The sequence below is a fragment of the Neopelma chrysocephalum genome, unplaced genomic scaffold (assembly GCF_003984885.1).
Source record: "Neopelma chrysocephalum unplaced genomic scaffold, ASM398488v2 Primary Assembly neopelma1_22, whole genome shotgun sequence".
NCBI classification, from domain to species: domain Eukaryota; kingdom Metazoa; phylum Chordata; class Aves; order Passeriformes; family Pipridae; genus Neopelma; species Neopelma chrysocephalum.
In genome coordinates this window covers 9,201,220-9,345,398 of record NW_020897689.1, presented here as the reverse complement: position 1 = coordinate 9,345,398, position 144,179 = coordinate 9,201,220, and the positions used below count along the sequence as shown (strand labels likewise).

General features: G+C 39.4%; 1 protein-coding gene and 3 long non-coding RNA genes across 6 annotated transcripts; 2 read left to right on the top strand and 2 right to left on the bottom strand.

The window, feature by feature from the left end:
* Positions 1 to 54,677: 54,677 nt before the first annotated feature.
* Positions 54,678 to 74,379, top strand: LOC113969048. The gene is made up of 3 exons (XR_003534785.1): positions 54,678 to 54,799; positions 55,231 to 55,298; positions 74,240 to 74,379. It is a non-coding gene; the product is annotated as an uncharacterized LOC113969048 (long non-coding RNA).
* LOC113969377 lies at positions 66,879 to 95,348 on the bottom strand. The gene is made up of 4 exons (XR_003534891.1): positions 95,264 to 95,348; positions 95,088 to 95,181; positions 75,659 to 75,720; positions 66,879 to 66,948 (listed from the first exon to the last, which is right to left on the bottom strand). It is a non-coding gene; the product is annotated as an uncharacterized LOC113969377 (long non-coding RNA).
* A 173-nt stretch (positions 95,349 to 95,521) lies between these two features.
* Positions 95,522 to 99,871, top strand: LOC113968634. Its single transcript, XR_003534656.1, has 3 exons — positions 95,522 to 95,784; positions 99,160 to 99,385; positions 99,473 to 99,871. It is a non-coding gene; the product is annotated as an uncharacterized LOC113968634 (long non-coding RNA).
* On the bottom strand, positions 98,575 to 106,482 carry MSC (musculin). Of its 3 annotated transcripts, none has more exons than XR_003534497.1 (3): positions 105,944 to 106,482; positions 104,961 to 105,176; positions 98,575 to 98,588 (listed from the first exon to the last, which is right to left on the bottom strand). XR_003534497.1 is itself a non-coding variant. In XM_027683727.1 (2 exons), exons 1-2 carry the CDS (start codon positions 106,463 to 106,465, stop codon positions 105,090 to 105,092), a joined length of 609 nt encoding a protein of 202 aa, XP_027539528.1. In that variant the 5' UTR covers positions 106,466 to 106,482; the 3' UTR covers positions 104,123 to 105,089. The 3 variants fall into 3 exon arrangements, 1 of the variants encoding a protein (XP_027539528.1); XR_003534424.1 differs by having other exon boundaries at positions 98,578 to 98,588; positions 104,706 to 105,176; XM_027683727.1 differs by lacking the exon at positions 98,575 to 98,588 and having other exon boundaries at positions 104,123 to 105,176.
* Between the last annotated feature and the right edge of the window lie 37,697 nt (positions 106,483 to 144,179).

Genomic DNA, 144,179 nt, shown 5'->3' with positions numbered 1-144,179 from the left:
AGGGCTTCCTATTGCGAGTGTGGATAATCTTCCAGAAAACCCTGTGTTTTGGCAAACCACACCAGATTAATCTATTAGGCATCTCCTTTCATCATCAAATTTCCGCTGCCTATCACAGTGGCTGCCTTATCAAGCACCCTTTACTCAATAGCGGGCCCATTCCTAGGATTTCAGGTGCTGGCCTTCCGTGCTCAGAAAACAGGTGTCCCCACTGTTTTCAGGCAGGAAAGGTCCCTGCACAGAAGCCTGGGAAAGGGCAGGGGTATCAGCCACTGTTCTACCTGAAGGAACAGGTAACAGGAAACTGTTGATTCAATGGGCTGAACTTAATTGGCAACCATTAGTCAGCACTGAGTGTTTTTTGTGAATTAAAAATCCTCATTAGAATTCTTCCCAACAAAAGTTTTGTAAGGGGGGAAGATACATGCCCAGAGATGCCCTCCCAGGAGCAGTCAGTTCTTGTAACTATTTTCAGTGCTGCATTCTCTCGGTGTATTCCAGAAAATATGAGCTAGGAGCAGAGGGCACAGTGTCAAGCTTTACGTGGTTATGTGTAGTGCCTGAGCTGTTAGGCAAATTGCCTATATTCAGGGGGAAATGGATTTCAAATCTCAACTAAAGGCTAATATTCCAAACCAATTAGTATGATGGATCAGGTTTTCAAGCTCTCTCTCAGTGCCTTCCCTGGCCAGGCTTTTTTTTTTTTTTTCTTTGAATTAATGAAACTGGGCATATGGTTTCTGACCAGACTATTCATCTGTGAAACAGGGCCATCCACTTGATCACCCAGCAACGCCACAATATGGAGCACATTTAGAGTCTGGGATATGAAGACTGACATTTTAAGATTGACAGAGAAATGTGTTTTACAGGAGCCAGTAAATCCTTGCTCCTCTCATTTAATTTTCAGTGCTTATCTCTTCTCATCGAGACAGCACCAAGCAGCTCTTGTCCTGGCGGGTGTTTCAGTACCTGCCTGCCTTCTCAGGTAGAAAGACCTTCATTCTCTGCTCCAAACTCTGCTCCTGAAAAATTGGCTTGCACAGACTTTGCTGTAATAAAATCAAGGCAGGCAGGAAGGCCAGCATAGTGACAGCAGGAAGAGCCCATCTGCTCTCAGCTCCTTGCTTTGACAGCAGGGCTGCTCAGAGCATCAGGATGAGCTCCCAGCTCTGCTTGGTGGGTAGGAAACATTTGATAAGCGCATGCCTGGCCTTCCGGGACTCCACAGCACAGGCTTTGTTTCATCTACAGATGATTAAATGGTCTACGGGGCAATTACGAACCAAAGGAAGGAATAGCCAGCTCTCTCCAGGTTTCCTCAATCAGCACGACTGAATTTCTCAAAGGAAGGCAGCAGTAGCAACTGCTGGCTCGACTTTTCCTGAAAAATGTTCTCCAGTTTAGGATTGAGCTTTCATTTAACTACTTGCTGTTTCATTTTATTAAGTGCAAATTGTGGCTTAATAGATTTACAGTTGCCATAAAGTTCGGCATCATGAAAGCTGTCAGAGTAGCCAGTTGCACAGCGTATTACTCAAATTATGCTAGAGAGAGTGAAAAGGACAAGCCAGGCACCAAGAAAGTCTGCAGAGCATTTTAACGGGTCTATGCACAGTGTTCTGAGAGGTAGAGAGAGACAAAACACAAGCAGTCACTTTCCTTTTGTTCTCCTCTTTTCTAGGAATTAGAGCAGAGGTGGAAGATTTCAGAAGTTTATCTGCAAGTGAAAAATAGCTTATTTTGCCTTTTCAGACACAAATTTTGTAAATTAACTCTGCTAGACAGTGGTTACTTAGGTCCAAAACACAGTTTTTAGTTGTTGTTGTTTTTTTTGTTGTTGTTGTTGTTTATTTGGGTTTGGGTTTTTTTTCCTGCACTGTGCCAGTTGCAGTGTGCCAATTACAGTGTAGCTGTGTTCTCCACTCATTATACTGTGTTTATTTCCAGATATATACCAGTAGACATACTGGAGGAAGTTGAGAGAGAAACATCAAGGCTGATTAAAGAGCAGGAGTGACAGACTTCTGTGAGAAGATCTGAAAAATTAAATACAGATGGTTTGGTTAAGCAGTGATGGGACAATGGGCACAAGAGCCACCTCTGAACATTTTCCCTAGGACAAAGGCCACGGGCTGTGCAATCTTTACCTCCAGGTTACACGAGTGATTTACCGTGGGTGAAACAGAGAGCTTTTGCCTTCCTAAGTGAGAAGGGTTAAAGAGAGGAAAAGAGATGAATTTTCACTTTGTGTATGGGGATTTTTTTCCTTCTAAATAAAGTCTCCTTTGGGAGACTATTAATTTCATAAGTCAGCAGCTTTTTCCACCAACCATAGATTTTTGGCAAATATCTAAATCTCTCAGTGTGTTGCTAAAATGTTGGTTCATTTACTCCACATGGCATACTTAGGGATCTGTGTTACCCCCCACCCAGATATTTACAAAAAGAGCTTGGAGGTTGCTGGGGAAGTTTGATGCTAGAATAAAGCAAGACTGCTACAACTCTGTTCTAATGCATCCCCTAAGCAAAGAACTCTCTCATGTAGGAGTATCAAGGAGAGGAAGAATAAGATCTGGTCTCCTCTCTAGGACATTTTCCCTCCGTGTACACACAGGGGCATTTCACATCCTTGGCTTACATTAGCAAATATCTCCATAGGCAAAGATGCACCTGAGATGTGAAGCAGTAGAAAGGAAAACTGTAAATTAAGGGGTGAACCTATTTTTGCTGTTACTGTGTTCTGAAAACTGTTTGCTTCATGGTCAAATATTCTGGGAAGCACTGAAATGTATGCGTGAACTTTGCTGAATGACAACCACTGTACCAGAGGGCAATATATCAGAGGACCTAATAATTATGTAAATAGTTTCTTGGTATAATGATCCTGTGTGAAACAAGACTTTATTTCAAAACAAATTTAACAGAAAAATAATTGTGAAGTGACTATACTGGGAGAGTTAAATCGTACACAGAATAAGTATTAGATTGTTTTATGGTTACTTGTAAACAGGCATGGAGCTGCCATTGAGGAGACTTTTGCCCTTCCATCCTACCAGCACTGCTCAGGAGCCCGCAGCCTTATAAGGCCACTGTACCCTTGCAGCCCATTCCTTCTCCTTTCCTGTCAACAGCCCTGCCCCTCCCCTAACGTAGTGCATAGATCATATTAGAGAGGCTGGAACAGAATTATAATGTGTTGGGGTATGTTCAGAGATGCACAAATCATTACAATAAAACCCAAACCACCTCCTAAAAGCAAATAAGGGAAGTCTATTTTCTAGACCTTCTTGTGGTCTAGCTGTTAAATTGTGCTTCAAGGGAACGAAAAAATGCTTCTAAGGTAGTTTGTAGTTGACTTTGCGACACTGTCAATCAGTGAAATGCAATCTATTCCTTCTAAACAAGGCTAAACTGTGTGCTTTCCTTGCCTTTGAACTAGAAAACACACCTTAATAGACACAACCAACAGGGCTTTTTTTTCACCCCACAGTTACTTCACATTTAAATTCAATTCATTTTTTTTTGTAAAGTGGATCTTACTGTATGAATAGAAGATAAGGTTTTAAGGCTTTTGGTCCACTCTGCTAATTACAGTGTAAAACACTTTGTGTATTTGTAGTAAAAGAGAATTTTGAAATCACTTAAACGTCTCAGAAAATTGCCTAAATCTTCTTTACTCCATTAGCAAATGTTATATGTACAGATCATCAGAGAACTTAATGGTCACCATGCTAACAGACAGCTGCCTGCACACTGTGGTGAGTGAGGCCATTTGTAATTCTCATTAACAGTTCTACCATTTTTGGTTGTATGAAAAGTGATAACATACTGATCTAACAGTCATTAAGAACTTTTTCTTACTCCTCTAGGATTAATTTGCACTGACCCAGAATTCTCTATTTGCTTAACACAAGCAGTGGGCCACTTTGATGTTATCTGCTTCTATAAACAATAGTGTACAGTTCTCTCCTGGGCTAAAACAGCTCTTACTCTACTGAGAATTAGATGTATTAATCATTCTGAAGTCCAAGAGTGCATGATCATAAATTGTGTGCAGGGACCTCACTTAGCAACTCCCAAGACTCTCATTTATCAACATTTTTTTCCCTTCCTGGATATTTAGTATGTAGGGAGTAATTTATTTCTGAGCCAGTTCTTTGTGATGTCTTTCATGTTGAAGTAAAGTTGGAAAACTTTCTGCAACAAATATAGTTTTTCTTACTTCCTTAGTGTAAAAACAAAAATTATGGACCACAGCTACAGACTGATTCCCTCAAGTGGTCAGAACAGAAAGCACAGGCCAAGCTTCCAGTCACTGAGCTCGAAATTCAGTGAACCAGACACTGGTAACTAAAAATGAGGTAAATTGCACACCAAATATGCCTTTTCTTAGTTATTCAATTAGAGTTTTAAAAGTGTGGAGCCTTCTTAAAGCTGATACATGCCTAACTTCTCTTACCTTTCTCAAACTAAGTTGCCAAAACATTATTAAGGTATAATTAAAGCAAGATGAAATCTTCAGAGAGCATTAACTTAGTTTATATTTTCCCAGAAAAGACCTGGCTACCAATGAGTGATGTTTTTGTCTTTAGCATTTATTGGTCTTCTTCCCACCATCAAAACACAGCACAAATCTGCCAAAAATGTAAGGATGAAAAAAGTTGTTCCATATCAGGTCAGAGCTAATGTGATACCACGTATTTCATACTTTTATTGCAGCTGGTAAGAGACTGTTATTTAAAGTCTGCCTTGACTTTCAAAATCCTCTTGCAAAAGGATACTAAGTCAGAGCATACAGAAATCAAGGATAGAGGCAGCAAAAACATTTTGAGTGAAAGGATGAAAACCTTGGGTCTTAAAAGGCAGTCTTTTATCTACCTGGCTCAATTTCTTCAGCTTTGGGGATTTTTCATTACCTAAAGCAAAAAGGGGAACAGAAGCATTGATTCTGCTTTCCTTGAGAGGAGCATAGATGAAGTATCTTCATTGACTTACCAGGGAAAGTCCATATATAAGTAATTTTTTATGAGAAAAGAATTTTGGCCCATCTCAGGCAGAATAAAATTCATGAGCACAGAAACCTTTCTAACTTTTTTCCTAGTTTCATCCTGAGCTTAACTTCAATTTCAAAGCTCTCACTGTTTTATTGTAAACATGTGGTTTTAAAAGTACTGCACTGATCCAAAGTTATCAGCATGTGAGTTTATTTTATATTAAGTACTGCAAAAATATATGAACATAAAATGCCAACAGAAACAACAAAAATATAAATAAATCACCATATTCAACAGAAGTGTTTTAATTCAACATGTAATAAAGACAGGTTTAAAAAGTGTATGCCAGTGTTAACTGAAGGAATTAGTAATTTTTTTTCCCTGTAGACAGTTTTAGTGCTGCAGCCAAAAGATTCTCAAAGTTTGTTAAAAAATGAAATGAAGGGAAAAAAAAAGACAGTGGAAAAATTTATTTCTCCTCAAGAAATTCTGGCTTCTGTGATTTGGCATTCTTCTCAGCTTTTGAGAACATTTGTTTTAGCGAAGGCAATGACTGATTCTCACAGATTCTCTGCCCCTCTTCCCATAATTAAGTATTCAGGAGCCGTGATCTATCCTCACCTAGAGCTGTGCAGTCTCACTGATGTTCATAAAAGCATGAGAGCAGTTGCTGCGAAAGCTCCTCAAACTTCAGAGGCTGCCCTAATTCTTCCTGGATCTCTAATTACAGAAGAGTTTTCTTCCAGATTCAGGGGGCAAAATTCAGCCAGCAGAGATGTAAGGCACCCTGACTGATTTTAACCTAGTAAAACTATCTGTAGTGACCTGTGGAAGAATTTTTCTTTATGACTGTGTACACATGTTGCATGTGTACAGCAGTTAATGCTTATATGAGGTGATGTGGGTGTGCCTGAGGCAGATCTACCTCAGTGTTATAAAACTTGAAGCATCCTTGTTAGTTTGGCTGATGTGTCATTTTGCAGGAGTAATGACTTTTTTTAACACTGCCTCAGGAAACATTGCACCTCACTCCACAGACCACTGCAAACATGCTTACAGTGCAGTTAATCTCTAGCACATCTCTAGCTCATCTTTATTTTTAAAATGCTGTGGATGCTTGACACAATCCTCAAGAGTTATTTTTGCATCACCCATACACTAAGAACTGTACCCCTGGCTGAAACAAAGGTAAATATGGGCTTCCAAGTGCCTTCTCTTTAATGGATGGTCAGCAGGCTTTTTGACTGCTTATTCTCTGCTCCTTTTTATACTGCTGCTGCAGCAAGAGCTGATCTAGGTTTATGCTTTAAGCATAATCTACTGAATCCTGTATTTGTATCCTAAGAGAATGAAACCATCTGCTTAATTTAAGATCCATTTTAAGAAGCTGCAGCACTTCCACTGCCCTTGACACTCATGTTTCCATTGGCGTATCTCTGAAAAATTGCACAACTTAGGTAAAGCTACTAGTTTATTGAAGCCTTGCTATTGTTATTATTACCCCTCCTGAGACTTAAGTCCTGATATTCATTTTGTGTTTCCATTAGCTCTCACAGTATATTAATTTGTATTTATAGAAAATGTATTTTTTTCTAAAAGCCTGTCCCCCAAATTTGAAATGCTGAAATATGTGTTCACTTTTGAAAGCCTGAGGTCCTCGTTACAGCCTTATCAAAATGGGAAGGTATAAACATAAAATTGTGTTTGCTGGTAACATTAAAAATAACAAACAGTAAGTTTCATTTTAGTCCTTTCCTTTTCTTGCTCTGTTTGGTGGATCACTTGCATCAATAATTTCATGAGAGTATGGGAGAGGCCATGATGATCCAGGGGTTTATCACTGAGAATTCCCCTACTCCTGCTCCCTGGACCTCTCCATGGGTGCAGCCATACCAACAGGTAATAGATGAGGTGTCTATAGATGCCTATGGAAGTCTTTTTTCATGTGCATTATCTTACTGGGAAAATAATTTGCCACCTCCATGCAAGACACCAGAAGGCTATTTAACTTGTGTATTATTTCTTTTAAAGAAATGCCAGCTATCTGTTTAGAATCTAAAATACAGGTAGTTGACATCAGAAAACACTTTCTCTGCAGAGATTTAAGAATGGGGTCACCTGGTACCTGCCCTTTGCAAAGGTAGTCTTTCCAGTTGGTGTTCCCTCATGTTCTGGATCCCTGCTGGAGTCACGGGCATCTCTCTAAGTAGGATTTCCTTCAAAAGCTTAAGAATGGGCAAAGAGGAGAACAGCTGCATTCAATTACCAAAAGCATGTGTCTGCTAGTCAGGAAGAAAGGGTGACTGCTGCTGCTCAGACAGAACAGCTCCTTGTGCTTTAGAAGCAAACTCTGGCAGATCAAAAATACACAGTACTTTATTTTGGTGAGAACGCTAGTTTGAAAAAGCAAGGCAGAAACTTGCCTTGAAGAAGAGTGGCATCTGAACAACTTATATGTTGTGGTGGCCCCTCTAAAACAAACAAGCAGAGTCTTCAAAAAATCAATTTCTCCTTATAAATTGTTCCTGCTGTAGTTTGGGGCTGGGGGTAGGAAGGAAACAGTCTTTGATCAGGATTCATCTTAAACCTATAAAAATAAATAGACAAAACTTGATGTTCTGTGTGGATAATTTGCTTCCTAAACATCCTCTCCTAATGGTTCTCTTCTAGTACTTTGCTCTCTGGAACTTTGGTTTCTTTCAAAGTGGAGTATGAAAATGATAAATGAGGACTGGAGGAAGAGATCACTTGATGGGAGGATGCAGCCCAATTTCAGTAACAGAGGCGACATCAAGAGCTCCATTTACAATGCAGTTGTATGTAGAACAGCAGGAAATGAGGAATCTGCTCCCTGTCAGCAGGTACTCTACAGACCCAAAGTGAAAACTCAGATGAAACTCAGATGACAGTTATTCTATTCCTCAAACGTTGGCTCTGCTTTTGACATGGTGTATCAGGTTCTTCAAGGGGGTGGAAAGGAGAGGATGAATGTGGGAGGGCTTCAAGAGCAGATCACAAATACTCTGCTTTTTGACAAAAAAAAAGAATAGGCATCTTCTTTTTACTTCATATATTTTCATTTTGTTTCTTTGTTTGTTTGTTTTCAAAAATGTCTTTTGACTACTTAAAATATTGAATTTCAGAAGACCACCATACTACATTGAATTTAATAGATCTGTGGAAGTTAACTGGAAAAAAAATATACAGATTATGGTCTCTTGAGTTGGCAAACATCCAACGTTGTTTCTGGGATTTAGGTGATCTTGGATAGAAGAACATTTATTATTCGACTTGTGAATAATCTCCAGTTAATTTACCATGGGATTAAAAAAAAAAAAGAAGAAGAAAAAAAAGAAAAGACATTCAAAATACAGAGTTCAAGGATTTTAAAAGTAAGTAGAGGAAGGAGAGGGTTATACTATGCTTAATCCTACAATTTCCTTACTGCTAATGAGTTACAAGATGATATGCAGTTGTTCTAGCTTCTGAACTGTGAAAGGCAAGCAGGAATACATGTTCTGCTGCCCCAAAGCAAAATCTGGTAATTCTATCCTCAGAATACTCCTTGTGAAGCCCCTTCTGATAAGGAGTTCAATAAACACCTTTCCAGAAGGTGTGAGGGAAAGTAGTTTTAATATTGAAACTACATATGAAAAAGAGACACTAAAAACTCTGGTGAATCTGCAGTCACTTCAGCTTTGGACGTTTTGTATCATTACTTATAGATAATATATCCATTACTACTATGGCATCAGGTAGCACAAACAGGGATTTACAGAGCTGCTCAGGGCTCTGGCACTCTGGAGAAGGCACATGCCGAGGTTTTGCAACCCTTTCTGATAGACTGAATAGGTTGAAGGCAGAGGTAGGTAGTGATGCAGTAGGGGTGACGAGTTGGGAACAGCAGCAGCAGCAGCAACGATAGCTGAGGCTGTGCAGCTGCATAGGCAAATGGATTATTGAACATAGAGGAGGAAGCTGCTCGGGTAGAGCTCCATGAAAGAGTCAGTGTTGCTCACATCTGAAGTCTAAGATAACATGAAGAAATGGCTTCTTACAGCAGAGAAGATAAGCAGAGGCTTATAATGAAGGAAACTTCTCTCTTACTGTTCCCTTTGTGTAAGGGAGGAGAAAATTCCTATCAGTGTTTTGGTGAAAGAGACAGACAAGACAAAAGGTGGAAGATGTTACCCCTTTGATCATGAATGTGATGCTTATGGCAAAAGATGAATAAACATCTTGTTATATTTGTGCCTTTTGCCTGCACTCAGCTTTCCTTGGGTGCCAGGTTTGGCTTTCCTGTTAGTTTCTGTTGCACAGGTACTTGTGGACCACACTCTTTTGTCACACAAAGAAGTTGCAGCCAACTTCATGGTGTTAAGCAGTCATTTAGACAAAGACTGAGCCTACCTCTTGAAACTGTATATCACCAATTTTACTTTTTTTTAATAAGCAACCAATTGCAATAATTTGTTCAATAAAGCTTTTTTTTTTTATAATCAGCTGCTTGGAACATGCCCCTTCTGCTTCACATCTGTTTCAAGATACACGGTTAGATTCTGTTTCCTTGATATTCCATCTGCAGTTTCACAGCTGCATGTGTCCTACAAAGTACTGTTTTGTTCAGCATTTAGATTAAGTCATTATTTCTTCCTATGGTCACCATTCTGATAGATGTACGTGTCTTTTCAAACCCACCTAGGGATCAGGATTGAAACTGTATCTACTTCAGTACAATCTGCTAACATAAAGGACAGACAAATCATGTTTTTCCTTTCATTTACTTACTAATTAAAAACAAAGTTTTCTGTAATTTTTATTTTTAAGTTAATTCTCATCCCTGGGAGGTGATGGTGGTATTCACCTTTTGTATACCAGTGGCCTGAGCACTACTGAAAAAGCTTTCAGTCTTTCAGTACACAGCATTGGTTTCAGGGACTGTGTGGCTGCAGGAATGGAGTGTCCAAATTTTTCTCCAAGTACAGATGTTTTGACTATTTGAACAGGCATGGCAATATCTCAGCACTATTATTATGTCATATTACAGCATATACCCACAGTATGTAGTAGGGTCCCAGAACTTAAAAGAAACAACACCAGCTATCAGATTCTGCCTGTGAGAGACATTCCCTCCCTTAAATAAAATCAAGTAAAATGAAGAGATTTTATTATTATCAAATGTCATGATGCTGTTACCAATTGAAGTGCCAATTTAACTTTAAGCCCCTCTTTGATATTCTTACTTGATGAGAGTACATGATGGCCATAAATCTAACTTGGCAATGATTCTGAAAGGTCACCTGTGGATACTGTTTTTCATGGTGTTAAATAGACTGCAATGGTCTCATTATTTCTCCAGAAGGACAAGTGGAAGTCCCATTGGTCTTCTTGCTGTCTCATAAATAATTAACAGGCTGTTTTAACTGGGCATAACCTTTGTACAGAGTGGCTGAACTTCACCACATAGCAGAGGCAGAAGAGATGCAGAAAAATATCATCCATCATTGATGGTACTAAAACATTCAGGTGATCTAGGAATAAAAATAAAAGAATAATAAGCAAGTGGTAATCAAGCAGTTTTAGAGGCAACAAGACCAGTTGTCTTTCTGTACAGATCTGAATAGTTTTAGCATCCTTCATCATCCAGGTTATTCTCAATTTTTTTTCACATCATTCCACATGACCACTCGGCTAACTTTCCAACATGAGAAATTTAACTATGGGATAGGTGAGAAAAAGTTCAGAATGTTTATTTTTCTCTTCTACCATAGGCAAAATACTAAAGAAGACAGATTAAAAAAAAGGATCACATTCTTCTTATTAACAACTCAAAGCTTTCAAGCGGCGAGGACTAAAATAAAATCCTGCATTTGAATATTGTAATTACTTCTGGTTTAGATAAATAATCCTCTCCAACTTTCCACTTTCAGCATCATCAGGGTCTAACATCAGTTTTCTTGGTAACAACAGCTGGTATTAGCAACAAAGGTATGAGCTCACAGAAGATGTTTCATCACAACAAAGTGAGGTGGTGGGGCAGAAAGTGTGTCTGCTATTGAATAAAGACTGGAAAAGAAACGCTCAATTCAAGCAATGAAATTGAAAAAAAATAACGGAGCTTAGACAAGCAGAATCAAAGAGAGAGAGAAAAAGAGAGACAGAGAACACTGGTCTTTCAAATGTTTCAGTTTTACAGAAAGGCAGACACAAGTAGTCTGTAAGAACATGATCTTCATGTTTCCACTGCAGCTGTTCCTCTTGCCTACTTCTTTCTCCATTTTGGGAAATGAAAGTGTCTTGTGTACAAGTCATGGCAAGTTCATATAGAAAAGAAACAGTTTAACAATTCTGCTTTTGAAGTTCACTTCTGTGTAATTGTATTCTCTCCTTGGGCCTTATGGTCTGACAGATGAACGCATGATAGTTGAAGGAAAAAGAAAAGTCTGAACACTCATTACAGGAGTAGGTGTGGGAGGGATTGCTCTTGAACGTGTCCTCTTCCAAGATGCTTGTCGCAGCCCCACAAAGCAAAGTGTCTGACAGAAGGAGAAGAGGGAATAATTTAGAGCAGAATTAGCAGGAAGCTCCAATGCCATTTTTCAAACAATTGACAGGAATAGCAGCTCCTATTCCAAAGCATTAGCTGCTAGTGGCAGCAAGACTTCAAGGAAAACCATGATACCAACAGTCAGGAGACTGAAGTCAGGCAGCTTTTCATGTGGAGGCCAGGGGAGGTTTTGAGCTGCTTTGCCCTACTGATCCCTGAACTTCATGGGTGTTAGAGGACTTGCTCTCCTACCTTTCCTGCCAGGAAAACAAAACTTTCCCTTTTAAGAAGACACTCAGCTTAAAGCCTCCAGCTTAAAGACCTTAGAAAGAAAATCCCAACAGGGGAGGCTTCCTTTGTATTTTTCTAGAAACTCCGTCCAGTACCTCGGGAGTTCCTCGCAGTCTAATGGCACTTTTACCTGACATTCTCTTTCTATTTTCAGCTGATTTTTACACTTTTAACAATTTAAGGGGAAAACAGTAAAAGTAGAAGACAGAATTCAGGTAATTTTATGAATTAGCTGCAATGGGTGGTGGTTGCTAGTTGCATACCACAGAACCTCAGTGGTACTGGTCAGGATGTCTATGAGATTTGGAGAGATTTATTACGTTCTTAACCTCAAGTTTAAAATGAAAGATAAATTGAGAAAAGTCTCCTCCAAATAGACCTCAATTGCTTACAAACAGAAAATGCATTGAAAAACTAACAGTTTTTATCACAACCTTCATTGCTCTTTATGCAACTTGTTTCTTAAAGCTGAACTGAGGAATTACTGTCAGGCTGAAGTGAGGAGCTCCCTCTTCTTGAAGAAAAAAAACTGAAATGAAAATGAAGAGCATTTCTGCATCCTTCCCTCTGAGCCCCCTGCATGTATACACAGACACACAGTTGCAGAGATGTCCACACGTGTGGACCTTTGAGCTCTGCCCTCCTGTTCAAAAGCCCTCTCTCACTTAATGAACAGATCCAAAGCTTCATAAAAACAAAGTCCTTTTACTGACTTCAGGAGGTCAAGCCTCACATACAAGCAATTTGAGGAAAGAGAAACAAAAAGACGTTAGTCCTTGCTGAAATTTTTTGTGCCCTGAAAAGAAAATTTCAAATTTTCCATTAATTCCACACTGAGGTAGAAATACACAAATCTAAAAGTTACAACTTGACTTTAAGCAGCAGCAGCAGCTCAATGGCAAACATGATCACACTGATCATGCCTTGGCATTAACTACTGTGGTTTCTGTGCAACCTTAGGGCATAACTACGGGCTGTTTGCAATATCCCAAATTTCCCCCATGGTCTCTAATGTTTACTTAAACTCTAGAAACTGAGATGTGGATTTTCATTCATTTTAGCTTAGAAAATATTGTGCTTTTACTGACTGTTGCTATTGTCTACTGAATGCAGTCATGGGATGGAAAGCAAACAAACCCTGAAGACGCAGGTGTGTGATGTGTTGAAATTTGATACATCTCACTGCCTGTAAGTAAAATAAACAGAATTGACTTAAATTAACTTAAGTGTTGACTGTAACCTCAAAGTAATTTTTTCCTTTTATCTCTTAAATATATGTATAGGAGACATTTTAAAACCCTAGGTCTTAATTAATTTTCAAGGGGAGTTCTTCCTAAACACATAGGACAGATTCTGATCTTTGGCATTTGGTGGAGGGTAATGACACAGGAACGTTGTCCTGGCTTCAAGGGATTTTACAAAATTTCCCTGTTACAACAATTGCATGAAACGAGACCTGGATCTGTCTTCTTCTGCCAGATCACAATCATCAGAGAAGTTTTAAAACAAACAAAGAGCCAGAGGCTACCTGTTCCTCTGTTCAGTGACTGCAAGCTGCCAAGGCTGGACCAAAGCCAGCCTTCAGGTCAGGTTTACATTATCACCAGCAAAGAACTAAAATCAGGTCCTGAAAAAAGGTACCGTAGCTAATAAGAAATTGAAAAAATCTGATTAGCACATCTGCAATTAATCAAAGCCGTCACAAATAATTCAATGAAATGTAACTGTTTGCTGAAATCTGTTTTGACTCAGTTTACTACAGTCTGAACATTGTGCTCCCCTTCAGGAAAACAAACAATTTCCCTGGCAAACAAGGAAGGCAGTGTTACTTTAGCTCTACATGGGATGACAGTTTTCTGTGTACATATTACTACACATTGGACATGTTTCCATAGCACTTACAAAGTAAATTTATATATTTTTTAAGGGCTTGTACCCTTAGCAGGGTGGATTGAGAGCCTGAAAGACTGAATCAAATCAAGGTGTGTTTGGTTTGGTAAGTACCTGCATGAGAGGCTGCAAAGGGAAGTTTGGGGGCTATTGGAAATGTTGTACATAATACAATACACTTTCCCAAGTTTCTGTGTTTTATCAAAGCTCCTCTGTGGTTTTGAGAGAAGCTGTGTCCACAAGGAAATCCCTTTTTCATTTAATTTTTGTTTTATTTTATTTGAACATAAAACCAAAACTTTGAAAGCTTACTTTAAACCTTAAAGATCCCTTGCAGCCTTTCATGAGAAACTATAACACCAATAACGATGCTCTGGCTTCCAGAATTTTCCTTCCAGTTTTCTTGGATTCATTATTTTACCCTCTCCAGGAGATGAAAGCTGGCTCTGTGATACAGAATGGATGCCCCTGGGCTTTTGGTGGGGAGAAACCAGAAAGGCCATGATCCATTGAAGGAAAGGGAAACTGGTAGACACAGAGACTTAATAACAGTATTCTGATCCTCTTCTGTCTAGTTACAGCAGAGTTAGAGCGGCAGGAGGTCTTCTCCAGCTCCTGCTGCAGAAGGAGAGTCTAATGCAACCAAAATGGCTACATGCAACCCAGCTTCGTTTCCCACATTTTTCATTGATCTTACCACAGCCTACATTTGGCATCTGCCTATCTACTTCCACATCAGGTCTACAGCATGACTGTGTCTCCACCCAGAAAATTCTTAATGAAGGGGCTCCACTGTAGACATGCGAAGAATGGAGATTGCATAAAAAGAGAGAACCATCCAGGTGATAGGGGGACCGTATTTGCACAGATGTAAAGTAGTGCAGTGGTTTCCAAAGCGACATCCAATCCTGTTGCATCTTCCTTTTAATATTTATCCCATGACAGAAATCATAGAATAGAATAGAATCATAGAATCAGCTGGGTTGGAAGGGACCTCCGAGATCATCAAGTCCAACCCTTGATCCACTACCGCTGCGGTTACTAGACCATGGCACTAAGTACCACATCCAGTGTCTTTTTAAAAATCTCCAGGGACGGAGAATCCACTACTTCCCTGGGCAGCTCATTCCAATGTCTGATCACCCTCTCTGTAAAGAAATTCTTTCTAATATCTAACCTAAACCTCCCTTGGCACAACTTGAGACCATGCCCTCTTGTCTTGCTGATAGTTGCCTGAGAAAAGAGACCAACCCCCACCTGGCTACAACCTCCTTTCAGGTAGTTGTAGAGAGTGATGAGGTCTCCCCTGAGTCTCCTCTTCTCCAGGTTGAACAGCCTCAGCTCCCTCAGCCTCTCCTCATAGGACCTGTGCTTGAGTCCCTTTACCAGCCTAGTTGCCCTCTTCTGGACCTGCTCTAGCACCTCAATGTCCTTCCTGAACTGAGGGGCCCAGAACTGGACACAGTACTCCAGGTGTGGCCTCACCAGTGCTGAATACAGGGGAAGAATCACATCCTTGGACCTGTTGGCCACGCTGTTCCTGATACAGGCCAGGATGCCATTGGCCTTCTTGGCCACCTGGGCACACTACTGGCTCATGTTCAGCTTCTTGTCAATCCAAACTCCCAGGTCCCTCTCTGTCTGGCTGCTCTCCAGCCATTCTGTCCCCAGCCTGTAGCGCTGCATGGGGTTGTTGTGGCCAAAGTGCAGGACTCGGCACTTGGCCTTGTTGAACCTCATCCTGTTGGAATCGGCCCAACTCTCCAACCTATCCAGGTCCCTCTGCAGAGCCCTCCTGCCTTCCAGCTGATCGACACTCCCCCCCAGCTTAGTGTCATCTGCAAATTTGCTGATGGTATTTTCAATACATGCACATTGATATGTGCCAACGCCCACTCTGGAACAATGAAGATGCAAATACAGCTCCTTTAGATAGCACACACTGCTCTGTCTTGGCTCTGCACATGTTTTTTTCCTACTTTTCTTTCCCTATTTTGTTATGTCACGTCATAATTTAGTGTTTCTCCTGCAAGCTGCTGAAAACCAAAGAATATAAAGGGCACAGGCTGTAAAATATCTCAAAAAAGTGCAAGTTCTTGTGGGAAGGGACTATGCTTGTCACATATAGAAAGCATCTTAACCACTAATGTCATTGTGCAAAGATAGAAGGGCCAAGAAGAAATAGGGCAGTAAAGATGAAGGGAATGTATTTTATAGTATTAATTTCACAGAACACAATGGAATACACTTAGGAGGACTTTTAGGTATCATAATAGCAGGTTTATCTAATCTTAGCCAAAGTGTAAACAAATAAGACAAAATAGAACTCTCAGTATGTCATTAACTTGATATGATGGACTACAATAAAATTGGATATAGTGTTGTTACACTTCTCTACAACCACAACTTTGGATGGTGTACAAGTCTTGGAAATAGCACTGCTTTGTGGATAATAAAATCATGTGAACAATGAATATCTGATCCAAACTTGGGTGGATAATTATTGTTAGAGATGTGAATATTCCCAAGAAGGCAGCTTTTACTATTGCTCATGGATACATTCTGTAATTCTTTTTTTATATATATTGCTGGCAAAATGTCTAGGGTGGAAAATCATAGGCAATTCACATCATGTAAAATGTGCAAGCCAGGAGTTTTGCATTAACATATCCTCTAGGCTGCACTGGATTTATAACCCCTTAAAGCAGTACAAAGGGTTTTAGTATTGGATATAAATTATGTATAAAACACTCAGCATGAACTGTTGTCCCTGTATTAAGGTAGGTACATCAGGCATAAAAAATAAATGACAAAATATACATTAATGTTAAGAGGTCAACTTTAAACTGACAAAATCAAGGAAATGCAGAATTACTGCTGAATCCTTCTGTCACTCATTTTACCCCCTACTCAGTTCACACTGGGTCATCCCTCTTCTTTCCAAGCTAGAATAAAACCTCTGCTAACACAGAAAGAGCAAGCAGGAGCCATTGGCTTGAGTACACATGGGGCAAGTGGTGACTTGGGATCACTGCTATTGATCTGCTCATCCTTTTCAAAAAAGAAACCATCCATTCATGTAATGGATATAACTTTCTTCTTTTCCACCTAGGAACATTCTCCTCCTAGGTGTTCCTCCCTTCCCACTTACCCTACCAGTGTGTGTTACACTCACTCAATAATTAGTCTATCACACCCCTCTTTAAGAACATTTATCTTCTGTTAAAATGGAACCCAAACATATTTTGGCCCTCAAGACATGACTAAGCTGTAAGTAGTAGTATTTCAAATAATTCAGAGATATTTGTGTTCTGGGAAAAGTGCTTCTTTCTTCAAACCAAAGGGCAATCAGGACAAAGCAGGTATTGCCAGAAAAAGAAATGTATGATACTCAATATCAAACCAAAACATCACTTCAAGATGTATCACATTATTTTACTAAGAGCTAAATAATAAGAACATCGTTAGGTGTAAGACTTGAAGAGTGAATGTGAAGGAAAGTTAGCAAGAAGAATTAATTCAAGATTGTACCCTAACAATATACCTGGATATACTTGGATCCTCACAGTTACACTGCCACAAATCACTGACATATCAACATTTATATCTTGGAACAGAGATAAAAACATCAGAACTAAAGACTGACACTACTTGCTCTAATGCAGTATCTTACTCCTTTTTCGACATGAGGATATAGACACACCTGTACAAAAACACATATTTAGTAAACATAGGATATATTTTAAAAGACTAGGCATAAACTTGACTTCAGATAATTCAATGAAAATGTGGGTTGCATCCATAAAAGTCATGTTCAGGAGGGACTAATGTGTTAACCCAGCCTACTTGACAGCTCCCTGCAGATCACAGCCTTTCATTCTTTCCCATTAAAGTATTGATCTTTGTGTCACCCTTATTGACAGGGATTAGATCACCATCCAAATTAGTGAACATTATCAAACTCAGTAACTTGTGACTGAGGAAGAAAGATGTTCAGCTGAAAGGCTTCAAGTGACAAAGACCATAAGGAATTGTTTTGCTTCAGGGAGCAATTACACACTTGAAAAGTTATTTTAGTCCCACCTGTAGCCATTAGATTGCATTATATTCTAGTATTAGAGACCAAAAATGTCCCTATTGCCACATGCAAGTAATTACAGATTGTGATCTAGTTGTTTCTGTGAGACTAATAATCCATAACAAGCTAACTGCCAGTTACACATGGAAAGTTTCAGTCATCTCCTTCTGCACCTAAGTCAATAATTGCCAAACCAAAACCTTGACTTATTGCTTACACAGGGTGGAATGGCTCAGATTTTCTAAAATATTTCCACTTGTGTCAAAAAAAGTTTGTAAGGGCAAAGAAACTTCATATCTTTCTTTCAGTGACTAAGATCTTTACAGGTAGAAAAACTTTTGACACTTGTAGGGTCAGTTGCTGCTGGGTTCGCAGTGAGACCTGAGCACATTGTCTTAGATGTGACTGTCTGAAGATGCTGTGTCCAGCTGCTGTTTCTGGAAGACTCTTTCAAGTTAGTTAAATCCAAATGTTTCTTTCTGCTATATTTCTACAGGGACAAATATATGCCTGGCACGTATACTGCATTTCAGAAAGATCAGTATTCATAACATGAAGCTCACAGAAATGTTGGTAAATATCATTTAAACCACGTTGAGCAAAAAGGATGAAGTTCAGTTTTGAAAACATTTATGTCACTAAAGTAAAAAAAATTGTGCTGGCCTAATGTTTTTCCACAGATATTTTGGGTTTGAGGGTGGTTTTTCCAGTGTGGGATATTCCTACTCAGCATTCTCAGCTCTAGAACTTACATGGCTGTTTGAAAGGTGAGTCCTCCTTGCAATCCAGAGGACAGGATTCAGGTGACCTGTGGATAGCGGCATGGAGGCTGAGCACAGCCGTCCCAGCACATCCTTTCTACAACCATTACGAGTCAGGTCCCTCTCACAATACCATGTATAAGTGAAGGAAACATTTTCTGCTTTTAGAACTGTCAGGTCCCAAAGAATGCTGAACCAAAGACTAATTGTCATCATGGCTAGGCTTTGCGAACGAAGATTTGGGAAGGGCTCTACCCACGTTTGTTGCAAGCGCGTTGGTGGCTAAAAAGGCCAATACTAAAAAGGCATGCTAAAAAGGCATGTCCGATTGCAAAAGGCACAGCAGAAAGACTCCTTAGATGGTATATTCTGCAAGGCTCAATTCTTTCTGCGTTGTCTTTTCTCCTCAAAGGTGATCCTGCGTGCTTTCTCAAAAGCATCAGCAGCGTTATAGATGGTGTGTCTCCAGGCCTCCCGATTGGAGGCCAGAGTAGACCAGTTATGATGATCAATATGGCCAAGGCTGAGATGTTGTTTCAGGGAATCCTTGTATCTTTTCTTTGGGGCTCCTCTCTTGTGGCAACCGGTGGCAAGTTCACCATAAAGTAGGATCTTAGGGAGGCGGTGGTCCTTCATCCTGGAGATGTGTCCTGCCCAACACAGCTGTGTTCTCAGTAACATGGCCTCAATACTTGTAACTGCTGCTTGTTCAAGAACAGATGTATTGGTCACATAATCTGACCAGTGGATGTTAAGGATTGTACGGAGGCAGCGTTGATGAAAGCGTTCTAGGAGATGCAGGTGGTGGCGGTAGATGACCCATGATTCAGATCCGTATAAGAGAGTAGACAGCACTATGGCTCTGTAAACACTGATCTTTGTACTTTTCTTCAGGTGTTTATTTCGCCAAACTCTTTTATGAAGCTTTCTGAAAGCACTATATGCCTTTGCTAACCTGTTGTCTATCTCCCCATCAATCTTACCATCCGAGGAGATGAGGCTGCCTAGGTAATTAAACTGCTTGTAATATCAAGCAATCAGTACAATTTCACTTGATTTATTGGTGTAACTCCAGGGCAGCAAAATCTGTTTTATTATATATAATCTGGAGACAAGTTATGGGAGATAAAGTGCTGAAACTGGAAAAGTACAGGACTTGGTAACACAGCAGTAATACAACTTATTATATGAAGTATCTACCCTGTTTGGTGCTTTTTTTTTCTTTTTTTTAGGACAAAATAAAAGTTATTTTCAGAGTGTTTTTACTGAAATAAAATTCTGGCAGAAGTTTTGGTATTTGCTAAGAACATTTATGCCTTTCCAGGACAGCTGAGAGGCAGAGTAGCTTGAAGGGGCTCTTGAAAAATAACTGATCGATAAACCAATGATCTGAGCTTGGGTAGGCCAGTGAATTATGGGAGGGTGTTATCTGGATGTACTCTATAAAATTTAGGAAGAGAAATTAAGCTGTGATTTCTATTTGAAGCAACAGGAGAGGCACAACATGATGTCAAAAATTCTGAAAAAAACCCCAAACTAATTAACCCTTCCTCCAGAACCTAACGGTCATGAATGAATTAGAGAAAGGTAATGATCCCTAAACAGTGGTTTTATAGCAGTGATGAAAAAGCATTGTGATAGGAGAGGAATGATGTGTGCAGTGAATTTGCTTGCTGTAAGTGACATAAATAGCCAATATGGAAACATTTGGAAAATAATTACTATAGGAGCACCCTTTAAGTTCTGAGTGAGCACAGAGATCCAGCCATGCTTTTGACTTTTCTTATTTGAAGTGTAACAACACTTTAAATGCTGAAATGTAGAATCTGTTCTACAAATGTCTATTTTGTTACAGTCTTTCATGAGGGCATTATGGCTTTCAGGTGCAATAAACTACTCCTCTCTGTAACAGCCCTTTACAAACACAAAGCAAATCATTATGTGGAAAGGGGAGAAGTTAAAAGCCCTAAATCTTCCATTCCCAAGGATACTGTTACCTTCAGATAGAATATATTTTTTAATGTATGTATTTACTGCTTAAATGTAGTATATCTCCATTGGGTTTAACTGACAAGATTTTAGGGAGTTCTTTATTGCTGATTTATATATATACATATAGACACATATATGTTCAACTACCCAATCACTTTTTTGCTCCTGTTTCCTAGCATAAAATTATTACCTTCCCTGAAACAATGAAAATGCAACTGGTTTCTAGACCAGTGGCTATTCTTTCTTTGAAGAGGCTCATAATAGGATGCATGAAACATCTGGAAGAATTAAATCAAAGGGTGATGGAATTCCCACCAGAGAACACATGTCAAACAAGAAAAAGAGTCTTGTGGAACAAATGAGATTTTGCCCTCAAAATTAGCAAGTACAATGGCTAAGCTTAACATTGGATTGAGACGAAAACTCCTAAGAGGCCTACTGATACACTTTTTTAAACATCCATGGTGCTTAAAAAAGAGAATAATTTGTGTAATACAGTCTGCAAGCAAAATGTCTGTTTTCCCTATCCACAACCACAATTCAGAGCAATTCCTGAGATCCACCATAATCTACATGAAGGGAAGACAGTCTGGGAGACAGACTGCGTGCAATAAGAATACCATCATTAGGAAAATACTCAACTATAGCTCTAAAGCTGCAATGGAGAGGGGACAACCAAATGCAGTAGGTGTGTAGGGACCCACAAAGAGAACAAAAGAAATTCATGCTATTAGTGAGAAGGAAGTAGGACTTTTTATTCCTTTTTAACTGTGTTGTTCTCTTATCCATTGTGGTATGGAAAGCCACCCAGGGAACAGCTAGAATGGAATTAAGATCCTCAGGTTGTTCATTTTGGCACTGGAGTAATTCCAGTTGCCACACCAAGGCTGAATTTCATTCAGTGTCTTTCTCAGAAAATATTTCATTAGGGAAAAAATTAGAAGCAACTTCAGAAAATTATAATCTAGCACATCTGTCTGCCTTGCACAATTATATTCTTATCTCATTCAGAGCTGCCAAAGAAAAAAAAATGAAATATGTCTGTGTACTAGTACCAATTGCCCCAAAACTGCAGTGCAGTGTGATGAGTTAAAGAACATAAAGAGTAATTTAATGACAACAGAACTGAAGAATGGGTGCCATCCAGAGGGACCTGGACAAGCTCGAGAAGTGGGACCATGGGCACATGAGCCTTAATAAGACCAAGTGCAAAGTGCTGCACCTGGATTGGGGCAACCCCCAGTATCAATACAGGCTGGGGGATGAAGAGATCAAGAGCAGCCCTGCCGAGAGGGACTTGGGGATGCTGGTGGATGAGACTGGACATGAGCTGGCAATGTGCACTCGCAGCCTAGAAAGCCAACAGTGTTCTGGGAGGCATCAAAAGCAGCATGGGCAGCGGGTTGAAGGAGGAAATTCTGCCCCTCTACTCTGCTCTCATGAGACCCCACCTAGAATACTGCATCCCACTCTGGGGTCCCCAGCATGGGTAGGATATCAAACTGTTGTAGTGAGTCCAGAGGAGGCCACCAAAATGATATGAGGGCTGAAGCACCTCTCCTACGAGGAAAGGCTGAGAGAATTGAGTTTGTACAGCATGGAAAAGAGAAGGCTTAGGGGTGGTCTGATTGCAGGTCTTCAAGCCTACAAGAAAGACAGAAAGATGGAAAGAGACTTTTTACAAGGCCATAGTGACAGGACAAATGGGTATGGAGGAGCAGGAATCAGAGTGGGAACAGTTCCAAGTGTGGAGAAAGATATACAACAATTGAAAAAGGACTTTATTATATGGATTTTACAGTCCTTATGTGGTTTCAAATATGTGCATTGTATGTTACCCCTACAGTTGTACTGCCTGGACATGACCAGACATGCCTCGAGTTGTCTGTCCCCTGGTTTCCCTGCTTCTCCCTCTGATTGGCTGAAAAAGCTGCAGTGAGGAAAGAGCTACTACTGGTCCTTTTCTCTCCCAGTTCCTCCCTCTTCTCCTGAGTCCCTACTCCTATTCGTTCCCTGGTTGTCTGTCGCATGCTCCACCCCATTTTCTGGCCCTTTCCACACCAGAGCTTATATAAACCCTTGCACACCCCCCAATAAACAGCCATTGCACCTTCAACCTCGACTCGGACCCTTTGTGCAGTGTCGCGGTCCCTCTCCCCTCTCCCCCGGACCGTGGCAAGTGGGAATGAATTCAAACTGAAAGAGTTTAGGTTTAGATTAGATGTTAGGAAAAAATTCTTTACTGTGAGGGTGGTGAGGCACTGGAACACGTTGCCCAAAGAAGCTGTGGATGCCCAGCCCCTGGAAGTGTTCAAGGCCAGGCTGGATGGAATTCTGAACAACTTGGTCTAGTGAAAGGTGTCCCTGCCCATGGTAGGTAGTTGGAACTAGATGATCTTTAAGGTCCCTTCCAACCCTAACCATTCTATGATTCTATGGGAATGAATTTACTTTTATTGAGGAAAGAAAATGCTCCTTCATTCATATTCTAATGGATATAAATCCAATCTTCTTCTATTTCTGTCTTTACATTCTTATAAACTAAAAGACTTATGGAAACCAAGCTGCAAAGAAGGGGCAAGACTATGACTGGTCATATAAATATTTGGATGAAACAAAGAAAATTTTCAAAACTCTATTTCTCACTGGTCCAAAGGCAGCTCAAGAGAGCAGTGATACCTTTTTTGCCCTGTGTTTCTGAAGTAGCCTTCACCGTCACCCAATGGAGAATGCTCTGCTCACGGAAGAGGGAACAAGGGGAACCGACTACAAAAAGTCCAGGTGATCTTGAACTGGAGATGCATTTGATGGTTGGATTACTTGATGGTGTTCTACTAAAATATTTTAGCTCTTTTGGATTTATTCAAAGCATAATTCCTGAAACAGGGGATCCCTGGTGGCCTAGTGGTTAGCATGCGGGACTCTCACCGCTGCGACCCAGGTTCGAATCCCAGTCCCCCCGGGCAGATGGAGCTCGATAGCCTTGTGAGGCCATCCATCTATGAGAAGGTCACTCTAAACAAACCTACGTCCTGAGGACCTCACTGCCATTGTCCAAGCTTGCTTGGCCCCGGCAGATGAACCTTAGGATTAAAGGGTGGGCTCAGTTCAGCGCAGGCTGTGTCTCACCTAAAAAATCCATTGCGCAGGCTGGAAAGGTAAAAGACCTTTCCCCAAATCTTCGTTCGCGAAGACTGGCCATTATATTATTATTAATTCCTGAAACATGTTACTTTTTTTTTTTTAATACAAAGAGTCTTTGTCTTTACAGTACAGCAGGACTAATTTGAGAGGAAGTTGGACTGGAACTGAAGGTGGTGGGAGAGTGGATGTTCTACTGTGGACTACACAGAATGTGTTTGTAGTGCTGCAAAATGCAAAGTGAAGCACTTCCTTTACTCTTTTGTATCTCATGCAGTGGTTCCCTTTCCTCTCCAGAGATGCCATACAATTTATAGTTATAGATGTTTTGGTCCTTTTCCCTCTCCTGAGCATGTGGGGAGGGGATCACCAACTGCTATATTCACGGTCTGTTTGGCCTTTATTCAAACCACTGAATCACTTATATCTGAGTAAAAAAGATGCACAGTAGGAAATATTTTAAGGATAAAACTGACTTCTAGAATCTCTGCGGAAAATAAGCTTCCTATGCAGACATAACAAAGAAAAGTTATTTTCACCACAGTTAATATTTAAACAATATGAACAGTACTCTGAACTGTATAACCTTAAAAATGAATAGTGCAATTTACAGACTTCATCCCACCACATAAATTCCACTGACTATGTATGGGTTAGTACACTGGAGCCTTATGCCTTTTTAGCATACCAATTTCCTGGACTATCATTCCTACAGTGGTTCTCCCTTTACCTTGGAAAGCTTTTTCTACAGCTATTCTTCATGCAAATTTAAGAATTATTTCTACTGTTTCGATTTGCAGCGGCATGTTGTTACATTTGCAAAAGTTTCCAGACATTTTGGTTCTCTGCCTTGTTTGCAAGTTCAAATTGTGCCAGAAAGGCATGCTGCTTCTCTGTGATCAAAAAATTAATTGGATTTTTCAGCAGTAGTCTGACTTATGTCTCCTGTTCAAGTCACACGTGTAATCAGTGGTAAAAGTGGTGGTTGATAGGTCAGCATGACGAAATCTTTCACTAACACTTCACCTTCAGAGAAGCATCATGTATTCAAATAATCTAATTTCCTTCTGACTGCTTTGTATTTCTCTAATCATCTCTTTTCTTAAGGTGGATTGATGAATTCTTCTGCTGAAAATAAATGCTGGAAATATGCTTTTTCCTTCAGAAATAGTGGATTTATTGTCAGAAACATAGAATAAAAGCACTCATTTTGTTAAGTATGAAAATGCTTTTTATTGCCAGTTTTACCAATAGCTTGAAACATAACAATCAAACTCTGCTTTTTTCCTCTCATACACTGAGTTGATAAACTGTTATAAGTCAAAAGTGATACAATTCATAAGGAATATTTGCCTTTAGTGTCAGCAGATGTTGTGTTTAAACTATACAGACAAGGAATGCAATGGCAACTCACGTGTCACGTTGCTTACAGAATCAGTGCCTTAATTACCAATTAGTAACACAAAGCACACTATAAAACAAAGCAGAGTGAAACACTTGGGAAGTCTGTAACAGTGCAACAAGTAAGACTAATTCTGCAATTTAATAAAATGAAATAGTACGTTTTCTTGTTTGTAAAGACAGTAACATTCATAATGTCAGCTGCCAACAAATGAAAGATCTTAATGTGTTCTAGTGAAGTTTCTTTCAACGGAATTTCTGCTTCATAAGTTTTCTAAACAAGAAAGCATCTGAGCTGCTCCAGCATAGAGCTTCTAAAGGCTATCAAATGGCATTTAAAAGACACACACACACACACTCTCTCTACACCAAACTCTGCCCCTCCTTTCCCCTCTGTGTTAATGGTACAGAGCATCTCCCCATAATTAATATAAACCCTGAAATCTTGACCATTGTGGTTGCTAAAGATCCCATGCACTTTTAAGAAGAGGAGGGGAAGTAACCACAGTTTCCTCTACATATTCCCAGCCAGGTAATTGCCGGCCTAGAAATCACCCATCCAGCTTCCACTGAGTAAGCGATTTTCACTCACCCTCTTACTGAAACTGCTGGAGGGCATTGCAGTCACAGGCTGACAGCTGTGTTCTGTCTTAATTCTCTCTTGCTTTGCTGAATATGAAAACACTGCTACCATAACACAATAAAATGAACAAAGTGACAGAAATATATTTGCCATAAAGTTTAGGAAGAGCAAGTAATCTAATAAAAGCATTTGTAAACCAGGCCATTAATCTCTACGAAAGACACTGCTGTGAAGTAGGTTATCTGTCGTACCAGATAACAGCGAGCTGAGGTGAAAAGTTGATGATCCCCAGTTCACACATTCAAAGTGGGCACATTTCATCTGTATTAACTGGGGCAAGAAAAAGTACAGCCTGGACTAATTTCAAATGTCACCTGTGCAAGTAAGACAAAGCATTAGAAAGAAAACTGCCATTCACTCAGTTATATTTTCAAACATGCTTAGGAAAGGCTCTTCTGGTTTCTATCTTCTTGTAAATTGATGGGAGCCTACAGGAGTCTAAGATATTCAGACAGAAATTCAATGATGGAGCTCAGAGTAAAATGACACATCTTCCCAGATACACTCAAGAGACATTTAATAGGTTCTGTCATAATCCATATGTTCTCTTCAAAAAATAGGAATAAAAACCAGCTGCCTTACAATAAATTCTAACTGCAGCATGAGTTAATTTTAAACTGATGTAACATTCAGTCAGTTTTCATTTAAAATGACAGTAGATATCTTTGCCAGAGTAAGTGTGGATTTGTAAAAACAGATGAGGGACAGTAAATGTTTTTCCTTCAAGACAAATATTTATTTATAACATGGAGCTTTTATAGAATAGGTAATTGTTCAAGCAAAGAAAGATTTTACATTTATCACCATGATGATGTATTACTAAAGTACTGTACTTTTGGACTCTATCAGGAATCCCTCAGGGATGTGGCAGAGCAGAGATTGTACATAGTTCCTGATGCCAGTTCTTCTGGCTTAGGCCCTGAAACAATATACTGGCTCTGGTGGCAGCAGGGTGGTCAGAACTGCCAGATGCTGGGGGTGTGGCGCCTGCTGATTCCAACTACAAGTGTCAAAGAAAGGAAGGAAGCAGAAGGCTAGATTATGTTTATTTGTTTATTTCTACTATTTTAGCCTGAAAGAATTGCCTCTGTGAGATTCCAAGTGATTTAGGTATTTTTAAATATCACCCCCTACAAACAGCAAAAAATAACAAAAATACAAATTGAAGTAACCAAGATCCACATTACTAAATATAGCAGGCAACCCACTAATACTCCTCATTCCAACTGTTCAAACTGCTCTCAGCTTCCTAGAAAACCAGAAATGACTGAGGAATAAAGTAGGTTTATAGTGTGTCCCAAAGATCAACAACTTTGACTATGCTGGCCCAAGAATGCAATCATTGAAGGAAAAAAATTCTTGGCATGTCAGAGAGACTGGGACAGATATGACTGAGACCCATTTGATATCTTAAAATGTTTTCAAAGTGGTGTTTCATCTTAGGACCCAAAAATAGCAGATCAGACAGGTAACTATCGCACATCCTCTCTTCACTGAGTTTCTGTCCCAGTTCCTATAGTGTTAAGGACTCAATCCTTAATGGATTTATGCCTGGTAGCAGGGCTGACTAAAGCAAGAGCGCAAAGAATGTCTGTATCCAAAAAAACCAATCTGAATGGTCCATACAAAAGCTCCAAATTAGGTTTGACCAGTGAAGAGAGAAGTTTGGAAGTCATCATTTGCTAGATGAACAGACCAGCTTAGCATCCAGGACTGGTAATATATTATTAACAACTACAGAGAAAGAATCAGAAACAGAAAACACAAATATGTCAAAGTCTGATGTTCCCATCTTTTGAATACTCTCTGCATCCTGTACCCCACTGAACTACACAAAGGTGCTTAGGGGCATACACCAACTGCCATGTCTTGAGAGGCAAAGTAGGGTAGGAGTTTCTTCTGGGAAAAGAATTGTCCCTGAATTCCCATAAAATATGATAGGAGACTCTGATAGAGTTTTATAAGATTAACAAATAATATTGAGAAGCAAAGAGAGAATGATTATTTCCTATAATAACCATGCACTCAATGTAATTATTAGGCATTGCATTTCAAGACAATCAAAGGAGGAATGTTTTGACTTAACACATAGTTAAATTATGGAACTCATTGAGATAGAATGTTGAGAAGGCCAAAGACCTGAACTGGTTCACAGAGCAATCAGAGAAGTTCCTAGAGGATAGGTCCAGATACAATTGTTCATATCTAATTGCAGACTCAGAAAAGCCCTAAACTGTTAACTCTTGTGAATTATGAAAATGTACTAAGGGATAGATTGCTTCCTGAAACTTGTATTATGTGCTCTTCTCTATTGTAACCAATGGCATTAAAGACTCTATGTAGGGCCAAAGGGGCACAAAAAAGCAGGGAAATTGTTCTGTTTCCAAGTGGGAGGTGAGGGGCAAGAATGAATTGATGAAACAGGTCATGAACATAAAATGCAAAACCAACTGCATATTTTAAAAAGTAGTTTTGGTGAATAAGCAAAAATGGACATGCTGTCATGGATAAATCTGTTATCCCCAAAATAACATACAAAATTTATTTTTCTTTGTGGCAGGCAAACTTAACCTTGAGTGGTTGACCCATCTTAATTTTAAAATAATTGTTTTCCCTCTGTATATTTCTGCCTATGCAAACATTATATACATGCTTACCTTTAAGCGTGAGTGCTCCCTTGAGAGCTATGTATCCTTTTCTTCTGTGCTGTGTTCGCTGCTTTCCCTTTCAAATTTGAGTGAAGTGGATGCATCTCATAGAGGTCCATTATGTAACACCCTTTCAGTGGCTAAGAAATCTACTACAAATCTTTCTAAGAAAAATCTCCTATTAGCAGCTCCAGGATAGTTAATACTGAAGCAGTACTACTGTGTCAATGCCAGCCAAGAGTGAACTCAAATAATGTTATTTACTTGACTGATAAAACGTTTTTTGAGGATGCAAAGGCAAGCTATGTATAACCATTGGGCTGGTTGGCAATGCAAAAGAATTTTATCTTATTTTACATTTCTCCTTGTGTGTATTTGCTCTCTCTCTCTCTTTCTCTCTCTGTCTTTTCTTTCCCACATGCACTGTAGCAAATCCATGCAGTTTCCAACCTCTGGATTAGGTAGGACCCTGGAAGACACAGGGCTCCTGTTGATTCTTGCTATTCTTGTTAAAGTACTGCAGAAAAATGTGATTATTCAAGATATTTCCTTGGTTGGATCTATTCAGTCCCTTTATCACACAATAATAAAATATCTATATTTTTCATAAAGTCTTTTCTGTAGCTAATTCTTATGAGAGTGGAAATTTCTGGGCAAAAGACTGCACATTGCACAATAAAAACTCACATCAACACCTTCACAAATATTTTGGCACTGCTCTGTAAAATATTACTCAGTCCTTTCCAGTGGTCTGCTGGCTTGATAGGATGTATATTGTCAAAAATAAAGGTCAGTGAATAAGTGTTATTGGTAAAGGAATAAGGAAAAAAAATGTTAAAAGACAATCTGAATGCACAGTCATTTGAATGGGAAAAACATCTATTTCTATGACTAGCTACTCTACATTGCAATAATATGCAAGTGAGTAGAAAGTGTCATAATTTAAATCAGAGTACACTGTTTCTTTCTGGGGTTCCAGATTTTCGCTGGAAGCCTGTCGAATGAGGTGGTTTATACTGAAAGGCACACCATCTGAAATGGGTGCTCCATGTCTTCCTGGCATCTTATTTGTGAAGTCTGAAATGTAATTTGCAAGTGCGCAAAAGTCCTGTGGTAGGGGGAGCACTGCAGCGCTTTGCAGCAGAGAGAACCAAAGTTCTGACTGAACATTGTGGGCATTTAGGAGGGTCACAGCATGGGGAGTGGGATAGAGCTCAGGTCTGCTGGCTCCTGGATCATTTTCTATAGGCATTGCATTTTATTGTTTACTACATGCTAACTGTGCAGAGATTCTATTACCTCCACTTGCTCCAGTTAATTAGTTCAGGGGAGGCTGGTAACCCATGTTGCACAGGAAGCTGGATTCCTTTTGTCCTTGAAATCTATAAATCTAAGAGACCTATAAAGGAACCCCTCCTAACACCATTAGGAGTCTTGACCAGTATAGAAAGCTCTCTGAATGTACAGTACCGTGCGGATCAGAGCTATTGAGCTTTGAACACCGTGGTTTCCAGGGCATGATGGCCATCTCCCAGGAAGATATTTAGTAAGTGACCCTGTGATGCTCATGTCACTATTCTTCTTATGTCTTAGTATCTCTGAGTAGCAAAACTTACCTATTACCTCCCTGGATAACAGCAGCATCTACCCTTCCCATTTAAGAAGAGCATATCACTAGCAGAGCCTCAGCTGTTGTCTAAATGTATTGACAGAGAACTTGGTTTTCTGAGCTTTCCATGGTGGCCTACATCCATGCTGATGCTAACATGTGACCTGATAAAAGAAGCTTTCAATTTTGATTAAAACAAACCACATGAAGAAATATCAGATGGTATGTGGAGCTTGGCCCATGCCTGTTATGAGAATGGACTCCTGTCCTTGAAAATTCAAATGAAAATGTTTATAAGGAAGTTGGTAAGGTGGAATAAATCCCTCTAATTGAGTAACCTAATCTTTCAAACAATCTTTCTCAATTCAGTGCTATTTACTTTGGATTCAGAGTAAAAAGGGAGTTAAAGGACCAATGGGGCTTTAGGTTTCCCAGTAAAGGGGTGGCATTGTAGGAAAGGGGCAGAGTATGAAATGGTATTTATGGAATATAAATATCTATTAATAAAGCATGAAAAGACAGCTATGTAGCCATGATCACTCCCTCACTGTGGGAATTACTGTGGAAGCACAATTCACGTTAATTTTCAATCCTCTATTTAATGCAAGATGGAATTAAACATGTTTAGAAAACTCTTCACACATAAAGTGTAGGAGGATAGAAGGGAGGCAGCAATTAGCAGCTGCCCCTACAGAGAGAAGACCTCAGCGCCCCAGAGAACTTGAGAACTGAGGACAACTCCCTGAACCACTGAGCCGTACACGCTGAAATTCCTTACTTTTGAATTCCTGCGCTGTGAGATATTAGTTGGGTGTTCAGAAGCTGGAAACTCCTGCAGGCAGCCCCAGGACATAACTTCACTATTTCCCATTCTCTCCTGCAGCCCTCTGCCCCCGCAGCACCCTTCGTCCTAATTTCTTCCCCGCACCACTCACACAGGGCGTGTCTCGGAATACACAGAAAGGAAGAACACATGTCCCTGCATCCAAATGGTGCATTTCTTCTTCCTGTAACACCTACTTTGGCTCCTTGTACTCTGCTACATTAAGAGGTGATCACCTCTAGTTCTTGTACTCTGCTACATTAGAGGTGATCACCTCTGCCTGCTTTTCCATCTTTGTATTCCACTTTGTATTGCTTAATAAAATTGTTCTCGCTGCCTCTGAAGCCACAGAGGAGGGGACAGTGGCAGCATATGGTCCAGCTATGATAGGAGAGTAGACAGCTTAAATTTTCATTTTTTAAGAGCCCAGGAGGTATCATTTGGGAATGCTTTGTGGTATGGAGAAGGTACATAACAGATTCTTCATTTACTTATGATAATACCAGGACTGCATTTAGCTTCCCTTTCTAGTCCTGTGAGTTTGAGTCATGAACTTAAACTAGTGGAGCTATTCCAAATTTACACCAGTGCGAGGGTGAGTATCTTGGCTTTGCATGTTTATTAGTGATTGTTAGCCACAGTTTAATTTTAAATGCATTAATATCATATCACCAAGACTTTTGTTTGACCACCCACTGTTCACAGCGGAATTGAAGTGGCATATTTCCTAGCCCAAAAATTGACACAGATGCTTATGTAGATAAGTACTATGTATAGACTTCAGTCTGTATTCCAGTGCTACTTGGGTATTTAAAACATTAATATCAAATCAGGTATAAACAATGTGAACTAGAGTGATCCCTACTTTACAATAAATTTATGCCATGCAGTTATAAGGATTAACTGACAACCTATCTGTTTAAATTGCCAGCCACTATGTTTTGTTCTTCTTTGAAAAATCCAACATGTGCGTAATGCCTTCTGTTAAGTCTGGATGATTCTCTTAAATGGAAAATGCACCGTACTGACCTCATCTGAAAAAGCTGTTTGGACTAATATAAGTTTACTGCAAAGCTATTTAAATTTCCTATCTGTTCTTTCTACACTATGTTTACTGAATGTGGCAAGTTTAAGTAGATCTAAAGTGGATAATATTTTTCATCACGTTGTTGCTTTAATTGTTACTTTTCAAACTTCTGCTTAGTTTCCAAAATGAGCAGAAATGCAATGTAAAATATAACTTACTGACTCAAAGTAGTCAGGTAGTGGTCTTCTGACTGAAAAATAAGAAACTATTGGTTCATAATATATGTATTCAGTATTTCTATTCACACAATATGTTGTCTTGTAAATTTGAGAGACCCAAATGGACTTGACAAATACTCTTGTCCACAGCAACAGATGCAATTGGGAGAAGGAGGATGAATCAGTCTGCTTAGCCTGAGTGAACACCAGTCACTGTTGCTTTCCTTAGCTTTTTGCAAGGCAAGTCCCTAGAGAATGTAGGGAGCGGATGACATATTAGCTCTGAGCAAAGATATATTCATTTTTAGGGAGGAATACTTTTTCCTTGGAGTTGGAAAAAGTGGTAGGTTTGGAGATATTCTGGGTTGCAGGCAGGGTGATAATGTACAGACTTACCTAGTTTGTGGCTTTTACTCTATCTTTATTGAAAAAATCAGAGGAATTTGATTTTGGAATTTTTGATTATTTCTTCCACAAATGAAATAGTGGAGAATCACTGCTTCCAGTTATTCTTACATGCAGAGTGAGTGAGCACCTTGGGGTCTTGTGGGAGCGATGGGTGAGGGAGCTGATGGCTCTCAAGAGAGAAGGAGGCCTTTAGCACCATCTTCATTTGCAGCATCCAACATGGGGTAAGATCTTACAAGGAGAGGTCTGAGCTCTCTTATGAGATGAAAAAGGGTGAAGAGAGAACACTACAAGCTCCCAGAAAGTTCCCACTGACACTGAACTACTTCAATGACTTTTTTTTTTTCCAGCAGGTTATATGAACATTAAGGTACCATCAGAAATATCACACTTCAAGAATACTGGGGGAGGGGGAACCCTTAGATTTTTGTTTTAATGTAAAATTAAAATCACCAGTGATGGGAAGAGAACATTACAGTATCCACACTGTAAGGAGAAATGCAAAGTGAATTTTAAATTTCTATATCATATAATAATCTGGTATTTCAACGTAGAATCTTTTCATGTTCTTGTGCAAAACTTTCTATGTAAATATCTATACCAGCAACAGAAAACTAGTAATACAGATTGAATGCCAACATCCAAAACAAGTATAGCTTCATATGTAGCACATTTATTCTTCAGTGTACATTTTTCATCTGAGTTTTCCTAAACTATTTGAGGCATCATGTATGGTGTTCATTGTATCTCAGTGAAAAAAAGAAAGGTTTTATTTCCATTTCAATCATTTATGTATTCCTTTAAAGTGTAAAATGCCTTATGTAGTCAAGGTTGAGCCATTTGTGAACATATCAAACATTTAAGATAAAAATACGCAAATGAGACTGATTGTTCATAAGCCATCAAACAACCTGATTATAAAGTCACCTTATCAACACACTTGGCTTTTTAAAACCCAGCAGATAATTGTTTTTGTTGTGTGATTCATAATGTGGTGACTACTGATGAATTTCACAATTGCAAAAGCCTTACTGAAAAATCCTTGGCTTTAGTGCGTTAGATAACTTAGACAGCTCTAACTCCTTGCTGCTATTGCAGCTGCTGTTTTGAATAATTATTTGTGTTATCAAAGAAATTAGCAACAATGACTAACTATGACTGCATTATGTGAGGAGTCCTCATCTGTCTCCCTGCCCCTGAAATACAGCGCAAAAGAGCTCATAGTCCAACTGTAAGACAACACTAATTGAGGTCCAGCTAAACAGCTCACTTCTGTGAGCCGTCCCAGCAAAGGAGGGCTTTAAGAAAAGACTCTGAGGTATTTTTATGGGGAGGAGATAAAACTTTGCTGTTCCTATGAGAAACCCTAGAATTATTTACTTCAAAATGTTCCCAACAGACGAGATTGCAATTGCATACTGCTGGGAGTCAATTTAGTGGTGAAGGAGATGTATAAGTAGGCTGGAAGTAGGGTATGATGGCTTTGAAAGTGAAGGTAAGTATTCTTTAATTCATATATAAAATAGAAGTGAGTGACCCCATAAAGGAGTTTATGCACTCAAAGGGATAAACTAAGTAGACTATAACAACAAAGTATCCCCAAAATATATGATGGTACTATGGGTTATTTGTCAAGGGTAGAAAGAAGAAAATGGTAACAACCAAAGAGAGAGCTTGAATGACTTTTTTTGCTGGCTGCCTAATTTTGAAAGCCCATTAGAACTGCCATACAAATAAAGCATTAAAGTTAGGTATGGTCTTGAGAGAGAGTCTCCAGTACAAGTTGCAACTTAAGTCAAGGAGCAGTTGATTGCCTCCACAGCAATCACACGGTATTGCACTATTTTCCTTAAATTTATTGAACCTGACTGGCAGATAAAATGAAGCATGTGGTTCCTTTTAAAGTTCCAGAAAAACTCCTAGCTAGCTAGGTACATGCAGGTGATGTAAATCACAAAAAATGAATTCTGATGCCTAGGAGAAGAGGTTTAAAACCCTTCCAGCCTAAACAGGAAGATTAAGGTAAGAGCAACTCTAAGGTGAGAAGTGAACATTCAAAGCAGGTCAGGAGTGCTACTCCACTGGGTTAGTAGAGTGCCAACATTTTCTTTGATTGCTAGTAACTGGGTGCCATTGGCCTATTATTTTGGCTTAGTAAGAAATAAAATATTTTGCAATCTGATATTTGAAGTATTGTAGTAGCCATGGAACTTCTCCATATAACTGGCCTAGTGTTTCTGCTAGCAGGTGGCAGAATGGCTGCAGCTTCAGTTTAGGCTAAAAGCATAGGATATATGACTTCTCAGCATGGAGGTGGCTGATGAGTTTATGGATTAGGTTTCCTAAGACAGAAAAGACTCGTGCCACTGCCAGATTCTTCTAATAGACAGAAATGGGATAGAAAAACTTTTGCCTACATGAAAGAGGAAGATCAATGCTAATATTACATCTAGTGCAGAATGAACGCAGAGGTGGAGAGAAGGTCTGAAAGGTCAATTAAATATGAAAAGGCAACTGGAACTATGGATGCAGTTGCAGTTTGTTTTGGTCATAGGGAAATCTGTTTGCACTGAAGGACATTTGTAAGACAAATATGCAAACTAAATGTCAGAAATTGGTCAGGTTTGACTTCTTCATTGAAGAAATGAGTCACTTATTGATGAAAAAAGTGATGGATGAAGAGATTCTTCAGGTATATTAGTAGAAGACAGGGAAGAGGACAAAGACAGGTGGGGGAGCAGTGGAGAAATAAAATGAGTAAACAAAGTCATTAGGTCAAAGAGGAGTATTATATAGAGATAATGAGTGATTTCACTCAAGATCACTCAATAGTTTTCAGAGAGGAATTTTTATGTGTGCTGGTTTTGGCTGGGGTAGACAATTCTCTTCACAGTGGCTAGTATGGGGCTATGTTTTGGACTTGTGCTGAACACAAGGTTGATAATATAGAGATGTTATTTTATTGCTGAACAGTGCTTACACAGAGCCAAAGCATTTTCTGCTTTTCGTAATACACTGGGTAGTAGGCTGGGGGATATTCCATACTGTATGGCATCATATTCAGTATAAAAAGTGGGGAAAGAAGGAGGAAGGGACTGATAGTGTTTATCTCTCCAAGTAACAGTTGTGTGTGATGGGGCTCTGCTCTCCTGGAGATGGCTGTACACCTGTCTGCTCCTGGGAAGCAGTGAATTAATTCCTTGTTTTGCCTTCCTTTGTGTACATGACTTTTGCTTCCATAGCAAACTGTCTTTATCTCAACCTATGAGTTTTCTAGCTTTTACCTTTCCAATTCTCTCCCACGTCCTACTGATGGGGGAGTGAGCGAGCTCCTATGCAGGGTTTGGTTGCTGGCTGGGGTTAAACCACAACAATGCCAGTTGACCTCAGGTACCATAATAAGATGCAACCTCTTAAATGACCAGACCTGACTGAGGTTGAACAAACCCTCTGGACAGAAGCAGCTGTTGTGTTAAGGAAAAGAGCCCTCTCCAGATAGGTTTCCTGTTCTACTGTTCCTTGAGGCACAGTGTGCTCTGATTCCACACAGAGCTCACATCAGTTGTGTGGTTCCTTAACAGCAAGCAAAGGAGGAAAGCGAGGTGCTGTGGTTAAAAGCTCGCAGTCCAAGAAAAAATAAAAAACTTCTATTGCTTTCAGTAATTTCTATAGCACATTAAAGTCATGTTCAAATGTTCTTGTAAGTTTTCAAGAAAATGATCCTTGCATTTTGTCAATTTGACTCTTCCATCTCTATCATAGCCATCATGTCAAGTAAAGAACTTGAAATCAGAAACTACAATAACTTCTGATCAATGCCTAATGAAAGTTTGATTAAAACAACACAACATGTAGGACATCCTTTTATGTCATATACAGATTATTCACCACTCACTGTCACATTGCAAGTGTGTATCTGGCGGAAATAGGCCAGTTTCTCAGATGCAGAAAACTGTTATATTGGGATACTTGAATTAGGGACACAGTCCTACTGTGATCTGGCAATATACGCTCTTGAACTCAGATCAGAGTCAGATTTCAAGTTAATGATGTAGAAATATATATTTGTATTTAACTCATAACTGGAAAGTCCACATATGAGTGGATCAGGTATTACCATACCTTGATAAGTGGCATTTATGTACCCAAGTTAAGCACTTGAAAGACAATGGCTCTGTCATATTTCTGAACCTCTAATTGGCTGGTAAGACTGTGTAGTCCATCAATTAACCTTAAATTATAGTTTTACACTGAAATATCACTAATCTAAAAAGGAATTGTTTGCAATATGTCAATGTGAAGAAACTGCAAGAGGACTTTTTGTAGAGCTTACTGAGAACTTTCAGTGAAAGGAGGACATTCATCAGTTGGTGTTTAGTTGGGAACAATATGGAGACCTGGATGCATTCATGATTTGAATGGGAAGGAAGAGGTGACCTGCACACCAGCTCAACCTTGTCCCACAACCCACAAACGATGAAGAAATAATAGGGTATAATCAGGCTTTGCTATCACTATTCTAATTCACTTCCAAAGTCACTAACTTGCACTGGCTCTGGTGTCATTCATGAGAGTATGAATCAGAAATAAACCCAAACCCAGTGATACACAGTTCTACAGGGGTAAGAGGAAAGTTTCTCTTCCTCAGACAGGCATACATCTTGACATCCACATCCCTATGGTTTAAATATATTTCCTAGAAGTGAACTATCGTGTTTTTTTCTTGTTTCAGTCCAGTTTTGGCAATCAAAAACCAGCCTTAGGTGTGCATTGCACTGAGGCACAGAAACTGGAGAGGCTGGCAATTTCACATTATTATGAATTATATTTTTGTAAGAACAGGAACAGGAAGAAATCTTCAATATAAAGACATTATATTATGATTGCCCTGCTCTTAAAGATTATCTGAAGAAAGAAATGCCCCAAATTGTGGTATTGGAATAAGTGATTTATATTAATTTCCTACTCCAAGGAATGAGCAAACGTTAAACTAAGGAAACCGGAAACTAGAATATTTAAAGTACTCAATAAAAAGAAAAATCCCACATTTCTTGAATTGACCTATTGTTCTTTAAAAGGAGAGGAAAAAAGCAACTATCATAACTATTCAGTGTGCTCTATAAAAGTAAAATATTTTTTCATTATAAAGAAAATCACTGCAAGGATTTAACTTAAAGTACTCTAATTGAGAAAACTAGACCATTTTCCTACCCCTTGAAATAGAAAAGCTTAAGAATTATATAGGAGCTTAATTTGTTATATGAAAAGACTTAACCTCTTTATCTCTAGAGAATTTTCATTTCTCAAGCTATGGACATTATATTCCATGTACTCCAAACAGTAGGCATCTATAAGCAGGCATGTTAACTTTTTCTTATGTTATTTGGGGACAGAAGTTACACAAGTGATGGCTATATCTTAAAGCACAGCTCTCATGAATGTCAAAGATTATTTTGTCATAGTTTCAGATGTATATATATAGGTTCACCCTACTGTTTTAGAGCTGAATTGTAGGCATCTTTTGCATGGATGAACAAAGGCAGGGAGGAACAAGGGCAGTCGTCTTTGTGTGGCCCATACAATCGCACTTACTTAGTTTAAGGAAGGAAGTGAGGTCTGTGACCCTGCCTTGCTCCACACTGTGGAGGTACACCATCCTAAAGGCAAACATTAATTGGAAGCCTGTTTTAGTTAGAAAAGGAAAGATACAAAAATTGGGTTTATGTGAAGGAAGCAGAAGGAAAAGCGAAGGGGAAAGCGAAGTGGGGGTAAGCAGTTAGTGGAAAGCGTTGAGTGTAATGTCTGTGTTGCTCAGGGCTGTGGTGAAGGCAGCTTTTGAACATGATTTGCTAGGACAACACAATGACAAAACTTTGCCGACTTTTTGACGGGCTGACCGTGTAAAATTCTTAGCTACAGAACAGCTCTGGACAGATTTAAAGAGAGAAGGAGAGAGAGAGAATGGGTTTATGTTCATTGCAGTTCAGGGCACACAGCTCCTACCCTCTGTTGTATTTTTAGATGATATACCTTTGAAATGGGTATCTGATACACTTTCTCCCCTGCCTCTTCTCTGCCTGCTGACCAGCATCCCTGCCCCTGTAATGGGTACTCTCCAGCTGCCACAGTACACTAGGTGCAGTTGCTGTTGCATAATTCCCCATTATGTACCCTTCTCTTGCCATTGCTGGAAATAGTAATTAACACTCCCCCAAGAGTCTAACCTTTTTTTTTTCTCCCTGGTTCTGGTTTTGCTGCGGTTAGCCCTCCATTTACTCTGGAAAATGTTTTTATATCCAAGCGTCTTTCAAGAAGTACCATCTTTCAATTGGAATATTATCTGAAGAAGACAGCTGGTTTATTGTCCTTACCTAATATAATTGTCCCCAAGTACACTTGCACATCTGTTACATATTTATGTGTTAGGGGTCTCCCCCTGCCCCAAAGTGACTGAATTTAGAGATATTCTGCAGGTGACTAGTTTGCATGCTACAGAGGCAGAATGAGGTGTGAACAGTTCGATTGCCAGCAGGGAAGAAAAATTGTTATAACCTGCATGGCTTATAAAGCTTTATATTTGGAAATCATATACTCTAACCCCAGCCTTCCAGGTAATTAATTGGTGGTAGGGAGCCAGTGGAGGAAGTGGATGGCTTTTGGTGCTCATGCACTGTATTTTACTTCCCACACATGTCTACATCATAACCAAAAGCACCTGAACATAAAAAAGATTCTTCAGCATCTTCAGAAACATCAGTGAGCTTCAGTAACGTAGCTGAACCTTGAGTCAGCCCCTTAGGAGCTGTTATAAAACCATTTTTGTGAAGTAAAGTAGAAGGATGGGTGGGAAAAAGAAAAACAGATTTTGTCACTCCCGAAATATGCTCAGATTCAACCTTCACTAACCCCATTGTGTAAAACACACTGAAAATTATTAAGAAAAAGCTTGCAAGTGTAAATATACTTATTCTCAATGAAATCAACACCATCAAACTGATTTGTAACTATTCCCTTAATACTGCTATAAACTTTACTGCAGTGAAAACACTGACTATACAGATTGCTTTCCTCTTCCTCAGGATGTGTTTCACCTTTGTGGCATTGCCACCATAAATCTCATGGTCCAACAACCCCTTGTCTGCAAGTGATTTCAAGCACTATCATAAAAACTAAACAGACAGACTTAATTTGAGTTCCAGACTTAAGGAAACTCAACTAAAATATTAGCATAATTTCACTGAAGACGGAGGAAATTGTTAAAATATGTGTATTAGAGAGTGTCTGCAATTCAATACATCTCTTAGCTGGCTCTTGGGTGCCACCCAGTGATTGATTTAACAGCAGGTTTGTAACGATGTCTGTGGTGCACCACAGGCCATGTTAAGAAGCAGCACTGATCATAGGAGATCAGAAAAAAGAACGTTAGGAAGCATAAGCAGATTCATGACATGTTAAATCTGAACCTGTGAGTAATAAGCTCTGTCTGATGGATTTAGTGCTTGGAGAATTTCTATGTGGAACAATACTGCTATGTGTTTTGCACGGGGACTGACTGATTAGGCAAATGTTGTGCATATTTCTTCCTGAAAGAAATTAAGGAAGCTTGTAGTCCTTTGATTTGTTGCTCCTTTTTTCCTTCTGAAAATAATTAGTTATTAAGATCATAGTGGTGCTCTGCTTTCCACCAAAATAATAAAGCCGAAAGAGTACATGATTTTCTGATGATCATTCTTTAAATAATGTCAAACCATTGAAAAAAAAGTGTGAGTTAAATACTAAAAGAGCTGTGATGGAAATCTGGTAAAACAGCTGGTCCTGAAACTGAAAAGTCCTTTCAAGTGATACTGCATGAGAGTCTGCCTTTGGCCCAAAGAAAAGTGATGGAGCACTGACTGCTGCCCTGGTTTACAGGTCTTCTCAGGCAATACTTGACAACAATTTACAAATATTGATGTGAAAAAGACTTCTTCTACAGAGAGCTATTTAATCTCACAGAAAACGATTTCTAATAGTTGAGTCAGAAAGATGGGATGTATTTTTCAAAGTGGAGGAATTGAAACAATCTCTCTCAAAGCATGGCTGATTCATCAATACTGTAGTTTTAATTGAGAGATGTCTTTCACAAAGTGATGCTGTAGCTGAAACTAGGATGGTTTTGGTCCAAAAATAATTAGGTGAAAGAAGTAGAACTAAATTACCAAAATGGGCCCTTCTGGTCTCAAAACTTATTGCTCTTTAGAATGGGAGAAAATATTGCACAGGGACAGTGCCAAAGAGTTTTACTCTGTGTGTCAGCACAGTATCTGGATGCTGTGCTGCATTCTGGCATTTCTGCAACTCTCTTGCCTAAAATAGTTTGAAGAAACCTAAAATTTTACCTGGTGCTTCTCCCTTTGAAAGGTAGATACTCTCTCCAATCTAAAACTGAAAATCTCTTTCTCTTATGTTCACATTAGCTGGGTAAGTAGAAGCTACCAAATTAATAAGTTAATTAAGCATGCACAAATGCCAGGAAATTAAAGATTATGGCCCTAATTTCATATACCATAAAACAGCATGTTCTTTGTGGTTTCTTAGAGGGCTTAACAGAGTTTATTGGTTAAGGAGACAACTTTTTCTAGAGATTTAGCATTAGATATCATGTTTTGTATAATTTTTTCATTACAGAAGTCAGTTTGATGGAATAAAATAGAAGTATGTTTTGAGTAGACTGGGAAGTGACCAGGAGGTCCAATGTTAGCACCTCCCGCTTCCAAGCAAAGAGGGAGGTTTTGAATTGAATACCTTTGGGCTGCAAGGAGAGAACAGGATTCTGTCAGCCTAATCTCATTATACATGTAGCCATTACAGTCAAAATGAGTTTCCTCTGTCTTAGTTTGGGTTGAAGTCAAAGCCAGTTCTCAGAGGAAAAGGGTCATTACATTAAGGTAGTAAGTTACTAAATTGAGCTTCCTATTATACTGGGGTATGTACATTTATGTTTTCTTTAACCACAGGAGATGAGATGAATAATTTGGGTATTGTTTACTGACTGGAATTGGACATTATGTTCTGATGAATGAAAAAAAGAATAGACAATAAAATGAAATCTATAAAATATTAATTGTGTGAGGAATGGGTTGGGACTGAGATTTTGTCCAGAACATCCCCACACTTTGAGAAGATGCAGCATCAGGCCAGCAATTTGTGGCTCAGGCTCATTTTAATGAAGTGAAATGAATAAATATATGTCATAGAAATCAATATTCTTTTGGCCACGATCCTACAAACATATGTGAATAATTTTGTGCATGTGAGTTCAATTAGATTATTCATGCACACAGTGTTAACTCAGATATGCAAGTGTTTGCATTATTGGAATCCCAGTCTATGAATGTTCACAAAGAGCCAAAATCTGCAAGGAAAAGCTCAGATACTGCAAATGTTCACATAGGTAAATATTTGCGCAGAATACAGCCCTTTTGTACTCACATGCATAAAGTTGCTTAGAGGTTTCTACAAATTTTCACTTTGAAAATCAAGGAAGGATAAGTTTCACATGTTTCAATATTTTACATGTTTAAAATATTTAATTTGACTAAGCATAATTAAGCATTACTAAATCTGTAATGAGTTTGATATACAATTCCTAAGTTTTAGCCAATTTACATGAATTCAAAATGTTTTTTTATTTTATTCCCTTTGCATCCCATCCTAGATTCAGCATACAGAAATGCTAGTTAATGAATTTCCAGTTGAAATGAATACGATATTACCTAGCAGTGGCTGACTACTGCAGCACCCCTTCTTTACAAATGTGCAGATAATAGCAACATCGTGATGAAAATACGATTTTGTATGGAAAAATTAATCATACAAAAGTAACTCAATAAAGTGCCTGTTTATTTAAGGTTTCATAACCCGTAGGCTTAAAGTAGCTTGTAGGCAGGCAGGGTTAAATGGTGCATTGCTGCTGTGCAGGCAGACAGGACGTGTCAGGCAGCCCTAGGACCAGATCAGCTCTGGTGCTGTTCTTGCCATGAAGTTTGGCTTGTGCTTGGTGCTGGGAAGGATGCAATTCTGGTATGAAAGCAAGGATGCAGGGGCAGCGTGGGGCAAGGTGGGCTGTGCAAGGGTTGGGGCACCAACCCAGGAGACCCGGCTACAGGTAAAAAAGGAATTTCGACTGCAATGTGATGAAAATAACATCCTCTCTTGTCTTTTTCTCTCTTTCTATGAAAAAGGTAGGTGTAATGGTGCTTTTTCTGTCGTGTAAGGGCAAAAAGCAGAGACTAAAGAAAGTTCTTTCTCTTCAAGCAGGTGAACAGTGCATCCATCGTTCAAGAATCAGTCAATAAGCCTTAATTAATTAGGAAAATGAATTAAAAAGTAATAACTAAATCTACAGGCCACATGAAAGACCAGCCAAGGTGTAAACCAACAACCTTCCACTGAATTTTGAGTCAAACCCCAAGGATATAGTAAGCATAACGGTATATTAGTTTGCTGGGATTTTGTGTGTGACAAAGAGAAAAGAAACTCATAAGACCAAGAAAGAGAACTGGAACCAGCCCTGTAAGTGGCTGAATAAGGAACAGTTTGAAGAAGGAGTTTTTCAGTTAGGTCCTGGCACAAAGAGGTACAGAGTTCTCTGCAAAAAATCTTCACTTTGCTCTTTAGCCATTGCCTGCAAGGATAAGGGATTTTGTATACTCTTTGGAAGTGAAAAAATTCGTTAGATTCTCTTGTAGAATCATAGAATCATATAATCTTCTTCCTCTCTAGTGAAAAAAAAATTGCAAGAAATTAAATCTGTGGTAGCCACATGAGATGAAAATGATATGTCAGATTTAAGAGTATGTACAAGCTCAAACACTATGGGGCTGTACTTTAATAGTATCTACCTGTGTAGATACTTTCTCTGGCTCCAGAGAAAGGCAGTAGCTATGTTCCTACATTACTCATTCATCCACTCAGTCACCACTGAGAGTTTCCAGTCTCTCTGTCCATGCAAGACTAGTCTAAAGCCGTAGAGAATTGAATGCAGGACTACAGGGAGCTTCCTCCTGTACAGGGTAGTCACCAATACTTCTTAGCTGCAGTGTCTCATCTCAGCCACATGTAACTTAAAAAGGTGCGATAAAGGTACTGTAACTTCCTCAGCAAAATATGCTTTAGATCAACTTGATATTGAATCGTTGTTTATCCTTGAGAAACACCTCGTTAGCAAGAAACTTTCCCCCTATCTCTCCAACATCCACTAACTGAAAATGCTGAAGTCTTTTTTTCCTTTCCCAGTTTTTCAAACTAATATTGATTTTACTTCAGCTAAAAATAGTTCAGTGGGAAAATGTCATTCAGAGGTGCCAGCTGACTAAAGAAGAAAAAGGATAGCATCTCATAAAACACAGAGTAGAACTGAAAATTCAATTTTAATATTAATCTGCTACTCTCAGTGGATTATGTTAAATTTTACATTCAAGGAAGTAGGTATGATAAAATGTTTCTACAATTCCTTGTAATTCTACAGCTGAGCAAAATTTTGTTGGAAAGACTGTTTTTAAAACTGAAAAAACATAGCAGATTTATTTTAGTTTTGTCTACCGAGATCCATACATTTCACGGTAACTTTGCAGTGAAGCATACTGAAAAGGCACCAAATTCAATAGAGTCTGACCCTCACTCTGACAGTTTTTGGGCTAGCTAGAGGTATATTTAAAGCAATACCCATTTTACTAGAACACTACACTGCATCCGCTCCTACCACACAAGATCATGGTCCTTATGCCTTTAAATGTGTCTGTGTCATCTATTGAAACCTTCTTCCAGAACAAATCTCTCTCCTTTTAGAAATAAGGCTTCCTCACTCCAGCTGCTGCACCCTGTCCTGCCTTGGATAGTCCCCTTCCTGGCAGCAGGACAACAAACCTTGCTCAAACCAGGACTTTTTCTCTACTTGGAACACAAGTGGGAGTGTAACAAAGTTCACTGCGCAGGCTGTTCCAGCAGTAAGTAACGTGGTTCCCAGCAGTGTGCTGCCTGCCTTGACTGACTAGCGTTATGTTTGCTTTGCATTTTCAGCTTTCTCCCGGGAAAAGAAGTTTAGGCACAGAGTGTTTTTTGGGTATGGCTTTATTTATTTCAATGTGCACAAGATTGTGTTTGTCTGATACTAATGGTGGCAAGGTGAAAAGAGCTTGCACTGGAAGTAAGGAGAACAGCACAGGGCCATATTTTGTAGTCTTGAAAAGAATTTTTTTCTCCCTGTATATGAGTTTTACATCTATGTAGGAGGTTATGTAGTTTTGAGTTATAGCTGCATTGGCAATTATCTTGTGCTTCAGATATAGGGGAACAAACCCACTAAAAACCTTATAGATACGGGCTGAGCATTTGAAGTAATAAGTATCTTTGTTTTCCTGGATAGTCTGTGGGAACTTAGTGTCTGTATGGGTCACATCAAAGATATGCTAAATTTGCTAGTGGCTGTGGCTACTGTGTCTTCTAGCTCTGGAAAAGGTCCAGAGCTGAATACTTAGGAGCAGCCCTCATACAGAAAGTTACTCCACGATAGTGCTCCCTGTCTTATAGCTACTGGCAATTTATTGCTTGGGGATTTCCCGGAATGAAAGTTGAATCTGCATCCTTGTATTTAGTAATTGTTGGCAGACTTCCGTTATATACATTTGTTTCATCTACTTATTAAACAATTCCTATTTTTGATATTTACTATGTCCTGTGGTAATTGAATAAAAAAAATTACTTTAGAGATTATTTCTTTTAAAACTTTTGACTGGTCATTTTTCTTGGTGTGCCCAATTTCTGCATCAGGAAGGCACTCTGGAGAATAGAAAACAAGCCTGATGTGCTTATATCAGCCAGTGTTGGTTGAAAGCTACACTGTAGAGTTCTGCATTTGATTTTAACTAGTGCATTATTCTCATAGCCCTGGCATGAATCTATAAATCAGCAGATAAGGGGCCATGAGCAAATGCAAATGAAGGGAGAGGTTAATGTTGCTCAGTCCTCAATTTAAAGAGTAGCTGCTTTAAATAAACTCTCTCATTCTTTGTGATCATAGATGGATTACATGGTCCATCCTTGAACCTGCAAGATCATAATCCATGACTAAAATCTCTTGTAGAAGCGAATTTGTTTGGGATCATCTGAAATGCAGAGCATCCTCCTGAAGACATCAGAGAGAAAGAAATTAGGACTTCTCCCCAGGTTTCTTAGTTGAAAAGTGGATGGGGACTAAGAGAATTCCTTCCCACCTTCCAAGGCTGTTCCACCTCTAAAGGCAAGGAACTCATTTGTGACAGTTCAGATTTAAGGGACCTAAACATTTCAGTTCTGTTTGGGCCATTCTATGTGGGTTTGGGTTTTTTTTCTCCAAAAAATGTTATTGCTGAACCAGATTTTTTTTTGTTTGTGATATTTTGCTAGTAGGCATCCCTGTACCAAGTCTCTATTTTTGACCTCACCAACTCTGAATTGAATGTGTCTTTCCCTGGAAAAACTACTGCTTCTTCTTCTATGCTTTAGACATGGACCCTGTCCCTTACAATAAGGAATTTAAGCGTATAAGTAATCTCTCTCCTCAGTTACTATTTGAGAAATTCTTCTACTGTAAATGAGTTGGAATAAAACCTTTCATTTATGAGTGTCCTCTCTTATATGGCACTGGCAAATGGCTTCCTAATAACTGAGACCAGTCCATCCAGTAATTCAACGCAGGCCACTAAGTGACCAACAAATACTGGGGACATGCAAGTAAGAAGTCTTATTTCTCTCTGCAGATCTTCAAATCCATCCAGTTGTCTGTCCTCTAGGCTTTTTCTTGCCATGGAACATTCAAAACTGGAAAAGTCTTCCTTTACTTCCAACCCCATATAATGCCCAAGCATTTTTGACAAATGCTTTCAACTGTAGTGGCATGCTGAGCTGAGTAGTGCCTACTTCCACAGTTATAATTGTTCTGTTGTCTCTGAATTCGAAGGCAATAAAGAATTAATTTAAGAAAAGGCACATCAGTAGAATGCAGTAAGATAGTGTGTCTCCTCACCAGAGTACCAATATACTGGTACCTGTACTGGGAGGATTAAGTCAAGTTACGGAATAATTAATAATGCTCCAGTAAAGTTCCTGCAAAAATCAACACTAGACCTTTTTCTGTTTGTGTTAATCTCCGGCAGCCAGATAAAATAGACTCTTTCACTTATCTCCCACTCCAACCAAAATAACTGCTATTTCACCCTGATGCAGGATATAGTATACCAAATCAATGACCAATTATACAAAAATATAGTATACTTTAAAGCACAACTTAATTTCCATATGTTTAGGGTCTAAGTGTTTTCTCTTAACAGGTGTTTATGAGTGCATTCCTTAGTATGACCAACTATATAGAACGTTCGGAGGATTTCTATCCACATTTAGAATCAGAAACAAAACACTATTAGACGTTATGTCTTTCTGTATTCCCTTTCATACTTGGGCACACATGAAGAGAATGGAGAATTAACATGAATGTGTATATTGTAGAATAGATACAAAAAACTATATAAATTGATGCACAAAGGTTTATTGAAACTGCATTAAAATGGACAAAAACAGACAAATGTTTATCTGCTGAGTGATACTGAAAACTTGCACCTTTGAATGTTTTGGCTGCAAAGGCTGACAGTGATAAATCACTTTCCAACAGCTGTGGACAGCTGTTTAAGTCTTGGGTCTAGAGAGCTTAATTGGGGAAGTGTGTTATAAAATTAAAGTGCCAATGGCTCATTAAGTTATGTGGTGACTTTGTGTGGCAGGCCAATAATACTGCATTCCAGGCTTTGGGAAAGGACATGCCTAACTCTCTGTTAATTAAGGCCTTGTCAAAGAATGCAGTTTTGCCAAACTGCAATGTTTTCGTAGGAGAGCATCTGTGAAAGAAGACTCAGAGGGAGAAGCTATTTACAAACAAGAGTTTATTGTAGCTAAAGCAAATTTCTACCTCTTTATATACTACCTCTTTATATACTGATGCCCTGGGCATGTTTGCCTTGTTTATAAACTACAGGGATACCTTAGATGTAGAGAGAAGACTACCAAACCTGCTTTGATAAATAACCATTTCTCCGGAGAGATTAAATTATTACCAACACAGACACATTTATAAAAAATTCCACCCAACCATTAACACACCTCCCAGCATAGAGAAAAAGACAGGTTTCCCAGGGTGACCAGAGGATTAAAAATCAGAGACACGTGGAAAGTGAAGTGGGGTGGGCAAGGTGAAGTGTATTATAGCCATAAGGATTATTTGCAGAAATGTGTTGTCATCTTCTAAATACGTTGTTTACATTGATTTGTTTATATAGCAAGAATTATATTTGGCATTTAAATCTAGTGAGCTACAATATAAGAGTGAATGGCCCTTGCTAGGAATGCTGTGGACTGTAGAATGGGGACAGGGGGAACATCGACTCAGAGGTAGTCTGCAATCTCGTTGCATATATGCTGACTACTGCCTGTGCTGAGTGCGACCAGCTTCACACTCCCTCCTCTCTGCAGGGGTTAGAGGGCCACCAAACCTGGGTCAGAAAATTATTTCACTGTTAGAGGGCTAAGGCCACGACTCCACATAGCAATTTGGCTTAGAGACAGGTTGGGACATGTCTTCTGTCAGACTTGACCTGCATGAGCTCCCTAAAATAAATTCAAGTACAAAAGTGCTGAAGGAAGGACCAAAATGTGAACAATATAATGAGAGGGATGATCACACCAAATTATTAAGCAGTCTTTCAAGTGGCAATGTGGAAATATGAAACACATTCTCACCATTTCTTTAATTTCTTGGCCCAAATATTTTCCTTCACATTTTAATTAAAGATTTATGTCAAACTGCAGAACATAAAGCTCATTCACACCTCTGTCTTGTTCTTAAACTGCTTACTTGCATTGCTTGGGATTTTCCCTCTTCACCAGTTCTGCATAAGTCTTTGATAATATTTAGCTGTGTGATACATTAATGTGGGAAGATCAGTAGTTATTTCTCTGTTTACTTCAATCTAAACATCATTCACTAATAAGGTCAACTGTCAAAGACATCTTGCTTAGAGTTATTAGCGACTTTATATTAGAGATATTCTCACTTACCTAATCATAAATCTGAAATAATCCAAATTTCAGTGTAGTTATTCAGGATTTATATCAACAGAATAGAGTTTGTCCCAAATATGCATCAACAAACAGGATACTTGAAGGTGTTTTAGTAAAGGTTTGGAGCATAGCTGTCATTCTGTAGAATTGTAACATGATGGAAAAGGGGTAATTTGTGCATATGCCAAGAGAATTTTCTCTGCAAATTGGTTATTGACTGTCTTGATAATAGGCTGTATATCAGTTTTACTGTTATGTGCAAGACTGACTTTACTAATGAATCTGAAGCATCATGCTCCTGGTTAGAAAATCAGAAACTGCTTCTGCTGAAAAAAAGAAACTTTGTAGTACTTAGGGACAGGTTTTAATTTATTGTAGTTTTTCCTGTATAACTAACTGTGAAGTCTATTTCTTCATGAGTCTAAAGACCAGCTGATGTGTTTGTTCACACGTTGTTGTTCTGTGAACTATTTATTGCTGCTTGTAAAGTTTGAATGGGTATATTGTAAATATTTTCACAGAAGGTAAAATAGTCCTTATGTGGCATCTAATGAAAACAATTCCGTGTTCTATGCATATCACAGAAATATATTACACAGAACTAACCTCAATACTGACAAGGGCATATTATATCTATGTATTAAGTGTTGTTTGTTTGTTTTCTCACTGAGGGGAACATAATTTACTCCAGTTTTTCAGTTCTAAAATTTCTACAATGTGATAATCTTCCTTGTGTTTGCTAAGAGCTTGTTGAGCTCCCTTCCTTGGGAATTCATTGATACATCTCATTAATCAACTAGCCACAATGCTGTTGAACAATGCAAGTTAAAATATCTGTACCTCTAGTGAACATCTGGCAGAATGATGATTTCCCATGCATAAGTTACAACACTTGGTGCTGGAGTGTGTGGTCATTCTCCCTCACAGTCTTTCTGTCCACTATTTTCAAGACAGAGGATGCAACTGTGGTTGTATCTTCACCGCTATTTAAACTTAGCATTGGTACCAAGGCCTGACTTGCCAATATTTCTTTGTATTTGTATTTTAACTCTCTCAGGGAACATTCCTGGTCCTTCAAGGGATAATTAAAGCCCTGTCATTTCTCAAAATAGCCACTGTCTCCTCTTATGAAACCAAGACTGGGGGAGGCAAAATTTCAGTGCTAAAGGTGTGTCATTTTTGCATCCTTTGCATGTTGATTAACACTCTTCCAGCAAAAACAAAATACAGCCCAGCTCTGTTTCAGTGCAAATAACATCAGTCAGCTCAAGTCTCTCTCTGCAATGAATTAATCTAATCTTTTTGCCTCTGTGCTGACATAGATGAAGAGCTGTCACAGGGACATGTAATTCATTTCAGGTGAAGGATTATAATAAACTGACAAGAGGCGCTAACCTCTTAAAACGCCACTGCTCCTTTGCAAGTGAGTGACTGACTGCAGGCTCAGTTTCTGTGTGGTTCACTCCATTATTTTCCATCCATACCATCTTCAAGGAGGAAACACACATCTTCTCTGTGGCTTAGGCATGTGATTTTTGCTTGTAAATGGTCCTGACCTTGGCCAGTGTATAACAGGTACAGAAAGCAGAGCTGATGTGTAGCCAAGCATATTCTGCAGGCATGTCCTACTCATAACTCTTGGCTGAACACTGCTAGGTAGGAATGCAGATGCCTCTTAAAACTCAGGTCAACAAAAGCAACAAAATTTTCCTGGACTTTTCTTAGTGTAAAACGATTACAAACATTACTCTATTATATTTGGATTTGTTTAAGAATGTATGTTGCATTCCACAGAAGTCATGGTTTCAGTGTTCTGTATTTTCCATCTCACTGTTAATTATTAAGAGGACCCTGATGTTCATTTTCTGTGATACTAAAAAGAAATGCACTTTCCAGCTACTGTTATACATTTGTAAAAGAGACTTCAGAATTCTCTGTGATTACAATAAAGGAATTTGCAGGTGCTTGGGCAGCCTGAGTATACCCAAAAATATAATAAACTAGACAATCAAATAAATATGTCTGGTGTTCTGGGTTAAAAATATGTATTTTGAAGAAAAATTACATGAAGATTAAAATGCAAGCTAAAAATAGCACCAGCAAAAAGCATATTAAAAGAAAAAAAGGTGCAATGCATTTTCCAGCTTTGCAAAGTATATGATAAATTGGAAAGGAGAGTGGGGAAAAGTGAATGAGTTACTTAAAGGTCAAGTGCAACTTCGGGGCTGTAACCATATTCACCTTTGGTTATGTTTCCTCTTGAACTGGGGAACTTCAGAAGCGCAGACTGGTGACTGACGTTGTGCAGACAGAGAGGCATTAAGGCTTCTTAAGCTGATTTTGATGATATTCAGCTATTTGACAACATTCTCCCCTCAAAATACTTGGCAATCAGAACAAAAACAAAGAGGTTTTCTTTTGCAGCATGGCTTCCTGGGCAATTGTCGGTGCTTTTAGTCTACTAGAATATCCTGAGCAGTAATCCTTTTCACTTTTACTTCACTCCTTCCAGTCCAGACTTGGAAGATTACACAAAGGAATTTTCACAGTCTTTCTGAGGGAATAATACTACATATCCTTATACAGAGAGGAAAAGTCAACAGGTTAAATGTGTTGGTCATTGGATTGAGCTAGAGCCTTACATAGGTAACACCCTTACTATATTGACATCTCTATGCGCCTACTAAACGTTCTCCTGTGCTGACAGCAATGGAGTAGGGGCTTTGCTGTATCGGTCCACTGTTCTGACCACAAAATCACATTTTTCCCAGTGTTTCTGCAATTTTCTACTGAAAGTGTTCATTTTGTAATGCAACAAGTAAACTGCACTCAAGTAGATACACTCTAAATCGTGCATGTATTTAAAAGGTAAAAAATGAACTGGCAGAAAGATACCTGTGTTGAAACTGTAGTTTCATAGATACCTTAAAATAACAGATTTATAGTGGACATTGACTTTCAAATGTTGTTAGTCATGACAATCTATTCTTTCTTACATACAAGCTACAGTATTTATGTAAGGTTACAAATTTTCTATTAAACCAGTATTTGAGCATACAGAGCTCTGAAGGACCCTTCTGTAAACTAAAACTAAATCTCTTTTTCATGGTTTTACTACTGCTTCTTCAACACAATGTCAATCATTCTTGTCTCAGCGGTCACTAACCAGATTATTTGTGTGTTTCCACAATGCTGCATCACAAAACATCATGCCCACTTGCCTCAAAAAGATAATATCTAACACATATGGAGACTGCCTTTGATCTCCACGGTCTATCTAGAGGTCACAGACCTGTCTTCTCCTCTCCCACACTTCAAATAGCCCCTTTCATTTACTGTGAAACTAAACATTGGAAAGACAAAGGCAAGAAAATAAAGGCATTGATTTAGTAGCACTTATATGTTTGGCTATTTCAAGGTAGATTTTACTCTCTTAGGTCACATTATTAATTGCCCTGCATTTCTGCATCATGGCATACTGTATTTGTTTTCATGCATGCAGCCTTCAAAATTCAAGCTGCTATTTAAATCAATATGTGCTTTGTTCATAACTTAATAACCATTAAGAGTCTACTAATCAATTTGCAATAGTCAGCACTGAATCCAGTTCTGTGGGAGCTGCATGGGAAAGTTTGTTAATTTTACTTTTGAAAAATAGATTTTTATTTATCAATGTCAATTTGTTAATGCAAAAGGAGTACATTGGGTGATATTTTAAATTATTGTGAAGATAAATCTGGATGGAAGGGTGAGGGGAAAAAAGTGACTCCATTAGAAATTGCAAGGGTCTTAGAGAATAAAAGATTGTTCCACTCTACCTCGAACTATTGGTGAAGGATTATGTGGCAAATGATTTCATAGAAATTGCCAAAGGAAAACATTTTTTTCAGATGCAAAAGTCAGACATATTTAAGTCACAACCATTTTTGTTTTTACTAAAGGCTGATTCAGAAAAGCATGTAGGTACCTAAAGAAGGAACTGAGCAACATGTAGTCACGTGTTACTCAAAATCACATGTTCAAAACTCTATTCTTGAAATGGCTCTACCATAAAGACCTCTCAATATTGACCCTACTGCTCTGCAGGCACTCCAATTTCTCCATATTCTCACTCTGATGCTCATAACATCCTCAGGTATCACCACTCTAATTACTTATGATACTCAGTAGACATTTAAAAACAAGGAGCTTATCTGCCTGACTCCTTTCAACGTGTCAAGTCAGTAAAAATTTTCTAAGCACATTTAAAGAATGAAAATTTTGCAGAGAGTATTGTAACAATTACTAACTTTTTTTTCTTCTTAAATATCTAGGGACCAGGGTAGTCATCCAAATTCTATTATCTTCAGTGATGGAAGAATTCAAACTTCCACAGAAGAAGCCCTAGATGTGAGGTCACTGCATGTATTGTAGGAAATTCAGCATAAATGCTGTTCCTCTTTGCCATTAAAATGTAAGAGGCAAAGATACCTGCCGTCTTAGAGGCAAAAAGATCTCTATGATCTCACAGATTAGTGGCTAGGTCATTCAGAGTGTGCATAGCAGGGAAGCCCTGGTTCTAGGTCCACCTTCTCTTGCAACTATTTGGGGATTATTTCTGCATTTTATGTTAAATCTCTTTACAAAAGCTCTGGTATTGAGATGATTTCCACTCCTCTTAGCTGAATATGCACTCTGTCTTAGGAGTTTGTTTTGGCACCATCAGAAAGTATTTCCTATGCAGTCGACACACGAAACAGGAGAAGTGAGGTCCAAAATAGCCTCTGGGTTCAGGGAACACTTCAGGGAGACATTCAATGAGAGACAGCCAAAGAGGGTGAATCTGAACATCTGGACCACTCACACCTTGTATGATGGCTTCAGTAACTAGAATATTAATTATGAGCTGTGTCTATCCAACTTTTTTCATCAGCTCATTTTTCAAGATAACTATTATATTTCTCAGTCTGACTATAAAAATAAGTGAGGTCTCACCTTTGGAAAAGATATTGTACTAGGATCCCAAGTAGAAGGCACATTATTTAGGAAGATGGTGAGATTTAAAATGCTCCCGAATGTTTTCTTAAATTTATTTCCTGCTCAGAAGGATGATAATCTTCATTCCTGTCCACAGGTGTCTGTGTCTCCTCTGAAAATCAAGCACCTGGCTCAGAGAGCTGGAACACATCTGGGAGCAAGTGTCCTGGAGCAAGCACGAAGGATTAAACATTGCATCTCCTTCGTGACATACTGCATCTACTTATAAGGGATGGAAAGAAAGATGTACATATGTAAAGCTGTCAGAAGAGAGCTGTATTTGTGTGTACTCTCTGCAAGAAACTGCTTTACACCAAAAAAATCAAAGAGTCTCCTCAGTCAGCAATGTTCTAGGATGGAAAAAAAAGACATTACTTTGTGTACATGTAGATATTTCTCTTTGTACACACGCACCCCATCCTTTACTTGAAATTTCCCACTTCCTGAGCCTCCTTATTTATGTACAGCTGGATACAACTTTAATCCCCTTGGTCAACCAACAAACCAGATTTACTTCTGATAGTGTGTCACTAACCTTTTGGGAAATTTTGTGGGATGTAATTCTAAAGCTAGATAGAATTGGAAGTATGTTAATCTTGTCTCTGTGGCTATAATAAATTTCAGATGCATTTCTTTTTCTTGATAGAACTAATTATTCTTTCATTTACATCAGATATCTCTTGTTAACTATTAGTCAATATATTTCTGAGCCTATTACTTCTGTAATTAAGTCAGGGAAGAGGTGTTAGCAGTTGATCCTAATGATCTTGCTACACACTGACAAACTTTGCTGATGAAAGCAAAATCTCAAGTAACATTAATACTTTAAGTGGTATAGATTTTATCTGCAATATTTAAACACATTAAGGGAATGGCTGAAGAAATAGTCGATGAGTTTCAATGTGAGCAAATGTTAAATGATGTATTCATAAGCTAAAAATAGTAGCACTGCCTGTACATTGCTGAGTAAAGAGTGGAATGCAGAGATAAAGAAGGGAACTGAGTGGATTGGAAAAGTAGGTACATGAGGATGGAGTATGTTGCTCAGCTGCACTAAAAAAGATTAATAGGATAAGAAGAGAAGCTCTGCTTGGAGAATCTTTCTCTGAAGTTTTTGGATCCAGATTTGGCCTAATGAAGTGTGAGAAAGCATCTGCAGAAGGACTGGAAACTGAGCAGAGGTTAGTGAGGCAATGACTGATTTTTTAGAGTTTAAGCCTAATATGCAGATTATATCCAAGGAAAAAGTAACAAAAATAATTAAAGTCATGGGAACTGGAGAGACCTCAATATGCGGAAAGATTAAATATGCTACGACTATTTTGTTTGGAAAGTAAAAGGAAGTAGGACATCAGAATTAAAAATAACAATATCTTGAAAGCAATGTAGTCTTTCCAAAATGTAAAGAATGAAAAATAATTAAAGGGGAACAGATAAAGAATAGTGAGCTTAATATGTTATTTATGCAAATAACAAAATCAATTCCCTATTTTAGAATGTTATTTTTAAAAGTTTCTTAGTAAAATCAGAAAGAAAAATAGACATATGTGAAAAATGTTTCTTGAGCCACAAGGACAAAAACAGAAAAGACAGGCTTTTTTTCTCCTTGCAGGAAAAGTGACATTTAAAGGCAGTTTTCAGCATGAGATGACATTTTGGAAGACAACAGAGCTTCAGGAAGTAAGGCCAACATTCACATAATAGCAATTAACTTTCTCATGACCTAGGAAATGCATCCTTTCATGCTGTGGGTTATTCAACACAGATTAAAACTAATTTTTACTTTTATTTAGTTAATCTAGATGCTATTTAGACAGCAAAAGCTTGCAGCCATTGCTGAAAAAAGAGTGACAACATGCAGGAGGAATCAAAATGATATCTGTAAGCCCTTTATATTTTCCTGATAGCTTCCTGAAAGGAAAAAGTTCAATAATGAAAATAATATCCCAAGACTAATGAAAAAAGACAAAATAAATTGATTTTCCATACCAGAAGTGCAAATCTAAAACCTAAACTTATATTAGGTATGTTCAATATCAAATACACAAAGTGCCTCGGACCAGCTGCATGTGGTTTGAGATTGTCTGTAGGAAGTTATTTCCAGTAGCTTTAATTCATATGGGAAGGTCACCTCCTCTGGGAATTATGCTATACAGTGTTAAGCAGAAACCCTATGCATTTCTCTGCCCACTGCTGGAAGCAAAAAATCAGCTGTTTTGGTGCCATTACTGAATTATCAGTATCCCACAACTTATTGTCCGCACACTTTTGCAGTTTTGGCCTTGCATGTGCCTATTTTGTGTGCCAGAGCAGCAGAAGCTCTGTCTCTTACAGATGACAGCTGGAGGACTTACTCCTGCTTTGGCTGCTAGGTGCCACATTCTGACAACCTTTTTTACAGTTCCATTTACAGAGGGAAAATTAATTTAACTAATTCATGAACTTTGCAGAAGAACCACAAACAGCAACACACCATCCATGTGTGACCAAGTGACACCAATTCTCTCGCTGCTTTGTGGCTAAGACAGAAAGCAGCAAAATTTCTGTGAGAAGGGGTTCAGTTTTCAAGGTGAGGAGGGCACAGTGTCCCATTACAGTTATTAGCATGTGCCAACTACTATGGGCATTGGTGCCTTGCTCATAAGAAAGTGAATAGCAAAAGTCAAAAAAGAATATGTCTCTTCTTTTTGCTCCTGTGACTTTCTATGTCAGCAGCTACGTCAAATTATTGCTGGGTTTGTTTCAATCCTTCCCTCTCTAGATTTGTTTTTTAGTACTGTAAAAGAAAAATCTTGAATCATTTTAGGCTCCTTTCCCATTGGAATCAGTCTTATGCAATTACAGTGTCTCTGTGTGAATGCATGTTTAGATCTATATTTCTGTCTTTCTCCTTTGCAGAGTAGCTTCTGCAACAGCTGCCTGATTTCAGCCAAGCCTGGCAAATGAACAGTACTCTTTTGATAATTAAGTTCCCGCAAATATCATATGCAGATAGAGGAGGAAGGCCTGATAAGTCATAGCCTCGTTCATGCATCACCCACTCTGCAGTGGGGTCCTTCACAAGCTGGAGATGGATATCTGCTCCACCATGGACCTCTGTGGGCTGCAGGGGGACAGCTGCCTCACCGTGGTCTTCATGATGACTGCAGGGGAGTATCTCCTCTGCTGTCTGGAGCACCTTCTCCTGCTCCTTCTTTCACTTTGTTTTGTGCAGAGCTGTTTCTCTCATGTATTTTTCACTCCTCTCCAACTGTAGTTTCTGTTGCACAGCAACTTTTCCCCCTTCTTAAATCTGTTATCCCAGACGCACTGCCACCATTGCTGACAGGCTTGGCTTCGACCAGCAGCAGCTCTCGTCTTGGAGCTGGCTGGCATTGGCTTCATCAGACACGGGAGAAGTCTATGGCAGTCTACAGCCACACCTGTAGTTCCCTCTGCTATCAAAACCTTCCCACGCAAACCCAATACAGGCTGAAAGGAGCCTTGAGGCTCATTGAAATGCACATTGAAATCCAATGAGCCTCTTGGCTCATTGAAATCCAGAGGATGGTGTCATCTTAAGGAAGGACTTTGGCTCGAAAGGTCAGTGACAGACAACTGCCAGGATACACTTGATCTGCACAGGAGCAGCAAATGAGACATTATACTGACTGCCAGTGCAGAATTGAGACCACTTTATGGTGAGACCCTCTCACTCCCACCACACCCTTGGGTATACACTGTATGTCTCCAGGGTGGGATGAATGGATAGGTCTGGGCTGGGCTGCTGCTCTAGGCAATCATGCCATATAACACCTGTCAGAAACTAAGCAACACTTTTAAATAATACTACACCATTTCAGCCAAAATATATTAAAGACCAATTTGTGCATTTATTCTTGTGGCAACACCATTCTTCTCTGTTCTGCCCCCCCCCATTTCTGATGGATGGCTTGTCAAAATCAGCTCCTACATATGGAGCTAAATATTTACATGGGCAAAGATTGCCCTGAGTGGCTGCACACTCTTTCTGTGATCATAGTTATTAAGACTTAACAGCAGATCTGTCTGAACTTCCTGAAATGGTAAACTGAAGAGGGAACACTTGAAGGCCTAAAATGATAGTCCCCCTTTCTAGCACATGATTGTCATTAAAAAAATATTTAGGCAGCCTCAATGAATGACCTGACGTGAATCTGCACTCCAAACAAGTGCCTGGAGTGGTACCTGTCAGGTGATAGATATGTCTCAATTTCAGCCGTGGGATGGGTTCACTCCTGATTGTGATAGGGATGGCCACTGGCTTCTTGGGAGAAGAACAGCAGTGAGCAGGCTATAGGACATCCTAAACATCAGCAAGTTATATCAATACACTAACACTGGGATTCCTCCTGCAGCCTTCTGCTTTACTTATAATGGCAGACAAAAAACCCCCAGAAACACGCCCCATATTGCAGCTCATAATACCCATTTTAATAGATGATTTAGAGGTTTTTAACAGCTTCTTCTTCCCTATTTTAATGAGAAGAGAGAAGACCAGCCTATCTCCCCTTTTATCTTCCTCCTTGAATGTAAAACGTTGTTCCTCTTCCTATCATAAAGATTAAAATATGTTGTTGTTGGCTAAGAGACTATTATTCCATAAATGACACCTTTGCTTTCCCTAGTTCTTGACATTCTGCTATCCTCAAAAGAGCATTTTCATTAAAACTAGCAAAGAGGAATCGTTATTTTTACCATTCTAAATAAATTCACCATTTCAAATATTGATAGAAATTAAGAGGACTTCTCTTTATTTTGTAACTCAGCAAGTAAAAATTTGGTTCTGAAGTAGGTGAGCACATTTTACAGAACTACTCACCATAAATGGTTCACCCCACCTCCCATCCCAAGAAAAAAGTAGCCATTGATAAATAATTTTCCCATAGCTACAAAACTGATTTGTACAAGTTAAATTGTTCAAGGCTAATCAGGCTAATCTGAGGGAGAGGAAGTTTACCCTCCATTTCCCAACAGATTCTCTTTAATTTTGCAGTCACATTGACAGGTGGCCTCATCACTCAGGCATTACAGACCACCTTGAAGATATCAGCACCGTTGGCCTTTGAAGTCAGAATAATCAACAAGCCATTTGATACTCTATCAGATGAAATGGCCCTGTCAGGAAAGGCCGGCTCTCAGGTGTACTGATTGTCTATGTAGAGGAGATAACTTGATACAGTTTACTACGGTACAGATTCACAGACCTTGTGGGATGCTATAACAGATGTCTTTTTAGATGTACTTCTTCATAATGTCTCTTAAAAAATATTCCCAAGCCACTTTTAGCAGAAATTATAATACTCCAATTTCCTGTCTACAATATTCCCACAATACTGCGCAGATAGGCAAATGCATTAGCTATGGTTAAGATCACAGATGCACAGATTCATGTGACATATCCATGTATAAATCCTGTCAAAGTCTTAATTCAAATATTGTATAGTAGACATTATTAGGAAAGTCTCTATTGCTTTACAATACTTAACATTCTGGAAGCTTTCAAAATCCAGCACAATATTATTTTCAGAAAAGAACAACTTTTTTATTTTCTTCACGACTATCCAGGATAATAGGACTTTTTCCTCATGTTACTTTGATATGTCGTTTTCTTTGATTCCAATAATAGTGTATATCTTAAACAAGATGAATGATTTAAAACAAACCAAACTTTAAAATTATTACCTTAAATTCCACTTTCACATGTCTATATAAATTTACTTTCTAGAATTAAATATTGGCTGCAAAGATTCAAGCACTTTGCAAATCTGTAGGACACTGAGATTGAAAAGCACAAAGTTTGGGATTTTTTTTTTCAGTTCTAAAAAAACTTTCCGCTGCTGAGGCATAAAAATTAAATTCTTTCTCAAAACTATTATTTTGCAATGGTCCAAAATCATGGGAATCGTTTTAAAAAAAGTTAAAGATCATTTGTTTGTTTTTAGGGTAAATTACAGTTGAAAGCAAGAAAAATAAAAAAAAAAAATTATGCCAAAAGGCATGGTAAACCTCTTTTTTTTTAACAGAGCCTTTGACTAATCCGTATGATTTACTTGTGCAGAAGTGAATAAAAATATTTGTTTCAACATTAACAGTAAGTCTAGTTTATGTCAGGGGTTGAGAAAGTTATGCTATGGCTTTGTCTATTCACATGACAGGCAGGAAACTCATTTCCATGAAAGACCCTGGCTTGTTCTAGTAGTAATTATTCATCAGAAACAATCACAGAATGTTCAGTCGGTAGTAAATGGTCTATTTGATATCATTAGAGCAGCCCAAGGACTTAGAGCCACCCCTTTCTTAGTGTGCAGGTGTGTTAGGTCTCGCTGTCTGCACGCAGGAGCGCACTGCACTCCCTGGCACAGGACAGCTGCTCTGATTTATCAGACCTTTGGAAACAGTATTGCTCCTGTCATTGACACATAATCCCTTAAACTTGCTTGACAGCTAAAGCCTGAAGCAACACCACTGGACAAATCTTCAAGTATCAACTTTGGTGCTGAGAAGGAGTACAGAAAGAAAAGGAAAGGAGGAAAACTGGAAGGGGGAAAAAGTGGACTTTAAATATAGTTCACTTTTCTCGGGGGAAGATTAACAACCATTTTCATTGAGCTGCTTTAATGATTGTTAAGCAGCTCACTTCTGTTAGTAATTATTCTTCATAATCTCATCTCTTGTAATAGCCAGCTTTATGTACAAAATGATGTATTGGAGATTTTTTGTGCAGGGTGAAAATAAATCAAGGGAACATACAGAGACAAACCTTCTGCAAAGATGGAATATCTGTAGCAACTCTACGGATTGACTGCAACAGGTTTGCCACAGAGGCCTTGAGTGACATAGTTGCTGAATGTCATGAAAATTTATCAGAGGTGAATTTGGTGCACTCTGCGCAATTGCAACATTTCTGCCAGACAAGACACAAGCCCCTGTGCTTACATCCTACTATCCAAATGATGTGTGTGACAGATAAATAGGAATAAAAATGAAAAATCTATTCTGAATTTATTTTAAACAAACATTAAATGATGGTTCAAATCAAGATTTTTTTGGTAAAAAAACAGAGAGAATGTGCACAAAAATATAATGAAGAATGCTGTCATTCAGTCCTAGAGAAGTCTAGGACTCACAGGCTGTTGAGGAAAGACAGGCAAAGGTGAGAAGAAGGGCCATTTTCTGTCTATACAAAGAAGTGGCTTTTGTCCTGTGGTTGGGAACAGGTTGTGAAGCTGTAGGCCAGGGGCCCAGAAAAGAAGGTGGACAAGTCTCATGATCACAGGTCCTATCTCCCAGCACCTAGAAGGAATCCAGGAGATTTCTGGAGATGATCAGATAAAATTTTTTGATACAGATGCTGGACTAGGGAGGGTGTTTTTGTGGACCTGCTACTCATGATTAAGGTAGAACTAGATAGAGATGCAGCATTGACAAGGAGATGGTAGAGTTTAAGATCCAGAGAGAACTAAGCAAGCCAATCAGTCAAAAACAGCCCCGGACCTCAGAATTTGGATTGTTCAGGGAACTAGTAGGGAGATTCCTGTAGAAGACAAAGGAGTCATGGAAAGCTAGTCAGTCTTCAAGGACATAATCCTCAAAGGACAGGAATCATCCACCCAGACCTGAGTAGGCATGAATATGCACATGCAGGCCAGGAGGAGGGTTGGCTGAGCAACCAGAGTTCAACTGCTAAAGGAAATGTTCAAGAGATGGAGGCAGGAAGAGGCAACTGAGGAGGCATGCAGAAAGCAGAGATAGAATTAAGAAGGTTAAAACTTGTCTGGGGGTAAAAGTGGTGTGAGATGTGAAGCAGGAACAAGAAGAGTTTCTATAGATATGTTGGTAGTACAATCAAGATTCAAGAAAACATGACTCCACATCTTATTGAAACAGGCCGTCTTGTGTCGAAGGACATAGAAAAGGCTTAGGTACCAACACCTTCTTTGCTTTAGTCTGCATTGCTCACAAACCTTCCTGATCTCCATACATTACAGAAGAGTTTAAGGGAGGCAGATATTACCAAAAGCAGAGGAAGATAAGGGCTACTTAAGTAAGTTGGTTGTGCAAGTCCATCAAGGCACACCAGGAGGAATTCAAGAATGTCAACTGGCTTAAGTCATTGAGAGACATTTGATAACCTTGTAGCAATTCCAGTGTGCTTCTGCTTACTGGAAAGAGCCAAATGCTCTCATTAAAAAAAATCGAACAGTAAGGAGGATGCTTTTCATCCTAAACTCAGCACCTGACAAAATGATAGAGTACATCCTTCTGGAAGCCATTTCTAAGTATATGAAATGCAAGGTGACTGGGAATAGCCATCAAGGATTAACCAAAAAAATTACACCTGACCAACTAGGCCATTTTCTACTACGAAACGTCTGTCTTTGTGAATGTGGAGAAAGCAGACTGTCACCTGGACTTCAGTAAAACCTTCAATGCTGTCTCTGACAGCAGCCTTGTAGCTGAATTGAGGAGAGATGGATTGTATAGGTTAACTATAACGTGGCTAAAAACTGGCAAGACACTTGGGCAAAGAGAGATATGGTCAATGCTAACAAACTCAGTTGGGCTGGTTGTGAATGCCATCCTTCAGGGACTGATATAGCACTCTTCATCTTCATATTCCGTTTATCCTCATGCTCTCTGATACCTTCATCAATGACCAGGACAGTCATATAGATGAACCTCAAGAAATTCAGCAACGGGAAATGCCAAATGCTGTGTCTGGCAAGGAATAACCCCATGCACCAGCACAGGCTGGGTACAACTAGATTAAAAGCAGATTTGCAGAAGCAGATAGGGGATCCTGGAGGGTGTTGGTTTGAACATGAGTCAGAAGTGTAATCTCACCTCTATGGTTGCATGTCCAGGCTCACTCATGTTGGGACCCAAATTTACAACTTCATTGCAGACATAGAAAGTGTGGCTGAGGATTTTTCAAAATTAGACAGTTAATTAAACATTATATACATAAGTAACCTCTTCCATCCCAGGGGGTGAAAGTATCCGACACTACATGCAGTGCTGTTCTGGGGAGACCTCATTGTGGCCTTCCAGTACTTGAAGGGGGCTTATAAAAAAAGAGGGAGAGAGACTTTTGATAGAGAGAACAAGGGACAATGATTTTAAACTGAAAGAAGACAGATTCAGACTACACATTACGATGAAATTCTTTACTCAGAGAGTAGTGGGGCACTGGAACAGGTTTCTCAGAGAAGCTGTGGATACCCCATCCTGGAAAGTGTTCAAGGACAGAATTGGATGGGGCTTGAGCAAACTAATCTAGGATGTGACATCCCTGTCCATGGAAGGAGGGTTGGAATGAGATGATCTTTAAGATCCCTTCCAACCCAAACCACTATATGATTCTATGTATTTATATTAATCCTCTCTTTGAGCTGTTTCCAAGCTGACTGGTTGCTGCAAATCCGCTCAGTCAAACCTGAAAATATGTACTCACAAATATCACAGAAGCCACCCTCCAGTGGCATACGTATAGCAACTGAGTGGAAAACTGAACTGGGGTAATTCTCAAGGAAGCTGTATTCCTATTACACCTGAACTTTCTAAATACTAGCATGCATGTAAATCATCATTCATTTTGACCTCTGCAGGGTTTCAATGTACAAATTTGTAATATTACATAAAATTTCTAAATTTTATATTTTCTGGGGATTTTTTTAGGCTAACTTTCAGTCTCCATCAGCACAATTCTGAATTCTGCTTGAGTTCAGAATATGTAATTGACTGTAAATTTCATTCAAATGCCAGCTGTCATCTCTAATAACTTATCAAGCATAACAAGCAAACGGAGAACTTTTAATAGCAAGCGAAACACTGTCGAACTGAATTTATTTCCAGATGTGGAGAGAGAGGTTTTCACTTCTTCCTCCAACAGGACTGGTGTTCTAATGCCTTTCAGCATGATTTTTAAGGCATTCATTTGTTATGTAACATCCATCAATTATAAAATATATTTATGAGGTCTTGCTAGCAGTCGTTAACAGCGGTACTGTGGGATCACATTTACAAGGCCTAATGAAATGGGAGAGCAAGAGTAATTGGATTGAAATTGGTAAATGAAAACTTATTCCAAGGGAAAAAAGGTGTAAAATTGATGAGGTCTGACGTGTCATCAAATATGAGCATTAAATTAAGATTCAGTGAAGACATATAGTGCTTATTGTAAGTGTTTAATTGCAAGAATAACAAATGCCTCACAGAAATGCACAGTTAAGAATTAACCTCTTTCTACTGCTAAATGGAGTCATGCAGATAAATAATTTCCTATCCTCAGACTGACTGTTTGTCCCACATTTTTATGTGATTTTTTTTTATTTTTATATAAAATAAAAAGTAAAATTATTATTATTAAAAGAAATAATTTATTTGGTGAATTTAAATCAGATGCTTGGGAGTACTTTATCTGTATTTCAAAAAAAAAAACAAATGCATTCCAGCTGATCCTCAGAGGAAAAGTTAGGCATTAGAAAAATTAGAATTCTGAAAAGTTTGAGCTGTTTTTCCTTTTAAGAAAAAGCATTTGCTAGTAATTAAAAATTGCTAACCAATGAGCTGAACTCGAAGGTCTCCAGTTAGTGCCAGCTACCTTTGGCCAGAATGAAAAATGACATATATTGCACCAAAGTTTAGGGTGTCTTCGAAAGAGTCTGCATGGATTCAATAATGATTTTTTTTTTGAGTAATAATCCAGTAGCGTCAGCAGGTTTTTTCCTATTCTAATCTAGAAAACTCAAGAATCTATTGCACTAGAAATAAAATTCTTCAATCATTTGACTGAATGTATAAAATCAAATAACAATAAATTGCTGCATTTTGATGAATCCATAGTGTCACACAAGGCTAAGATGCCTTGTTTTCAGGACTGCTAAGCCTATAACCTGTTTTCTCAAATGGCCACTCACCTCTTACATAGATTGCTTATCTGAGCTCCTTGTTTGCAGTACAGATCAGTAAAGAAAATAACAAGAAACTACTGTTGGGTGCATGCTAAGTAAAGATGTAAGAAATAATCCATAAATGCCTGATCAGCAACCTCAATACTTTCTCTGTCCCCAGCCCTGAAATCATTGCTGTACAACTGTGACAAAACAAAGCCCAAATAGCTAAAGAAGTTCAGTTTGCATTATGATAGTGGCTCTGAATGATGCAGAAGACTAGTAGCTATAACTGGTGCAAACTGCTAAACTGGTGGTTTATCTAGCAAACTGAGTGTAGCATTACTCCATCTTTTCACAGAAAAAGGCAACAGACAAAAAATTTTGTGGCTAGTATATTTCAGCTGCTGAACAGCATAATAAATAGCAGAAATAAATTAGTTTTGCTGCCTGGAAAGGGTCTTTATGAAAGATGTCTAGCCTCTTAGGAGATATTACTTTAGAACAGGAAGAAACCTGTGTGGTGACCACAGAATAAAATGAAGAAAATTCCTCCTACCACCTGCAATGCATTGGAGGGCTGTGTCTTCTGCAGCATCCTGACAGACACCTCAGGTTTACTGCATAAGTCATCATGCTAGGTTTCCCAAAGGTGCAAAGAACTGACTCTGGACCTCCGTGGACATGTATGCCTTCTAGTGTGTAGTAGGTCAGCTACATGCATTTTCCGCAGAATATTATTCATAGTCCTGGAAAAGACTGCTATAATCATGTCACTCACAAGAAATTACTAGTCTGAACTGTCCAGCAAAAGTCAGAACATTTTTGCTAGTTACTTCCACATTGAAGATAATTATTTTTCCCTACAACAGACCAGAGCTCAATAGCTTGGTGGTTGAAGCAGAGCGCTTATTTTAGAAAGACAGCCAATCTTGATTTAAAGATGCCAGGTGACAAATTTACAACATTCCTTGGAAATCTGTTCTGATTGTCAGCTGCTCTCATTTGAAAAGTTGCATCTTATTTCCAAATCTGTTTAAGTTCAGCTTGAAGCTGATTGAGTCCTGTTGTAATTTGCCTCCTATAATAACATTTCCACAGCACAAAAATTGTTCTCCCTGTGTAGGGATTTTCACTCCTACCATGCTGATGTTACTGTGAAAGGGGGAAAAAAGAATATAGAAAGGCAGACATTTTGAGATGGGACATATTTTCTCAATTCTGTGACACCAACTACTTTATTCCTGAAATACCAGTTTGCATGTGTGTGCTATCAATATGATGTTTGACCACTCTGGTCATGAAAGTCAGCTCAAAACACACTCAGAAGTATGAGAGCACATTGCCAGGGATAACAAGTCACTTGCTTTGCACAGCCCAAACTCTGAAAATCTAACCCAGATGCTGCTACTGCTATAAGAGCAAACAGCCATGGTCGTACAGCAGCTGTTTCTAGGAGGTGGGGCAGGCTTCCTCTGGTACCAGCAGTCACCAGTGCTCATCAACATCTCCAACTGCTGTAAGCAGCAAGGCTGATTTTTCACCTGATTGTCTGTCCTATCTATACAATTTCTTTTGCCACAGGCCCTATCCTACCCATTAGGGAAAAAGTCAGTTTTGTTTCTGCTGCTGAGAAGGCTTGATATATGACATTTTACAATAGAAATCCAACTACCAGCACTAAAGGATGACAAAAAACAAAATTCTGTCCCTAATTTACCAGCTGATACAGTAAGTACATTAATTATATTACTACTACGTTAGAAATACTGCCAAGGTTAATTGTCCTTCTCACAAGCTTGGTAGGTGATTACATAAATACCTGAGAATATTTACTCTGAAAAGTTCTTTTCAAGCAGCCTGGTTTTTTTTAAATTGTTGTTTCACATCTAAATCTGTCAGCAAGATAGAAAAAGCACAGACAATGCCAACTTGTCTGTTTGTTTAGATCATATTTAAGCAATTTTTCCATGTTTATTCCTCTTCTGTTTTCAGATTAACACAGCTGTTTCACTCAGGCAAATCATTACTCACCAATCATAACAAAGAGCTAGTAGTGAGGGACAAAATACCAGCAAGTTTACAAGTTGTTGAATTCTAAATTGAATGAAAGGAAGCACCTTGGGCGCTATCTCACACTACAAGTTGACATGTCATTCTGCAGCCTCTAGCCTTACCTTTTCTTAACATCAGCTGAAAAACAAAGACACTATGCTGTTAAAGCAGCTGCTGTACCTCTAGGCAGGTAACAGTATCATCTTCATGAATGACATCTATGTCACATTTGTGGCATGCCAGGAAGCCCTTAAAATCTGCAGATCAAAACAATGCAATATTTTCATATTGACCTTGAGGTGATGATCAAATATGGTGATTTGCAAACTGCAGACGTGTAGGCCAGCTGTGCAACAATGGATCTGTTAGAAATTTTTGCTATGTCAAATATCTATTTATATCCAAAGTAATATATTCATCCTATTTTCAACATGGAAAACAGAAAGAGTATTGCCGTCTTTGATAGTGAGTCTGTTTCTATAAATGTACTCATCTGTATTATTTTAATATGATCACTTCTTCATGGAGCTTCTCACAGCTCCCTCCAATTTAACACAAACTGGTAAATATATCTATCTCATTTATTTGAAATAACAGTCAGTAGATAGCTCTGTTCTGTACTGCTGAAACATTCTATTGCTATCTTCAATAGAGCACTAGAGATTGACCATTTAATAACTTGTTGTTTTATGTATTTTTTTCAGTTCTTAAGCTGAGGTAATTCTTTACTTTTCTTGTCTTGATATATTTTATTAATTGTTAGATATATTTTACAGAAATGGAAACCAAAAATGTGGCAATGAATAGGTCAGTGCTAGCATTTGTGCAATATATGCATTTCTGGAAAACAAGAATTACATGCCCAAGTTAAAAAATGCTGGAAGGATTAGCATTTGTATGATTTAACAGCCTTTAACAAGCTACACCACTCCATCATCTGGAGCAGCAATGTAACCAAACAGAAGTGATGTACAGCTGTTTCACCACCTAATGAAACGTAACTAAGCAGTCTAAACTGTGCTTGGCAGATTGGTCTTTTAGGAATGAGAACTACAAACCCCAGTACTCAGAACAGTAAGCTCCTTAAGCAGATAATATTAAGGAAGAAAGATTGCATTGTAAATGTGTTGCTTTCTTGAAGACATAGGCTTTTTCTGGTTATAGCAAAGGTTGGGGTTTGTAATCCTCAGTCTTCTTCTGGAGCTGGAGCCCTGAAGGGTCACTGAATCCGACAGTATTTCATGTTGGAAGGGAACTCAGGAGGTCACCTGCTCAAACTTGCTGCTCATTATAAGGTTGGTGCTTGAGGCAACCTGCTTATTACACTCTGCCTAAAATCTTTGCATCTTCACCTGAGTTAAATTTCATAAATTGGGGAATTATGTGTTCTTTCAGTCCTTTGTGTATCCCAGTGCAAGTCTATATTTAACTGTTTTTCCATTCACTAAGCAATGTGTGGAGGCTTAAAACTTCTCATAAGTGAAGGGGAAAATTCGGATCTGTTCCAGCATGGTCTAGGATGGCAAAGAGGAAGAGTTCATAGTAGTTGTTTGAGGGGCTTTAGAGAGGAATGGAAGATGAACTGTGACTCTTGGGTGTTGTTAACAATATAGGAATACAGAAGATTGAAACTAGTTTTCAGGAGGACTTAGTGTATCTCTCAAACTTTTCCTAGTCCATGTGGTCACGATTTGCAATTTTTTTCTCTTCTTCTGTTCATATTCAATCTGTGCCACTGAAATAGTCTTCAGATCTTGTCCATAGATAGGCAGGCAACTACTTAGTGTGTAGAAAGAACCTTAATGGAAATCTAGTCAATTAACATGGTCAAAGATGCGATAGCCTAAGCATATTCTGATTATTCAAGCAGTTGTGAAAATTTACTGCTGAAGGTATAGACATGTATCATCTGGCTCCAGAATTAGTTAAGGGCTGGATGATTATTCCTGGTGTTACAACTCTAGGCACAGAACCAAGTCCTACCAACTGGTTATCATAACTGATTTGATTTTTAGCAAGTTAGGAGGGCTTGTTGTTACGCTTCTAAGCAATTTCAGGTATTCCATGCTCTTCTCTTTCCATCTTTTTCTTCCCAATAGGCTGCCTCAGTGTTCTTATACATTCTGAGAAATATCAGCTAAAAAGGAAGTCTAAGCAGTGCATACCACAGTGTTGGTTTCCATAGGAATAGTAAACATATGGAAGGAAATAAAAGGAACAAAAAGCAGAAGACCCATTCACAGGCCAAGTGGATAATCTCCATCATTCAGGACCTGAATACTGGAGTTACGATAAAGTCTGTGTAAAATATACACTTTTCTTCTTTTTCTAAAGGATTTATTCTGTGAAGCCTCCATTATAAAAGCCTCAATCTGAAAGAGATCTTGAACTCCATTATTTTAATGAGTAATTTCTTATGTTAACTCCAGAGGACTATGGGGTCTTAAAACACAAGGTATCAGTTGAGACTTTTCAAAGTAAACTAGTCATTTTCTTGTGATGACAAAAGAAATCTGGGGGTAAATCAGTCATAGATAGTTTTATAAAGTTAAGGGTCATTATATTTAAAGCTCAGATTTTTAAAAATAGCAACTTCAAGAGCAGTTAATGAGTTAATTAGATGTCAAAACTTGAAATATAATATAAAGATTCCAAGAGGTAACTAACATTTTATAACTTAAACTTAACTTTTTATAAACCAACCAAAGAAGAATATGCAGGATAGGAAATTAACACCAGTGGTAAAACTCAGTTAGGAAATAGCTATGTAATACCCTGACCCTTCTAGAAAAAGTCACCTCTACCTACAGGACAATGTGACTTTAGAACTTAAAAATTCAAGATTTTTTTTCCTCTTCTTCAGAAGGAGAGATCTTAAAATAAGAAAATTTTAGACTACTGCCTTCATGATCGGAAAAAGAATGAAAACCACCCCCTCACACAGTAGCCTTTTTGTAAAGATTGGATGAAAGCCGGGCCTTGGCAGTTTGGGATGGGAAAAAAATTAATTGTGTACTGAGACATGAGACAGTAATAACTCACACAGACTTCATTGCTTCATGCCAGACAAAATAAAAATGAAGCCAAGTAAGGGAGAGCTGCTGATGAAATTAGTGCCATCCATTTTTTCCCCCACTAATTAGAAAGACCAGAAAGAGGCAAATAAAAACCTTAGATATAAGGTTATTCCTTCCACTCTCCCTATGGCTGATCCAGCTAATTTGAAGAAGAAGTACAATTAATGCTCCTAGGAAATATTATTTTAGTTGGATGAGCACACAGACCTGGGCTGGGTAATCAAAGTGAGGTTCTTTGTTTAGGAAAAAAAATAATCAAAAGTGTGGTTTGTGCATAATCTGCAGAGAGCTACTGTCCTGTCAGAGCCAGATAACATGGCATATTGAAGAGGAGAAAGACAATTGGGGGAAAAATAGATAACATACATTAGCAAACTTTTCCCATTCAAGAATCTCTTTTCAACACATGCAGATATGCACACACACATAGTACCCTCTTGATGATATTTCAGATTTGTTATTTTTTTAACCTAAAATAGATGTTTCAGATCTGTTATTAGTACCAGAAAAATAGTAAGAAAAACAAGCTTGTAAAATCCAGATTATGTCCCTGTGTTTTTAAAAACTGTACTATTAATATACATATGATCCCACTGTCTTTAGCCTAGCTTTAGCTGATGAGACCCTGAAAGTGAAATCTGCCAGGAATTTGCAGTAAAATAAAACTAACTAGGCTAAACATATTGTCCTTGCTGGCAAAATGCAGCAAAAATCTATAAAATTGATCTGTCTCATTTTGAATGCAGCTGAATGAATATCTCATAGTTTAAACTTCCACTCAAATTCTTGCTATTCTGTTCAAATAATGACATATTTCTAAATCCATATCTATAAATCTCCATAACATTTTATAAGATCAAGTCACAGCTTTAAATTTACTGAATAGAGGTACACTTCGTACCCAAATTTCATTTCTTCTCTTTGCAAAATATATGCATGTAGACATATTTCAAATGTGCATGGATACACACACACGGAGAAATCCATCTAGTGCTATTCAAGAACAGCTGTAAATATGTTACAGTTGTATTTTTATATTACTTGTACTACCCTCAAAGAGACAGAACTCTTTCATCTGCAGTCAAGATCCATGAAGAGGCATAAAAGATTCCTAAAATGACTAGTAGCAGTACTGTGTACGTCTGTACTGAATTAAAAAAACAAAACATTAGAAACTTGTTTTGAAAAATAATCCTATAAGACATGCAATATATTTCTAAAGGGATGGCAGTACAGATATATTTACTTTTGAGATGTTCCTAATATTTCCTTGAGCACTTATCTTACTACTTACAAGGAAACATTGTATCTTTGGTTCTTTCCTGAAATACTTCTTGAAGTATATTTTGAAGGTAAATGTAGTGGAGTTTAAGCTGTGGTCTCAGTTAAGAATTATAAACTGGCATTCATGTGTCTTACTTAGAACCGTTACACAGATCCAACATTTTTAATCTTCCTTCAATGATGACTTTTTAGCAACTTAAGTTCCTTCCAACTTGTGCTGAAAATCATGCAGTGAACTGCTGAAAAATAACAAGAGGTTCTAGGAAGCACTTTACTACCTCCTGAAGGGGCTGCAGAGAGTTAGATAATCTAAAGGTAATCAGGTGGAAAAAAGTTTCTAAATTTCTAAAATACAAATTTACATGATAGAGAAGGAAATATTGGAATGTTGTTTTTAAATATCTTAAGGGAAAAATGAGCATCCAACGCAATTCTGACCAAAAAATTCTGATACTCAGTATATAAATACAATCTCATTACTTGTGACTACTAAGGTACATACAAGGAGATGATAAAATAATACATTTCTAACCAGACTAGGTCTCCATTTCTCATTTTTATAAGTACCTGAATCCATACATTTGTGTATAGAGATATTAGCTATCCATGAGCTCAGAGCTCTCCCTCAGTAGTTCTATGAATGGGCTGAGGCTGCACAGTGGCAGTTTTGCAGAGAGTTGGCATTTGGCTTTCCATAAATAACTTTTGCTTGTGTCAGAGTTTCAACTGGAGATTCTTTGATCACATCAGATCGGAATATAGCCCTGACAGATACAACGCATAAATCAGTATTACACAAAATGGCCTGCATTTCCTGAAGCAAATATAAATATTACTGTTGGCAACTGGTGTAAACTCCACTGAATATGCCTTCAGGCATGCCCTACAGAAGCCTTCAGAATATTTATTTAAATGTTGCTATTTCCCTGTCAATTAACTTTTTCATTTGTATGTTTTAGCAAAGCCTGTAAAATCTTACCACAGCCATCTGAAGCCTTTGAATGAATGTTTAAATGTCCTTTTAGCAGTATTCACTGAGGTCTCATTTCACTACACCTGAAAACCTGACAGGATATACAAAAATGAGGTTCCATGTTGTTTATTACTTTAGCTTTTAAATAAGCCAGTTAAAAAAAGCCTTACACCAGAACCCCACCTTTTAGATACCCTGTCAGTGTTAGCTATTTCCAGTTTTTATAAGGTGAAAAGATTTTCTTAAAGCTTTCTGCAGCTGCAGCATTTCTAAGCAAGCATAAGAGCAAACAAAGGTGCAAACAAAGAAACTTTATGAGAACCACAGTCCCTGGCTGTGTAATTAACTGGAAATACTTCTGAGTTTCAGGGACACCTGTTGCATTCTCCTCAGGTATTGCTGTTTCCACTAGTTTTCAAAATAGAAAGAGATGGTCAGCAGTCTCTGTGTCAAGTGGCACAAAGTTTCTTAATGCCAGGACTAGATTTTGTGCTTGTCTTGCAGCACTGCATGCACTATAGAGATGACACAGCAGGAAAGTTCCCATGGTAGAGGATGACCAGGCTTTCCTATGGCATGGGAGGAAGCAACACGGTAGAGACAGGTCCTGCGTGTCCGGATGTGTGATGGGGGAAGAAGTCCCACTCTGTGAGTTGTAGCAGCTGAGGCTGAATGAGAAGATAGCAAAGGAGGAAGACATAAAAGAGCAGTCCTACTGAAGGGTGAGGGCCCAGAAGGCATGTAGCTGTGTTAGTACTGTTTGTCTTTTTTTTTTTGACACTTCCTTTTGTAAGTAATGCTGCCAAAGGAAACATTTGTGAGGGAAAAAGATAAAAGAGGTGTAAAGGCAGTAGTGATTGATGCCCAAGTTAGCACCATCATTCCTCCAAGTAGCCTGGTAAGCTCTTCAATAACCAACCAACACAGTTTAACATTTGGTGCCAACATTTCAACCAGCATAGCATTCTTAATACTACACTGGGACCTCACTGATACTGAGAGAAGATTTGGACACAGGGATCCCCAACTTAATTTAAGGGAAGGGAGAGTTTCGCTTCCTGAGTTCAGGAAACTTTCTGCTGTTTCTATCTTGGAAAGAACAAATTTAGCTGTTTTACAGTGTATAACGTATTCAGTCCAGCGGCACATGCTCAGGGTAGACACAATTTCTAACAGCACTGTCCAGACTTCAAATGGCTTTATTGGAGCATTCATAACAACACAGAGACAAAGGATCTTACCTTTATCTACCAGGCACTCCTTATCTACACACTGCTTTAGACCATTGTAGCTGTGACAGCACAACTAGCAGAATATTTTAATTCAGAGAATACAATTTAATCTTCCCATGCCAAATCATCTTTGCTCAAAACTTCTCAGGAAATTTAGCTTGATACAGGCATCTGCTATTTCAGGCCTAACAAAGACTTGGCAAACAGAAGAAAACTGTGTCTTTTAACAGAAAGTTTTATTAATTTTAAATCAAGACAATGTTATCAACCATGGCTTTCTAAGCGCTTGAAAAAGACAGAGTATCACAATCCTTTGAAACAAAAAAATACAAAAAATTTGGAAAGGTGGAAAAATTTATGCAGCAACATTATTTTTAAAGGAGATGTCCAAATAAACAACCATAACTTCATACATACCAAGAATTACACAATATCCTAGATCATGAGATATTATTTCTGTTATGAACAATATTTGACATTTAGTGAAAGGACAGAAATTCCATTTCACATGAAAATAGAGCACAAATGTAAGAAGGAACCATTATTAGCCAGGCCTCCAGAGCAATATGAAGAACGGTTTGGAACAATGATCTAATTAATCTACACAGACATCACCTTCTGAAGAGCATATCTACCAAAAAAGAGCATATCTACAGTTGCTAGGGCACTCCTGTATAGGAAACACTCATGAGTTTAGTAATGATCCCAGGTGATTAATAAGCTAAGGAGACACTGCAGCTCCTTGATATTTCAGCTAACACATTTCCACACAGCCACAGGTGTGTCTGTGTGGGAAGAGGACATGAGCATCTTTGTGTATATCACAGCAAATGGCGCAGACCATTCCTTGCTGTATTCAGCTGTGTTGAAATGGTTATCTGTCATGGAGATTCAGAGACATACAAGAAACACTTCTCACATTATGTTCTCTTGTCTTTTATATAAGCACTCAACTGGCAGGATTAATTCTATATGTTTACAATTAGTAGAAACTCATAACAAGGTATTTCTGTCAGAATATGTCTAGCAAAACTGAAATATATCATTAAAAGATGATCATTTTGCCAAATTTCTGTCATTTTTTCAGGATTCTGGAATTCTGTGGGAAAGGAAAAGTCCAAGATTTCTAAGAGATGGAACATTTTGTGCAGCTTTTTTCAGTTGATTTTAAAATGTTCTGTTATAAAACAAAATGAAAAAAAACCCAACATGGTAAATGGAATGTTTCTATTTTCCATAATTCCATAATTCTCAAGTAACAATCTGAATCTTCTTTCTTGACAATGTACTACATTCAGTCAGAATTAAACAGAATTCGAAATCCTTTGAAAAAATCAAATACTTTTGGACACATAAATTCAATTGATGTGTCTATATTATATATATGTAACTATACATAATTTAGCAAATTGAAATTTAGGGTCTCCATCTTTGAGTATTACTAGAAGAAAGGTGCTTTTCTTCTATCTCCTAGCTAGGAAATGACAGGCTGGCCTTTAAGCCTGCGTGTTAGGTACTCTGCTGTGAATCAATTCCCCATAGGTTGGTTCCCTGGGGAGGAACAAAAGATCTCTTGTGCCCATTCAGACCTAAACAGTAGCCACTGAGAGTGTCTCCTGGAAGTGCACATAACTCATGGAGCGGGAAAGCTGCCTTTGCCACCCTTGCAGAGATGAGAAGGCTGCAAGGAGGGAATAGAAAACGCAAGAGCACCCATATCACCAACAGGACTTGTGTGAGAGGCACAGAGATACTGCAGCCACTAGCACAGGATGACAATTCTATGCCTCACAACTTGATGTGTCTTTCATGCTCCCCAGTCAGTTCATCCACACAGAATCTGAATATTTGGGCCAAACATTTCCAAGGGGTGAGTACTCAAATTCTGTGCACCTGCCTGAGGCCCCACTCAGTGTGCATTGGAGCCAGCACTCTGCAAAGGCACACCAGAACAGCCTTCATGTGGTCAGTGGGCATTGCATACATTGGTTTGGCCAGCACAGAAGTCCCTGTCCCTTAAAATATCTTGAAAAAATGTGAATCCACTTGCTTTGTCATAGTTGTGATATAAATTGAAATTGCTACAAGCCAAGCACATTCTGAGCTGGAATTTCAGCACCTCACTTATCTCAAGTAAAATGTAATACTGGCAGCTAAAAAACAAACATCTGCCAATTCAAATAGACTGTAGAAATAATGTTCTGAAACACAAACACCTTTTGACAGTTTAGGGAGTCTGGGCAGAGCTGGTAGCGACAAGTACAGCTGGGCTGCCCAATGTCTACCATTATAAGATACTGTTTTAAGTAATTTATAAAACTTTGCCAACCTTTAACTGTTTGGGCTGAACTTTCCCAGACAAGGTATCTGTCTCAGGCTGACTTATTTTGGAAAGTTTCATTGAAATGGTTCAATCATTTCCAAATAACTTAGAGAAAAGTGCAATATTACGTTCCTGCTAAAACAGAAATAAACTGTACAATAGCATTGCTGAGTTCTAAGATACCTGTACTTTGGAAAGGGAACGTCAAAACAGCGTCAGCATCCAGGACATGCCTTTTGCTGGTTCTGAAAAAATCCAGATACATTTTGTCATTACATAAATTTCTTAAAATTTTAGTTTGTTTTGTGCTTTGTAGATACTTGCTCTAAACTAGTAGCTGAACTCCTCTGAGACCTCATTTTCATGGAGCACAATGCCACCCTCATCCCCTCCTCCAGCACAGCTGTGGCTGACTGCATGGGGAGGCAATTTCATCTATAACTACAGCTCTGGTTAATTCAGGGTATAGAGATCAAAGCCAACATTTTTCAGTCAGTCTCAAGGTGGGCAGCCACTAAGTTTCTATCCCACTGAGAGCTCTGCAACAACCTCACTGGTCTTAAATGAAAAAAACATATGGGGCAACTTCACAAGAATTTCAAACAGGTCCACTCTCAGCAGATCTCTATGGAGGAAAGACTACACAGACATATGCAGATGAAGCCAATCACTTTACTTATACACTGTATTAGCCAAACAGATATCAGTACTAAGGAATAGGGGTGGATTAGCACAGTGATGTGCCCAAGCATGGGCCCAGAATGATGCTAATGTTAAAGTAGATACATGGTTCCCAGGTCAGAGGTCGCTTGTATGTGTCCAACTTGAAGCATGAACAGAGGAATTGAAGAGTTCTTTTATACAGCCATTTCACATCATCTCTGCACACCCTACACTGTGTGTGAGTGTGGAAGTGACTTGGACATAGCTTGGTAAGGATATTTGATGACCTAAAAGTTGAAAGAGTCTTTAGCCATTGTATTTGAAACAGAAGTAGTTCAAATTAATTGTACCACACACTGAAGGAGACATTTTAGATTGTTTTTGTGGCAACGTTGAAAAACATGATCTTTCCTCATTTGAAGGTTAATCTTTATTGAATGTTTTTCTCTTTTCTAAATGATTTGTGTTCATCTGACTTGTGATATTCTTCTTTTATTGAAGCATCAATGTAATTCTGAGTTTTTTCAGTATGCAAAAATGCTCCAATTCAGCCACAATTTATTATGTGTGGATCAGATATGCCTGGATTAGGTTCTGTGATTTACTGTACTGGTACCAAATTAGACATTTCTCAGGGTTTCCTGCCAGTTTCAAAATGAATGACTCTGAAATTGTTCTCCAGTTTTATTTTGAAAAAAGATGAGTGAAACCAGTGAAATACCGTCTTGCACAGTGTGTGAGAAAGGTTTGACTTCTGTGGCACCTTCTCTCTGTAGATCATAAAGAACCTCTCTAAAATCATCAGGTGTGGCCTCCATTCTTTTATTACAAGAATAATCATAATAAATCTTCTCTGAAGATCCATGCAAAGACAATATGAAGTCTTACCTCTTGGTTACCACCACTGTCACCACACTACCATTGCCCTGAAAAATGTAAATCTAGTGATTTACAAGACAGGAAAAATGTGGATTTATTGTGCACATCATAGCTCTGCTGTAATGGTAGTTGTCTAGTAAAAGTGTGGGATTACTTTGATATAGCATGGCACAACACAACAGGTAGTAATTTATGTCAAATGGCATTAGATGGAAGAGGTCAAACGTAAAATTTTGCTTCTGGAGTCTGTTTTGCTATTTAATTAATACTTGAGACAGGGAGGACCTGCAGATGTGTGACTGTTCTGGTCTGGTACAAAACCAGAAATAAACAGGTTTCGGGGACTGCTAATAGTCACATGACCTGGATGTGTTTGAAGGTGTTGTTTGGAGGCATCACTTGCTTCAGCATTCATTATCATAACTAAATCACAGGCTCTATGGTGTTGATGAACCTCATTTACACAAGTTCATAAAACTGCAGATTTTTTGGTACTGATTGCTGGTTTGAAGTTGTTCTCAGGGAGAAGAATCAGAAAAGGGAGAAAAAGGAGAGAAAAAGTTCAGCTAACTGGCTCACAACAGAAGGGTGAGCTAGGCATAAGGGGACAGAGACATCTCTGTGTCTTAGTTTTCTCTAGTGAGCTGAAGAGCTAGAGATGTGTATAAGGAATGGAAACTATTTGTAGGCCACTCCAAAGAAAACCAATAAAGGAGAAAAGACCCTCAGCCTTTTCTTTAGGTGGATCCTCTGCCAAATCCCACATTGATGTAAGCAGACTGGGAAAACGTGGATGTATTCTGCTACTTAAAGAAGAAGAGAACTTTAGAAGACTTGGCTATAATACAGTCTCTGTACTGCAAATAACTGAGGAGAACAGGGTACATGCGGGATTCACATGAGCTGCTGGGATCAACAGCTACTGGGAAGCCTTTGCCAATGTCTTAAAAAGGAAACCTGATCGTGTTGCAGAGGCACCACTTACTCTGTACTGCTTTGTGTTGTGCAGCTGGAGCCCAGGCTAAGTCTTTGAAAACAGAACTACAACCTTTGTAAAAATTCAACGTCAGCATTATAGAGAAAAGACCAAAGTATTAGCTTTGCAGGGTCTGTGGAGAGCAGGACCCTCTCATCTGAAAAGCAGCTTATCCCTGGAGCAGAAGACACCAAGTGGTTAGGTTTTTAGCCTAACATTCCCCCTAAGTTATTCTCTTTTGAGAGATTCCATGCAATCTCTATTTTCTCCATGGAGATCCCAAGGTTTAGCACCTGCTTCATCTACCCAGACCACCAACACAGCCAATCTCTGCTGTGTCTGCTCCAAGCTACATATCAAATACTCAGGACATTCTTCCAAAACATGAACTGGCATTTTCCTGGGTATAGGAGTATGGTAGGAAAGAAATTGCAACTTTAAAAACATTGTTTTTCCCTAACCATATTAAGACACACAGAGTGTCATATTAGGAACCCACGGTAAAGAAACGGTAAGGACTACCTTTTGCCTTAGGTGCAGTATATGTAGGACCACAGGATTGCTCATGCTGCTCTCATCATTCCTACCAACATTTTGAGATCTTCCTTAGTTTTCAACAGACATTATAAGGTACTTTTATAGTGTCTAATTTTGAAAAAAATGAGCTATGTACTTATATGAAGCGGTTGCTCTAGCCTTCCCCCAGTCATCACAGTGCTTCTGCACATGTTTGGATTTGAATAGCTTCATGATAAGCATAGGCTTCAGTGCATTTATGGAACAGAAGTCTTATAACTTAAGCACGGTACAAGGTTTAAAAATCTGTCTGATATGCAAGTAGTATAGATATATCAAAGAAAACTGCAATGACTGCACAGGATAAGCATCAACTGAAAACTGAGATTTTATAGATATTGATTAAAAAGAAAAATGTGAAGTAGTTTCTTAAAAGTTAGGCACAATAAAGTCAAGAGAGAGATACAAAATATCAAGTTCCTAGTAGCTGACCGTTTTATTTTCCATGACTATGCTGGCAGCAAAAAAACCCCAAAACAGAAAGAAGAAAAACCCTGATATATTTCTTCTGAGCAACATCCCACAGAGCCTAAATTCACTGGTGAGGAACTGACAAACTGAAGGAATCAACACTAATCAGAAAAAGCATGCAGACTTGTGCTAAAGAGCTTCATAAGTAACTGAATGGGTGAATTATTTATCCAAAATTTAATCTCTTGTGCCCTTACAAAAGTAACTGTTTTAATAAAACTGTCGTGCATATCGAAAACAAGCTCACACTAAAAAAAACAATGTTATATGTAGACTTAAATAAGAACTTAAGTAAAATGTACTTTTATATCTCATATGTACCTCTTCTAATGGTGAATGCTAAGTCATATATAAGGGTTTATCAGTGCTAATTAGTAATAGTGAGAAGAAAGAACGAAGGTAAAACAGAATGTTTGGAGAGAACATAGAAAGCAAACAGAAGTGAGACAAATTTTATCTAACTAGCATGCCAAAGGAATGATCATCAGGGGAAGTTACTCATGAACATTCAATATTTTAGAATTTCCTACCTTTAATGCATTTCTCAATCCAAATGTAATTAAACTGCTTCATGTTTTCCCTTTCTTTCAGAAATGAAATAAGAAAAAGGAAAAAAAAGACCAGTTAGGTTTGCAGAGCTTCTAAATTGCTCAAGAATTCAAGTAGAATTATTCAAAAACCGCAAGACAAATGCACATGACTGAAAACTGTTCATTAAGTTATCAGAGAATTAAACAATCCACTCTCTTCTCATTTTGTCCATATTCAGTATATCCTCACATTTTCTTACCAGTGTTACTAAATTTTACTAAATCAACCAATTTTTTTTCTGGAAAAAAATTTCAAGACATAATTGTTAAGTTTTGTGTTTATTTTAGGGTTTCTGCCTTTTTTTAAAAAAACCAGTAAATTATTATTTGATTCCAAGAAAGTACAACTTCCATTACTCATTGCTAGCTTTCAACAATCAATTTTGTAGTTTTGGTGTAGTTGGGTCTAAATTTGAAAGTGAAGTCACAACAGAAAAAAAAAAAAGTCATGCAGACATGTGAAACATCAAAATTATAGCTTCTTGTTGCAAAGGAGATTATTTTTTACAAGTTCTCACTATTTCTCATGCAGCAGCAACTAAAAGAATGCATAACAGAAAATAAATATAAAGAAATTTTTTACTAATCCTTTTTATTTTAGCCATTAGGTAAGGATTTTTGAAAGTGAATGAAACCATTGTTGATTTGCCCATATATTTCTGGGTTGGGTTTTTAAAATTTGATTTTTGGGGGGATGTTAGTAAAGGCTGGAGAGAGAAGCAATATTCAGGATGAAAACACATAGCTTTCAAAAACAGGAGAACAATCTGCTCATATATAAACACAGTGGGTCCTTTACATAAGAGTAAAGGTAAAATAAAAGAAACAAAACAAAGAAATTGTTATTCAGCTATGAGAATGCCACCCACTAAGTCAACCAAGCAGCTCTCCCCAGCATAGATCAGCCCCCCTGACAATCTGGCCCTGTGTTAAATGGATAAGCTTAGTAAAAAATCTAAACTCTATCCTCCACGGTGCATGAACATACACAAACCAGCTATTTACAGATGTTCGAGGAAGTCAGTGACAATGTCCTGAAAAGGTATGTTATAAGTCTCGCCAGGTGGAATTTCTAAAGAGCTATTGGACAAATTCTTGAGAGCAGTCCGAGCTAGTCTGCACCACCCAAGTGGCATCTGTGGTCACAAATCTGCTACATATTGCCGGTCAGGAGCCCTCTGCTGCTAAAAAAACACACTTTCCTGACATATCCACATCCCTGCCAGGTTCCTGTTACACTTCTAGCATGCAGCCTGGCTGGGGCAGTGCTGCCATAGAGACATCTTGCTCAGTCACAAGTAGTTGTTTGTAACATGGACTGGTCTTGCGTCTGGGACTGAGCTTCATAAAACCCTGACTGTCTGATCTGCTTCCCTCTCTCTGGCAAATGTAAAGCAGCTGATGTAGAAGACACTGTCACCCTCTGTTTCTTCATTATCTCTCTGTCAGAGGTAGCTGTAAAGGATAATTCCTGATCACATCAGTCTTACCCAGAAACAGACCTTCCAGAGGGCTAAAAGGAGGAGGGAAAAAACCCACTCTTGTATCAAAGAAGCTTTCAAGGCATATTGATTGGATGGCAAGGGGACCCATTTAAAATTTAAAAAAATTGTGGGCACAAATTTTTGACACCTTTTTTTCCCAGTGCCCCATGGTATCCATTACTTTGATTCAAACTTACTAGATTTTTTTTTACAGGATTGTTGCAAGCACATTAAAAAGCAGCTGAAACAATTTTGGGGAGAGGGTACAAATTATAACTAGAAAAGTTACATTAACACAAAGCTAAAATTTAGATTTAAAGACTGGGCAGATTTAAAGACTCAGCATTTTACTACTGCTCAACCACATGAGCCTGGACAGTTCTGCGATAATTTTTCTGAGCAAAATACCTATGCCATACCCATGTCTTTGCAAATAATAAGGATCAGCTCTTAATTTTAGAGGAACTTACACATCTCTGTCCAATCTATAAACCTACATGACTGCTTGAATCTTCAATACATACTGTATATTGAAAAGTAGAGAGCATTGAAAGCAGGTATGGTTTCTCGTTCTCTTTTCCCTTCCAAATTCTTAATGGTCTTCCACATTGGTCTTTATTGTGACATGCAATGGTAAAAATTAGGTAGAAGCAAGACAGCCAAGACCTGGCAATATTGACTATTGATCCAGCTGTACAGAGTCAGATTACTTGGAAAACAACCCTTCAATTTTTCACTCCAGTGACGCTGCAGGGCAGTTGCTTTTAGGATCATTACCCTTGTCTGTAAAATAAAGGAATGTGAGAACGTGTTTGAGTAAATTTTGAACCTATTTGAACTTTGTGGGTTTGAAAGTTAGTCCTAGAGTCAAATCGTTGCCTTCCATGCACACATCACCTCCACAGCTAACCAGGGCATTCACACTAAAACTGTGGTTTAGCTGTTCCATAAATCATCCATAAATCACTATAATGTTGTAATGAGTGCAATGAGAAATACCTGTATTGCCAACACCTTATCACATGAGAGTTGCTTTAAGAGAGGAAAATCCAGTAGGTATGTTTCCTTGTTATTCTAACTGGCAAAGAAATTAATGCCACTGATGCACTAGCAAGGGATGCCAGAACCCCGTCTCTTTAGCAAGGCAGTTCTGCAGTAAAGAATGTGGGCACTTTTGCAGGGTTTGGATAGCAGGATCTTTAAGCTTAGGGGCAAAATCAGAGAAACAGAGAACAGCCAGAGGCCAACTAGTGTTCAACTTGTCCACGCTTATGAGTTTCCCTTTCATTTTTGTGTTCAACACTATTCTAAACAAGGGAGACAAGTCTTATTAAAGGGGAACATTAAAGGTAAGAGTGGCCTTAATCCATGAAAACTGCAAGGAAAGTAGCAAGAGTATGGGCAGGCCAGACATGCATTAATGACAAGAATCAGGAGCAACAAAATTGTGGGGACATTTTGATTGATCAAATTTAGATGAGGGAGATTTTCTCCAAACATTGTTCCTTCCTTTTTTTTTTCATATCTAATTGCTGTTAACAGCCTCTGCAATGAAACAGTCCTTTCCCCTCGCTCTTTAAAGAGAACAATGAGATGTGGCATTTTTTTTGAGGATTATTGCTGTCTCTGAGAATTCAGTCTCAGAGACTTGATTTTTTTTTTTGAGAGGATATCAACACAGAAGGCACGCTCCTGAAACAGATACCTTGAAATAGAAAAATAAATATTATGAAATGTATTGAAATAAAAAATAAATTGATAGAATTGAGGGGGATTAACAGTGAATTGTAAACAGACAATAACATAGATATCTCTTTTATACACAAGTATAGGAAGCATACTTGATGGAAATGAAACTTGGACAAGATCTCAACTTCAGAAGACACCACGGCATGATTCTGAGACTGCGTTGGCTTAACTTCTGAAAAAAGTAATAAAAAAGACTAAATAAGGAAAATCAGAAAGAAAGGGAAAAGGGAGAAAGGAAAAAATGGCAAAAGAAAGCAAGCTTCAGGAATGGAGGAAGTCTGTCTCAGACAGCAACACAGTCCTTAAAATGAAATAAGGAAAATATTTAAATTGTCTTCCCAGTCTCAGGTATACTGAGCACATGGGATGTCCTCAGAGGAAGGAAAGAGTGGCTCTCAAGATACTAACTCTGGCTCAAGAAGTTGTTGTTTTAGACCAGTGACTGCTGGAAGGTGGAAGGTACGTCAGACAACGATCCCTCTGTGTTCACCCTATCTGTTATATTCCTTCCCCAAGCATTTTCTGTAACCACTCTCAGAGACAGATTACCAGACAATGCAGACCTTCAGTCTGACCCTGTGCTGCACCTCTCAGCTTTTAAGACAAAAAAGCGATGCATGAAATAAACTCAAGCAGTAAGGATTTAAACACAAGTGGCCATAGTGTCTAGATATTTGGATCTATTAAGAAGCGTGTGATCAAAAGCCAAATCCCTGCTGAGGAACCAAAATTGATGAGATCAGTCCAGACACAGGGCTCTGATTCAGCTCGGCTTTCACACTACAAGTTGTAAAGTAATTTATCACTGAAGAAACCCACATACTTGTATCACATTAGCAGATATTTCCCATGAATAAAACAAGGGATTTTATTTTGTAACTTTCCTTCAAACACAAGAAGTCTCAGAGTAGTCTCTGGTCCCCCATAAAATGAAAAAAAAAAGATTAATTTTCAATTTATGCAGTAATTTTTACAGTCAAGCATAACAAATACGGTAACAGATTTTCCAGACGTCCAGAGCTCCAGAGGCGCTATTATCATGACTAGGCTGCCCTCTCTTGTACAGAGAGAAATTTACACCTGAATTTTGTATTTCAGATTTAAAAATACATGAGAGGCTGCTGTGCTCTCTACAGAAGAAGGAAAGGTATAAAATGTGCATTCTCAAACCAGGACTAATCAAATGACACTATAGTGTTATTATGTAAAGCTGATTTTGTTAATATTTAATATATTAGTGATGTTTTTAGAAAATATTTTATTTCAGGCATTCCATCTCTGTAGGTTCACCAGACAACACATGGTTCTCTCCTTGCAGACTGCACAGTTTATCTGCAAAGCCTACCTACTTTAAATAGAGAGGCTTAGAATATACCCCAGAGTCTTTCTGTTTCCACTTTACAGGGAGACTGGAAGATCTAAACTTTAACTGCTTCAGCTGTACTTCCCTCAGCCTAGCTCCAGTCCCTCCATGCAACCCCATAGTCAGCCATGACTCCTGTTAGAAATCTATTGAATCCTAAGCCCTTCTCTCTGCAAAGTAACACTCCATAAATTAAAGGGATTTCCCCCTTTCTTCTGCAACACTTTGGTTTTACTTGCTGTACAATAGCAATTCAGGGACTAAAAGGACTTGAGAACAGTAAATATGTCTGTTTGGACATACTTAAATTCCTTCTGAAAAAAAATGAAGAAAAAAAGAAGTAAAATTTGCTTTTTTCCTTCTTAGGTCAGACGAGATGTCAATTTCTATAGTGATTTCCTGCACCTTTTCTCTTTATTTTTTAAATTTTGTCATGTAGGTAAAATTCTTCCCACCCAGTTGGAGATACTGGACAAACAGGGTCTACAAAGAATTTGTTTTTACTAGTGATAATTTCTCTACCTTTCAACTAGCTTTATGTTGGAAAGAGTAAATTCTTAGGGATTGCATCTAACAGCTTTTCCTCTGTGTAAGTATATGATGCATTATGACCACTGTGTCTTAAACCTTCTTCTCAGTTACCTCATTTTCATTAGTCTCCTGGCTATTGACTCAACATCTATCATCTTTAATTTCATCCTAAAAGCTGGTAGAAGGGGATTTCAAGTATTGTCAAAAGTTAAAATGGCTGCTCCTTAGGCAGGAATCAGCCAGAACAAGCTAATAAATCTCCTGCTCCAAAGATAGGCTTTGTGCTCCTGAATGAAGACCAGAAATATGAGATATATAAAAGAATCCACTAGCAAAATCCTCTGAATAACTCAGACAAGAATGGGAGGTCCTGTTGGATGGGGGTTTTTTGCTGCCATGACCAGCACAGCTGAGTGAAGCACAGGGGCAGAAGGTATAATACATGAGACACGGATAAGTAGAATAGCAGAGCTACAGCATAGTCAGTGAACTAAACCTTGACTTCACACCCCTAAAGGCCTGGCCAGCATGGCTGTGGAAACTTGATGGTAATAGGTCTTTAGTGGACTACCTCCCACCTTGAGCCATGGGACCAGAAAGGAATCCCAGTTCCCTCCTTGGTCTTCTAAGGCAGAGAATGCAGTCTAAACCTAGACTTACTTTGGGAAAATATGAGTAAACCCAGCAAAAACTGCAGTGACTTGAGCCTTCTCACCGGGAAAACAGTTCCTCACACATACAGCCCTTCATTCTCCCCAACAACGGTGTCAATTAATGTTCTGTATGGCAAAACATTTGCTTTAACCACGCTGCTTGTAATTAGCAGTATCTATTAATACTAGGCATCTGAGACCTGCAGGGTTTGAGTAAAAAGTGCCAGGGCTCAAGTGTTTATGAGCAGTTCATATACAGCAGGAAATTTCTTGTTTTTCTTGAACAGTTGCCCTGTCTGTACTTGCAAAAAACTGCATGGTGAATAGTCATTACCCAGCTTAATAGAGATGTGGGCTAAAGTTTCTGCTACCTGGTTTTACACATAGGCTGTGGTTAGAGGGGAAAACAGAGAAAAGTCTTATTGCTTACATGTTGGTATGTAATTTAAGTGAAAGCAAGGAATAAGTCATTCTGTGTTTACCACCTTAAAGTAGGCTTTTCAATTCTTTGCAATGCTATGGATTAGAGGTAGATGGGAACAAATCCTGCAGATCCTACCATCATCAATTTTTATGGCAATTCAAATACTACTCTTAAAATGAATTTTTCCTTTCACATATATATTTAATTTTGATTGCCGGTATGGATTTTTGTTCTAATAGTTTCACTTTGCAACACAAATCATTAAAACAGAGGAGCTCTGTCTCCTCCCTTTCTTTGTGTTGTATATTTTAGAAATGGCTTCCATACCTTCTTATTCTCTGCATTTATGATAATTGTGAAGTATTAGGTTTCATTCAAAATGAGAATGAGTTGATTCTAATTCACCAGGAGCAAAATCACTCCATCACTATCCTCTTTAACCCTATGCTCTACTCACAGGACCACAGACACCTTATGAAGACAGCTATTAACACTGTACTAACTATTTGGTATATCATTATGTTGTCTGTTCTCTCATAGTTTCAAGTCTGTATTTTGAGTTTGCTAACAGATCTGCTCAGGAATTAGGCAAGTTAACTCAGTTCAATGCACAAAACTCAGTGTAATTTACTACACAGCAAAAAATCCCCTTAGAAAAAAATGGCAGAAACTGAAAGTTTCCTGAAGAGTGAGACAGTCTATTTCTAACTCCATTTGATAAAGCTCAACCCTTCATCAAGAGATCTATCTATACACTATAGATAGAGCCTACATGGAAAAAGGATTTACTGTAGTCTTTTTTTTTTTTTTCCCAAATTTCTCTTACAATTTAGCTTACATTTGGATATTTGGAGTCAGTCCATTTTGATTATTTGAAAGTCTATCATTCTTCATATGCAAAAATCCAAGGACAGTTTTATCTTCCCCCAAGCTTCAACAATATTCACGTTAACTGTTCTTCAGTGTGGCCACAGATATTGAGAGGTTTTTGTTTCTAACAGCTTGGATGGAATGAGAGGCTCTGATTTGTTAGAGCACTAAGGATATGCAGTCCCCTCATGAATTACTATCACTTATATACATGCCACTATTGTAGTAACAGTACAGAATTATCTTTTCTGCTTCAAAGAGAACCAAACAGAAACTGACAGACTCAGAAACCCATTTCAAACTGGTGGTGTTGACTTCTAGAGCACTTATAGCAAAGCCAGAAAATGTGAAAAGTGATTGAAGAGTCTCAATGTATCAACCTGCAGGACACAAGTTTTTTTCCACAGAAGAGCTCAGCATAAGAAAGATGTTAAGCTATTGGAAAGCATCCAAAGGAGGGCAACAAAGATGATGAAGGGCCTTGAGCAGAAGTCGTATGAGGAGCTGCTGAGGTCACTTGGTCTATTCAGCCTGGAGAAGACTAAGGGGAGACCTCATTGCAGTCTACAACTTCCTTGTGAGGGGGAGTGGCAGGCACTGATCTCTTCTGTGAGGTAACCAGTGACAGGACCCAAGGGAATGGCTTGAAATTTATCAGGAAAGATTTAGGTTGGATATTAGAAAGAGGTTCTTCATTCAGGGGGTGGTTGGGCACTGGAACAGGCTCCCCAGGGAAGTGGTCACAGCATTAAGCCTGACAGAGTGCAAGAAGCATTTGGACAATGCTCTCAGATACATGGTGTGACTCCTGGGGAGGGTCCTGTGCAGGGCCAGGAGTTGGACTCAATGTCCCCTGTGGGTCCCTTCCAACTTGGCATATTCTGTGGTTACAGCAAGGTTATTCACATTTACAGGGACCCCTGGTGGCCTAGTGGTTAGCATGCAGGACTCTCACCTCTGCGACCCAGGTTCGAATCCCAGCCAGTCCCCTGGGCAGATGGAGCTCGTTAGCCCTGTAAGGCCATCCATCTATGAGAAGGTCACTCTAAACAAACCTACGTCCTGAGGACCTCACTGCCATTGTCCAAGCTTGCTTGGCCCCGGCAGATGAACCTTAGGATTAAAGGGTGGGCTCAGTTCAGCGCAGGCTGTGTCTCACCTAAAAAATCCATTGCGCAGGCTGGAAAGGTAAAAAGACCTTTCCCCAAATCTTCGTTCGCGAAGACTGGTCATTATTATTATATATTATTATTATCACATTTACAGAACACACACACAATAAAAAACTAAATAAAAAAAAAGAGAAAGAAGAAAAGGGCAAAAGAAAAAGGAAGGAGGGAAGAAAGGAAGGAAATTTGCTTGACACATTGCCTAAACCCCCCATTTTTAGACACCACAACATGTTGATGCAAATTTATATTGTGGGTTCACTACTTAGAAGGGAAAATGAACCCTATTTTCCTATGTCTATGCAGTCAAAAATTGGACATAACACTTCTTTTTTTCTGCTAAAAGAAAAACAACCAGTAGTATGGGAAGGCATTTGCATTGTCTAGGAAGAAGTTACTGGGGCATAGATTGCTTGTATTCATTTGCAGCTTAGAGGTGCAAATGGATGTCTTCTTCCCTGACCAAACAGGCATTAATTATCTCCCTAAGGCTGGATCAGAACCAAGACTTGATGGCCATGAGGACAACCGGTAACTGGTGCAACTTCTCCTGAATCGTATGAGAAAGACAGGATTTATATCTACTGAAGAAAGCAGGAGAAACAGGTGGAAGATAGATCAACATCAAATTTGTGTTTATTATTCCTGGCAGACCGCAGGGGGCTCTGGGGATCAGTGCCTAAGGGTAAGTGGGCTGAGGATTAGTAAAAGAGCTGGGAAAGGACAAGAGGAGGACTTATGTACTTCTTCCGTACACCCTGGGAGTAGTAAAAAATAAAACCCCACTTTCAACCTCTGTTTCCCTCTTTTCAACCTATTTTTCCCCTCCTACAAAGTTCCTGGACAGCATATAGTGGTAGGTGAAGGAGAAAGCTTGTGAGCAAAAAAAATAAATCAAGGTCTATTGAAAACAGGTAAACCCAAAAGCCTGGGATTTATGATTTGGCATAAGTCAAGTATTTTTAATAGCTGCTGCAGCAATTGCAAAAGGTGGTGGTGGATTGATCATGTCTTGCTATACTCATATGGGGACCAATTCCTCTCTGAAAGATATGCTTTAGTCAAACTAATGTCTTGGAAATGGAAGTAGGCAGGAGCTTATGATTTATGCAGTCAGGTGAGAGATGCTTCTGTGTCTTTTGTCAATGTAAACTGTTTAAAGGTGGAAAAAAATGACAAGAAAACTCAGACCCAGTCTAAGTACAGACTGGACAGATAGTATTTACCTCTGAGTTTGGAGAGTGAAAATGGTTTTCTCTTTGAGATTTTCCTCCTCCTCAAGCTTAAACGATTACTAAAAGGAAAGAAGATGATTACAGAGGTAAAGAAAAATATTCAGAAGTTTCTTAAGCTAGCAGAGAGTAGAAACTGAAAGCAAATATATAGTGAAATGTGAGAATGTATAGAAAAAACAATGGCTTATTCTTAGAAACAATCTAAATTGATACAAAAGGCACACGTATTTGGCTGCAACAGCTTTTCCCTCCAACTTTAACAACAAATATTTTCCATCTTAACTTCTCCATGGCCTACAGGAATCTGGCCCATTCTGCTCTCCAAAGACACTATTACAATTAAGGGTCACTTAAATACTTAGCAAAGACAATATGGATAAAACTGCACCCTTCTCCCTGAAGGTGGATTTTGATGTACATTAGCAGGTGTTCTGAGAATCCTAAATTGTCATAACCGTAATTCATCAAATAAATGGAAGGCTCGGGTATCAGAATAGTACTACAAGCACAACAGAAAAAAACCCCTTGGCTTCTAAATTTCTGTAACTCGTAGAGTCTTTTGTTCTTAAAGTTGCTTCATAAAGAGGATGGAAGCCATAAGGAAATAAATCTAGTTGTCTGTCTATGGATTAAGACCTGGAATGTGCAAACAAAGGATTTTTTTATGTCTTTGAACATTTGAAAAGCCAAATTCCCCTAGATACCAATCTCTGAGTAGCTGAACACATCTACATTGATTTTTTTTTTTACTTCTGTGTAATATGTTTTTAAAATATTCTTTCCTATATGTCAAATAGGGGGTAAAATGTTTGGACATATGCCTTATTTGAAAAAATAGAATACATATATTATTATATTATTGGGTTTTATCAAACCTATGAGCCAGATAAAAAGGAAGGAAGGATGAAAACTGTATTGGTTCAGACTGGCAATTCAGCTCAGTGTATTAAAACAGAGCGTTGTACAAAGGGATTCAGTGTGTTGTGCTGATATATGCAGACACTATTAATTTTTAACCCCAGCATTTTAAGTACCTATTTTGAAAATGTGTTGCTTTTTCAGGAAGCAACAAGAAAAGCTGTTAAAATTTATTTTGGGATTTTTAAATATATTCTTTCTCTGGGTTTGTTGTGGTTTTTTTTCTCCTGAATGATGGGTTAATGAAACTTAGTATCAGCCAGTATTTTAAAACTCTAAAATGAGTGCTCTTCAATAAGTGCCAGAAATAAAGCAAGTTCCTGTGTGCCGTGGTGTAAAACTGGCATGAATTCAGACAGAACAGCATTATATCAAGCCATGAAGTGTGTATTGACTGAGTTGCATGATTTAGTCTAACTGAGCGAAAAAACAAAGCTTTTTTTACTGAAGGTTTTATGAAATGACAAAATATGAACATTGGAGTGTTGAGAACTGGGCCCTTACAAAGATAGCATTATACTCCCTTTATTTGCTTGAATTTTTCCAAACTTAATAAAATAAGAACAAGTGATTCCTTGGGCTAATTATTTCAATCTCCAGTTAAATTTCACATGCTCACATGCTGGTTGTGCCATTCTTTCCCACAATGCATCCTCTTGAAAGATACTTTTTGTCACCACAAATTCAATCTCCTCAGAGAAATGGCTTCATGTTAAGTGCAAGTTCACTTTGACAAAGTGAACTGCTGAACATAAAGGATTGTTCTAGGTACAAATGAATGTGAAAAAAGTTACTGTTAAGCTTTAAAAGATCATATAAGTGCATTAGGTTTCTAGTACGGTTTGATTTGAACACACTGTCTACACGTGCTCATGCAGGGCTGTATGCCTGGCACATGAGCCACTTGGAGTTGCTGATAGGCAGTTTCACTGAGTGTCATCCTTCCACTCTAAGGAGAAGCTTATTCATGCATCCTTTCCTCCCACTGCCTCAGCAAGCCAGAGGAAAGCTGGACCCCACACTTCCACTACGGATTTATGATGTCCACCTCTTGGACAGCAGCCACATGATATTCTTCACCATGAGTTGCCTTCGTACTACCACATTTTGGAGGTGTTGCAGCTTGGCATTAACACTGGTCCTGACTCACAAGGCATAAAAAGGTATATGCAGGTTATGTCTGCCAGGCATAAATAGCAAAGGTGCAGTGCAACCGAACTCAAACTGCACACCTACAAACTGTCAGCAAATTAATTTACATTACTGCGAGTGACTTCGACATATTAAATCTGAAGGTATGAGGTGGTTATTGCTTGTTGAAAACTGTCTTTTCAAAAAGCTGTGCTTTTATGCAAGTTCAGCACTTTTTGTGTATACCTGAACCCAATCTTTCTGCTTTTCTAAGGATATTTTTGACAGTCACTAACAGCAGCATTATTGAGTAAAATATTGCAAGTCCCAAAGGAGAAAGGAGAAAAGCCTTTTCTACCTTAAGGAACAAGACACCAGGGGAAAAAGAATGTCATATTACTCAAATAGTGACATCCAAAATATATGATCAGATTAGGAAGGAAACTATGGCAAGTCATGAAAAGCAGGTTTGGAGGGCTTCGGTTTCTTGGCAAACGATCTTAGCTGCTATCTAAATTATAAACCTAAAATTAGAAGGTGTGCATATTGCCTATAGCTTTAAAAGGAAATATATTGCCTGGTATCACTTTATTGGAAACTGTCAATCCACAGTGTAAATTTAAAATTTGCTGTTTCAAGGGACTTCTTTTTTTCATAGAAGCATAAAACTTTCAGTGACAAGTTTTGGGGTTTTTTTAATTCTTACTGACTTGACTGGGAAATACATGATCTGAAGCACAAAGGGCTTCTGAAACATTCTGGGATAAGAATTTCTTGTAATTGTTTCATCACTTTGGTTATGCACAGGTACAACTTTATATTCTGAAAATCTACTGAGTCCAAGGCACTTTCAGCAGTCACTGTTCTAGGATGTTCTACTGTTAAAGAACTCAGCTGGGATTTCACAGTTTATATCTTGAATATCAAACCTGTAAACTTTCTTGGCCTTTTCTTGATTTCTTGGATTAAAAATGAAAAGAATAAAGATTCAAATGAGCATTTAATCCTACAGCAGGATTTATTACAGTGTCAGAATGATTGCTTCAAGCAAACTTAAATACCAACATATGTAAACAATCACTGCTATGTTTACCTGATGTATCATCATGAGTTATAAAAATTTACTCTGGGATAAAATGTGCTTTTACCCTGAGGTCCATTGCATATGGTAACATGGAACAGAGATGGAGAGACTGGAAGTGGGATGAACTGCATGTCAGAGACATGGGACTCTGCAGTGATACATTGATTTGGAAGCAATATACTCTGTCCCTCCCAACATGAAGGCTGGTCTCCATTTTCTATCGCTAAGAGACCACCTAAGAAAACTAGAAAGAAAACAATTCCACATTTTCTCAGACATCCCTAGTTATCAGCGGACCAAGGCAAACAAGATCTTACCAGGCAGATGAGAAAAGAGGGCTTTGTATATCCTGATTCATCTTCCAGACGGGGTAACCCAGGTTTTCACCTCTGAGTCTTTCATAGACTGTAGGAAGTGGGCTTGCCTAAAGAGTCCTACTACCAGCTCTGTAAGGTCTGTTGTAATCTGAGACTGTCAAGATCTTTAGTCCAAATCTATTGTCTATAGGCAAAATCTGCAACTCTGCCTGGACAAATTTCCCATTTTTGGAAGACTGTTTTCAACAAGAAAAAAGCTATCATCCAAAGTAAGATGAAAGGATCTTGTTAATGAAGCTGTTCCTTCTTATGCTTGGGGAACTAGTATCAGCATCATAAGGAAAACCAAAACAAAACTGAGAGCCGGTCGTCACATCTCATCTGTATTTGTCTGTGCTCCCACTGTGCAAGGAACATTATTGCACAATTCAAATTGTAGAGGCTTTTAGGGTTTCTTTTGTGGAGAACATAGCTTTCCACCATCAAGGACACAATGCTACAGGGTAGAGATTGACTTCAAGCAATGCGATATCAGGGCAAGATGAGTGATGAAGCGGGTCCTCCTTAAAGATCCTTGGTTGTTAAAATTTTAAAGAAATACAGGTTAAGTAGGTAGAAGTGCCTTTTTTTCTGATGCACTAAAGCTACTTTCTTTTTTCACACCAGTAAATTTTTCATGCTGGATCATTTCATAAACTAGAAGAGCAGAAAGAGATAAAATCTGAATGTGCTAAATCATTAGAATGAGTCCTATCCCACTGATGTCAACATTTTCATCCAAGTCAGTATTTCATTACTACATTTTCAAGTCAATAGAGATTTTAGCTTATCAGCTCAGAGTCAAGCTGAAAAGGTGAAGGTACAATGAGACACCTCAATTTTCTGGAATGGTTACAGGGATACAGTAAACCTAGGTATCCTTTAGTGCCATTTCCACTGTTCCTACAGGCTGGTACTGATACTAGTAGATTTTGATAACTGCAGTCATCACATCTCCATTGATTTAGTCTTTGGATAGAGCAGGAAGAAAACACTTCTGTGTTTTTTCTTGATCTGACACATCTTCTGGTCTAAGAGGCGGTGTCTCCTCCTCTATGTTCAGAATGCATCTCTTGTACTGTGTTTGGAAAGATAAGACTGAAATTGCTACCTAGTATGAGCAGATGTGAGGTAGGATAGGCTGTGATAGGAAGAAATTTTATTTCTTTAATTCCTGTGCAAACATGAGAAGCTGTCACACCAGATAAGAAGCAATGGTACAAGTTTTATTTCTTTCATTCCTTTCATTGTGCTTACAGCAATAAAGGGAAGAAATATGAAGTGTCTTGTGCATCTGCTATGCTGGTCATTACTGGAAAGTTGCCAACTTCAAGTCTTCAGAAACGGATGAGGCTTTGCCCCTATTGCTTAGGCACACAGCTGAAAACAGCTATGCTGTACAGCGCAAGACTGCATTTGACTCCTGTCCCTCCCACCCCATGCATATTCCCTGTGTTATTACTGCCATGTCACCACAATTGTCCTGGCTCTGACCTTTTTCAGAGATGACTGTGAGAAATTATTCCTTACTGGATGTTGCAAACACCTGAAATCAGGTTGGCCACCCTTTTCCTCCCTCAGTACTTTGGGTATAAAACTAGTATTTAGCAATGAATGCATAACACTGTGTTTATTTCGTTAAAAAGATCAGGAAGTTATTCAAAGAGGCTGATTCAAGTAGGCCTCTTGTACTGGAGCCATCGAAAAATCTCTTTCTCTCTTATCTAAGGCCAAAAAAGAAGAGAGAGGAGAACCAAAAGGACTACTCAGTCTATGAAAACATCAGTACAGACGTACGGATGATGTCCTAAAACTCTGTTTCTATAATTAGGTATTTGTTACTTTCTAATTATCTAAAGACAGTCATAGTAACAAGATATTGCCATTGCTTTTGCTTATTTTAGTTACTCCTAGAAAGTCTGAATGGCCTTTGGATCCCAAGACGTACCTGAACACCATTAGGAAACCACGGCACAGAGAAATTAGAACATCGGTACTACATAGCCCAGGAAATGAGAACACTCCCTGTCTCTCATCCCGACCGAAAGATGTAGCTCTCTCTTTCCATACTGACCCTTTCATTCGAGATTACAAGCTGTCATTACTCATCAAAGAAAACAGGCAATGTAAACAGACAAAGAATGCCTCGGGGGAGCCTTTGCTGGAAAAATGCACCACGGGCAGGTGGCAGAGCCCAGGGTCAGCCCCAGTGCTGTATCTGCAGGGTCCTTTGCGACAAGTAGATGTCCCCAGCCCTGACGGGGGAGACGCAAGACCTGTTCAGGTAAGGACCACCCTGCTGCTATAAACCGGCCAGGGGCAGCCTCGTGGTGCTAGGCAGTCCTGTAGGTGCAGTCTGGACCCTGCAATCTAGGAGGGTCCTTCCTCTCCCATCTTCTTTTAATACTTTCATTTTGTTCTGGGTAAGGTGCGGTTTGTACCACGCTACACGGAGCGATGCGAACGCCACCTTTACGCTTCCTTTCCTACCCCTGTGTTTCTTGTTCACCGCATTGGCAGGGAATCGGGATGCTGGAGGGCCCATCAGCGTCTCGAGTTCAGGAAGTTCGAGGACCCGCTGGACCTGTGGGCAGCCCATGCACACGGAAACCCTCAGCGGGAGGTTCCCCGCGCTGCTCCGCAGGCACCGCCACCCGCGGTCTTACTTTAAACCAGCAGCTGACAGGAGCCGCCGGCAGCAGCAAGGGGCCCTCGCGCCGCTCCCAGCGCCATTCCTAACGCCGACCCTCGCGCCGTTCATTCCTAACGCCGATCCTCGCGCTCGCTGGTCATTCCTAACGCCGATCCTCGCGCCGGTCATTCCCAGGGCCGTTCGATCCCAACACCGCTCTGCCCGTGCGCCTCGGCCCCGCGGCCACCGGGTGGCGCCCGCGCCCCGCCTGCGGGCGGCCGCGGGAGGCGGGGCTGTCCCCCCCGAAATCCACCTTTTCCAGCCCTTCCCGGGTGGGCGGGAAGGGTTCCTCTGCGGCGCTCTCCCGGTGCTGTGGAAGTTCCCGCAGGAGGAGGAAGGGGATAGCAAGGGCCCGGGGAGCCAGCTCTGTCATGCCTTGAGAGGCAGCGGGGCGGCGGGAGCCGGGGAGGTGCGGGGGGCACCTCCGGAAAACTTTAAAGCGGGACGGGTGCTGCCAAACGCCAAGAAAAGAGGCGTCCGTGCGGACGGCTCCTGGTATCTTATGGTGCTAGTCCTTTATTAAATAAAGTAATACTTAGGAGTGAGTGAACAAGCTCACAAGCTGAACTTGATGTTAAAGGTCTTTTCCAACCTTAGTGATTCTATGATTTTAAGCTGGCATAACTAGATAACTTCCCCCTAGTCCTTTCTGTAGGCATATTTAAACACTTTTGAACAGGTATGTTCATCCCTCCTCCTCCAGCCCCCCTTCTTCCACCCCGCAAGGTCCTTCAAAATCTTTCCTCTGCCATTAGAAGACCAAACCCGTCATATCCCTTTTGACTGCATTTGCAGCCTTTTTGCAAATCAGTTTTTCTCTTTCGTTCACCTGGATTTCTTCCTCTTGCTCATCTCTCCCAGCCAGCTGCCAGTTCTTCTCCAGAAGACACCTTGGCAGAGAGCCAGAGATGTGTCTTGATGACAGAGAGGAAACCTTTGTGCCAGTCAGAGATGCTGGAGGCCACGTGGGATAGTCTTCCCATTCTCATTCAAGGTCAGAGGCACACCAGAGGATCTTTTGTGGGCTTATTAGAGTTTGGGAACTGTGTCTTTCTAGGTCTGTAGGTATCTGAAAGGATGCTTTCAGAAAAATTCTTAACTAATAATTTGTTTATTCTGTTATAAATATTGAAAAAAAAAGAACTTTTTTGGCTTAAAATAATGACAGTGTAAAGGCATATCTGAGAAGTGAAAAATAGTTTTTATTTTATATTTGTTAGTAGAGACACACACTGAAAGCCTGGAAGAGGAAATGAGGGTTGTTATGTTGTTTTGGTGCCTCATGTACAATGACATTTTAGTCTTAAACTGTTCTCAGAAAAAATTATCTGCTGTCTTTCAATCCACTGCTAGACTTGCCACTGTCTTGCACACTGAGGCATATATTACAAGGCAGGTGGATATACAACCTTCAATCACTGCCTCTTCTGCTCAGGGAAGTGATGGAATCACCATTCCTGGAAGTGTTGAAGAAATATGTAATTGTGGCACTTGGGGACACAGTTTAGCGGTGAATGTGGCAGTGCTGGGTTAACAGTTCAACTCAATGATCTTAAAGGTCTTTTACAACATTAAGGTTGCAAAAGATATGATTCATATTCATATCAGGTTGTAAAAATATGATTCTATTCAGCTTCAGCAGTAGGAACTACAGTGTACTGTCATGATTTTCATTCATTTTGCTCTGATGTTAGATAACATCCTGATTGGGTGTAAGACTTCTTTGTGCTAGATACACAAAAATGAAGGGAAGCATGGGCTGTTCCTAGAAGATCTTACAGAATAATCCAAACCATAGATGAGACACATGGGGGTTCTGTGAACTAGAGACTTCAGTTGAAAATCAGAGGTTAAGTCAAAACTACTAAATAGCATGAAGGGCTGTTCTTTTATATCAAGACTGTCCTCTGGCTTTGAGACCAACTGCCCTGGGCAAGGTTGTGTCCATTCTGCTTATGACTGTGCACTCTCAATCTCCAGAATAAGATGACATTATGTAAACTGTATATTGTGAATAATCCCTATCCATTGCTGACTTGGAAACTATGTCTTGGCATTGCCTGGGAGAATGGCACGTGGCCCATACCAAAACCACAAATGTGCAGGGACCTCTCCAACAACGTAATAGCAGAGACACTGCAGCTGCAATGTTCAGAAATGCTTCTTGGCATAATTTTTTTTTTAACTTGTGACATCTCCACAGGGCAGGGTTAGTGTAGTCTAAGGTACAAATTGTAAAATGAGTATGTGGATGCTGTGTTTCAGCTCAGAAGGAGTCTACCTGCAGTCCTTTTACGCAGGGGATATGGGAGTGGAGACTCTTGAGTGTCAGTCAAATCCTTGGCATCTGTTCGAAAACTTGAAGTGGTGGTCAAAATGATGAGAATTTTGGTAATGCAAGTGGTGTTATGTTTATGGTAACTACTTCTCTCTTACAAACTAAGGATATCCTCAGATGATACAATATGAACAGTCTATGGAGGTAACTAGTATTTTTACTTGGAGTGAGGGAGGGCAAAAAGCACAGCTGTTTCATCCACATCAGAGCTGTATCTAGGCTACAAAGAGGATTTTTTTTTCTTATTTTTGAAGCCTGGTGAAAAAAGATGTTTATGGCATAACTTGCATCACAAGTTCACAGGAAATTACATAGAATGGGAAAGAAATCTGAAATTGTTGTTCCCTGAGATAAAGGGACTATTCTGGGCTGTATCATAAGATGAGCAAACACCTCAGACCAGGTTACTATTAGAAATAGATTGGTGTCAGGTCCTGCAGTTATGAGTGAGAAATAATCTTCAGAATATACGTGTGCCATACAATTACACCTTAGCCAGTATAACACACTCCAGGCCTGTCTTTCAAGAGTTTTCAGTTCATGCTTCGTAACATCACTGTCATGCTGTTAAATGTTAAACTTGTAATCCAAATATCTTTACAGATAGCTAAATTTTATACACTTATCTCCATGTACCTCCAGCTGGCACTTTCATTTTTAATGGATGGAGACAAATTTACTCTTGGGAGTGGTTCATTATTGTGGTCTACCTGTATACTTTAGGCTGTTAGGTTCTGTCTCTAGTTACTCCTATGCACAGAACTTCACCAATTTGGCAGTTTAGCTTTAATCCAGGGGTCCTACAGAAAATTGTTCAATTTTCTCTTTGGTTTTTTTCCCTGTTTTTCTCATGTCAAAAAGCCATTTAAGTCCTCCCCCAAATACCAGAAGTTTTGCTCTGTTTCCTATGAAACACGGCAAGAATTGGGCACAGCCCAAATGGATGTGAGGTGTGCTCTTCCTGTGTTGGAACTTAATTGTCATTCTGGGATTGGAGTGCCCCAGAGATCTTCCTGCATACACCTTTTACAACCTCCACAGTTCTATAATATAATGGCCAGTCTTCGCGAACGAAGATTTGGGGAAAGGTCTTTTACCTTTCCAGCCTGCGCAATGGATTTTTTAGGTGAGACACAGCCTGCGCTGAACTGAGCCCACCCTTTAATCCTAAGGTTCATCTGCCGGGGCCAAGCAAGCTTGGACAATGGCAGTGAGGTCCTCAGGACGTAGGTTTGTTTAGAGTGACCTTCTCATAGATGGATGGCCTCACAGGGCTAACGGGCTCCATCTGCCCGGGGGGACTGGGATTTGAACCTGGGTCGCAGTGGTGAGAGTCCAGCATGCTAACCACTAGGCCACCAGGGGTCCCCCCACAGTTCTATAGAACTATCCTAATAGACCTTTCAAGCCTCAAGCATATCCAAATGTAGCTTGAAAATGTTTCATCCAGGAATATAAGACATTTCTTCAGGACTTTAAACCACCTTCCTAGTAAATAGCAGTGTGTCTCTCTTTTTTTTTTCTTTTTGAAGGTTATTGATGCCACACTGGGACACAGAGGAGGAGGATGAAAAGTGTTTTCCCGCACACCAGCAATCTGATGTAAACAAGATTAGAGCAAGTGATGCAAGGCAATTTCTGCTTCTTGGAGTAGGGACCACAGATTGCTCCCTGCAGCAGATGATGTGAGCACAGGTATTCAGTATCTCCCCAAAAGCGAAGCAGACATGTCCAGACCATACGTGTGCCAGAGTGCAGGTAAAAAGATTTAATGTGAGCCATCTTTCCAAGATCTCCCTTTTAGATAGTGAGAAACATTTCAGGCATGTATGTTTATTCTGAAAGGTGGGATGAGGCACTTCTACAGAAGAAATGAGTGACATTGGATTTGTTTGGTTTTCCCCATAGTGACCACAAACTGCATCTCTTCTGGCAGTTCATCTACTTTCCTGAGATTTCCCAGAACATTGACCTACTGCACTCCTCTTCAATGAGGGCAAGAGAGACTTCCCTGAAGAAATGAATCCCAGAACAGTTGGAATCTTTCAGCTCCTTGTTGCAAAAGACTTCTGATTCAGTTTGGTCCCCTTTTCCTCTAGATGGCATGCCCTCTTGATGATACTAAGGACATGAACTGATTTAAACTTCATACTGCTTATATTCAAAGAATACAATAATTGCTTATGCTGTTCCAATCTCAATTTTGTATGAACAGTCATGCCTACATTTACTCCTTTTACTGACTATGGGATTTACAGTACTAATGATGTTGCTTCTGCCATCACAGCAACTTGGAATTAAAATTAAAAAGTGATCCATTAATTTTCTGATTACCATACATTTGTCTTATTCTTGTTTCTGTGAAAATTCCTCTAAGCTAAAGCTGATGTTGCCCATACCTTTCATATATGCTGTGCTCACTACACAGGTCTTCATAAACTTTTACAAAGTGATGCAACCTGTTTGCTTGAGTTGGTGTTGTGTTTGTGTGTATATTCGGACTCACAGCTCTGCCTGCTTTGTAGTCATAGAGAGCTTTTCTTGTCAGATTCTGAATTATTTTTAACCTTGGAAATGTGAATTCTTTTTAACAATTTCACCACCGTGAAAATATTGAGTGATTTCCTTTGCTTGCTAAATTCCAGTCACATCGAGGTTAATTATAGTTCTTCTGAGTGTTGCCACATATTTCTAGTCCCAGACACAGACTCTCAGGCTGTCAGCACCCCAACATTACAGGAGTGATTCTTCAGCTCTCCATCAGCCACGAGTTCTCAGTTTTGCTTGTCTTGTTGGATAGATAACTATATGAACCCTCCAGCTGTCTTAACTTTTGTTGGAATTTTAACTCTAGTGAGATTCTCATGTGCTGCATTCCAAATAAGACATTTTTAGTTATTTTTTACTCATTTGCATTTACAATTTTTTCAGAGCCCAGGAAGAGAGTGATACCCATTCCTTCTTAGTACCTGAATCCTAACCAGCCTAAACTGCAATAGCACAGGTCTCTGAATAATGTAGCAACTGATTCCACTGCACTCCTGCCAGAATATATTAAAAATACAAATTTAGGTATTTAGCGTTTGGAAAGCAGCTCAACATCTGTCTCTGTGCACTGTAGAAAATATCTGTGTACACCTCTTTCAGCTGGAGTGAAGTATGATAAACACTGTCCAGTGGTGGAACCTAATTCTTAGGTATAATTGCTGTTAGTCTTGGTGAGAATCTGCACTGCCATACCAAATGCAAATTTGCTATTATACAGAATTAGTTACTTGGTAAGAAGTGACTATTGCACAGTAGAATGGACAGCTTTCCAAGTTATTTCATCCAAATAATGTATTTATTATTTACTTACAAGGTTACTATAAGCTTGTATTAGTGGGTGGCTCTAAATTCCCCTTCTCCCTTCTTTTTAGCTTCTTTGGTTCATATAAAGTTCAGACATTTAAACCTGCCTGTATTCCTTACAACATTACATAGTTAACTGAAACATTAGATATTTAACTGAGTCATGAGTCACCTTAGGATCCTTCTAGAGTCAATAGAGACACAGTAAATTTCAGATACTTATTAAGATATTAAAATTGATTTCTTCAACTCCCTCTTTCTCCTGGGAGACCCCTATAGCAACTGTACTTCTTTCAGTCACCTTTACTTAGCTGACAAACTCAAAATTTGTATTTAGAATGCTTAGCATATCTGAGAGTTCTTTAAATAGTGTGTGTATAAAGGCACTAAATGGGAAAGGTAAGGCTTAGGTATTTTTTATATGCAAACTATGTTTATTTTACTCAGTTCAGAATTGTTAACATTTTCAGTATGACAGATGTATTTTCCTTGTGTAAGCAAACACATGCATTGGAAAGGAATGGTTTCATGAGAGACGCTAATGATCTGCTCTATCAGATTCCCACACAGAATAGAGACAAAACAAAGTTCCACACAGCATCTATATCAGCCTAAAGTCATGAAAATATTTTTGGGAGACAAATATTCCTCCTTCTGTATGGACTGTCTGCCAGGAAAGTCAATGCAGGTATTCTGCCATTAGGACTTCACATGAAGCAGGTGTTGGCTGAAGAGCCAAGTAGCAGATGATTTGGCATTTTATTTGTAAAACAGCTTTAGCAAAATATGCATAACTTTATGGGATCAAGGTGGGTTCACACTTTACCTTGTGCCAAGGAACAAATATGTCATTAATGTAACAAAAAAATCACCAAGTGTAAACTTGTCAAATCTAACAAAAATGTGTGTATTTCTTACCTTCTGTGCTTGTGAACTGTAAAAATGTGAAGTAGTTTTTCATTTTAAATCTCCCCTCTACACAGCTCTGGAATTATCCAGTCAAAGAAAATACTCAGGCTTTACAAATGAAATCAATTTACTCTATCAAGTTGGCAAAAACTTGATTAAAAAAAAAAAGGGGAAAAAAAGAAAAGAAGAAGGATCAAAACACATTATCTTTCTATGGAATCTCAAATGCTCAAAAATAGCATTTTAGAATGTTTTGGTCATCTCATTCATATAAAGCATTGATCTGAATTTCATCTGTTTGTGAGTTTCAAAGGTTTCAAAAATGCATGCATGTACTTTTTGTATGTCTTTATAGGTGAGGAATGCCAGAATACGTGACCTACCTGGCACTTCCCTGGAAAGACAGTGGCCATCATCTCAGAACAAACCCGCAAGGAGCCTGTTCAATTGCCTGAACTTTTTCCTAATCACATAATGCCTTTCACTGGGAGAGAAGATGATTAATTTGCTTTTAAAAAGAATATTTATGAACCCAAGGATTAAAATTAATGATTTGAAATATAATATCCTTGTTGGAGAAATCCAAACATCCCTAACTGCTATAGTAAGAGAAATAAGTATACACTAAGACATGTATCTCTGTACAGATGTGTTTAAAAGAAAGAACTGAGTCTTAGACAACATTCAGTATCTAAAAGCTGTCATTTTCTCTCCAGTTTTTGACCTGAAATGTTACCTGTGGCCATTGTTTACTTCTATTCTAAAACCAGCGACAGTCTGTTGGGGCACTATATATCTGTTACCATAACAAGTGCAGGAAGTGCATTCATTACTTTATGAAGAAAGTATTTTTATATATTATGTAGGCACAAAGAAAAAAGTATTTGAGGTCATGTAGTATGGTGCATGGATGGAAGCAATCCTATGTTTTACTTCATGTTACGCTCCTCACCCCCAGTTTTGACCTACTGTATTTACTTAATATAACCACTTCATATTTGGGAATATACCCTGAACATTTTTTTCCATTACTTTGCATGAACGTTTCTATACTGTTTAAACTTCTCCAGCTTTCCTTGTTTTTCTGATCTCCTAGAGTCGTTAACCAATTACAGCTGGGATCAAGGCCAAAACCAGCTAAATATCACAACTGAGATTATCTCAAGTGGTACCTTAGTTAAACTGCTGAATAATCTTTTCTCTAGGGTTTAGATAAACATTGGCTGAGTTTTCTTATAACTTATGCCTTCCTAAAGGTCCTTCCTTTTTGCTTTACTGTTTATGTTCTTTTCTTTTTATAAAGCTTCCTAGAGAAGGTCAGTTGGAGTCCCACCTCAGTCACACAACTGCAAATTAGGATAGCCCCCTTCCTTCACAGACTTTCTCTGGAAAAAAATGGAAGATAAGTTATATTATGGTCTCTGTATGACTTGCCCCCAAATCACTAAAAGCAACAATTTCAGCAGATCTTGGACTGATCGCTCATCTTATTTTGCAGTGACTCTGGATTATTTGACATTTCGGAAGAAGAAAAGCCATTATCTGCAGTTCACCTACTTGCAAGACACTACCAATAGTCAGCCTTGGGTTTCTATGCAGTATGTCAAACCAGAAATCCATGACACAGAATGACCTGACAACAAAATAGGTTAAACTTTTTCTTGTTAAGCAAATGTTTCTTCCTCCTCACTGCTTATATGAGGAAGAGGTGTTTTTTTCTTCTCTAAAGCAATTCCATCTTCCTTACTGTGAGTTAACCGCTAGTGAAGAATCTTGAGAAAAATAAAATCTTATCTCAGGAGTTTTAATCTTAAAACAGGAAAATTCTGCTCCAACTAGGAAAACTCATCTGATTTTCCCACTGCAAAAATAGAAATAAAAGCAAAACAGACTACAGATGGAAATGTGAAGTGACAAAGAACAGCAAAACAAGCTATTACAGCATATGATATTGATTTCTTAATCTACATTTATTTATATTTCTGTCTCACAAAAGAGACTGTTACAATGCATTCTGTAAGTTGTAAAAATGTGTCTTTCCCTGCTTATTGATATAGTACTGTGCCTCACATGAAATGTTTGGGGTGATAATGTTCTTATCTGACTCTGTTGTGGAGATGTATCTGCTCTCAAGAGGTGGGGAAGATAACTGTGTTTACAAAAGCAGGTTTCAAGAACATGCATTACAAAGATGCTCTCATATGGATGCAGCCACACAGTATCACAGTACCAGTAATTCATTGTAACCAAGCTTTTAATGTAATTTATAAAAAAATAGAGTTATTTACATTTGCAACTTATTTGATGGCATCCTCTTTTATTACAACATTTGAATCCATTAATAAGTGACACTTTAACTCATTTGAGAGCAAACTTTTCAAAGATAAGCATAACATTACAGGAAAAATATTTAAAATATTGTGAATTCTTGTTATTTTGCAGCATCATACAAACTCATTCTTTTCAACACATGCACCCTTGCCATACAGTAAGCAAAATTCCCTTCCAGATTAAGGTACAGAAACTCTGCCACAATTCTAGTGACAGTCCCACATTCTTACATGTGGCGCTTCAAGACATAACCAAAGGAATTAGTTTAATTCCAATGTATGGTAGCCTAAATGCAGAATGTGGCCTTTTACACACTTTTAAGAAAATTCTGGTTAAAGGGACCAAAAAAAAGAAGTATGACTGTACTTATTGCATAGTTGCAGTAAGCCAGATCCGTGAATACAAAGGCCATCAAAATATATTATAAATCTATCTGAGTTTCAAAGCTACTTTAAAATACTGTTTTGATTTACAATACAAATAACACTGTTTGGGGTTAGTTTGTAGAGTTGTATTTTGGTCCATGCTGTTAATTCTATATCATTATATTCCTCTTTCATTAGTTTAAAAGCCTCAGAACAGCAGGTCCCCAGGCAGTTGTAGGAATGATGAAGCCAAGTCTCAGACTTCAGCTGCTGCAGTCAGTCCATAAAAAGTCTAATTCCAACTCCCTCCCTTCTTTACTGCTTTAAATAAACATCCCTCAGAACTCTAAGGGACACATGGGAATGACAAGGGACACAGATTTAACACTGTTAGAGATGGGGGTTCGTCCCCATCGTCTAGTCCTGAGCCGATAAACCACAGCTCTTAAAAATATCCATCCCATAAAAAAGATCAACAACAATTAAAAATCCTCAATTTATTCTGACTATGCCGTAGTTCCACATAATCTGCTGGCTGTAGAAACTTCTTTGGTATCAGAGTCAGGTCTTCCTGAAACCACAAATGGCCAAGTCTGTAAGCAAAAAGAAAAAGTATTTCATATGAAAAGAAAGTTTATCCTCGTATGAAACTGGAGCTTTATTACTGATAGATGTCTAACTCTGGTTCAGTTGCAAACACGTCATCATGTTTTAGTCCCTGTGGGAAGCACAGAGAGAGCTGAGTTCCTCTAACAAATATTTTCATTATGTTTTTCATTATAATTAAATGCTCCACAGAAGGGCTGCAATGGTCAGCAACAGATTGTTCTCATCCAAAATGGAACGTTTCTCTTGCTTTGCAACTGTTTACATCGTGTAATAAATAAAAACCATATCAAATACTCAAAAACAATCACACTGCTGTATATAAGAAACCTTTTTACCCCGTGACCAACCATCGGGCGTTTAGTTTTGGCCCGATGAACTGATGACGGCTTGCTGATACTCCCGGCCAGCCCGCAGACCGAGTTACTCCTTTTTAGGACACTAAGCTTGCCTAATGCCCGAGGAATGTAGTTCTTTAAGGTCCCCTACTCCGACTCCCCAGGACTGACACACCCGCCATCACCGAAGGCCAAGCCCGACGCTCGGGTCGCCCCCGGGGCGAGGGTGGCTGGGGATTCACCAAGCAGCCAGGGCCGCCCCACCGCTTCTTCCTGGGAGGGCACGGCTTGAGCGCTGCCAGCCGAGGCCCGAGGGGCTGGCCCTGCGGGGCCAGCCCGGACGGCCCCCTGGGGGTTTCCCGAGGGTGCCCCTCGCCGCGCATCCCGCCCTCCGCGCCCCTCGCGCCGCGCCGTACCAGGTTGACTGGATGGACGTAGCCGTTCTCGTAGCGGTCTTCCTGCAGGAGCTGCCGGAGGTGGGCGATGTAGCTGGACGCCAGGCGCAGTGTGTCCAGCTTGGAGAGCTTGGTGTCGGGCGGCACCCAGGGAAGGCTCGTCTTCAGCCGGGAGAACGCCTTGCTCAGCACCCGCATCCGCGCCCGCTCCCGCGCGTTGGCCGCGTTGCGCTGGGACTGCTTCCCCTCGGGTGGAGGCCCCCGCGGCCCCGACGCCGCCTTCTTGCCCCCGGGGCCGCCGCCCCGCGCCCGCTTCCTCTTGCAGCCGCTGCCTGCCGGCCCCGCCGCACAGCTGCCCTCGCCGTCCTCCTCCTCCTCTTCTTCCTCCTCCTCCTCCTCCTCCGCCGCCGAGGAGTTGTCCCCCGAGGGATAGAGCTCACCGCGGGGCTGCCGCTTGGCCTGCGGCTGCGGGTAGTCCAGTTGCAGCGCCCGCAAGTCCATCTCGGGCAGCTCCTCCGCCTCGCTCCCGGAGCCCGTGGACATGGCCCCGGGCGGGCAGGGAGGCGGGCAGCGCGGCAGGCAGGAGGGGGCGGACGGCCGGGGCGAGTCGGCACAGAGCGGGGCGTCCCCGCCGCGGAGAGTTCGTACCGGGGCGGGGGCGCGGGGGGGCGCGGAGGGGGGATGCGCCCCTTGACAGCCCTATATATCGTGTGTCCGCGGAGCGAACCATCTGCCGGGCGGAGGGGAGGAGAGGGGCGCGGGAGGGAGGAGAGGGGCGCGGGAGGGAGGAGAGGGGTGCAGGGGGGGAGGAGAGGGGCTCGGGGCGGAGGAGAGGGGCTCAGGGCGAACTCCGCGCCGGGGGCGGCGCCTCTCCGCGCTATCCCGCGATCCGCGGCGGGACTGGTGCGGCGGTGGACAGAGACAGACGCGTGTGGGGGGGGGGGGGGGGCGCACACACGCGGGAACATGCGGGGATGTCTCTAGGTGTGTGTGTGCTCTTGGGAGTAACTCCGCCGAGTGAATAAACTCCTTTCCTCTGGGACAGACCCCTCTCCTCGCCCCGGAGGATGTAAAATACTTCCAAGGCTCGTCCCGCCGGTGTTTTCGCGGGGAGCGGGGCACTGCTCTCTAAGGCTGAGCGCGCCCCGGAACTGCTCCCAGCCCACCTACACTCGCTCTCTTTCTTGGTTTTCCTTCGAGGGTGGGGGATTTTCCCAACGTATAAGCTGGTGCACAGCCCCGCTCCCCGCAGCCGAGCGGCGCGGCAGGACGGGGTCCCCTGGCCGCTGCCTGCCCAGCTCCAGAAAGCGGCTGTGCGATCCCCGTGCCCCCACCGGAGCGGACAGAGGCAGCAGGAGACGTGGCACCCGGGGGTGGGTGTACGATGGGTGGGGAGCAATGCAAAAAGTCGCTGGGAACGTGCGTACTGTAGTTTAATAGTGTCAGTAATTTGGGGTGAAGCTACAGACGGTAGCGAGTGAGTATACCGTGTCCAAGAGCTTCTCCGTCCTCAGACCAATTAATCAAACCCCAGTTTATTAGGCTATGTACACCTCTGTGTCACAGAGCAAATGAAAAGAGAGAGCTTTTCAAGCTACTGGCTTGAAACAAATTCCATAGTACAACTTTTAGAGAGTCCGCAGGCGAGTGGAGGACTCTGTATCCAATGGAAATACTGATATGCAAATTAAACAGGGGTATAAATAAATTTAAAAAAAAATCAACCATCAACTCGTATTCCTCACACTCCCTCAAAACATCCCTTCTTTTCTGGATGAAGAACTAGCGCTTGGTTCCTCGCTGGCCTTCACAGCCTGGATAGAGTTAACCAGAATAAAAATGCAGTTCTCGGAAAAGAACCTAATGACTACAACAGGTGGAAAGATCTTGTCCCGCAATTTTTGCTCACGCTTTTCCTCTTCCATTTCCCTCCCGGCCGAGCGGAACCTTCCCGGCTGCTGCCACGCAACTTTCCTGGCACCGCCGGCTGCCTTTGCACCCAGCGCTTTGCTCCCATCTCCGGCAGCCTTGAGGGTTCACTGAGGCCACTTAACGCTGTGCAAACCCCAGCTTCACCCGCTGGGGCTAGAACCACATCAGAGCTGGGTTTAACGGCAGCCTTTCCAAGTGAAACTTGACATTTCTTGAACCACCTAAACAGGCAGCTGATCTTGCAACTGGATCTCTTGAACTTGGTTTGACACTGCGATGCTCAGGCTGGGTCCCACACGCTGCACGGTGAAAGGGCAGCGCGCTGGACCTGGGGGTTGCTCTGCCTCCCCAATTAGCCTACATTATCCGTATAAATATATATATATATATATATATATATAAAGATACTGCAGGGGAAGACATATAGGTTTACTTTTTACCCCCATCTGGGTTGTTTATACAGGTGCGGGCTGAACGCTTTCCCTGCTGAAGATTAATGGGAGAAAGCGCTGAATTTCTTTAAACAAAGAAGAAAATGGTACCCAGTCTTAAAAGCCGCAATGGCTAATCTCACCTTTCCCGCCTATCTCTGCCTCGGCGGATTAAAGGCGACGCATAATGGATACTTCGGCACATTTAATGAAAGGATTGAGGGCGTGTGGAATAGCCAAATTCTCAGATCGTCTGTGCCTACTCCTGGATGAGAAGGAAATGGGAAATGCAATGGAATAAATCCGGAATGAACGTCAGGGGTTACTTCGGATTTACTCCCAACAAAACCGAGCAGACCTGACTCCTCTCACATCTATCAAACCACTAATTTCTGCGATCCTGATGAAGATATCATTTTCAGGATAAAGTCTTTGATGGGGCCAGGGCACTACATCATGCTTCCATTTGTCAAGACTTTGATCCTTTATGGTCTCTGTGCTGAGTGGGGAAAAAGCCACTGGTATAGCAGGGCAGCATTTTATGCTTTACCGTTATCAGGTGCAGTCCCTTTCCCCTTTCTCCGTTTAAAGGTAAATCCACTGTCTGTGCCCGAACTCCCGAGACCAGTATCCTCCCCTGTTTCACGGTCCACCCCTGCACGCTGGGTGTGGTGCCGAGGCAACCTGGGTTTGCAAAGCCCAGCGTGTGCATGTCAAGGGATTGGAGCAGCAGCTAAAATAGTTCCTGCATGGGAAGAAGCTGCAGAGAGGCTCTTCCCCAGGGAGCTTTGCCTCTGGCACCGTTTTTGGCCCTGAGGGCACAAACGCTGGCCTTCACAGCATATCTCCGCTGAGAGGAGATCCCTAAATTGGGGAGGTGCACTGGGACAGAGTTGGGTTTCTTTCTCACACTTTTCCACATGGCATTTTGGTAAATAAATGCAACCAACCCATCCAAGCAACAAGGAGTTCACGAAAACTAGATTTCTCCTTCATTTTTTTATGTCAGGTGAGAGGTTTTCGCTCCGCACCTGAGGACCGGCAAGGACGAAGAGCATCCCGGGACAGGCCGGGCAGCGCCTGTGCCCGGGAGCCTCAGCCCCCGCGGCAAAAGCACGGCTCTAACACCCCTGCGGGCGCCTGGGATGAGGCAGAGGGGGTATAATTCTTTAATGTCCTTTCTAAAGTTTCAGAATAAATTATAGCAAAAAGCAAAAGAGAAAAAACTGAGCGGAGGCCAAGTCTGTAAAACCCAGGTTATCTCTGAAGATGGGAGGGGGAACTGCTAAAAGCCCTGCGCCTTTCACCTTCATCCTCTGGGGTGTTGGCAGCGACAAAGCAGGGTAGAGGAAGAAGATGATGTGTTCTCGATAAAGCACTTTAAATAAGGCTTTCTTTTGGCATTTGTCCTTTCTTCGAACTCATCAGCATTACCGAGTGACTTCGCCCCGACCCGAAGTGCTCTTTACACATTTTCTGAAAGACCTCAATATAACAAGGGTGTTTTTATTCATTTTCCCGAGGTGGTGAGACAGGCAGAATGTCTGGAGGAGATGAGAACGGTGTCTCGCAAAGGGTATCAGTCTTCATCTTTCCACAAGGGACTACAACACACATCCAGGCTGCGTGAAGGGCGTGCAAGGCTTCTGCCACGAAGGGATGGATGCTTGACATCGCTAGTCCAGTAGGAAAAGCAGGTGGATGAATTTACCTTTGCTAAATGCCACCTAGAGCAAAGACGCCTATGCATGGCTCAGATCGCCCGGTAAAGGCACCGAGTGAAGGGAGAAGTGTGCGGCATTCCTCATTCCCCCACCAATTTTGTCCCCGTTTAAAACGCCTGTTTTGACCAGGAATGTTGTTTGCTACAGCCAGTGCCCTGGATGCCCTGTCCTTAGCCAGAGGTCTGGTACGAGTCGGGGGACCACTGAAGGATTCCCTTTCGTATTGTCGTTTCCTAAGGTGACAGCGCCGTGATGCCCGTGTCCCGGTGCCCTGTCAGCCGCCTCTCTGGGGATACTCCGTGTGAGCTAGCCCGGCTCCCCTGGGGCTAGGGCGATCCTGAAATTATCACGGGGGAAGGCAGGAACCGCTAGCCCGAGCAGTTGCTGGAAATGAAATGTGTGTGCCTTGGGGACGGGGGAAGCGGGGGGGGGGGGGGACGGGACGGACGAGAGGGCTCCTCTAAAAAGTGGCTTTCCACCATATAAGAAAATTGAAAACTACTCAGTGGGTCAAGCCATGTCAAATAAAGCAAACAGGAGACAAATGAACCCCTGGAAGGAAAAAAAAAAGTATTTACTAGAGTTTATTTTGCCTAGCGAGTGCAAACCTTGCAATCAAGGGACATGCTCAATGACTCATTTGGTGAAGGGACTACAAACCGGGGACTACAAAAGCCCCTTGTCCGCCCCCCTCCTCCGCTCCCCGGACACCATCCCGCGGGCCGGGGCTGCCCCTGTGGGGCGATCTCCTGGTGCGGGTCGGGCAGCGCTCTCCGGCTGCTGGAGGAGCCTATGCTTGGGCGATCGCCGGCCTGGCGGAGGAAACCCTCGGCTCCAGGAGAAAAATCCTGCCGGAGGGAGTTGCTAGGCGATAGGAGTGGAGCGAGCCGCTGGTGTGCTGCGCCGGGGACTGCGGGGCTGGTTTTACCGCCTGGGCTGTGGGGAGGATTGGTGCTCCTCCCTCAGCAACCCTGAGCATAAGCGGGAACATGCTTTTAAAATTAAAACCAAACAGACAAACAAACAACCAACCCCCCCCCAAAAAAAAAAAACCCAAACAAACAAAAAAACCTCACCAAAACAACCTCAAAAAAGCAAAACAAAAAACCGCTCCCTGTTATTTACTTATTCTCCCCGACATTTCTAGTGCAATAACGGCAACGAGACATTATCAAGCGTGATCGCTGCTTTGCCCGGAGCTTGGCTAGCAGTGAGTTGTGCTCAGGTATCCCCAACTTTCAGCAGGGTTTCCCCTGCGGAATAGCCAGGCAAACTCTTTAAATACCTCCTGGCGCCAGAAGAAAGTTCTCATGTAATAGATACCCGCTGGTGTGAGAACACGGATTCTGCTCACTTTGTCAGTCAGCCAAGGTGGGGGGAGTTTAAGAGGGGGAGATGGGGGTTTCCTTTAATTAAAAAAAAAAAAAAAAAAAAAAAAAAAGAAAAAAGAGGGAGAGAAAGAAGTATTTTTTCCACTAATTCTATTTTTTTTTTAATTATGCCAGGAGATGTGCTGTTGGCCTAAATGAAACAGAATTAATGGTGCTGTTTAAAGCACAGTTTATTTCTTCTCTTGGAGCAAATTAGCTGGAATAACAAGCAAACATCAGGCAAGAGGAAACTGTGTTTTAGTCTCCTCCTTGTGTTTCACTCTGAGAGGGAAGCCCATCAGAGCAAGACGGAAGAGATGGGAGATAACATCACTACAGCACTTCATTATACTTGAACGCTACAGCACACTCGCTGGGCTGGGCTGCAGCAGAGCAGACGGAGGAGTATGGCTTCCCTAGGAACTGCTAGAGAAGGCAGTGGGGGCTCTCAGGCAGGGGTACACAGCTGGTGAGACATCTTCGTGGGCAGCAGGAGGAAAATCACTGCCCAGAGGTTATCCAGAGTAAAACTCCAGCACTCTGGCATCGCATCACTAGCTGTATTGAGGGAAGGCTTCAAAGGGCACACAATGCGTGTAGACTGCAGTCACAGCAGCCTCTCGTTCAGTCTGGCGAAATCATTCGTTGTTTTCTCTAGGGAACAAATTTTCTGAGGAAGGCACCTAGGTAGCCTCCTGAATACCGGGCAGGACAGCTGCGACATCTTATCTCAGCAGCGCTCAGGCTCCAGGTGCAGGCCACGTCAGGATGGATGCTTTTTCTCTTGTAAGAGACAGCATCACTTTGTCTCTGCTCTGTTCTCCTTCGTAGAATATTGTGTGTCTGGACATAATATTCACTTTTCCAGATATTTGAATTAGTGGACCTATAATGCAACTAGATTTTAAATGAATAAAGTTACAAGTGACCACATCTCCCATTATTGGTTTAATTCTGGATCTGAGATGTGTGACATGCCATTGTTCTGATAACGATTTTTAGATGCTTCTAGCGCTTGGTCTTGACATACATAGGTAGATTTGCATTTAAAAAGGAAGAGCTTAAGGTGTTAGGTTAAGAACTCAGCTGTGATGTTGTACCACCAATTTTCCCACTTCCTGAATGCTTGTTTCCATATCCTACGTAATATTAAACCAGAAATTTTGTTCTTTTCTCAGTATTTCTAAAAAGTGCTCCTACATCTGAAAACACGTCATCATAGTAGTAGTGCTTTAAAGTTTAAGTAGCCAAAATGTTCCAGAGTCTCCCAGGCTGCTTCCTGTCATGATCTTACAATACTCCCTTTGCAGATACTTCTTGATGGCTGAAGGGGAATTCTTCTGCAAATTACTTTGTGGTTTGTTTTCTTTTTTTTTTATTATTTTGTGATCATGGGCATATTCATGTACATGGCCTTATTTATTTATTTTTTGCTTAGGAAAATAAATAAGACCCGAAGAAGAGAACAGATGTTCAGAGAGGCAGTGAAATAAGTTTTCATAGACATAGCAGTCATATTTACAACTGAAACCCTTTAGAGAATGTTTCTGTCTTTTATTTCTATATTCAGGAGCAAATTTTGTTTTTAGAGAAGGCTATTTGGATTTCAGATAATGATGATCAGACTTAAGAAACATGCCCCAGATGACTTAATCCTGCAGAATAATTCTATTAGCATAATATTAACTCCTACACCAATGACACTGGGAACTGGATATCTCTTTCTAACCTCTACAAACCTTTAAACTTTGCTTTTTTCTTTGATAGCTCATTATTCACAACAGGCACAATTTAAGTCAGACTTTTGTCCTTTACCTTTCCTTACTTTAGTGTTTGAATTATGTTAATGGCTAATTATCAAGAGCAAACCAGCATCACAAAACACTCTTTTCTTTCTTCCTTTTATAGTAGACTTCTCCAAGTCAGCAACTGGAAAATAAAATGCATCTGAATTTTTGTACATGTTATGTCAAATAAAATGGCTGTTCTGTCAATACCAGGGCTTGTGGCAAGGATGAACCCATACTATTAAAGGAAACTTGTACACATCATGCAAGAACCTGTTTAGAATCACTGCTTAAAATTAAACAGAACAGTTAACTAATTTTGCAAAGCTGGAGGCATACCTTATACTTCGAATGAATGCCTGTGTAAAGAAAAGTGGGAACACTACTCAGGAAGTTCATCAACTCGCTTAAAAAATTAGAAAGCCATCATTTTACTGATCTAACACAGTGACACAAGTTGAGAATCTGATTCACAATGTCTAGGTCTTTTCCTGTGGACCCTGGGTTAAAACAGGAAACATTTGTGCCAAAATAAGTTGAATTACATTTGGTGTAAATCTGGAAAAAAAAAAAGTGTTTAACTAAGGACCTCTTGATGCAACTAAAAATATCCATGGATATCCATGGATTCCGCAGTCCCTCTGAGAGTGACACTCCCATGGTCCTCTCTCAAGGATGTTTTTCTGTGTGAAACCTGGGTTTAAGGATATTTACAAGTTCTCTTACAGGTGTACTTGGCATAACTTGGATGGTTATCATGTATTAAATAACGTGTCTTTGGAAACAAGCACAGACTGTGATACATGTTCTACAGGTAAGTAAGCTCCTCATAATTAATTTCATAATTAATTTTACCATTATTTTTCTGGCGAAAAAAGACACAGATTATTTCATAAAGTACCCAGGACCTTTTCAAAAGCATTTTTGAATTCAAGATGAAATAGAATTTTCATAGTAGCTACTGCAAAATTCCCTAAATTCTAATTATACCATTTCTGTTATCCCACTAGCTGACCATTTCTGAGGAGAGATTATCAGGAATCAATACAATGGTTTTCTGACCTTGTTATCCAATCTTGAGTGTACTTGTTGTAGGAGACTGCATAGAATGCTTTAAGACTTAATTGTTGATTTGTTCACTTTAAGTGTCTTAAAATGTGTGAGTGCGCCCTGCTCAAAATTGTTACTTAAAGATAATTATATTTACAGTTGATTTACCTTGACTGCTTTTACTTTCAACTCTCCTTTACCTCTTTCTTAGTCTGTGATTGCACTTCCTCACCATGAGGCAGCTGGTTTGACATCGCACTGACCATGACAGGTCAAGATCCCGCAATGCCATAATGTAATGGATGGTAAAAAGAGTAAGCTGCTGTTTTGGTTTCATGAATCAGGATGATATTCCATGTTACAGGGTCAAATGGAGAACATTGCCTTAGACAATGCCAGTGCTCTCCTGCATGTGGAACAAGGAAACTGGGGGAAGGATAATGATAATGTGGTGAACAAGGCAAAGTTAGTGCAACCCACTGAATTGGAAAGAATGCTTCCAGCAAATTGTTATGGTTGTTCTGGAAAGTGTTAATTCTTTCTGATCTATGTACATGTAGACTAAATGCATACATCTATTCCAACAAAGCAGGGAAGCAGTCACCAGAAATTAAACTCACTGATGTATCTATTCAAGGTCATGATGCTCTACTCATTTGTACATTCATTGTCCCTAATTTCCAAGTAAAATCAGCAACACAACACTTTACTTAAAATTAGATTAGAAGAGCCTTGTAAGAAGTGATTCACACATTAGAACAATTTTAAGTTATGTTTATTTTTTTTTAAGTCTCTGAAACTCCTGAACATATACTTTTCAACAGACAATGTTAATATAATCTAACCCAAATTCTGAGCCTGTCTGAAACCAATTAATTTCCTGATTCAATGTAATACCAATGATGAGACAGCAAATTATTTGCCCTTGCCCCAGTCCAAGATTTAGGAGTCTCAGGGATGTGAGGTTTCAGCCCACAGTCCCTGGCCCCCCATCCCCACACGCCCATTAAGTCTAACAACTTCATTAATGGCTTTAACTGCATCTGGAGTTAAATCAAAGAAGATGCTTTAATTTATACAGACATCAGTGTTTATTGTCTTAATGTTGGCATAAAAATGTTCCTAAACAATTGTTGTGGTTTAACCCCAGCCAGTAACTAAGCTCCACCTTGTGCTTGCTCACTCCCTTGACATTGGGATGGGGAAAAGAACTGGAAGAGGAAAAGTGAGGAAACATTTTAATAGATAAAGCAAAAGCTGTATGTGCAAGCAAAGCAAAACAAGGAGTTCATTCACCACTTCCTATGAGCAGGCAGGTGTTCAACCATCCCCAGGAAAGCAGGGCTCCGTCACATGTAACAGTGACTTGGGAAGGCAGACCTCCTTGTCCCAGCTTTATATGCTGAACATGATGTCATATGGTATCAGATATCCCTGTGGTCAGCTAGGGTCAGCTGTCCTGGCTGCGTCCCCTCCCAACTCCTTGTGCACCTCCAGCCTGCTCGCTGGTGGGGTGGTGTGAGAAACAGAAAAGGCTTTGACTCTGTGCAAGAATTGCTCAACAGTATCAAAACCATCTCTTTCTTATCAACATTGTGCCCAGCACAAATCCAAAGCATAGCTTCATACCAGCTGCTGTGAAGAAGATTACCTCTATCCCAGCCAAAACCAGCACAGCAATTGTACCTGCAAACTGTGAATAGAAGGCAGGAAAGAGATGCTGAACAGCCATTTGTTCTCTGTTTCTTAAAATTATGATATGCTATCCAATCTACCACTTCGAGAAGCTGGCCTCTGGCAAGTCTGCTTTTATTATGTTTTGGTTTAAGGTCCCTAAAGCATAATTATGAAGATAGTTGGACCCATAATAAATACATTAATCTTCATAGTGTTGGCAGAATAAGGAAAGGTGAATCAATGAGCTGATACTCTTTCCCACAAAACCAGAATGAACTAGAATAGGACAGCATATAAAACATGGAAATTATCTAACCTTGGACCAGGGAAAGTAATATTTCTTGATATAGCCATTTTTTGAATGTCTTTATTTTGCCTAGAAGTAACATGTTAATTGTTCTTAGAGAAATGGTTGCTTAATGAGCAAAAGTCAAAGGATGTAACACAAGATTACAAAAAGCAAAACTAAAATGCTTCTGACTTTTTGAGAATGCATCTATGTTAATGTGCAAGTTATATCTACCAGCCTATAAAAAGGCTCTGGAAACAGAGAGAACTGCCTAAAATTGTATCTTTGTGCTTTGTCTGGAGCTGTCCTGATCTTATTGCTATGCATTCTGCTTTTGTGAGCACTTGACATACAGAGTCAATATAAAACAAGGGCTGTGTTATTTGGCTGTTATTGGAAAAAATGAAAGAGTAAGACGAAAGATGAGTGACTCCAGATCTGTGGGGAACTGGTGGGGCGTGAATACAGCAGATACTTTATTGTTGTACTTGGGGGAATGATCACCAGATTCAATGAGTTCATCAGATTTCCAGACTTGTAGTAAAATGTGGATTAAAAAACCCAAGCAGATGCGTATAATCAGTCCTTCAAACACTGTGCGCTTCCGTGAGTAAAAAAGGTGTTTTAAAAAAACAGTGACATCACTATGTGGTAAAAAAGAATCAGGCTCTTGCATTCCAGATGAGCAGAAAGGAACAAACAGACCAACCAATAAACCTTTGAAGATATAACCATTATATTCAAGGTTGTGGAAATACAAATTAAGTGCTCAACTTGCTTATCTAAAAGAGCATGCCAGGAGGCAGTATGAAGGACACAGGTATGGTTTCTCGTATAACTTCATAAATAAAAGCTTCACAGTGGTTTCCTGTGAAACGCTCATCCTAAATAGAAACTGGACTTATAAAGCAAATGCTGCAGAGATTTATGTAGTCTCAAAAGATTGTTGTTAGCATTTGGAAATCTCATAATATTATTAAATTGATATAACAAAAAAAAGGGAAGAGCCTGGATGAATTATTTATTGGTTTGGAAGAAATCTATCTATTGTACAATAATATGGATCAATGCCTGCATCTCCTCATAAGTAGAAACATTGGAAGGCAGGTCCAATCACACCTTACGATACCTTTAGTGAAATAACAGATTGTTTTTATCAAAAACCCCTGAGAGATTTAGCAAGCTAAGATTCATCTGGTGCCAAACTAAGATGCAGGTGAAAACAGATGATGGCAACCTATTCTTAAGCATCCCTGCAATTAGAAGTAGTCAGTTGTGTAATGATGGATGATTTCCAGTCAAGAAATACAGGATTATACAAAGGATGTTTCACTTCAAGAATATGTAAATAACTTACTCTTTAATTTTATGCTACATTAAAAGAAAAATTATAGTTTCCATCTGTCTGGAGCAAATCCAACAAAAGTGAGCAGAATAAGGTCATGTCCAAGATACACAAGGCTAATCCTTTACATGATTTTATCTAAATCACTGTGGTTTTAGAGTGGTAGAAGGATTGAAGGGGGCATGTTCTGCCATTCTTTACCTCAAAATTATTACTTATTCAAGATACATAGCTGGTGTCTTTGTACTTAGTTATACGTAGCATTTGAGATGTAAATAAATTAGCATAAACCTTGTTTAGGATGCAGTTAACCTCAACTGATTTCAGCCATCTCAAAGTTTGGTAATACAAATCAGATAGATAGGAATGAGTGGCAAGAGTTACACTTTATAGGCCAAAATGTCACTTGTTACATTTGTTACATGAAATGTCAAAATGTGGGAGGCATTCATAAGACAACATACAGAAATACTGCACGGACACCCATTTCTTTGTCTGTGTTCTTTAGAAGAATAAGGTATCAGCACTTGGGCAGTTTCAGGCAGAAACAGAGATCATGCCTGAAGAGGAAGGAAATATGATTAGAAAGATTTTTTTTTGGAGAACTTTGCCTTTCAGCAGAGGCAAAGATTAGCAAGTACTTAGGTTTTGTAACAGAAACCCTTGGGACTTGTCTGTTGTGTCTCTCTAATCTATCATGATCAGCAAAACTGGTGTAGAGCATGCTGTGTAAAAAAAAAATTACTTCTATGCTTCTTTCAGATCCTCTCCTCATCCTTACTATGCTGAATAATTTTATCTGAACATTTTATCTGACTGCTTTTTCCAAGCATTCATGGTGCTCATCTTCATCCATAATACCTTTTTAAAGATAAATTCAGGAAGGATAAAGTATTTCAAAACAGGATAACATATTACACCACCACCCCCTTGCTTTTTAAGCACATAAAAATTAATTTAAGATTATTTTTAATTAATAAGACAATTAATTAGGACAACAAGTATATTGAGTCCTAAGGTCCATTCAATCAAATCCTGTCTAAGTTGCTAAAAAGCAAATGACTGGCAGAGTGTGTGCAAAGAGCAAGAACAAAAACTCTCTCCACAGCCAATAATTTGAGTTTTGGTAATTTTCTAAGCCAAACATTTAGTTTTTAAATGTAATGGACCCTGATAGATTTTTCTTCCATGAGCTGACTTTGGAATCCATGTACACTTTTACCATCCCAGTTTTCTGCAGCAAAACCTAATTAAATACACTGGGTGTCAAATCACTTCCATTAACTTAAGCACAGAGTAAAGGTGGATTAAGAAGCTCATAGAAAATTCAGACCACCGCAGAATACTCTAAATCCTATGAGCAGACCGTGTTGTCTGCTTTGAGTGTATGTAGTAAATCCTGTGTGCCATATATCCTATGAATGCTGTGTTGGGACTGGTGCAGTGGACTTGTCACATCCAGCCCTGGACTGAAGACAAACTGACAGCTGATTATTGAGTCCTGATCCAAGCTGTGATCTGAGACAGAAGTCATAGGATCATTTAGGTTGGAAAACACCTTTAGGGTCACTGCGTTCAACTGCCAACCCAGCACTGCCAAGTTACCACTTGGTAACGTCTACACTTCTTTTAAATACCTTCAGGATTGGTGACTCAACTACTTCCCTGGGCAGCCTGTTCCAATTCTTGATAACCCTTTAGGTGAAGAAATTTTCCTTAATATACAATTTAAACCCCCCTTGGTGCAACTTGTATTAATTTCCTCTTGTCCTATCACTTATTACTTGGGAAAAGAGACCAATCCCCACCTTATTACAACCTCCCTTTAGGTAGATAAGGTCCCCCTGAGCCTCCTTTTCTCCATGCTAAACAATCTTAATTACCTCAGTTGCACCTCATAGGACTTGTACTCTAGACCCTATACCAGCTTCTAGACACACAGCTTCTAGTGCCTCCATGTCTTTTTTGAAGTAAGGGACCCAAAAGTGCACATGGTATTTGAGGTGTGGCCCCACCAGTGCTGAGTACAGTGGGACAATCACTGCTTTAGTCCTGCTGGCCACACTATTCCTGATAAAAGCCAGAATGCCATTGGCTTTCTGGGCCACCTGGGCACACTGCTGCTTCATGTTCAACCTATTGATCCAGCCTGCTCAGATCCCTCTGCAGAGCCTTCTTACCCTCCAGCAGCTCAGCACTCCAACCCAACTTGGGTGCAGGCATCTGCAAACTCATCTGCAAACTGACTGAAGGTGCCCTTGATCCCCTTGTCTGGGGTATTGATAAAGACATTAAACAGGATTGGCCCCAACAGTGAGCCCTGGGGAACACCCCTTGTGACAGACCACCAGCTGGATGTAACTCCATTGCCCACCACTCTCTGGGCCCGGGCACCCAGCCAGTTTTTCACCCAGTGAACAAGTGCACTCATCCAAGCCGTGGGCTGCCAGCTTCTCCAGAAGAACGCTATGGGAAATGGTGTCAGAGGCTTTACTGTCCAGGTAGATGACATCCACAACCTTCCCCTCATTCACTAAGTCCTTGGCCTTGCACAAGACAACCCAAAGTCTTAACTCCAAAGCATGTAAGTATTCTAACTTTGCAGAAAAACAGTTGCAAGGCTATTAGTTCCTTATGTAAAAACACTTATTCATTCACACTGTTAATATAATTTTCTTGTATAAAACTGTCAACCACAAGTATTCTATAAAAAGTATCTCTCCTTTGCATACACTGTTAAGAGATGTCAGAACCAAAAAAATCTTCCAACTACCAGCTTTCAAGCCTGTATTTCTAATATAGAAGTAAGCTGACAATAAGCACACTTCTCTAGACTCATCTTGAAACAAGACAAGTATTTATTATTCTTCATTCCATAAGTTTGCTCTGAATACCTTCAGCCTCTCTGTGAGTTTGGCAATCCACAGCACTAACTGAGAGGCCCAGGCTGCTTGACTGCCTCTTCATTCAGTGTTGCCATCAACATGTCTGTCCCTGCAGGTTTCTTGTCACTGTCTGAGCTTTGCAATTCAAGGAAATCACACACTGAGATCCACATGCTTCAGTGTGCATAAATAATAATTTACATGACTTGTTTTCTGTTTTGCAGCTATTCCTCCTCTGACTATGATGTCAAAATACTGTATTTTTAGGAAGAAGCAAAGTAAGCAGTTTTCTAATATTCAGTAACTACGGCTTGTTTTGCAAGACCCAGCAAAGTCCCTCACCACAGCTTTTCAAGAAGAAGCCCACTGATTTTTCATTGCTTCCTTTTACGGGATGTTCTGGAGGTGGAAGCAGAGAGAATTCTGTGACCTAGTGAAAAACTGCTGGTACCCAAATCGGGAAAATGACCACATGGAACAAAGCAAAAAAACCCCAACAAGCAAACAAACAAACCAACAAACGAGAAAGTAGATGCTCTTCTTGCAGCTTGCTTTACTGCAGTCAGATCTTCACTTAAGATGTTTACAGCAGAATTTTTGTTGATCCAAGGAAAAATTTTAAAGTTTCAAAAAATCAATTAATTCTTGAGAAAAAGCCTTGGGTGTGGCAGTGGTAAATTTGCAGACCTCTGCAGACCTCTACAGACCTCCCAAAACCTTTCTCAAAAAGAAGAGATTTACCTAGCAACTGAATAGAAGAGTGTCTTCACTGAACACATCCTATGTCTGAATTTGCTTTTTACATTGATTTTTCATGGAGTCCTAAAAAAAAATATAATCTCATTCAAACTGAGAAATCAGATTTTATTAATCACCGCTACAAAATGCTACTCAGTGAGTGGTGCAAAGTGCTTTTAATTTCACTTCTTTTTATCTATTCAGGATTTTTTATATGAATAATTTACAAGAAGTAATTATCAGTGTAAATGAAACCAGAAGCAAAGAATCTTTGGTACTGAGGTCCTACTAGAAATTAAAAAATATATTGCTGGAGACAGGAAGAGAGATACTTAGGGACAGGACACTGTCTGACACTGCCTTCTTCTGCAGTTAATTTCTGTTGAACTACCGTGTGCACTTTTCATAAGCTTGCACTCACAAAGCTGCTTGGGCATCCTAGAGTCCACAAAATTCACAGCCAATCAAATCAATCAACCAAATAACTGAATGGTAACATTAGAAAAATATAGGCACATATTTATAGGTGTGTAGTTCATAATTTTGGGTGCAGGGGATGGGAAAGCAAATAAAGATTTATTACTATCATTCAGTGGTAAATGTATCAATACTAAGCCATGCAGTCTTCTTGAAAGAGGGACCACACCTGTGGGATGACTTGTATAAGCACATTTCTGTTACTTCCTGGGATAAAAATTAATGGAAAACTCTCCTAAGAATTTCAACTACAGAAAGCACCAGAACAGTGTTGTCCTCTATCTCCACTCACTTTACCTCTTTTCTCTTCGTGGTCAACACTCTTACTGAAGGCAAAAAATTAGCACGATTTATGGGCTACTAACACTAATCTATCCATTAAAATGTTCTGGATGAAAGTAATAAATTCAACCAGATACATTTTTATGAAATTGATTATGTTAAATCTGAAATATGAAATGGAGAAAGCTGTGATTAAACAGCTGTAGAATACATTTGTATTTGTGTGGTCTAAACAAATGAGGAACTCGAGAGTAAATATTTCTCCTCACTTCTGTCAGTTTCATAAGATGAATTTTCCTCCTGTTATTTCAAAATTAATAAATTCCAATGTTGGATTGGAAAAATTTACATTTGGCTTGGCTTGTATGACTAGCCGTGGTTAAAACAAGTGTCTTGCCAAAAATCAATTTCCTATGTCAGGTCCAGCCAGTACAGACACCAAAAACAGCTCTTGAGGAAACCCAAGCAGTAGCTGCTGCATTTATACGGACTCCAATGGATCCTCAGGTGAGTAATGTCTCTGAACTTGATACAGCTTTCCTTCTGGAGATGGATTTCCTTTTTTTGCAATATACCTTTGCACTGAGCTTGGCTGAGAAGAAAGCTTTCTAACCCACTGTTCCTAATATGAATCTTTGACATATGCACCTCTTTGTTTGTCAGTGTGGTTTCATAATCTGGTTTGGATCCCAACAGTAGTCTTATTTTTCAGAATGTTTTGTCATCAACAAAGATTTGTAATGACGTATGAAACCCTTTTCAACACAGTGTCATCTTTTAGTCAAAATAAAATAGTACAGGATGCTGAATGAAAATGTCAAGCCAAAGTTTAAAAAGCCTGTTCTGCTTTTATTTTCTCAGTTAAATAAACTTTGCTTCTTTTCTGGCTTCACCAAATTATCCTGGATTGCATTGTCCCAATTGCTGAAAGAACAAGAAACTCAAACATTCCAGTTTGTTTTCTCAAGTGGTGTCTCACATCCAAATTCAAACAGGACAAGTTTTGTGGTCATCAAATATCATCCATAAAGTCTTTGTTGCAGGTTGTCAGTAAGGATACATGTCTTGTTGGACATGCACTACATTTCCAAAGCAGTTCTGGTAACAAATTGTGATTTTTGACAATCCATTCATGTAAATTCTATCATATCTCTTTAAACTATACTCAGCCAATTCTGCTTAATTCTGGTCAATGAAACTGCTGCATATTGGAGAGCATCCTGAAACTTCTGTAAGGGACACATTATCTGTTCAGACAGCAAATCCAGAGCCATAGTCTCAAATGTAGCTGAAAGCATCATAACTATCTTGTATATTCAGGTCTGACTGCTTGCATAACCTTCCTCATTGCCTGCATTCAAACAATGTGCAGACTGTCCATCTGGCAGCCATATAAACACAAGGCAGGTCTGGGACCACACCCACCTTCCAGTGGTGCAGACATAGTTTTAATGGCCTGGTATCATTGCTCTTTAATGCTTATTTTTTCTTCTCTGCTACCAGAAGTTAAACTTTTTTTCCAGTTTGGACAAATGCTTAACCACCTTTTCTGCAGCCTTGGTCAGTTCCTTAATGTTGCCTTTATGTTTCAAGAGTCCCTGGCATTGTGTGTCTCCACACATTCATATATGTCCATACTTTTACAATGGTTGCATTTCTGCATTTTATCTTTTACTTTCCCTCTTTCCCATCTAGAGGTAATTTAGATGTCTCCAAGCTAGCCAGATAGACTCTATGCCAACAGGTCCATATTTGACACCACCATTCATTTTCATTCCTGCACTAAAAAAAGTGCCTAGTGAATTTCAAATTCTCAGTTATGCAGACATCACCGGCTTTTTTAGAGAGTACCTTAACAAAAGGTTACAAGAAATCTATGGAATTTTTGTCAGCCTTGTGTTTTCATGCCTTCTGCTTCCATTGTACTTGCTCTTATCCTGTCTGACCCATACACAGGCTGTTCTCACTCATTGATTTACATCACCCATAATAGTGGCCTTAATGTTACTAGTAGTTACTCAATATAATGTCAAACTCCTTTGCAGGTACCATTATTTCCACAAAAGACAAGCATATTGAGCTGTTGAATAGTGGGGTGTAAATGCATCATCTAAAGTGTTATTGTGTTGGTCTTCCACAGATAACTCTGAGCTTTTCAGTATTTCATCCTCAGAAACTACCTAAGACTTTGTGTTTTTCACAAGTAACCTAAAGGAAAGCTCTTGATGGAGAATTACTAAGCACTTGTGGAACTCTGATAGTTCCAGAATGGTGGCTGGTAGACAAATGGCCTCATACTTAATATTACGATAAACTATTTATCATGGAAATGAAAGCGATTCACTTAGGATCTGTAGCTGAGCTGATTGACAGCTGATGCAGTAGTCAGGTGTGGTAAAGGTTCATTGAATGGTATGGGGAAAAGCATCCTTTCTGATAGGACACTTTACTGTCTCTGTCATTGTCTCTGTTTCTTGAGGATTTCTACATAAATTCACTTAGTTTCTCATAGAGATTGTTGTCTACACTGTATGCTGAACTTCTATTTCAGTATATCTTTGGCTAGAAGCCTTTGATTGTTTTTGGTGTCTTATGTTGCTACACACCTACTGAAAGATTACCATTCTTGAATTCACATACATTGTGATAGTGATATTCAGCATGTAAACATTGTATAACTTTTTCTCTGGGACAAAACACAGTAACAGAGGTTGATAGGCAGTTTAAAATGCACTGATCATATGATTCATAACATTAATATAATAAAAATATAGTCCTGAAGTTCCTTAGCTTGGAAGTGTCCTTTATTGGTTTCAGAAGGTATCTTAGCTTGGAGATAAATTATGTACAGTTGAATATCTATTAATCAATTACAGGAGACAGAGCTTTGTTGTTGGTATGAAGTATTTTATTTGATTAGTTCAGGTGTGATCAGAAGGTTTTTCCCTTCTTGAAAGAATGTTTTTGCCAAGTTAGTTGCATGCCAGGATAACAACTCTCTATTTTATTCTTAGTTCATGATTTTAGTTGCTTGTTTGGTGCTTGACAGCTTTTGGGGTAGGTGATCAACCTCACATGGCAACAAACCACAGTTCTCCCAGCTTGGTCTTTAATAAAATTCAAAATTATTTGCAATAATTCCTCTAACCTCTGTGACAACTACTAGATTTTTCGGTCTGTGCAGTAACTATTTCTTAATCAGATAAAATTGTTTACTCAGCAAAGGGATCACCTTCATATATCTACTTATGCTTCAAATGCCGGTTTTGATTTGTTCAATAGCATTAGTATCATTTGTTCAACAGTGTCCTAGGAAGTACTGCTGAGAGACAGTGCAGATTGTCATGAAGCACCGTTCATTATAGTCTGCTAATGCTTTAATCCTACCTTTGATTATGTGGTGTCGATACTTTAAACACATTTTCCCTGCTTCCTTTTCTTAAAATTGAGCCAGTAAGATGAGAGCAGAGCAGCTTCCAGTGCAGTGGCTGCTGCTGACTGCCTTACACTGGGAGTGTTGGACTGAGGTTGGTATAGACTGGCAGTGCTGCTGTAGGCAAACCTCAGAGTTTTCTCCCTTTTTTCATTTCTTACAGTGGTAAAATCTGGCAGCTGCAACAGATGTTTCAGTTCCTGTAGTGAAATTTATTACATGGAACTGGTAGGTCCTTTGGTTCCTTGCTTGCATTCACGAAAAATAATCAAGAATTTTTTATAAATTTATCAAATTCAGCACTAAGTTAAAAAAAGAACATTCAGTTGCTGACCAATTATTCTGTAAAGATGCATCAAAGCACTCATGGGACTTATTAATACACTAGTTTGGACTATATTTCCAATTTGTATTACCTAGTCTTATGCAGGAAGGACAGAAACTCAAATGACAGGAAAGGCCACCTCAAAGGACCTGATCTCTTCTCTGTGTAATGAATTCTGATGAAATTAGAAAACAAGGCTACCTTTATGGAGAAATGGGAAAGGACATAAAAGCAGATATTATCTTAGCACAATAGGGAAAAACTTGGAAGATGGCCAAGACCTTTCCTGTTTCTGTTACCATTAAGGAAAATTTATTAATTGTATCTCATGAGACCTAAATTAAGGAAGAGATTAAAAAGAGAGTCTAAAAATGCCGGAGAGCATGTGACATAATAGATGTACATACAGTGGGAATAGCCTGAAATCTCAATAACTTATGGGACAATGAGAAGGAGAAGTATTAAGATAAATCCAGGATATGTCATTTGGAAGACTCTGCTGAGTTACGCTCCTGGATAAACTGATTAAAAACTACTACTAACAGCTTGGGGAATGATAAATTAGCAAAATAAAAGAGTGGTTTATACTGTTGTAGTGAAATAAAATACATCTTTGTTAAATGGAGAAAAGTTTATAGTCAACTTTATCTCAGACTTGTTCTGAATGTAGCTCCTATGTTTGTATCTTGACCAAAATAACGATAAGAGACTGACCAACCATATACAGATCTTTCAAGGTTAATACAGTTTGTTAACTCTTCTATGGGAAATTCCTGTATATTGATGACTATAGGCATAATATCAATGGGTATGATGTAAGTTTTATCACTGGTTCTGTGTGGTACAAAGACCTGTCCCTTTAGTACCATTAGCTTCCAGATTTCACAAGTAAAAGATATTTTCACTTCAGTAACACTGTATTGTTTAGTTGATGTTTATCTCTTTGGTACCTCTGAGCTGTGTACTGTAAACAGCAGGAAGCACTGAACATTACTAGAGTATTAATGAGCTCAATTAAACTTCAAACCACCCATGATTCTCACTGAGCACCGATATGTGCTGGATTTCCACACAAACCCACTGAATTAAAATGTTTTGTACACTGATACCTCCTCCTGCAGGCAACTTAATATAGATGCACTTCTTGATGTTGTCACATGCAGTGAGGGAATCCAATGATTACATGGATAAAACCACTCCTATATTTTGAGCTGCCTCTTTAGAAAAAGCTAGAATAATACAATGAAGTGAGTAGTAAGTCCTACATCTAATTTTATTCTGCAATGCAGCTGCTTTCTATATTTATAATGGTGGATCTACTTTTTCACCCTATTACATTTATGGAAATTCTAGTAATTTCTTCTGCCAGAAGTAAATCTGGTAGAATCTTTTTCTGTAGAATGAGCTATTTGTCCTAGAGCCGCTTGTGTCTGCCAGCATTTTATACAGCCTAGAAGTGATGTCTTGATTATGAAAACCAGCAATAAATCTTCACTCTGTATCATATCTAACACTGATGAGTACACGAAAGTAGCAGTGAGAGTTTGTGGGAGAAACAAGAAGAATCAAGTGGTCATTTTGCAGTCAAAATGCATTATCATCATCATCATTTAATTTGCCAAATAAATAAATAATGTAGGGAGAAAAAACTAATGTTCTTGGGCATCTGTAACACTTCCTAATCTGCACTTGACTTTTCCACCATCTAGTGTTTACTCTGAGGATATGTTATTGATGCAGCAGAAAGCACAGGCATTACCTAAGTTCAGTATATTGAATGTTCTTCAAAGCTGATGTGAAAAATAAATACCAGATAATAAGCTTAACATTTTTTGTTGAGGATGATATGGAGCCTGACTATACTGACAGTGATTAAACATCCTGCGAGATTGATCTGAGGCATGTTGGGAAAACCCAGATATTGAGAACACACACCTGTCTGCCAGATGTGTGTTATGGCAACAAGGGTAAGGAAGGAAGACTACCATGACAATTAAGCTTCAGATTTTATTTTCAGACTTGAGAATGTGAATTAGAGTGAGTGCATAGATTTGATTCTTCATAAAACCACCTTCTCTTCATCAAGTTTCGCTTACTTTTGCTCCTTGGTTACTGCACATGTAAATACATACACATGCAAACAAAGTTATTTTAGTCTGTGAGGTACAGCATCCCTAGAAAATTAGACACATACATTGGCAAATTAAAAGAGCTGCAATCAGTTTGAACATTTGGTGTTGTACAGAAACTTTTATTATTGGAGCTTCTGTGCAGTAAAAGTTAGAGCAGAAATTCCATAAATTAATTCATGGAGTGAGATCTCAGGAGTAAGAACAGCTTAATAACAAAATTCACCCACAATACAGTCCATTATGACTACGATAAAAAGTGTCCTGCAAAGAGTCCATGGACTCCAGCTAACTGGGGCACCTCACTCTGAGCTGTTGCACTGGAAAGTGATTTTCTAAATAGAAACTTCCAGTTAATTTGTGCTGCAAATTTTGAAGCCATACCTATATCACACATTTTGTGTGAGGATTCACCTGCCAATGGCTGAGAGAAAGTATGTAAGTTTGTACAAATCACAAACATGGTTTCTCACAAAGATCTTGTGTTGTTTGCTAACAAACTAAGCTCCTTTTCACAAGCAGATCTAGTGATCACCCTGAACAGCATCAAGTCATCAAGTGCTGCAAAAAACATGTTGTCTGATTGTCCAGGAGCTCACAAATATTATAGCAACAACTCCAATCAGCAGTTTTTCAATCTTTTTACTCTGATGCTACTGAAGTCTTGCATATGGCCAGACCATATGAGTACTCTCCTGGGTTCAACCCAGTAACTGGAGGAAGTGGCTCTAGTTCAGTATTTTTTCTGTTACAGTGTTTGAAAGTGTATTTCTAGAGAAGAGTGTAATAACAGGATTATCATGTACAAAATTTTGCATTTTATTAATGCACAGCAAGGTAAAGACTGCCCAAAAGCTTTGACTGAGGAGAACAACGGCTAATCATTTCTTCTTATAGGCGAAACAAAAGCAACCCACCAAAAAACCCCCCCAAAAACTCACAAAAGGGCACTAATATATTTCATTCCCTGTCAGGATTTAGGGAGGGTAAACCTCTGCTGCCTAGAGACTCTGAGACAGGACCTGTTGCCTTTCATGGAGTGAGCAATACACTGAGTATGAAATGAAGCCTAAGTTGCCTAATTAGCTGAAAGACATAGCTAGCAAGTGAACACAAATATATTTATTAGTAATGGTTAATAAATGGTTCTTGAATATTTTGATCATTTTTTCTTTCTGTTTCTCAAAGAACAGGTATTCAGCAAGAGTGAGACAAAACTGGGAAAGCCAGATTTGTTTTACATTGGATTAGCAGAGGTATTTTAGCTAATGTGCAAACAGTCCATGATCATGTCTAGAACATTCATTTTAGCTTGAAAAAAAGACAATGAAGTGTGCCTAAGACCTGAATCAAGCAACCCAGACTTCAATGGAGGAGGAATTCCAGAAACTGTTCAAAGTCTCTGAGGTACTTCATGTCATTATAAAGAATCCAAGCTAACATTTGGAGATGAAGAGATTTTGGTTTTTTTTAACTGTTGACACTGCAGGAGCACCAGGCCCATCTGAAAGGGTGTTCAAATGCAGCTGTAAGACTTGGTGAAGAAACAGATGTCTGGGACGTGGGGAAAGAAGGAGAGAGAAATAGTGAATAGGTGAGCAGTAAAGTAGGAGAGCTCAAGTAAATTTTTTAGGAGGGCTCGTAGTATCAGATGCAGGCAGAAGCTTAGGAAGTGGAAGAGTAAAAACCATTGGAAGATGGGACAAATTCAAGACTTCCGAAGAACAGAAGTCATTTAAGGGAGAAACACTGAGTTAGAAGATAGGTTATATTGTTTTCAACTTTTTCTAGGGCATAATGAACTTTGCCTTGCATTTAGATTACTTCTCTCCTCCTAAAACAAACAGCTGAAATAGGCAAGCTGACTGACACTTCAACAGCTGTACTTCTCTTCATTGACTCTACAAAGAACTGGTAATGAATACATAGATATAGTGGGTGACTGTAGAGATGACTACACTAGAGACACCTAACTTTCAGGAGAGATGGATAGCATCCCATGTTTTGTGCACTAAACTCTGAATGAGTGTGATCTAACCTAGAAAGAGCTACAAAACCTGCACGACAAAGGATTACCCTTCCCTTCAACAGGGTAACAGCCATTTTAGAAAAAGACTCACCAGCTCTGGCAAGAGGAAAATATCAAGAGAGGGAAGCCAAGTCAGGCAGTCTCCTGAGACACTGGTTATCTTCTACAGGAACAAAGGGGGAGAAGAAGGAGGGAAGAAGGTATTCTTTAGCTGCCTCTCCCAACTTTAGAGGGGAATGCTGGCAATTCAGCTTCTGAGTCATAGCTCTTCACTGCTGTCCTGCAGAAGGGGAGGCATTTGGAGCAGAATGGCTTAAGTAACTCCTTGAAATTGGCCCAAGTGCCAACTCCCCAGGTCTGATGAAAGTGAATACGTTCAGCCTAGGTGCAGGACATAACTCCATGTGTCTTTATCCATGAGAAGTTGTTACGCACTTGCAGTTTTAATGTTCTGTGCTAGATCCAGCCATGATACAGACTGAATCCTTTAGCATCCCTCTGGAAAAAAGTACAAAAAAGAAGTTAAATTAATCCACATTTAGGTTACGGAACTATGTGGAAGACTCTGTGTGTTCCAGCTCTCCAAGGCTCCCTTAGGCCCAGGGGTGCTGAATACTTTCCTCTCTTTGCACTCTAGATGCAGCATAGACGTTGTAAATGCAACAATGTGGTTTGGAAATTTGATTTTTGCCTCAACTGGTACAACAGAACCACCATAATGAACAGCAATTTTATATTTCTATGCAATAGAAACATATTTGCACCAGACTAGCATACGGGAGAATCTATCCAGAAATAGAGTTAACAATCCCAAAATTAAATCAAATAATAATAATGAAAAAGCCCGTAACGTGGTTCTGCAGTCATGATTGTGGTAAAGACATCAAAGGAAAGCACACTGTGTTAGATTGTAAAATGTAATTGTATGTAATTACACCATTCCAGCCCCACTGATAATACAATTAAGGTCTGAAAATATTGCAGCTTTCTCCATTTCCTCTGACACAGGTGAAGGGCTATGATAGAATAAATACATTTATTCAAAAAATCCATGAAAAATACAGTCAGTTTGTTTCTCACGTAGTTCTTACAATGCCACTGGTGTATATAAAATTGTCCTGAGTTCATAGGGAAACTAGTCATATTGAAATGATTAAAGCCAACCAGAGGGAGAATTATCTGGGAAATCCATAGTATTTTACGGATGAGCTGGCATATATAGTATTTACCATACCATAACTCATACAAGTCTTACTATCTTAACGAGTGACAGTAGCATATCTGGAAAACATCTGCCCTGGAAAAGGACACATCAACTACTCTGTCTGGTTGAAAAATGTAGATATAGTATTACTCTATGTCAGCCATGCATATCATATGTGGTATGAAATGTCTTCAGTGGTAGAAGAATAAGGAGTGCATGTTTCATCTCTAAATGTCTCAGAATAGACTCTGGCATCCTTTCTCAGGATGAGTACTGCTTACTCCCTGAGAAGTCTAATGGAAAAAGGGGTACGTGTTTTCTGCTCTGCAGGAGTTCAGGTTATTTTATTAATTAAATCCCAGTAGGGCTAAAATAATTTTCCAGCAAATTACTAAAAAAGCATTTTGCATTATAACATAATTGTTCTTCATGTTCTTATGAACACACTGGCATTAGGAAACAGAGGCAGAGGCTTAAAGAAGGTGTTTAGTTTCCAAATTTAAAAGAAATCACTTGGGTTACCATGGCCGTTTATATAGCTGCTCTCTTTTCCTTTTCAACTGTCATGCATGTTTTGGCTGGCATGATTACAGTATATTCCTAATCCCCAGAAGAGCATTTTTCCCATCAGAACCAGCAGCAGCTGCAGCTTGAACATGTTTATCAACACACCCACCTGTGTTTTTGTCATGGACCGCCAATGATGCCTCCTGTTCTTTCCACTATGTAGGTGTTTTCAGAGTCTTTTCAAAGAAATGAGTTTTGAGACCAGGGATGTTTCCCATTTGATAGAATATTTTAGTGAACTTTGTTTTAGTGGGAAAACTCCAGAAGGCACAGACCTATGGCAATTACAAAAGGCAGTAAATACATCCAACCAGTTTTAAAGAAATGTAGTATCCAGACTTCAACTCTATAAAGAATAACTATTTTCTAGAATCAGAGGAAGTTTTTTTGCTGCTACTTTGGACACTGCCATCTTTTTTACATAAATTGCTAAAATACTGAACCCAACAGCATGTTATGGTTTGTTTTCTGGCTCAGGATAGAGATAGAGTAATGGGAAAAAGTTAGCTTCATGGGCATCTTGAATGTTTGCAATAACTCACTTTCTTCAGTAGTTATGCTTTGTCATTAGAGAGTGTGAACATTTTCATTCTTATTAACAGAGTGATCTTTAGCCAAGGAATTATCTAATAGAACAGCTGGGACACTTTGAAGCAAACTGTGAACTTAAATTAAGTTCACAATTCAGAAAACTTTGCCTTAGCTTTTCCTTTTTCTTTTCCTTTTTCTTTTCCTTTTTCTTTTCTTCTTTTCCTTTTTCTTTCCCTTTTCCTTTTCCTTTTTCTTTCTTTTTCTTTTTCTTTTTCTTTTTTTTTCTTTTTCTTCTTTTTCTTCTTTTTCTTTATTTTTCTTTATTTTTCTTTTTCCTTTATAAATAAAGCAGTGCTCTAAAATATTTTTCACCAATCCCAGTGCTTATCAGGTATTCTTATATTAACTAAACTAAGGAACATCAGGTGGAGATAAAGATCTGTGTGGTACCTGTGATCCTAGTGTTCATTTAACCTGAAGTTCTAGTTTATTTTGTTCACCAAATATGGGGTTTCATGACTATCCCACATGCCTTTAAATGATATTTTTCATCTCCTTACAAAAATCTGTTCTTAGATAGAAAATGCTGTGGTCTAAACCAGAAATGTGAGAAGGGTTATATTTATTATCTTGTTAGTTCCAGAAGAGGAATCTACCAGCACTTACAGAAGACTAAGCAGAGTTTAATGGCAGTTTATGGGCTCTGTCTCTTAGCAGAATCATGTACTGTTTACAACTGTTTCCAAGACATGCAGGTGCATTGTGAGAAAATGAGCCACTACTGAAGTCATACTATAGACACTTAGTTACAAGTGTTTCAGTCACATAGCAAGAAATTAACAATGCTGCATTTGTTTTCTTTTTAATATTTCTCATATTTCTTATTCTCATTCTAAAGGAATGCATTCTAATCCAAGGACACATTCTCATACATTCATTAATCCTGCTGCTCTAAAATGTTTCACATGAAAACTCAAAATCAGATGGCTTTATGCGTTCCAACTGGGCTTTTGTAAAACAGGGTCATCCTTGAACTTGTCATCTGCTGAGGTATTAAATTCCAGATTTCACTCAATTACATGATCTTAAGAATGTGGCAAGTTGCCATTTCTTTCTCAACTTTGAACAAATGTTATTGCATCTAACTGTTTAATTTCAGGAATCCCTCAATTATAAATGACCCTTAGCAGGAAGTTGTATGTCTTCTAAAAATTTACCTATGAAGGGAATGTAAATGTTCCTTACTGCCAACATTCTTAAGACTAAACCACTTTTTTTTTAATCCAGAGTTTAGCAAACATGATTTAACAAATCAATATTTACGTCAGATCTGCATGCAAAGTTTGTTTTTTCTCTCATTGGAAGACAGTATTATGAAACCTGATACAGTGCCTTTGCAGAAAGATTAGTTGATCATTAAGATGATGCATTTATTAAAGTTACAATTCACTACAGCAAAAAATGATCTAAAATGGGGCAAAGTTTGAAATAAACAAATACTTAAAATGAAAGAAATAAGTTAAAGTAAAATCAAATTAAGCATGCTGTGTTAAAAAGAGTTGTTTGATTTGTTTCAGATAAAACCATAACTCTGTCCTGAAATAACTGTATGCAATAAATTTCTTAGATAACATATTTTCGTTTTTCTAAAACAACTTCATGGGATATTCTCTATGTATTTACTTCTGTAGCTGCACTCAAAAACTAAGTTCACTGCATTTTTTTGACTGAGTTGACAGGAAGTATCTTATTGCAACATAACAATTTCAGGGAATCTGTGTTAATTATGCTATAATTATTAAAAGTTATAAAAATAAGCATAATCACAGACTTCAGCTGTCTGACGGTATGCAGAATACTGCTAGCCTAAAAGGATGTATTGCTTAGCAGAGCAGAGTTTACATTATACCAGAGAGGTTTTAGACCAGTAAATCTGCATTTTAAACTGAAATTTTTGTGCGAAAGAGATGAACTGTTTTTCAACATTTCTCACATAGTTGTCCTTCTCTCAGTTGGACTTTCTGTTGAAAAAAATGCTCTGGACAAGTGTGTAATATTGGACAAGACCACACAGGACTATGACTGGGATCCTTCTCTGCACAGGAAGGGAGATGGTGGTGTTCCAAGGGTGGTGAGTGAGCTGCAAAGGCAGAGCCAGCACCCTCCTGGCTGGCTGTGGAGGGAAGGCAGCAGGGCTTGAAAAGTGGTTGCAGAAGGAATCAGGAAGAGATAAAGGAGCGGGGCTGGGACTTGAATGGCTCAGGGGGCGGGAGAGGGCAGCTGGTGAGAAGGACAAACCTCTCCCAGAAAAGGGAGACCAAGAGAAGTGAACAGCTGCTGCAGCCGCAGGGAGCCCAGGAAACAGTAGCTGGGAAAGAACTGACTTGAAACGGGACCTACAGGAGCTAAGCCAGGAACAGCTGAGCAACTGTGGGAAGGAAGAACTTGTGGGGATCTTCCTGCTGCAGGTAGAGGGCAGCTCAGGCACCCAGACACCTTGAAAACTTCGCTAAGTGGTAGCAGAAAACACCTTTTGAGTAAATAAGACACAGAAAAAAACATATCAGGTTTTTCACTTATGGGCTTGTGAAGGTGAAAATGGGCTCCTGAACTGTCAGAAGTCGGAATCCACTCCTGGGTATAAAATGAGGAGGCCAGGAACAGCTTGGATTTTCTGTGGAGAAATGCACAGGTTTGTGCTTGGCACTCTTGCTGTCACAGGTGGAGAGAGCATAAGAGGAGAGATCTGAGCTGTCATTTGGCATGGACCTTTTGGAGACAGCAGACACCTGTCAGATCTTCACCATGTGAATAACTCAGATGTTTGCAAGACCAACAAATTTTAAGAGTTATCATAGGGAATGAAACCTGCCTACAAAAATGGTCTGCCCGTGAAGCCAACTAGCACAGAGAAGCCTGTGTCCATGCTATTAAACTCTCTCATCATCCAAAATAGGTCAGTCTTATGCATCTGCCTGCCACAAAGTGCCTGTGACCTGCAAATTTCCCCAAGTGATGCCAGGGAGTTGTCTGAGGAAATGGTCTTTGGTCCAGACCAGAATCACTCCCAAAACCTTTTTTATCCACGTCTCCTGTTGTGTTTGAGTTCTTGAGAAGATCTTATAAAGCTATTAATTCACTAGAACGTTTAATTTATTAAAATAGACATAGCCTAGAGGCTCTTTCCAACCAAACCAAACCAAACAAAACTGAATGGTTCGGCCACATTGCGTCCTAAGATATAGCTTTGGATTGATTGAGGATACTTGTTCAATAATTGTGACTTTACACCCATTTCAGTCATAACAGATCCATATCTGTGAGCATATTTTCAAAAGTATGTACTTTCTTCTTTTCCAGTGTCAGTAATGACAGAAGGAAATGCTGGGGTTTTGTTTTGATATGTTGAACTGAATAAAAAAAAAATTCAGATATTTCAAGCAAGTATACCCATGGCTCTTTATTTTTCTATTTTTTTTTTTATATGGTCTGCTTTGCCATGGTCCTGTCAGCGGGTTAGAGAAGACCCAGTTGATAGTGGATTCATTTTGCTGGTATCATCTGCTTCTGTATCTCCATCATCATTGAATCATAGAAAGACAAACTACTCCTTCTTGGGTAGAGTCAGCTAAATTGAATCAGAATTAAAATCTAAACAATGCAGAGGTAACATTAGCAGGAGAGGAAGGTACATCAGCACTACTCCTGAATGACTGCAGTCACCACTGTACACAGTCTAGGATTACTAGGGTACTACAGAAAGCCCAGGGATGAACTGCAACCAGGCATACTTTTATCCAGTGTTGGCAAGCTTCTGCTCCAAAGTGACTGCTGTTCTCCCCCATACAATTCTCCACACAGTTTTCATTGCAGGTTTTGGTTGTAGGCACTCTACATTCAGCATTATATTCAGAATAATTTGGAATATTGTAGCCTGTTTGGTAAACTGAGGTGTTGTGACTCTGTTAGACTCTGCCTACTATTGATAGCTTTGGCTTCTCTCAAGCCAAAGGTGGACACTGGATTTTAATTTAAGAATCCAAAAATCACTTCACATGAAAGTGAAGTAGCTTACTCCTGGTGATGCAGGCTCATGAAGCTTAAAGTCTTTAAAAGGGAACTGCTCATGGAGTGTTTGCTGTGAGGCATCATCCATTTTGGTAGTTCTTGTCTTCTAGCCTTTGGGTGCATTGTGAATCACTTGTTCCCATCACTGATGAAAGCTGATGAGGTGAGCATGGACTAAGGCAATTTTTTAGAAAAATTTCATGCTGAGCTACTATCGAATTTCAAAATTAGAGTTTTTAGCTGTCATCCAATTGGAATGATTAAATTCAAAAGGTTCCTCTAATAAATAACTAACTAAATGAGAAATGAAAGCCCTCATACTTGTAGGAATCAATAGATTTGTCTAGAAGAAGCAAAAATTAGGGGAGTTCACAAGTAATATAATAGCTGAAAATTTTACAGTAGATAGTACATGTACATTTTACCAACTGTACTGTACCTCAGTGTATCCATGATTATGCTTTCCTGATTGCCCAGACTGGCAGAGCACAGGGAAAGCTGTGGGTTGTGGGGATGAATGCTGGGCTTGCTTTGAATGGAAATGAGAGTAGCGAAGAAAATAGGAAATTTTGTGCATCTGGGTTTCACACGAAAACAGCACCAGGGCTCTAGGCAAGAAGCTAAGCAGAACTCTAATACAGCTCTCTGTCTCTGTACTAATGGAGAGTTATTCAGCAATTTCTGGATGAAATAGATATAGAGCAAAATTCAGATATAAGCACAAAAACTTTGTTAAACAAGCCTTCTTAAGCATTAATCCAGGAACAAAGATTATGTAAGCGAATGCTTTTGAAAATACCCCACCCTTGTATGAGCCATGTGTTTTCTACATGCTGAAAGTCAGTGAAGTTGCAGAACCTGATAAAACGAGAGGTTTTAAATACCTGACTCAAACACTGGAATAGGTATAGACTGCTTTCCTCTAACAAATCCATAATTTATAGTAAACTATTCCCTAATTACTCACATATTCAGCACAGCTGTTTTACTTAGTCTCTCATTCATATGAAAGCAGTATCACAGCATGGTAGCAGGAAATAAAAGGGATTTACAAAGAACTGGTCACAGAAGAGGTTAAGTACAAAATCTAATTAAAACCACTTTGAAATGTTATTTAGTCTCTCTGACAGTGTAGTGGATTTCTTTTGAGGAATACTGAATACCTCAATAAGTGCTGACAGAAATGTATATTCCCAGTTTGTCTTTACTATGACATATAATTTTAATGCTTTCATTTGTTATTTTATTAATATTCATCTAAATTCCACAAGAATTTTCTTAGATAGATTTTTCTTCCTAGGTTGACTGTTTGTAAGATATTAGGAAGACCATGGCTTTAATCCATAAAGGCCACTGACTTCCTAGGTGAAAGTGTGTAAACAACCTGAAAAGGACCATTTTGATGACCTTGATGTAGGGCTTTTTTTTTTTTCACTTCTGTTTCAAGAGCCACCTTTATCAGCTGTGTTCAAAGCTGATAAATATAGGAATAGTAGAAACTGTTTGGTAGATATTTTGATCTCAGATTTTTAAGCTTTTTTTAAAAAAAGCCTAGGCTATGTTTAGTCATTTAGTACATTGCTATGAGAAAAGCTCATGGAGATTAGATGTGTGATTATACATATGATCCTGATTCACTTTGTGTACAAGCAACTTTTGAAGAAGCGCAACTCTGTGACTCTGTCATTTGTAAAGGACTTTGCTAAGGACACAAAATTCTTAAATGCTCCACAGCAAATCGAAAACTTTCCAAAACAATGATGGGACATGAACTTTCCAGGGCTGACTTGTAAACCAAAGGGAAGTTACGCCTGGGCATGAGAAATGGACAAGGCCAAACACAGATTAATTAATTTCCACAATTATCCAAAGCTTTTTGTAGCTGCAGTCGGTAGCAGTCTCTCTGTTGGCTTCCATGGGCCCATGCTAATTATCTAAAATGAATTATTTTCTTTACTAAACTTCCCTGTGGCTTTTGGCAGGATTTTGCAAGCCATGTAGCCCTAATAAAACTCTTTTCCAGTGATGCCAAAACTAACCATGTCCTATTTTTCTATTTTTTCATGGTGTATACATGTGAAATGAGAACGAAGAAGAAATCCCAGCAGTGAATGTTCAAACAGCACGCAAAGCCATATAAGGCTGGAGTTTTCAGGCTTTTATCAAATGAAATGGCTCTGGGTTTTCAGTTTCCCAAGAACCTCAGCACTGGGCCCCTAGAACTTTCTGCAGACTACCAGAAGTATAGTAAAGGAAGAACGTTTAATGTCTATTTTAGATACACACTATTACACTGTTGCTTTCTTCTCTTCTTATGACAAAAGTTGTAAATGCTTGGAGTCCTGTTGTTTTTCTTTATCTCTCTCCTTAGTTCTTCAATATTTTCACAAGAATATGGAAGAAAGAACTGAGCTTCTACCAGGTGTGAGGAAAGACACATCCTATTGTATTCCTAGTTTTTATAAGAAGATGAAGGGATGGGGAGAGATAGTAAGAAATCATGGGTTAATTAATGTTTCTCTTAGTTCAGCTTTTGAATAATCCTTGTGTGTTGCATTCTTGTCTTCTTTTTCCTTTGCCTTATTGCACGATTGTCTTTTGCTCTGTGCTTTCTGTTTAGTGGTGCAAGCATCAAACCTTAACATTAGTTTTATTTGTGCTTTACTGATTAAGATTAGTGTAACTCAGCTCATTGTGTAATTTGGCCTCATACAATACAGAGGTAGAATGTAGTCACTGGGAAATAAGAGCTTTTAATCCCAAGAAATGCAATTATGTATTAAGAAAACATACATTTATTACAGTGTATTAAAATTAACTGTCAAGATTTTTTTCAGCAATGAATGGTTCTTATTTCCATCCTAAAGCAGAAAATAAGAAGAAGTGATGTTAAAAGAAAGGCAAGTCTTTTTACCAAATACAGTTTCAGTGCTTCTTGTATCCTGTTCTGGATTCTACTGTTTGAGTATGTCTTGCTAAGACACAGCAACCCAACCTTGGCAGCTGCAGATGCATTCAATTTATACAGATTTAAGCAAAAATAATAGATTCTGAACCTAATTTTCATGTCTCAAGTCCCTCATTTTTGCATACCATTAAATAGATGAAGGGGAAGTCTTCTAGGATTGTCCAGGATCAGCATACACAGGGATAAATATTACTGCTTGCAGTTTGTTTTCTTGTCAATCTGCTAAACTTCAGCACAACTAAACTCAAATGTCTGCCACAGAAGTGCTCACCCATTTCTGTGTGGATTATGCTCAAACTCTTCCCTGCCCAGATCTGATCTTCTTTGAGGTTGATAGGAGCTTAAAGGTAGCAACTGCATTTATACAAACTCCTGTCATCTCTGATGACTAATGAGAGAAAATTCAGCAGGAAGCGTATTTTCTTCCATATTTTTGTTTGCTTTTATTGTCATCTTTCAAGATTTAATGACCTAATTGTTATCCCTTTGTGTGACAAAGAATTTGCTGAAAGTTGTACACTCATATCATCATTAACACAATTTGTATATTAGCAACTGTATAATAATATCAGGCAGAATTCATCAGCCATCCATAAATGCCCCATCAATGTCACAATATCTGCCTGTTGCATTGGAAGAAGGCAAAAAAAAATTGTAGAAAATGTTCTTCATGAACTATTGGAATTAAAATGTAATAGCTCTACACTAATAGGCACAGTAGAAATGCATCAACTGACACATGAAGTGACAATTAAAAGTCACTCAGAAAGTGAGTTATCTGTTGTGTACAAGTTTTGTATAATAGTATTTTGCTTACGATGGAAATGAAAAACCATTTTTCCAGCTTCCCAGGGAATTAAAACTTCTTGGATTAAGCCGTTCTTAAATCAGTGAAAATGGTATTTCAGTCCCTGGTAATTCTTTCCACACCATGCCATTGTTGAAACTGTCCATTTTATTTCTACTGCTGCAAGGGGAACAGGCAAAACCTGGGGCTGAGGAAAACCGGATGCAGGGCCCTATCTGTTACACTTTGGTGAGTAGCTCAGAAAACCCCCATGGAGCCGCAGAGATCGCCGGTGCTCCTGCAGCAGGTCTGGAGCAGAGCAGCTGCGCATGTGTCAGAGACCGGATTCATATCTCACCGAATTATTTGACTGATGGGTTGAATAAACCACGTTGTCTGTGGGGAGGGTGGGGGGGTGGAAGGACTAGACTTAGGCCTGGAGCCAACACAGTGCAACCACGCAGAGCACATGGCAGGGAAAGCCATGTAACTAAGCTGTCAATAAGGTCCACCTGGTGGCCCGCCCACACCGCACCCCCTGGAGCCTCTAATTGGCTGTGGCACCCCTCACTTTGGCTGGGGGGACGGTGAGTGGCAGTGAGCCAAAGGTCCCGCCTAGAGGGGGTGGCTTACAATAGCCAGGGTCTATGAATAGGCACTCACAAGGTCTCCATCCCCTTTGGCCTCTGCCCTCCTGACCTGTCAAGATGTGACCTTCATAGTGGTGACTACATTTCTCTCTTTGTTCTTTCTTCTCTTAATCTCTCTTCCTTTATTCCCATGGGCAACTTGTCTGTATTTCACTTAAGTTATGGGTATTTCACTTAAGTTTGTATTTGCTGGGTGTAACAAAGGTTCCCTTACTATAGCAATGCTTTCTTGTTTCAATAACCTATTGTAATGTTTTTCTGAAGTTGCGTGTTATTTCTGTTAAACACTTTTTGCCAAAACATCTATTTTCTCCCCAAATAAAAAGAAACCTCTTAGAGAAAAATGTGTAGTTTTTCTCCAGATGTGAACTCAAGATACTAAAGAATCAAAAGGCTTTGAAAAGAGTTTGCATAGGCAACATCTCTTGAAACCGAAAATAAAAGTGTAACACCTGGTAAAGCGTAGAGCTTCTAAGCTGGGTTACAACAGCATGGTAATGTGTGCCCAACCTGGATCTGCAGGAATGGAAATCCCACTATCACTAGTCCTGCAACAGCCTTCTTGGATCACCCAGGGCTGCACATCTGCCTGGGTGAGAAATGACAGGCTCCTAACAGCCTGCCCCAGAGCTGCAGATCCTTGCTTTAGAATATTGCTGTCCTTGGGGAAATTTGCCAAGAGCTCCCTTTGACTTGGCTTAATACAAACTGAACCCTTCTGATTCACATCTGTGGCTCTAGGTGGGTCTGACCAGTTGTTATGCAAGAGAAACAATCTTCTGTCCTTTGGAGCCTGGACTGATGGCAAGAAAAAGAAACAGAATGAAACAACATTTTAGCCGAAACCAGAAGAAATGAGGCAAAACAACAAGCTTACCAAATGCCCTGAAATGTAGAAGAAAGCTCACAGTATTTGAATACAAGGGAGAGTCTCCAAACCGCTGGAAGATTCAACAGCAAAGTGAGAAACTACAGAGAATGCAGAGTGCATCAGTAGATTTAAAATAGGCCAGGGAAGCTTGAAAGTAAATCAAGCTGAACGTCTGCATCCTGGCTCACGATAATAGTGGATCCATGAATCTTTCAATGTTCAAAAGGAAGATTTCAGCAAATTACTAAGAGGTTAAAGGAAGAGTGTGCAAAGAGGGCATGGAAGAGAGTCACTACACAAAACAGGCTCTGATAGTCAGTAGAGTCCTGGGGATGATTGATGAGAGAAACTGAGTCTTGGTACCAGCAAGGGAGTCAACACATAATTAGCTGGGCTTTCCTCATGGGATTTGATTTGCATTGCTGTATATTTAATAGCTGTCGGTGGATTTGCAGTCAGAGTCAGATTCAATCTGGGATGAGGATGAAAGAGAAAGTAGAATATAATAGGGGAGCAAGCTGGCTAAGACCCAAGAAAGAAGGAGTTACAGAGCAGAGAATGACAGACAAAGAGGAGAAGAATCAGTGAGAGAAGAACTCAGAGAAAAGATTCCTTCAGCAAGAGCTAGAGGTATCGAGTAACAGAAAGAATTGTCAGAGAGCAGGGTGGATGATGTTGCTGATTTACATATTCTTCAGGCCACTAGCTATTAGAAAGAATTATTTCAAGGAAAAAATCTCCTGGAAATAATTTTCCTGTTCCAAAGTGAATTTGCAGAGGTACAAAAGTACCTACAAAGATCTGGTTTTGCATGCAAACATATTAAATTCAATGTACTAATTAAATGCTCCCAACCCTGGGAATATGGTAGAATTAGGACAGACTAGGACCCAGATTCAGCAAAGGAATAAGCAAATGCTTGAGAGCTTTGTAGAGAAAGTAACTGGAGACATGCAAGAGGAGCCCTGTCCTGGGAAGTGGTGAACATGATGAACCATCTCTGAAGTCAGGAGGAGCTGATATCTGAGCATCTAATTTGACTAGCTCCTTGTTAAATTTTTCTTTATCATGCAACACCCTTTAAAATAACAGTATTTTCTCAATTAAATATTGAACCAGTCTTTAAAGTGTAAGAGGGAAAAGATCCAACAGTGCATAAACTCATGTTGTGTGCATTTCAAATCTCCATAAGCAGTAAAATAGTTATTGTACAGTCACTACGTTGGTCAGGTGCTAAAGGATCATAATTAAAACCATATATACACTAAAATTCCGGGGTTTATGTCAGTTCTAATGGGAACAAATTTGCATGTAACTTACTGATTTTTTTTTTTTAAACTACTGTCCCTAGCATAAACCTCAGCATTTGCACAAGGATTTCCCTTCGTTCATGTACTCTGATGCTGAAAAAGGATGTGGGGTTTGTTTTTTTTTTGGTAGAGAGAAACAGAAAGCATGAAAACAAAAATACCTGGTTTGCTTTTGCACAGACCTACATCTCATACAAAGCAAAGAATGTCTCTTCCCTGGGCAGCATGTTGCATATCAAATTTCAACCCATGTAATCTTATAAGGGTGAATTATACACTTTGAAACTGGGAACTTACTTTCATTACAAATGAACATCATCATCATGGCTAGGCTTCGCGAACGAAGATTTGGGAAGGGCTCTACCCATTTTTCATGCAAGCGCGTTGGTGGCTGAAAAGGCCAATACGAGAAAGGCAGGTCCGGTTGCAAAAGACACAGCAGAAAGACTCCTTAGATGGTATATTCTGCAAGGTTCGATTCTTTCTGCGTTGTCTTTTCTCCTCAAGAGTGATCCTGCGTGCTTTCTCAAAAGCATCAGCAGCGTTATAAATGGTCTGTCTCCAGGCCTCCCGATTAGAGGCCAGAGTGGACCAGTTATGGTGATCAATATGCCCAAGGCTGAGTTGTTGCTTCAGGGAGTCCTTGTATCTTTTCTTTGGAGCTCCTCTCTTGCGGCAGCCAGTGGCAAGTTCACCATAGAGCAGGATCTTAGGGAGGCGGTGGTCCTTCATCCTAGAGACGTGCCCTGCCCATCGCAGTTGCGTTCTCAGCAACATGGCCTCAATACTCGTAATTGCTGCCTGTTCAAGAACAGATGTATTGGTCACATAGTCTGACCAATGGATGTTAAGGATTGTACGGAGGCAGCGTTGATGGAAGCGTTCTAGGAGACGCAGGTGGTGGCGGTAGATGACCCATGATTCGGAACCATATAAAAGAGTAGACAACACTATGGCTCTGTAAACACTGATCTTGGTGCTTTTCTTCAAGTGTTTATTGCGCCATACTCGTTTATGGAGTTTTCCAAAAGCACTATATGCCTTCGCTAACCTATTGTCTATCTCCCCATCAATCTTACCATCTGAGGAGATGAGGCTGCCTAGGTAATTAAACTGTTGGACTGAATTGAGTTCTGACTGGCCGATGGTGATGTGGGGATGGTGGGGGACTTCCTGAGGTGCAGGCTGATGGAGAACTTCTGTCTTTTTTAAGCTGACTTCCAGCCCAAAGAGCTCAGCAGCCTCTGCAAAGCAGGATGTTAAACGCTGCAGAGCTGCTTCTGTGTGGGCAACAAGGGCGGCGTCATCAGCATAGAGTAGCTCCCGGACAAGATGGTTAAGGGTCTTAGTATGGGCCTTCAGTCGCCTTAGGTTGAATAGGCTTCCATCAGTACGATA

Excerpts from the sequence above, each read along its gene's own strand:
- MSC (XM_027683727.1), bottom strand. The coding sequence starts at position 106,465 with ATGTCCACGGGCTCCGGGAGCGAGGCGGAGGAGCTGCCCGAGATGGAC. Across the intron at positions 105,177-105,943 it reads ACGTCCATCCAGTCAACCTG|ACTTGGCCATTTGTGGTTTC; the intron begins GTACGGCGCGGC and ends TTTTGCTTACAG.